Source organism: Onychostoma macrolepis, chromosome 07 (genome assembly GCF_012432095.1).
Source record: "Onychostoma macrolepis isolate SWU-2019 chromosome 07, ASM1243209v1, whole genome shotgun sequence".
NCBI classification, from domain to species: domain Eukaryota; kingdom Metazoa; phylum Chordata; class Actinopteri; order Cypriniformes; family Cyprinidae; genus Onychostoma; species Onychostoma macrolepis.
This window is the reverse complement of record NC_081161.1, coordinates 27,876,166-28,005,734: the sequence shown is the minus strand read 5'-3', so window position 1 is coordinate 28,005,734 and position 129,569 is coordinate 27,876,166. Positions and strand designations below refer to the sequence as shown.

The 129,569-nt window shown below is 38.4% G+C and overlaps 6 protein-coding genes across 7 annotated transcripts; 3 read left to right on the top strand and 3 right to left on the bottom strand.

The window, feature by feature from the left end:
- Positions 1–18,125: 18,125 nt before the first annotated feature.
- On the top strand, positions 18,126–20,185 carry ddx28 (DEAD (Asp-Glu-Ala-Asp) box polypeptide 28). The gene has a single exon (XM_058782066.1). It carries the CDS (start codon positions 18,312–18,314, stop codon positions 19,983–19,985), a length of 1,674 nt encoding a protein of 557 aa, XP_058638049.1. The 5' UTR covers positions 18,126–18,311; the 3' UTR covers positions 19,986–20,185.
- Positions 20,186–22,917: 2,732 nt separating this feature from the next.
- Positions 22,918–95,569, bottom strand: galr1b (galanin receptor 1b). The gene is made up of 3 exons (XM_058783651.1): positions 94,685–95,569; positions 93,211–93,276; positions 22,918–23,792 (listed from the first exon to the last, which is right to left on the bottom strand). The coding sequence occupies exons 1-3, from the start codon at positions 95,339–95,341 to the stop codon at positions 23,475–23,477; spliced, it is 1,041 nt and encodes a 346-aa protein (XP_058639634.1). The 5' UTR covers positions 95,342–95,569; the 3' UTR covers positions 22,918–23,474.
- Positions 95,570–104,143: 8,574 nt separating this feature from the next.
- ctrb.3 (chymotrypsinogen B, tandem duplicate 3) lies at positions 104,144–108,301 on the bottom strand. Its single transcript, XM_058782821.1, has 7 exons — positions 108,178–108,301; positions 107,856–107,959; positions 107,653–107,732; positions 107,485–107,569; positions 106,851–107,031; positions 105,745–105,878; positions 104,144–104,689 (listed from the first exon to the last, which is right to left on the bottom strand). Exons 1-7 carry the CDS (start codon positions 108,227–108,229, stop codon positions 104,528–104,530), a joined length of 798 nt encoding a protein of 265 aa, XP_058638804.1. The 5' UTR covers positions 108,230–108,301; the 3' UTR covers positions 104,144–104,527.
- Positions 108,302–108,923: 622 nt separating this feature from the next.
- On the top strand, positions 108,924–118,583 carry LOC131543847 (serine protease 53-like). The gene is made up of 15 exons (XM_058781662.1): positions 108,924–109,008; positions 109,189–109,292; positions 109,400–109,479; positions 109,593–109,671; positions 109,767–109,947; positions 110,074–110,207; positions 110,300–110,452; positions 112,556–112,575; positions 116,444–116,520; positions 116,651–116,754; positions 116,840–116,919; positions 117,059–117,137; positions 117,803–117,983; positions 118,146–118,279; positions 118,378–118,583. The coding sequence occupies exons 1-15, from the start codon at positions 108,957–108,959 to the stop codon at positions 118,537–118,539; spliced, it is 1,620 nt and encodes a 539-aa protein (XP_058637645.1). The 5' UTR covers positions 108,924–108,956; the 3' UTR covers positions 118,540–118,583.
- Positions 118,584–119,514: 931 nt separating this feature from the next.
- agrp (agouti related neuropeptide) lies at positions 119,515–121,754 on the bottom strand. The gene is made up of 4 exons (XM_058782820.1): positions 121,491–121,754; positions 121,125–121,296; positions 120,637–120,716; positions 119,515–119,962 (listed from the first exon to the last, which is right to left on the bottom strand). The coding sequence occupies exons 2-4, from the start codon at positions 121,237–121,239 to the stop codon at positions 119,771–119,773; spliced, it is 387 nt and encodes a 128-aa protein (XP_058638803.1). The 5' UTR covers positions 121,240–121,296; positions 121,491–121,754; the 3' UTR covers positions 119,515–119,770.
- A 2,214-nt stretch (positions 121,755–123,968) lies between these two features.
- atp6v0d1 (ATPase H+ transporting V0 subunit d1) lies at positions 123,969–129,149 on the top strand. Of its 2 annotated transcripts, none has more exons than XM_058783612.1 (9): positions 123,969–124,193; positions 125,669–125,840; positions 126,083–126,261; positions 126,472–126,551; positions 127,173–127,250; positions 127,393–127,569; positions 127,751–127,828; positions 127,952–128,115; positions 128,418–129,149. In XM_058783612.1, the coding sequence occupies exons 1-8, from the start codon at positions 124,067–124,069 to the stop codon at positions 128,111–128,113; spliced, it is 1,053 nt and encodes a 350-aa protein (XP_058639595.1). In that variant the 5' UTR covers positions 123,969–124,066; the 3' UTR covers positions 128,114–128,115; positions 128,418–129,149. The 2 variants fall into 2 exon arrangements, with proteins under 2 accessions (XP_058639595.1, XP_058639594.1); XM_058783611.1 differs by having other exon boundaries at positions 128,296–129,149.
- Positions 129,150–129,569: the final 420 nt, after the last annotated feature.

The window sequence follows — 129,569 nt, the reverse complement described above, 5'->3', positions numbered from 1 at the left end:
TACATTATTTAGAAGCAAAGATATAAATCTTTGTTATTTCCAGGTTTAAATCCCAGATTTTCAGTGTTGTCTCAGACCTTTGGACTCTACTGTATATATCTTTACATTTTGTGTTAAACTATAAACCATACCTTTGCTCCATAGTCTAGTTTATATAGTAGTAAACATTATTCAGTTCTGCATTTTAATTGAATACAATTTATTTCTTTACAAATTACAATAATGGCATTACAAAATTATTCCAAATCTGAATTTCTGGATTTTTCTTTCTCTTTTTTTTTCTTTTTTCTCTTTTCTCTCGGTATGTTCCCTTTTGCTTTAACGATAGCAGCGCTCAAGCTGCATGACCTGCACAGTTTCATAAAAACCTGCCGATCATGTGAGAATGTACCAAAAAAGCATCTTGTGCTTCAATCAAAGCTAGAACATCTTACTATTTATTCAAGTGTCAACATAGCAGTGTCACAAATTTGCTTGTTTATCTAAATATTGCAGAAATGAAATATTTCTTCATTTTTTTTTACATCATGAAGTTCTTTGTTTTAAATTTCTCAAAATAATTAAAAACCTCTTTATTTCCACATTTAAATTTGTCATTAAATTTATAACCAAATGTATATATTCTTTAAGTTTGGGTTTTGTTAAAGAATTTTATTTCAGTACTCATGAACACTGTATGTATACGGTTTTCCAATGACAACCCTATAGAAAAACAGTAGCCGATTATTTTCCCAAATCTTTAAATTAGAGTGATGATGGCATAATTTAACCCAAGAACTATGCCTTAATGCCCATATACAAAAATAAACTAACTTTAATCTGTCTTCACACTCACTCAAACATGAATTCACGTGTGCAGACTTGCTCAGAAAATGATACACGGTGCAAATTTCAAACAATGAACACAACACTTCAAATGTAATACTAACTGTAATCTTTTAACACATCCTCAGTTTCTCTGTTGGAGGTATATGATGTTAAATCATACATTGTTTTCCTCATATAACTTAATTTTGCACTATAGTTGTCACAACAGGATGCTGTGTTTCATCTATAACAGAAAAAAAAACAAAAAACAAAAACACAATATCAGACAATAAATGAGAAAAGGAAAAATACAACAACAAAAAAAAAAACATAAAAGTGTGGACCAAGCAGCTTTATATCAGTGACGGAATTCACACCACCAAACAAAAATGTTTTCTTTGACGCATGTGGGCGTAAAAACGGCATGTTCACATTTCCTGTGGTCTTTATTTACTTAGATGTTATTAAACACTGAACTTTCACAGAATGCTCAAAAGGCTGATAGAGTTTGACAGCAGTTATAGCCAGGCTGAGTTACAGAGACTTCATCTGGTCCCGTGGCAGTGGCACATACGGCATTTCCTAAAGCTGTGATGCTCACTTTTGCTTTTTTCTTACGATGTACTTATGAACTTAAAGCCAAACTAAATCAGAGCTGCAAAACTGTCTATCATGCTGCACAAACAAACATATTCTCACACATCTTAATAAACTGCACAATTCTGAAAATTTGCATAAGAATAACAGAAAGAAAGTACAATAAAAGGACCCAAATATAGTTGTTTTATACTTGCATAAGCGCCAATGGGAATGAATAATGCTGCATAATATTCGTCTATCGTGAATCATCTGACTGATTCATTTCATTGTTAAAATTTCAGAGTTGAACACAGACACAGCCATTGTAAATGATCGTAAAGGGCAATTGCCTGAACACATTCTCACACTGTTGAAATGATCCTGCAAAACTGATTGTTTACTATTCAGAATACCTGTGTTTCTCTTCATCTCTGATGACCTTTGTGGGAGGAAGATAGAGAACACGGTATCCGTGGATTGTGTAGGAGGGGGACGATGTGGTTTTTGATACTGTGTTCTCGTAAAGACAGTTAAGAAGAAAGAAAGAACTTTCTACTCTCACACAAATCCGGTTCAAAACTAGTTTTCTTTTCAAGGATTGATGTTTTGGTAATGTGTTTTGTGCTTGTCATGTGCAAATATGCATTGTTTCAGAGTAATCACTGGAAAAACAATCGTGTGCATTCGTTATGAATAGCCTACTGAAAAAAGATTTATTAGACAGATATTGATTTGTTTCATTTCTGTGCACATTGTTTTATTCTCCTATGGAGAATATCATTCATAAATAATATTAACAATGGTGATTTAAGTGATTTAAAAATCAAAACCTGCTGTAGTGCAATTTACAGTATTTCTTTAAAAAAAAAAGATTGTACTGTTTAGAAATAATATTGCACAATGCTGAACTTTTTTTTTGCCTTTTAATAAGGTTCATTTGCAGTCAGCATAAGTGTATTAAAATATTAAAGAGTTTATATTTTATGAACATATTATTTACTTTTGTTTTGTTTTTTTGAAACCCAGATGGGCATATTTCATTGTGTTTGATTTACAGAGCAAAATGGACTGTCTTAAGAAAAAACAAAAATTGTAATGTCTCCTATTGAAAGGATACTTCAAAGAAGTAGCTACATTAATGAAACACTCTTTGCAACAAAACTCCTTACAACGTTCAGAAACAGTATCTTCAACTGATGCTTGCTGCCCTCTGCTGGACTATTCTCTGTATAAAGAAATGTAGCCATTATATGAAACTTGAATGCGATGTTCTCTGTCCTGGAAAATTTAAATGATTAATAAGTCAGGTATTCAGAATATTACACAATGGTTTCACAATAGAACACAGTGAGCATGTGCTGTTCTCCTGCTGAATAATATTAACAGTAGTGGGTTCTGAGTTTTTTTCCCATGGTCATCATTTTTAGAGACTCAAATATAATGATCCAGTGACAACAATATCGACATTCTATTCACAGATGCTGAAGGATTCTTATATTATTCGTGTTACTCTTTAGACCTAGCTTTAGCACTACTGGTATTCTTAACGATATGTCCTAAATGTGCGTTTCTCTGTAAGTTACTGTGACGAGAAACACTCTTCTGTAACACTCGCTGTCCTGAACCACTGGCTATGTTCCAACATGAACAGAATCATCCCTGAACCCGCTACAGAACAAGGTTGTCTTTGCAGTGTGTCTTCTTAGGTTGAAATATGTGAAGGAAAAAAGCACAACTAATTAAGAATTCTACGGGGAACTATGAGATTGAGCTGCTAATTGTCTTTGACCCCGAACTTCATGAACAGACCCGAAAAGGTACATCAAGGCATGACTACTAATACACTTAAAAAGTACTAGCACAACACAAAATAAAAAACAGGCTTGGTGAATAAAGCCATTACTGTACATTATATACAACGGTACTTACACGGTTCTTTAAAGAATACCATAAATTTATAGTATTATACCACGCCACATGTCCAAAAATAAATAAATAAAACACCTAATGACATTGTCTTATTTGAGAAGACAATTCAAGTAATAAATTGTGAAAAATATTTAGATTAAGATAAGCCTTAATGAATGAAGAATAGTTCACCCAGAAACGAAAATTTTCTAAAAATGTACTCACCCTCAGGTAATTTTTTTTTCTTTTACATCACTTGCTCGCCAATAGATCCTCTGCAGTGAACAGGTGCTACCAGAAAAAAACGTCTTAATGATAAACTTGTTTATTACAAACATTTTTTAGTTTATAAAGGATTTTTGTAAGGATTACTTTTAGCTTCACAAAATATTCATTGTGCTTGCTATTTAATACATGTGGATTATTATGATGTAACGCTAAATTTCTTCAAATGTGTTCTAACGAAGAAACATACTCATCTACATCTTGGATGGACTGAGGGTAAGAACAAATTTAATCTTTGGGGGAGTTATTCCTTTCCCCCCTGTACGAGTGCAGACTTTTCATCTGTACACAATATTTGCCAACAGGGGGGGTTAATGTGCCAAGAAAAAAATATTTTATCAATTTTTGAGTAATTTTATCATATATCAAAAATATTTTTTATCAGTACAATACAACAGAATGCTTTACTCCTCACACAGATGACTGTTAGAAAAGACTATTTAACTATCACTATGGTAGAAAAGTACTTTAATTGCCGTATGGTTCAATTTGCTGTCACGTCTCTTTCACAGTGAGCACGATGACCCACTTAAATGTGCCCCACAGTGATTAAAATGAACAGCCGTTGCAGTAGTGACATTAATTTCTGTGTCCAGATAGACTCAATGGAAGGACACCAGTTTTAATGTAATGCGGAAAAAATTAAACATCAATTAAAGACTATTTTGGTCAAAGCATATAGAATCAAATAAAATTTTATTAGGATAATTATTTAGGTAAGCATTAAGTATTTTTATTAGATTTATTAGGCAGATGTTGCTGGTTTGTCCCTGGCAATTGCTCTTGGAAAGTTTGCAGCTTCTGATATTACTGAATATTACTGATTTCAAATTCAAATTCAAATACCATGATTTATTTATTATATAAATTAATGATTTTGACATTAGTAACAGGGGATGTTTTGATTTATTGATCGTATTCAGTCTGTAGGAAATGTACCAAAAAAGGGACATTAAAAAGGGGAATTTACCACAGAGAACAACACAATGTAAGAAAAAATAAATATTTGTAACTATTCACATTGAGAAACATCCAGCTTGGATTCTGGATCCAATATAATCTAAAGGGGTATAATAATGCACTGCGTGTTTGTTTGTTCTATGTGTATATGTGTGTTGGTGAGCAACATGTGACTCAGTCATTAGTGTGTGTGCTGCACTGCATGGACAGAACATCAATCAGATGGCTGATCGATGCAACATTTGGGAGTGATGTCAGAGGATCAATACTAATCCTCCCCAACACACACACACACACACACACAGAGAGAGAGAGAGAGAGAGAGAGAGGCACACACACACACACACACACACACACACACAGGAACACTTACCAATGTTCTGCAGGCTCACTGTGTCACAGGTTTTGCAGAAACACTCACTTTGAGTTTGCTTCATCTGACCCCTGTCTTGACTAGCAGTGGTAAATTATAGCCAGTTCTCCTAATCAGATATAATAACAGCAGGAGAATAGCTCTCATCAGAGGGCTTTGTTTGTTTGTTTTTTGGCAAAAGAGAACAATACACAGGGCAGATGACATCAGCAAGGAAAAGAAATTTCCTAGAAAAAAAAAAAAAAAAAAATATATATATATATATATATATATATATATTCTTATTCACAAAATATTTAGTAAAGAATGTTTACAAAGATGAACTGTAGTTTTAAAGCTAAGCTGTTCTCTAAATAATGTGTCCTCTGCTAGAAGAATCTAAGCAATGCTTCAGGGAGACCTGCTATGAAAACCACAACCGTGTAATCATCTCAGTGTCTTCTAAGACAGCAGGAGAAAGGCTGTTTTGTCAAGGTGGTCATTAACTGTAAAAACTCTGCAAACAAATCCTCATTCCACATTAACATTTTGCATATTCATGAATATTCATGATAAGCTGCGGAGAGTCTGTTTTAAAACATTTTATATTTTAGAGCTTTCAGTGTACCTTGAAGAGTGTTATTCATACTTTTTCTTTTAAACCTAGAGATCTGACATTTTAACGAGCTTAAACATTATGTAGGCCTGCCAATTACTCCAATAAAGTGCGAATTCCCCATCAGTGCCCTGTGGTTCATCTCCATGAGGCACTCACTCACTAATAATTCTGTACATGATGTACAATTTGATTTGTTCAGACTCTTTCCCGTAAAAATCATTCAGTGATAGAAAAATAGTTCCAACCCCGTGCCCAACACAGGTTGTATTGAACCATTTAAGAGCCAAGACAAGTAAACAGATTTATTATGAGACTACAACCCTTTACTAAGGATATTAGAGAGAGAGAGAGAGGTAGAACAGAGATAATGTCACAGTAACCAATGTATGCCTAAAAGCCCTTCCCTAGTTTACTTCATAAAGACACAGAATCAGGAGGGAATTAAGAACAGAAGCAGCAAAGTGCAGAGAGAGAGACTCAATGAGAATGTAAATATCGACTCAAGGGAAAATACAGTGCAGTCATTATGTGTTTTAAAATCTTTTCTCTTTTGTTATTCTATTAAATTGACCAGAATAATTATAAGAAATATTTGTCAGGGCACATACAACTTAAGACAAGTACACATAAAACCAATGAAGTACAGTCAATTACAGTATAACATTACAGTCAGTGAATGTGCAAAAATCATAAACAGGCTAGCTTGCAAAGAAGGTTTTTTCACAGCGATGTCTTAGAACAAGGGTGTCAAACTCAGTTCCTGGAGGGCTGCAGCCCTGCAGAGTTTAGTTCCAACCCTGCTCCAACACACAAACCATGCAGTTATCAAATAAGCCTAAATGACTTGATTAGCTGGATCAGGTGTGTTTAATTAGGGTTGCATCTAAACTCTGCAGGGCTCCGGCCCTCCAGGAACTGAGTTTGACACCCCTGCCTTTTAGAAGAACCATTTTGGGTTTAAACTTTAAAAAAAAAATAATACATTTTTTTAGTATGAAGAACATTTAAATAGTTTGAAGAACATTTTTCCACCACAAAGAACCTTTTATGAAATGGAAAGGTTCCATGGATGTTGGAAGGTTCCATGGAAGGTTCTTTATGGAAACATAGATGCCAGTAAAGAAACTTTATTTGTAAGAGTCTCTATTTGTGTGTGTTCTGAAATGTGTCAACTGCTTTTGTTGCTCAAATCTATAATCAACTTATAAGAACAGCTGCCTTTTAAGGCCGATTTGCAGCCCGGAACAATCCCTGATTGTGTGTGGCCCGATTCGCGGCTTGTCGCAAGCGATTTTTTGGCCAAAAAAGTGGAACAGATACCTACGAGATCAAAGGCGGATATCACGTTATTCTCACTCATATGCTGTGCTGCTGATAAACATGATATAATTTCAGTTCTGTTGCTTTTATATGAATATAAATATGACGAACACGACACTCAAAGTGCTTGCTATTTAATTCCATAAGAAATGCATATTTATCATCCATTTCCACTTTAATACAAACATTTAAAATTTTTATAGAAATATGACAACAATCACATATCTCACACAGAGATCGCACTGTCAGTTTTTGGAAATATTCATGCATAATTTAAATACATAATCGCATGAAATCAGATAAAAAAATAAAACATTTTAGAAGAGAACGCAGCATCACGGTTGTCTGAACCAATGAGCATTAAGCTGTGTCGTCAGTCAGTCGTTTCCCATCATGCTTTTGATCAGCGCAGTCGGTGGAGAGCAACTGCGTGCGACTGCTCAATCCGACACAGCCGCCTCGCCGCTTGAATATTCCCAAACACTATGACAGTGCGATCTCTGTGTGAGATATGTGATTGTTTAGTCGTTTAGAAGTTTAATCGGCATCTTTTTCCGACCAAAGTTAATTGAACGCACCCGACGTCGTGATAACGGCTTGTCAACTCGTAAGTACAAACGTCCCAGGAGGACTCGAACGCAGCATTATTTCACTCCACCCCTCACTGCAGATGCCTACTCTAGCCTACATTTCAGGTGAGGTGAGGCGCATCTCAAACAAGCCCATTCAATTCTCTTTCTGGCTCTGACTGCATTGGTTATGCATATGGGGCTGTCACGTGATGAACGAACGACTCAAAAAACCCAAAGATTCGAAACAGGTGAACTAATTCAGTGCAGAACCTATAGGATGTTGCGCATGCGTGACTGAACGAATCACTCCCCAAGACGACTCGTTCTTCCCGAGTCACATTAAAGATTTGTTCAAAATGAACGAATCGTTCAAGAACGACCCATCGTTCCTACAATCTTCAAGTGTGTGGTCTCGTGGTCTGCTCGAATCATCTAGTGTGAGCATTCAGAGGATTATAAGACTAAAAATTGGTTGAACTGTTTTCATGTCTGTGGTCTCCTATGGTATCGGTTAAGTTTTGAATATCCTCTAGTGTGCGGCCAGCCTAAATGTTCATATGAAAACCACAAGCTTTTCAGAGTTATAATTGGAAAAACCTTGCGGAACTAAATGCCACATGGGTTAAAGTACATTATAAGACATTTCCATTAGGTTGCACATCCTGATGTTCACACCAGTTATCCCAAGGATTAACATTTTTAATTAGCAAAACTAAAGCCCAATGAAGAATTTAAATGCCATTGTCTTTTCAATCATGTAGGAGATTAAAAGAGATGTGTTGTGACATTTATGAGGAATGTTTAAAACTCTTTTGTCTGCATGTGTCAAGGTAAAGCAACAATGCTTTTCTGCAGAATTTCATAGAACTGAAAGATCAGTTTACTCTGAAAAGAAAGAAGAAAAACAGACAGGCAAGTCTTTTTTTTGGATGAGTGTCAAATTGCATTTACTGTCATCATAGTTCAGCAAATTTTATATCTGCAGGACCTTTGCTTTAGCCAGAACAAAGTCTGCTGCATCACTGACAGACTGAGGCTAACTCAGATTATGGCTCTAATATAGCATTTCAATAAACAGATTTGGAGACGTTGTTTGAAACATGCAATGCTTTTAGGGCTTAATCTGAAGACTGTGCATAGAATATTTATGCAAAAGTTGCTTGCAAAGAAAAAGTTTAATTAATTTGAATCCATAGACGAACTATTCTTGTACAAACAGAAACCCTTCCACCTTGATCATATAATAACCCGTGTCATTGAGCTAGGCTTACATAAGATGCTAATGAAAATGCATCACTCCTATTATAATTAATCGATTTTCTCTGTTTCCCTCTATTGTGTCTTGAAACTTGGCATGACAATGAACAGTACAAAATACTATTTTTATGGAAAACAGACCTCTTCTACTGATATATAAATGCACTGACAGTTCAGGTTAAAGTGCTCTTTATGAAGCACATTAACAACTGGGCCAGGCACATGTTGAGTTCATGATGTGGAGAAAGCACACAAATGGATGCAGCACTGGAAACAATAATAAAACTTATGCATACTAGATAAGGGATTTATTACCAATTATTTGCAAGAAACTATGAATGAAAAATAGCTTCATTTCAAATGAGTGCTGTCAAACGATTAATCACGATTAATTGCATCCAAAATAAACGTTTTTTTGTTTACATAATATATGTATGTGTACTGTGTTTATTTATTATGTATATATAAATACACACACATAAAGTATATTTTTGAAAAAAAATTACATGTATATACATTTATATATTTATATTATATATAAATATTTAATATATAAACATAACATATTTTTCTTAAATACACTGAACAAAATTATAAACACAACACTTTTGTTTTTGCCCCCATTTTTCATGAGCTGAACTCAAAGATCTAAGACTTTTTCTATGTACACAAAAGGCCTATTTCTCTCAAATATTGTTCACAAATCTGTCTAAATCTGTGTTAGTGAGCACTTCTCCTTTGCCGAGATACTCCATCCACCTCACAGGTGTGGCATATCAAGATGCAGATTAGACAGCATGATTATTGCACAGGTGTGCCTTAGGCTGGCCACAATAAAAGGCCACTCTAAAATGTGCAGTTTTACTGTATTGGGGGGGGGTCCGGGGAGGTCCGAAAACCAGTCAGTATCTGGTGTGACCACCATTTGGCTCACGCAGTGCAACACATCTCCTTCGCATAGAGTTGATCAGGTTGTTGATTGTGGCCTGTGGAATGTTGATCCACTCCTCTTCAATGGCTGTGCGAAGTTGCTGGATATTGGCAGGAACTGGAACACGCTGTCATATACACCGATCCAGAGAATCCCAAACATGCTCATTGGGTGACATGTACGGTGAGTATGCTGGCCATAACCCCACCGCCACCATGGGCCACTCGATCCACAACGTTAACATCAGCAAACCGCTCACCCACACGACGCCATACACGCTGTCTGCCATCTGCCCTGTACAGTGAAAACCGTGATTCATCCGTGAAGAGAACACCTCTCCAAAGTGCCAGACGCCATCGAATGTGAGCATTTGCCCACTCAAGTCAGTCAGTTACAACGATGAACTGCAGGCAGGTCGAGACCCCGATGAGGATGACGAGCATGCAGATGAACTTCCCTGAGACGGTTTCTGACAGTTTGTGCAGAAATTCTTTGGTTATGCAAACCGATTGTTGCAGCAGCTGTGCGGGTGGCTGGTCTCAGACGATCTTGGAGGTGAAGATGCTGGATGTGGAGGTCCTGGGCTGGTGTGGTTACACGTGGTCTGCGGTTGTGAGGCCGGTTGGATGTACTGCCAAATTCTCTGAAATGCCTTTGGAGACGGCTTATGGTAGAGAAATTAACATTCAATTCACGGGCAACAGCTCTGGTGGACATTCCTGCAGTCAGCATGCCAATTGCAAAACTTGGGACATCTGTGGCATTGTGCTGTGTGATAAAACTACACATTTTAGAGTGGCCTTTTATTGTGGCCAGCCTAAGGCACACCTGTGCAATAATCATGCTGTCTAATCTGCATCTTGATATGCCACACCTGTGAGGTGGATGGATTATCTTGGCAAAGGAGAAGTGCTCACTAACACAGATGTAGACAGATTTGTGAACAATATTTGAGAGAAATAGGCCTTTTGTGTACATAGAAAAAGTCTTAGATCTTTGAGTTCAAGCTCATGAAAAATGGGGGCAAAAACAAAAGTGTTGCGTTTATAATTTGGTTCAGTGTATATACAAGCATGTGTTTGTATTTATACATAATTAAATATACACAGTACACACTCATATAGTGTGTAAACAAAAACTTTTATTTTGGATGCGATTAATCGCAATTAATCATTTGACAGCAATTTTTCAAATCTATATTGAATCAACCATATCCTCTGAGATATCCTCATTTTTCAATCACGACCATGATGAATGTGCATTTTACTGAAGCTGTAGCAAATTCAAATGCACTCAAGAAAAAACATCTCATCAGCCGACTACAATGTGAATTGTTTTCAAAAGTTATTAAGAAGCAATTAAAAGACATACTGAAACATGAATGAATGAATGAGGCATATACAGTGCCTTCCATAAGTATTGGAACAGTAAAGACAAAATTGCTCTGTTTGCTGTGGAGTCAAGAAATCTGTAAATATGATTAAAAGATGAATATGAGACAAAACTACAGAATGTCACATTTTATTATTGGGTGTTTTAACACAGATGTTTTACCAGCTGAGAAGATCAGCACTTTTAGAGTTTCATCCCCCTATCTGATGTGAGCATAAGTATTGGAACAGTTGCCTCACAGGTCTTTCTGAGTGATCAGCTGTGTCCTGTTGCATTAATTCTTCAGATATTAAAAGCAGGGAATGTGTCATATCAGTTATATCCATTGCTTCTTCATTCTGAGTCTTACATTTGATGATGACACACACAAACCAGGATGAAGACGAGGGACCTGACGGTGAGAAAAAAAGCAAGCAATTTGGATGCTAAAAGAAAAGAGCAAGTCAATTAGAGCTCTAGCAAAAACAAAGGGTATGGAGAAATCAGAGTTTGGAGGCCACCGGAGGCATCAGCAGCAAACAACGACCTGATCAGCTGAGAAAACAACAGTAGTTGATGACAGGTAAATCATAAAAGCTGTGAAAATGAACCCTAAAAGACATGTCTGTAAAATCACCAACAGCCTCCAGAAAGCTGGGGTGATGCTCTGACAAGTGTGCAGCATCCACCTGGATGATGTGATGGCAGCCACTGCGCTCACCATACACCAGCTACAGAGAGAGTGATAGAGCCAAAAAAGTGGATGGGGATTATTAGGAAGCCATGATTAATAAGGTGAAGGGAATTTGGCCAGGACACCGGGTTACACCCCTACTCTTTAAGAGAAGTACCATAGGATTTTTAATGACCACAGAGAGTCAGGACCTTGGTTTAAAGTCTCATCCAAAGTACAGTGCTTTTTGACAAGTATAGCGTCCCCATCACTATACTGGGGCGTTAGGACCCACACAGACCACAGGGTGAGCACCCCTCTTCCAGCAGCAACCTAGTTTTCCCAGAAGGTCTCCCATCCAGGTTCTGACCAGGTTCAGCCCTGCTTAGCTTCAGTGGCCAACTAGTCTTGGGCTGCAGGGTAATATGGCTGTAGCATCACTTTCTGTACTTCTGTATCACCTTTTGTTCTGTAATGATGGATTTCTTCTGTTCTGTTACCTTGGTTCTGTCACATATAACTGCCTGCATGTTGCCCTGGAGACAGAATGTCATGAGTCCACCCACAATAAATTTTACAAAGCAGTCACAAAAATCTGGCAAGCATGCATCACAAACAATCAGAGGCGGACAGTGGAGTATTTTTACTCTGCTGTAAAAGTACTTTTCAAGTGTCAGTACGTGATCAGAGTGTTTTTCTTTAGAAAACTTTACTTCACAACATTCCAAAGCATAATATTGTACTTTTTACTGCACTACGTTTCATATTAAATATAATTTAATACTTAATTACATTAGAAATTTATTACTTTCTTACTTTTACTCAAGTAAAAGTAATTCAAAGATTTACTCGAGTAAAAAAAATACTACATCTTTAATGTTCTTAAGTATTAAAGGTAAAACAAACAACTTTTATTTATGAAATGTAGTGCAGTAAAAATTAAGACATTATGCTTTGGAATGTAGTGAAGTAAAGTTTTCCAAAGAAAAACACTCTGATAAACTGCAGATACTTTTTAAATTTACTTAATAATTACGTAAAAATACTTCACTACTGTCCGCCTCTGCAAACAATAAAGGGAATTAACGTTTCAGTGAGAAAAAAAGATCAATTCAGGCAGTTGAAAACTAGCAGCCAGGCCAGTCAGACTAGAATAAAAACCAAAAGACAGACCTTGAAATGAGACATAAAAAAGTGAATGACTTACAGGGATGCACATCTAAGTCCAATTTACATCATGTCCCAGAACCATGGCCCCTTTGCTCTCCCTCTTTTTACTTCCTACTCTCTGAAATTACAAAAGCCATATTCACGTTTGCTATGTAAACACTTACGACCACAGAAATATTGTAAGAACTTTGAAAATTAACAGTCATCTTGCAGCTGTTCACTTTCTGGTGAAATCACTTTTTGTAAGCAGTATTACTTTTCATAACCAATACAGAGATAACTCTCCAGCATAATGCCCTGATGAAATTGTATTGTCGTATCTCGGAATTCTGTGTCGTTCTGTAGCAATGATTCCCCTCTGACCCTCCCAACTACAACTACTCTAAGTGTATCAGAATAAAGAGCAGTGATCTGTAAATGAAGAGTTGATGCCACTGCAGAAGAATCCATCACACTGTCTGGCACAAGCTATTTAGGTGTGAGGTCTACAAACAGCAGCACAAAGCCCATCTTTCACACCTCTGCCACAGATTAGAGCACTACCCCCCAAAAACCAATTGCTTTAACCACAACTATTCTGGTCAACCAGCTTTTTGAGAAAGATCATGCTGGTTGTCAAAACCACCACCAACCAGCATAAAAAAATTGGACCAGCTTGGAAATTCATACTGGTCAAAGCTGGTCTTTTTTGTAGGGTGTGACAGCAGCAACAGTAAAGCTTTGAAAAAGCCTCTATCGTCGGGCCCTTAGAATTGTCATAACCCCCCCAAGGGCGCCCCTGGATTCAATGATCTGATCCCAAAATGTTTTAGACTCCGTTTCCAACTTGAAAACCTGTTTTGTGCTGACCATTTGTGATTGGATCACAGAAAAAGCTTCTTAATACCAGGTAGAAATAGCAGGGCCTCTGATGGGATTTTCCTGTGCTAAATATTTAGTGAAAGCACAAGACGCTACTGAAACTACAGTGTGTCGTGACCAGTGTATGTCGATTACAAAACAAATTACTCTTATGATTCAGTTCTTTTTATTGAATCAAAAGCATACAGCACAAAAAGTGTAGTCTGATTCTCGAATGAATGACTCAGTTCTTTTTAGAGAACCAACCCGGTATAGGCCTAATTCTCAAACAGTGACTCTGATGATTTTGTTCTTTTCAATGAATCAAATACATGCAGCAGAAAAGTCATTAAAAAGTCACATTTAACATTTAAATACACCTTTTGCAAAATGGCAGTAAATACTTAGAATTGGAATTATTAATTATAATTCATTTCCCCCCCAAATATTTATATACAGTACTTAAAAGTGTGATTTGTTAAATGTTATTTGTATCTTTTTATGTTTGCATTTATTTATTTTATTAAGTGCTAAATGTACAAGCTTTTGTTGAAATTTGTCTAAAGAGAAATCAATAAACTATACTGATGGGGAAAAATAAAAGAAATATGCATCATCCATACATGATATACTGTACAAGTCTAAATTTGTGTGCTTTTCCAACAGAGAAAGTTCCAACCAGCTATTTTCCCACTTCCTAATTCCCTGTATTAGTCCTATATTGATTCTTCGACATTACGACAAATCACTAGATCTTTTTACTAAACGTTCTGATACAAGACGTGGCAAAACAGCAGCAACCATACTCTCCAGACAACAATACAAATCCCTTTGCTATCAAGGAAGCTGTTGTATCTAAGCTCTGGGCTGAACAAGCTACATTATCTGACATCACAAGTGGCGTATATTTGGCTGCAGCATAAAATGAAGGCTAGAAAGGGGTCGAGGAGCTTACAACAAGACCCACCACCAAGCAGAGCTAGTTTATGCTCAACATAAAACCTTTTTTGAGAGAGAGAATGGTAAGAGCTGTTGTGAGAGGTGCTGGAGGATTGTTAGTGTGAGGGGGCAGCATAAGCTGCTGTTCTTATTGAGCACACAATTTATCCCGTGTAACACAACAGCCATCGTGTTGATGTAGCAGACATCATTACTGCGAGGCAGTCATTAAAGTTCAGTGTCTCATGGGGATGCTGTATTTAAGCTGTAATTGCTATCAGCCTCAACACAAACAAACCTTTTCAGAGGCATCAGTGTTAATCTGAGCAGTTTTTGCTGTTGTCTTATTGCTGTTCAACAATAAAAAAGATTTATTGCAAAAAGCAGAAAAACACCTTTAAACAAATCAGACTAAGGAGCTTCAGTATATAGTATTAGTAATATTAGAGACTGACTCGGCACAGCGGCAAGATGTTGGCCTACGAAAAGGCTTAAGAAAACAATACTCCTGCAAACAACATCATTTTGTCATTCAAATCACACTTCATAACTGTGTTTCTCTCATGCACCCATCTTAAACCTATAATGAATGAATGAATGAATGAATGAGGCATTTATATAGCGCTTTATTGTGTATTGCAATACACCCAAAGCACTTTACAATAATTTGTGCAGTGTTCTCCGAAATACATTTTGTTCAGTGTAATTTTATCTGATATCCAAAGCCATTCTTTCTGCAACTGCCCTGTAATCAATAACCATTTTATATCATTATTTATAAACCCTGAGAAATCCAAATATTGTGTCTCTCCTTGTTTGGATACAAGAAGAAAATAATGCCAAGAAAATAATTAATGCTGGTGGGTAAAGGGTGGGTTCCTTCACCCTTCTCTGAGACTTTGACCGTGTAATTTGCTTGAGTGTTGATAAAAACCCACCAGGGATAGCAGATGGAAAGCAGAATGAGACAGAGGAGAGAGAAGTGGAAGTTCTCAAGACAAACCATAGTCAGGACTTAAGGACTCCAGGGACACATCTGATTTTAATCAATGGATGATTGAAAAACAAGCCACTTGAAAGAAAAGCAGCACAACATTTATAGCTTCATGAAGGATACTGAGAATACTGTTATTACAGTATAAAAAAACTGCCGAAAGATCATCTAAAATCATGTTAGCCTGGGATAAAGTTAGTTTCACAATTAAAGATTTTGCATCTCCAAAAGCACCTGTGTCAAATATTCTATGAAAAAAATGGGGGAAAATAGTACCTACATGGCATATTTTCCTTCCGAGGCATTTCACCAATCAGTTGTCTGAAAGCAGGCATTATGGTATGGTAATGTAGTGCAACTTGGGCACTTTTACCTGCATTGAAATAGGCCTACAACATGAAAATTCTAATTTGCTGTAACAGAAAAGGCTGGACTGAGAACTTTTTAGTTTTAACATAAAATTTTCACTCAGGATACCCACATGCAGCTATTTAGCAAATGACACCAATAACAGCCTGACATAAGGAAGGTGGCAATGCAATAAATATTCAATATGATTTTTCAGACCTGATTAACAACCCTGCCATTACTGAGACGGATAGCGCAGGAATACAAAAAAGAATCTGATGTTTGGACCAGAAAAAACACATTAGACAGGAAATTTAAAAAAAAAAAAAAAAAAGTAGGGTATAGCATTTGTCTTTTCTCATTGGTATGATGCATTTTTAAAGAGACTGAGGCAGAGCATGTATTGAAATAACTGCATTGCAATAACATTTCTGTGCTGTTTTTGCTTCTGCCTGTTTTGTTTGAGCAGAAATAAAGCAAAGAAAAAAAGGTGACACTGCTCTTATGATAATATTTTTGACAAGGTGACAAATGGCATTAAACATTCTAAAATGAATGAATGAATGAATGAAAAAACTAAATTTATTTAAACTTTGCTGAATTTTGAATAATGTGATAATTTGAGACTGCCATTTCCAAGCTAGGCTTTTTATATATATATATATATATCTATATATATATATATTATAATAATTAACTTAAAATGTAATTAATTTCATTTAAATTAAATGTTAACATTTTTAACAACCAATGATCCAGTGACAGGATTGACTAAGCAGTAGACACAGTCAATAACCTGCTCTTTCAAAGTGTTTCCCTGTCCTTCAGTATCCACTACAAGCAAAGACAAAAGCTCAATATGGAACAAAAACAAAAAAGACTATTATGACATAACTATTGATTAAAATGACAATCTCTTCCCCTCTCACTCTCTCTCTTTCTCTCTCTCTCTCTCACACACACACACACACACACACACACACACACAGAGAGAGAGAGAGAGAGAGAGAGACACTCATGAACAAAATTTCTAATACTCACACCAGGAATTGTTTGTCTCCCTTTGCAGACACAGCTGAATGTCTGTGATTATCTGAATGCAGGTCAGTGGCGGCACACCTCTGTGGTTTCAGGTTGGAGCGGAGATTAATGAAGTTGCCAGGGGCACACAACTAATTTTCATGTAAAGTGTTGGTTATATATTCCTTGAAATTAATATGCACCCTCAGAAAAAAGGTACTGTCACTGGAGCAGTACTCATTCAAACGGTAATTATGCATACCATTTAGGTACAATTTTAGGTACAAATGTAAACATTTTCACACACCAGTGACAAATCTTGTATCTTTTTTCTTCTGAAAGAGTGCATATTGTGTAGGTCAACATTTCTATCTTTAACTGTCAGTTGTGTCTGTTTGTGTTAGTCATAATGTCTCATGCCATAACTGCTATTCAGGCCCCTGTACAAAAGTTGATCAGATTATTAAACGAATCTGAATTTTCCACATAATCAATCAATGTCTGAGAATAAAGAACATTAGTTATGCACTTTTGCACCTCTATTTGAATCTTTCTCAGCAGCTCAGCAGCCATCATAAAACCACTTTAATGTATAAGGTCTAAAACCTTTAGGGTTATGAGCCCATTCAAATCATCAGACGGAATGAAGAATGGAAGCCTGTGACACTAGACATAGTTCCCCAGGTATTGTATCTGCAGATATATGTATCATTTATTTATTTTCCAGCTATTAGTCTATAAATATTATATCTATTATATAAATCAATTGTTTTTTCTGATATCAATAACATTACATTTTATATTAATAATAATAAATCATTTGTACAAAATGTTACATATTAGAATTATAACTATGAATTTAAATTTTTTCTTTTTCTTTCAAATATTTTTTAAAGCAAATCCAAATGCATTATCTAACTATGTTGGACATGACATGCAAATAAAACAATAGCTTAGGCTAATAATCTCTGCCATATAAAGATATATATATTTTAAAGCCCTCTCTATTCAAAAGAGTATTGGATAATTAAAAGAATCTGACATTTCAACACAATCGTTTGAAACGTTGTATTGCTAGCAACATCCTGTGTTATTGCTTCCATAATCTGATTCGCCTGTTAAATGTAATATATAATATAAATATAAGAGCAGCACGCTATTCCTCACGTTTGAGGCATGGGGCTTTAATTTTGGTGTCACGGGCTTTTAAACGTCATCATTCTGCGACCGGGCGAACGAAAAGCATGGGTGCATGTGCGTTCAGTGTTTTATCGCGTTTGTCACATAAAAGATGATTCTTAAATAAGTCTGCGGATTAAACCGATATTCACCTTCGCGTGTGCTGTGGCACTACCTCGCATGTACAATGCAGTCAGTGAAGTTCGTACGTCGTGCCTTTCTCATTTCCAAACTCTGTAGTTGGCAGCTCGGCTGGGGACAGATCGCGGGCGTTAACAGGGTGACAACCGCTGGCTCACAGCCTGTGGTGATCCGCATCCCGAGACGCATGCAAGAACGTATAGAGAACATCAAACAGATGCAAAGCAAGAAGTTTGACAAGCTGCCAACAGTCAAGCCTGGAAGACTCTTGATCAAGAGCAAGAACCCGCAGCTAAACCAGTCTGTCGGCTATACACTTGGGAAGTTTGAACAACCTATTCTGACATCCAAGGGATGGAAGAGTAACAAAGCGATAGGGGATTACTTCTCCATAAACAGCATCCAAAGTACTCCACCATCTGTTCTCAAGCAGAAGGACGAGGGTGATGGCAGTGCTTCCGCCCCCCAAAAGACATTTAATTGCTTTAATATTTGTCCAGAACTGGTCGAGACTTTACGCAGCCAGAATATAATTCACCCCACCACAGTCCAGATGCAAACCATTTCCAAAATACTTAAAGGACGCAACATTCTCTGTGCTGCGGAGACAGGAAGTGGAAAAACACTGGCATACCTCCTTCCCGTCATCCACAGGCTTCAAGCAGACAGGCAGGAGGAGCCCTCCACAGACTCTGAGAGAAACATTCGCGCTGTGGTCATCGTCCCATCACGGGAACTAGCAGAACAAGTGACATCTGTAGCTCGATCGATCAGCAAACCGTTTGGACTCGTGATCAAAGTCGCAGGAGGTGGGAGAGGTGTGGGAAACATCAAAGTGGCGTTCACTCACGGTCAGCCGGATGTTTTAGTGGCCACTCCTGGTGCCCTGCTGAAGGCCCTCTGGAAGCGATTCATTAACTTGAGCAAACTAAACTTCCTCGTCATCGATGAAGCCGACACTATGTTTGACGAAAGCTTTGCAGGCATGCTTGAGAATATTCTTTCGCATACCGAGGTGGCATCCAGGCTCTCTGAGACAGTTGGGCTTGCCCGTAAAGCTCAGCTGGTCGTGGTGGGAGCCACATTTCCGGGTGGCGTAGGAGAGGTGCTCAGTAAGGTGACTGACCTGGCCAGCATGGTGACTGTTAAAAGCCGCATGCTGCATCATCTCATGCCACATGTAAAGCAGACGTTTCTCAGGGTCAAAGGTGCAGACAAGATTCTAGAGCTTCACCAGGCCCTGAAGAAGGCCGAAATGGAGCACAAAGGCATTTTGGTGTTCTGTAACTCGGCTTCCACTGTCAACTGGCTGGGCTACTCACTGGAGGAAATGGGTGTTCGTCATATGAGGCTCCAGGGAGAGATGCCTGCGACTATGAGAGAAGGAACTTTTAGGAACTTTCAAAAAGGGAATGTTGATGTTCTGATTTGCACTGACATAGCTTCAAGAGGTTTGGACACACAGAGAGTTGGACTTATCATCAATTATGACTTCCCTGAGACCCACACAGATTACATCCACCGAGCAGGGCGTGTGGGGAGAGCAGGTGGCTCCGAGGGAGGAGAGGTGCTGAGTTTCGTTACGCACCTGTGGGATGTGGAACTTGTGCAGAGAATAGAGACAGCAGCCAGGAGGAGAACATCTTTACCAGGCATGGAATCAGAAATTCAGAAACCCAGCCATGAAACAGACTTTAAAGAGATGAAGGAAAATGAATAAATGAAGATCGACACATTAGACTTTTAAAACAATGAAACGTTTGTTGTTTATTTGTTGTATTAAAACTTGAAAATAAACATATAAAGAACAGTTTGTTCTAAAGCTTATGTTCAATTTTTTTACTAGACATCTTAAAGGGATAGTTCACCCAGAACTCTGACGTTCTTTCTTCTGTAAGACACAAATATATTCTGAAAAAAAAAAAAACTCTTTCTCTCTCTCTCTCTTTATTATTTTGGACCTGCTTGACTTTCAGTGTATGGACAAAAACTTCTTCAAAAAAATCAACTTAGTTTAAGTGTTCTGTACAATAACATCATATAGATTTGGAATTAAAGAGTTCTTTGTATATTTGTTGTACTGAACCTTTAAAGGGCTTAACATTTAGAACATTTTGGCCTAAGGCTTCTTTTCACATTTGTATTAGATATCTTAAAGGGCTAGTTCACCCTAAAATGCGAATTCTGTCATCAGTTAGTCTGCGTCCGAAATTGCATACTCTGTGAGATGGTACTACTTTTGAATAAGTAGGCCTAATTAATTTATAAAATAAATTTTCTATATAGTATGAATGTAATCTGAATTTACATTTGTCATGCTGTTATTGTCATGTGACCTACTGTGTCAAATGCGGTGCTTTACTGCCATTCACACAGGTAGCGTTCACCTTTCGCCCTTTTTTTTTTATAGTTTGTGATTTCTGATGCAGCTTTGCTCACCCTCATTTTGTTCCAAACCTGTATGATTTTCTTGCTTCTGCCGAACGCAAGATATTATTAATTATTATTATTATCATCATTATTTTTTGCCTGTATAATGAAAACCAGTCAGATTCAGTGTTATTTCAGACCCCGCTGACTTTCATTTGTTTGTACAAGAACAGTTTGTGGTCTGCAGAAGAAAGTAAGTCATACAGGTTTGGAATGAAATATTGCTTCACTAAACATTTAAGAACATTTTGGCCTGAAGCTTCTGTTTACATTTCTGTGTTAGACAGCTTAAACACAAATGCAGATGGCTGAATGTTGTTTTGTAATTTGAAAATGTTTGCCATGTACCTCCCACCGTTATGTGTGGGCTTATAGGCCGTGCCGTTATGTGAGGTATTTGTCTTACATTAATCTTACAGCAAACAGCCTAATTTAAATTTTTAAGGTGCAAGTGTTGCTAAGACCAAAACACATTTAAATGGCAAAGTTGCAGTTTCCTGTTTTACTGGTGACGTTGTTATCTTTTGCATAATGGGAATGAATGTGATAGAGAGGTCTTAAAGTGAGGCTTTATGCTTCACTACCGACTGTTTATTATTACCGCACTACTGCAGGGTTGCCATGAGATAAATTCGAACTTTGCAGCAGTGTTATTGGGAAGAGGGTCTTTCATAACATTGATTAGAGAAGACATAAACAGGGAGCTGTGAGCTGACCTGATGGGCTCATTTCAAAGAAAAGGCAACCTGTTCAAACAAAACTACTCCCTCATTAAATACACTTGTATATTTTCTTCAAGTCCATTTTATGAGTTCTAGGTTTTATCTTATGCATGAAGGACAAACAAACTATCACACCTACCTTGAAATGTATTTGGACAGTGCCCCTCAATGTTATTGACTTTGTTGAGCACAGCACATTTTTGGCTTTGAAATGCAACAAATACTTTTGGATTAGAGTGTGCACTTTACAGTTGTTTAAATGTATATTTGGTTCACCAGAAATGCAGACAGAGATAATTTTGTTGGATGAAGTGTTTAAAAAATAGATGATTGGGCTACATGTGGCTCACCATCTGCTTTAGATATTACAACTTAGATATTTGGTGTAAAATGTGTAGAGAATAAAGTTGAGTATTTGCAGTTGATCCAAATTATGTTTCAGGGACAATAATATATATATTTTTTTCACCAGTAATTGCAGTAATAAATGATAATCAATTTGGCATGGTTTGAAAATAATCTGACTGAATTTTAATGACTGGACAAAAGTTATGGAATTACTAATAAAATCAATGGTCAGTGTGTGATATGTGATGCAATCGTTGATTGATTTAGTAGCTTCTAATCAAATTGTGATTTGAACGAAAAGCAACAGGGAAAAGAGATGTCTGTTCAAATCGACATTGTCTAAATAGGTTAACTTTGTTATTAATGATTTGTCTGAGCATGATTTAGCATCACCAGTTTCTGGATATTTTCCCAAGCTTTTCACCTGCAAGTTCTCCCAGTCTAAAACTAAGATAAATCTCTTATCATGGTGCACTGCCAGATAGTGCTGACACTATGTGAAATATAGCATTATTTACAGATATGTTCAAATTTACACATCATATACTTATTACCAGTGTGCACTTTGAATCAGTCATTCCAAAGTTATGCAAACTGTGAAAAAATAGTGTAATTTTTAGGGTTTACTTACAGCACTGTATGTTGTTATCATTTGTAGTAGTATTATACCACATTATTGTAAGAGCTGCATTGTACCGCTGATGTATTTCACAAGGATAAAGGCATGAGTGAATAGCTTTGTGATGGTTGCATCTTATGCAAGCATATTCAACTGACAATATGACTTGGAAAATAAGCCATCCAGCATGTTTCTTGTCACTTCAAAGGGAAGTTCCTAAGCTTTGAGACTCTTGACTCATTCCTGATTCAAAAAAAAAAAAAAAAAAAGAATCAGTGTTTATAAGAGCTCCTGTCCTGGTATCTCACAGAGAGGCGTGAGTAATAGACTGGTGAGAGATGGACACACACAGAGTTTCCATTGGTCTTTTGTTTAGGACAATCTCTGCTATGTCAAACAGTTAACCATAAGCACTGGGATAAAGACAGCGACATCCTCTTTAAACAATAATCCACTCTAACTTGCTCTTAAAGGACCAGAAAACTTAAACATATATTTTATTGTTCATTGAATTTGATATTTTTATTATTTGAATTCTTAAAGGGGGTAACCTTCAATAATATTTTCTTTTCATAATAGATATACAACCATAAGACTGGACGTAATACATGTAAACCAATGTCACAGAGTATATAATTACAGCATACAAGTATTAAAGTTTATGGCATGTTTAGACTGAGACAACATAAACACTATGCAAAAAGGTGTTCATACAGCACAGTTCCTTCACAAACAGTCATGCTCTTTTAGTGATTTTCTCAAATATATCAAGTATAATCGTAGTAATGTATGTTTAAATTTATCTCTACAAGTTTGAATTATTTTCAATAACAACAATACATTTAACAGTGAACACAAAAATGTAAAAACACTTCATTAACAAACACTATTTACACTTAAATAGTTATTGGCAAATGCCTTTAATAAACACGGATTGAGATATTATATATGGTTTTACTTCTCAAGGTAACTTAATTTTTACTGTCCTTGTCAGTCAAACCTTGAAATGTAATCCATGAGAGCACGGCATGAAGCAGAGACAGCAACAGAAATGTTTTTAACAGTGATGATACCTCTAAAACATTTTGAGTCAGATGTTAGTAGTGGAATGTGTCATGGAGAAGTTTTCCATGCGAATGCGCACCGCTTTCTCCACGGGCGGAGGAGAGTAAAAAAAACGGCACGTGAAGACCTGCTTGCAGGCTTTTCTGAAGTTTTCAGAGAGGAAGGCATAAAGAATGGGGTTGACACAGGAGTTTCCATAGGCCAGGCAGTGAGAGATAATGCGAAACGCAAAAGAAGCATCATTCAATGGGAAATGGCCGAATTCTACCCACATAGCGATAATGTGGTGCGGCATCCAGCAGATGAGGAAAGCAGCGACAACCAGCAACACCGTCTGAGCGGTCTAGAAAACACAGAAAGAGAGAGAAAAACAGGCTGGTTAATCATACCTCAGATGACCTGATTTTTCAACTTCTTTTTCTCACATAGCCTATACATAATCAACTTTCCTTAAATAATTAACAGTGTTTAAAGGTGTTGGCACTTGCAGGTTATTCTGTAAAAAGCACTGGTCTCTATTAATAGATGACAAAATTTATTGAGACTCAACAGAGCGTATGATTCCAAACGGTAAATAAGTCCGTGCCGTTACAGTAACTGGGATGAGGGTCATTGTAAGTGGGATGGGAATGAAAGGCTGGACAGGTCATTATAGAAGGCCACAGACTGTTCAGGTGACAGAGGATTTTGGTCTCGTTTGCTCTGAACTTTTGTCCATAATAGTGTTGAAAAAGCAAAGTGGGAAGAGAATGACATTTTCTTCATCATTTCTCAACCTGGAGCCAAACATGTTTTTTGATTCAAAGCAGATGACACCAAGTGAACCTTTCTGTGGGCTTGATAATGCGTAGCTCATCTCGTCACAGACGAAGCGACACATCCTTTGAGTGGGTAGATGAAGCCCACCACCAGAAGATGACTGGTTAGAGGAGAATGAACTCAATTACGACATTAAAATTAGCAGTAATGCCTATGAGATACATCTCCTAATGGATGTTATGTAGTCGCTGTGTTTAAAACCTATAAGATAAATGGTAGCTGGCAATGAGAATGATGCTGACTGCTGAGCTCGCTGTTTTCAGAGAGGTTGGAAAAAAGATGCCAATTTCCTGAAGATTACATTCATTCACTTCCACAATTTTGCGCAGCAGCTGGTTTTCAGCACACTGGGAAAGCAGACATTACCTTCTCCCAATATATGAACTCATTACCAGTGGAGAAAAGCCAAGCCAGACTTGTGATGTGTCCATGTAGAGAGCATCTGTCTAGCAGATGTCACAGCCCACACATTGTGATTTGCTTAAGGTTAAGTATTGCTTGTAATAGAACAACAGAATGAGTAAAGAAATGTTAGAAGAGTTAGGATAGTCGCATACAAATATAGACAATATACAATATATTTGGCATTGGCAGATTAGGGTTAACTCTAACCCTAATATTTAAAGTATTTCAAACACTTAGTGGTAGAACATTAAAATGAAACAAATACACAGTAAAATGCTATAAAAAAAGACCCGGATACTTGAAACATGGTGTGGGCGACTAATGGAGAGAGAGAGAGATAGATCGCTATGATTAGTCACAGGATGAGAGTCCAGCAGAGTGCAAGAAATTTTCTGGTAGATTGGCGCTGTTAATATCCTTTAGAGCAGGGTTCCTCAAATCTTTCCCTGGAGGGCCAATCTGCTGCAGAGTTTAGCTCCAACCCTGATCAAACTCACCTACCTGTGATTTTCTAATGATCCTGAAGACTCTGATTAGCATGCTCAGGTGTGTTTGATTAGGGCTAGAGCTAAACTCTGCAGGAGTGGGCCAGATTTGAGGATGCCTGCTTTAGAGCTTGAAAGCTTGATAGAATGATTTAATATTACAAAAGTTTAACACTTCTTTTAGTTTCTTGGCTCTACCATGTGAAAGCTGTGACCATTGTTTGATTGTTATTGTGGAATGTTATACACAAAGCAACAGAGTCCAGATGAGCTACTGGTAATCATGTAGTAGAGGGACTGGCATTTTTAACTAGTGAGATAAGAAGAACAACATAAACTTTTCTAAGCAGAAACCACAGAACAACTAATGATATTCAGAAGCCATGTTCCTTCACTACATTTTTCCCTATACCTACCAGGAATTTTAGATTTAATAAGAACATCAGGTACAGGTAGGAAACAAGATAAGTATAACTGTTTGGTGGAGCAAACACAACATGGCTGCTTCTCACATAAACAACAAAAAAGCTACTTCCCTTTTGCCTTCAAAATAACTAAAGGGGGACAGGGTTTTCTTCGAACACACAGCTGGAGATATAGCAGGAATAAACAAATGAGAATCCAACTGTTTCATTTCTACTTTGATGGTCATTGCATCTCCCTTTGATGTTTCCCTTCAATGCTCATCATTCACAATCCATTTAATCTGAGGTGTGCACTACTGAGTCATTCAAAATATGACCAGAAACGTGTATTAAAGTGACAGTTCATCCAAAAAAAATTTATTTTTATTTTTATTATTTGCCCTTGTGTTGTGTTCTAGACATATAGCACTTACTTTCCTCCTTAGAACACAAAAATGTCCACACAAGTCAGTGGGGTCCAATGTTATTTTGGATCCCAATGAATTTCAATGTTTGGTCAAAATATCTTCTTCAGTGTTCCTCAGAATAAAAAGTCATACTTGTTTGGAGAGACATAAAGGTAAGTAAATAATGACAGATTTTTCTTTTTAGAGTGAACTATGCCTTTCTGAAAGCAAATATATTCAGTTTCATGTTAACTATGTTTAACAGCAAGGGACATATAATCCTATGTAACATGAAAATGAAAATTATTTGAGCTTCTGCAGGGTATCTCTTGTTCTGATTCAAGAATGACAACATGCTCCTTAGAACTTATGACACAGCAGTATGTATAAGAAACTATATAGAGTTGATAATCATTCAGTGTTTTACAGCCCTGTGGATCAAAAAGGAAATGCCATCATATACAGTATGGCAAAAAAAAAAAGATGATCATAGAGAGAAATGGATTACTAAAACATTACAAAACAAAACAAATCAGTACTTTAGCATTATAGGGAAACTGATGCACAACCATTTAATTCTGCTACCACTGTTTTCCAGAAATCAAAACTTTCTCACTGACGGACATATGCATATGCCAACTATGCAGAATTAAGGTAAAATAGAAGCTGGGGGCACTAAGGTCATCGCAATGAAACATCTTAGAAAATATACTGTGAAATTCAGAAGGATGGATACCAGGGGAAGGCCTCCATACATATTTTTGTCCACACATCAAACAATGAGCAAAATGTATACACACACTGAGAGGCATTTTCTTTCTTGCATTTGATGACTGACCTTAGCTCTGTCCACTGTTTCACAAACATGGGTAGAAAAAACCCTGACATTATGAGTGAATGTGTAAATTTTGGATGGTGTGAATGGACTGCAAAAATAACGGGGGGCTAATAACAGCTCTCAGACTGATTCAAACATAATTACTGTTATTTTCCCTCTCCCACCATCCACAGAACCAACTGTCTGAACCCTGGGCGAAGGAAAACAAGTTATTTATACAGCACAGTTTGTGAGGGTACCAGTTTGCAGCCTGTTACTATGAGCTGAAAGGGTTTGTCAGGGGTCAGACTCCTGTTGTGACCTCCACTGTCTGCAATTATCTTTCTATTCCCTTCTCCTTACACTCACCCTTGGTCTTCCTTCTCCCCCTCACTAGTCTTGTTTTGCTTTCTCATAAATAGTTCTCTCCTTTCCCTGTCTTCTTCATTTTCATCACATTTTAGTGTCGACCTTCAAATATATGCTACACAGAGACAATAAGATGATAAGTCTCTCCGCATAAGCAGCATGAGGTTTATAATCAACCGCTTACACGAAAATGCTAAACGTCTTTGTCTTTCTAAACTGGAGAATTAAGCTTTTGTCAATGATAAAGTGAATTGGAAAGTGCTGGAGTGAACAACCGACTGCTAACAACTCAGGTAGTTTGTCATAAATAAGTGGAAAATGGCAAATAGATAAAGTGATGACAAATAGACTGAGAATGGAAAATCATTAAGAGAAGATTTATGCTCCCCTAGTCTGGCTAGTTTTGGCTGTGAGGAATATATTTAATCATAACCTATGTCAAGGCTTGATCATGATCTAGTTAATAAACCAGGACATTAGACCATAGTTTGATGTTCGGTATGAATGAAAAATGTCTTAAGACAGATTAAGAGTCATTAGCACTAGAGTTTGGTAGTGAGGATGTGTCCTCCATTATGTTTAGCTAATTAAGCAAATTTTAAGGAAAAAACTTAAGGATGTTTTTTTAAGAGTTTAATGGAGGTACTTTTTTCTCTTACTCAAGTGAATTCACGATGGAAAAATGAATCCTTGGCCTCACACACTGAATACTGCTTTTCTTTTATGGCACACACACACACAATAAAAACAAACCCACCTCAGAGTTACAGATATTCCTTCTCGAAGGAAAGACTAAGCATTAAAATGTTTTGATTTGATTCTGAGATTGGAGTATTGGACTCATTCAATTATTAAAATGATGAAATCATTAGGATGAAGTCAGAGATTTACGGTATATATTATTTGAACATATTTTCCATGTGCAAGAAGATACATAAAATATTTGATACAAAAATATATTTCAGTATTATTTTATATTAAAATAATGCCTATTATTATATTACTTCTATCTGAATAATACACTATTACGTAGACTTTAGAGTAGAGTTTTACCACTGTATCACCTTTCATTCAAGTTTTAATACTGTCTGTCCTACTCATTACCCACGTCTCACTGGCAAATTGAGATTTAATGCTAGAACTAAAACACTTAAAGAATTAAGGTAGAGTTGACTGTACATTAACATTTGTAATGAAATATACTTAAAATCACATTTATGTTAGTGCTATGACCTTGATACCATTATATCCTTTCAGCTCTTTTCAGCTCAACAGATTGAGGAAGAAAAAGAGAACTACACAGGACTAAGTAAAGGGATATTCACACAAAGTGCATTCTTGCATTTAAAAAGCAATACGGAGCAGAACAGAACAAACTGCAGGTGTCTCAAAATGCACTTTTAAAAGCTGAACTGTTTTTAACAGATGTCTTGTCACCTTTATGCATCTTTAAACCTTGCTTAAAAAAATAATTACAGCAACAATACAAATCACATTTTTGTGACTTTGTAAGTCTGCAGTTTACCTATTATTTATAGTCACCTTCATTTCAGACCATTAGTCATTACATTCTCTGTGAACACCGCAGGTATCACAAAGGTCACAGGCTCGGAAGTGCACCTTTAATTTAACAGAGCTGAGTGCTCACGAAGAACAGACCCTTTCAGGTTCATTTTAAGTTAGTGTCTGAAAGTGATGCATCTGGGTGACGAGTTGTTCACTGTGTTATCTGTCCATCCATTTCCACCTTTTTTGCAGACAGATAGGTGGGTATTATCAGCCAATCACAGCAACATGGACAGCAATTCACAGGAAACTCAAGGAGAACACAATAAGAAATGCTGCCTCCCTTTGAACTTATATCCACTGGTAAACTTGTGTCGCACGAGTCAGTGCATATGGGTTATTAAATATGTAAAAGCTTAAGGTCTCTGCTGACAAAAGTTTTTAAAAGTAACCCTTGAAGTTAGTTTTGATACTCTGTTTATCCTCTCGAGGCACCACACATCTCTTTACTTCAATTACATGTAAGTCTTCTTTACAACATGTTGACTCCTTTTCTGAAACAAAATGAGAAGAGATAGTTTTGGCAGCAGCATCAATCCATTGATCTCAAAGGAAATGGAATCCTTGCTGTGGTGTTAAATGTTTTTACACCCTTATAATGTGGTTGCTAGCTCAGACTCTTGTTTGTTGGGGAGCAAGTGTCCCTTGTTTCTGCTGTACATTACACACACACTAACACATCTTTCACTTTCTCATTCTTAATCTTTTGTCACAGTCAAAACAATTTTATCTAAAGCAGTTTATCTCTTGGTATAACTGTGTGATATTAATGATCTGAACAGCGTGCGGAACAGTATTAAACTGATCAGTAGTGTATGAAACTAAGAATTGTGAACACAATGCAACATGAAAGCTTAACTAAGTTATTTTATTGTATGGCCACCTCTGATATTAATTTGAACTGTGTGTAAGTTTACATTAGATTCTATTTTACAAGACCACAGTCAATACTAGTGCTGGGCGGTATACCGGTTCATACCGAATTTGTTTGTTTTTGTTATGATATGGATTTTTAAATACCGCAATACCGGTGTGTCGCCTAAACAACGTTCGGAACGCGGCGTGGCATGACACTGAGAGGGGTTCCTTTTCACTGTTGCACTGTGGTGAGGGCACAGCTGTGTGTTACTAAGCGTGACTGTGAACAACCTTCTAAAATGCGAGTAAATCACTTGCATATGCGACTAAATCATCACACTGGGTGACTAAATGATGTCTAATATTAGACAATGGCTAATAAATTGTTAGATTTTACTCGCCAGTGTGTAAGCTGGAGGTTAAGTAAAAGTTTAGCACAGATATATTTTCACTCGTGGAACACTCTGAATGAGCGCTTCAGAGTTCAATCTCACTGGCTGGCGCTCACCTATTATCGTCCCTGATTTGATTTCAGCAAATCAATTGCGCGAACACAGACAATGTGATTAATATTCATGAACCCAGCAGCTCATTAAGCCTTAGTGCGTTTTTTTAAATTCTTATTAGTAGTAGAATTTGTAGTAGTATTGCTATCTTATTAGTTTTATTTTTAGTTGTTCTTTTTCTTGAAATGACAATATCTTAAGCACCACCACCAGTCCTAAATATTTTTCTAAGTAAATCTACTGCTGTCAGTCCTGTCTTGTTTCCCCTCCTCTCGTGCCCATTTTTGGTTTGTTCCTGTTCCTGTCATTATGAGTTCTTTAGTCTCCAGCCCTGTTTGATTTGTTCCCCACCTGTTACTGTTCTCCTCGTTTGATTTCCTACTGTTTATAAGCCCTGTGTTTCCCTGTCTCCACGTCAGCTGTTAATTGTCTATGTGTCTGTTTGGAAGTCCCATGTCTCCTGTGTTCCTGAGTGAAGTAAATAAAATCCTTATTACTGAGCTCCTCGTCTCCTCGTTTCCCGGGATCCAGTAGGATCGTGACAGAACAGCTGACCTAACTGACTGGATGATGGCCGAGGATAGGCTGTGGGGTTTGCGGCAGGCCGGTCGGAGGTTGGAGCGGTATGTGGAGGATTTCTGTGAGCTAATTCACCAGCTGAGCTGGCACAATGCCGCTCTTGGTGCGTGCTTTCTGCTGGGGCTGGACGACGAGATGATCCGTTGCGATCTTCCTGCCTTGGAATTTCCCCTGATCGAACTGATTAATCTCGTGCTTTTTGTAAATAGTTCTGAATTCGAAGTTCAGGAAGTGAAAGAACTTCCTAAGCCTCGTAGTCCAGCCCACTCAGAAGCACGCCGCGTCACACCAGCTCACCTCATGCCCAGCACCCCCACATACCGCGCCAACGGCTCGGACCGCCGGCCCGACCCCAAATACCCCCGTGTCCTCCATAGCTCCACCCTCGTCCTCGGCCCTAGTCACCAGCCGCCGTTCGCGGCCATCGCAAGCCAGCCGCCGTCCGCGGCTCCCTCTCACCAGCCGCCGTCTGCGGCCCAGGAAAGCCCGCCGCCGTCCGCGGCTCACACAAGCCAGCCGCTGTTCGCGGCCCACGAAAGCCCGCCGCCGTCCGCGGCTCTCTCTCTCCAGCCGCCGTTCGCGGCTCACACAAGCCAGCCGCGGTTCGCGGCCAGCGAAAGCCCGCCACCGTCCACGGCTCCCGCTCACCAGCCGCCGTTTGCGGCCGAGGCAAGCGCGCCGGCGGAGAGTGTGGCAAGCGCGCCGGCAGAGAGTGTGGCAAGCCCGCCAGAGCCTGCCCCTCGCAAGAGCCCGCCAGTGCCGGCCCCTCGCAAGAGCCCGCCAGTGCCGGCCCCTCGCAAGAGCCCGCCAGTGCCGGCCCCTCGCAAGAGCCCGCCAGTGCCGGCCCCTCGCAAGAACCCTCCAGAGTTCCCGCTGGTCCCCTCCAGCTCTGCGCTGCCAGAGCGCCCCCCAGTGCCTGCGCCACGAAGGCGCTTCCAGGAGTGTCCGCTGGTCCCGTCCAGCACCGCGCTGCCAGAGCTCCTCCCAGTGCCTGCGCCACGAAGGCGCGTCCAAGAGTCTCCGCTGGTCCAGTCCAGCACCGCGCTGCCAGAGCGCCCCCCAGTGCCTAAGCCACGTAGGCGCTCCCTAGAGTCCACTTCCCCTGAAACCCAGCCCAAGACCACCTCTAATTTCCCCAGGAAAATTTTGGGGGTAGTAGGGCTCCGGCCAGAGAGGCCGAGGTGGGGGCTGGGGCCGAGGTCTCGGCGGCAGATCCGCCATGGCATCCCGAGTCCCCTGACCCGCCATGGCCGCCGGACTCCCCTGATCATGGACTCCCCTGATCCGCCATGACCGCCAGACTCCCCTGATCCGCCATGGCCGCCAGACTCCCCTGATCCGCCATGGCTCCCGGAACGGGCGCCGCCCTGGAGGCCGTCTGTGTCTCCTGGTCCCTAGAGGCCTCCAGAGCGCCCACCCCCCCTCCCCGTTGGATGTTGCTAGGCGCGGGACGCGCCTTCTGGGAGGGGGGAGTAATGTCAGTCCTGTCTTGTTTCCCCTCCTCTCGTGCCCATATTTGGTTTGTTCCTGTTCCTGTCATTATGAGTTCTTTAGTCTCCAGCCGAGTTTGATTTGTTCCCCACCTGTTACTGTTCTCCTCGTTTGATTTCCTACTGTTTATAAGCCCTGTGTTTCCCTGTCTCCACGTCAGCTGTTAATTGTCTATGTGTCTGTTTGGAAGTCCCATGTCTCCTGTGTTCCTGAGTGAAGTAAATAAAATCCTTATTACCGAGCTCCTCGTCTCCTCGTTTCCCGGGATCCAGTAGGATCGTGACAACCGCAGTATTTCCTCTCTCAGTAGAAAATGGGGTTAACACCTAGTCATGCATGAAAAAAATAATAAAATAAAATACCATCATATACTGTGAAACCGGTATAATTATGAAAAATACGTGATATACATTTTTGGTCATACTGCCCAGCACTAAAAGACAATGTTCATTTAATTATGTTGCTGCCCAAAAAAATGCAGTCGAGAAGAGCCACTGACAGCAGATTGAACCAGGAACAGTGTATTGAATTGAATTCTAGCAAATTCCAGCTGAAAGCAAAGCCATGTCTCTATAATGTAAAGCAGCCTTTATCGTGCTTTACAGTAGGGACGGTCCTCACACAGTAAGTGTTTTGTTAGATTTTTGTCAAAACAAAACTATTAAGCGCAAAGGGAAAAGGTACAAATTTGAACTTGAAAAAGCTTGCAAAATTCCTGCAGAATGATTTAACTATATAATGTGTCCAGGCCCTTACACAATAAACCAGAAAATTTATGAGCTCATATTTTCATAATCCTTTAAAGGAGATAAAGTTAAACATATGTGGAATGCTATCTATGCAGGGATCAAGCATGAGACTTGACTTGAGATCTAAATTCTCCCCTTGGAGCACTTAATACAGATTGTTCAATATATAAAGAGAGAACAGAAATAGAGGAGGAGGTGAGAGGAAGGGACACTGAAGAAGGTAAACATCTATTTACTTGTTTTATGATTGATAGGATATGATAAGAAGTATATCTTATACTTCTTAATGAATACTCCATATATTATCTAGGCATTATAAAATGAACAACTCAGAATCTCGGTTCAATACAAGTTAACCTCTATCAACAGCATTTGTGACGGGCTGTAAATTATCATAGAAAATCATTTTGACAGATCTCACAATTTGTTAAAAACAAACATAAATCACATTTACAGTCATGCACTTACAATGGTAGCAAAGGGCAAAGCATTCCAGAGGGTTTAAAAGCAGACACATGAAGCTGATATTTCTGTTAAAGCACTTGTATTAATGCTGCTGTACAAACATGTGTCATTTGAACTGTAAAGTTAAAATCATGCTTTTAGCGCTGGGACTATTTAAATGGAAAATTTGAAGGATTAATTATTACTTTGCACAAACAAACCACATTGGTAAATGATTTTATCACGATCTATGAAATTCGTTAGATATTTATTGTACATTAAAGACATTTTTAGTTTTTACAGAGTGAAGGACCAAATAAAATGATTTTCTGTGGCCTATAGCCATTTACAAATGATATAACAAACAAATTATTTGACAATGGACAATACACTTTTTTTTCCCCAGCAAATTTTAAACATTACTGAAATGTGTTCATTTAATTATTGAAATATGTGTTCATTTTATTCCAGCAATAAAACTATATCAGTCTACTACTAAATATGATTGTAACACACAGGCTCTTGTGACCTTTATTGCAATCAGATACCAGCAGATTTATTATCCTTGCAGTCATATCCCTTTTTTTTTTTTTTTTTTTTTTTTTACATCTAGTCAACAAATTCAAAGCTGAATGGATGGCAGAACAGGGCAAAGAAAAGTCGGTAACACTTTAGTATAGGGACCAATTCTCACTATTAGTTGCTTATTAGCATGCCTATTATTAATATATTGACTGTTTATTAGTACTTATAAAGCACATGACCATATTCTACATCCCTAGTCCTTCCCAATACCTAAACTTAACAACTACCTTACTAACTATTAATAAGCAGCATTTTAGGCGTTTTTTCAGGCAAAATAATATTTAGTAATTTGTTAATACCGAGAATCGGACCTTAAAATAAAGTGTGACCGAAAAGTCAAATTACAAAAAGTAGGCTACATTTGGCACCAACTACTCAGGTGAATGAAAAGAGAAAAGAGGCATGACACAATCAAAGGAGAGGTCTTAATCTAATTTGATCAACTGCAGAGCCACTACTCTGATGAAAAGTCAGGGTCTTGGAGCATGAGAAGCTGAGAAAGCTGCGACGTGACGCAATAGTCAATGACATATTCATTCACGATTTACCAGTAAAGTTTATATATACTGTATGAAAGGTGCTATAGCTTTACATCATTCAGATTAATTGTCACACAGACCAACTATAATGGAACGCTGTTGAAATGAACAACTAAACAGAAAAATAGCATTAAAAAGCCAAAATAACTTTTTCCACCTTTATAAATTGGACACAGTGAAAATGTGCTGCTTGGAATTATCTGTCTTTTATATTAAACATTTAGTTCAACATTATATAAGCAGGATTGTAATCAAAGTAGAACATGAAGAATATGCAGATTTTAAACCCTTCAAGTATTAAGAAGATTTCTAAAATGTCATAAAATTACTTACATGTATCCTTTTAATCTTAAACTGGTTCCCATAATCAGCTTTAGACAATGAAACATTCAATCAAGAATAGAAAAAAGCCTCTAATGACAGTAAGCATTTTAAGTAAAAACGGTCCACAGTAGTTGTAAGTAGCTTTAGCTGTAAACCAGTCACTTGAAGTGACAGTGGAAAAAGAGCAGGGCCAAGATTAGATACAAGTGAATATGACTACTGAGCATATGTTCTGCTTTGAGAGCTTCAGAGTGGTTTGCCCATCAGAGAATTTGTTATCTTTAACAGAGGAGCAGATGTGTTTACTAAAGCCCCCCCCCTTCCCTCAATTACTCTTTTGCTTTAACCTGTACACACTCTCTCTCTTTCTCAGTAGCTCTGCAGTATTTAAACTTTATCTGTTCTTTCTCAGTGTCTCATCCAGCTTTATCAGTTTCACTGAGCCAGGACCAGTAATCATACAAAGCTCTGTTCACAATGTGCATTGTAGTCTAATATAGTTTAGATTTATTTTAGACTGGGCGATGTATGATGCTGCTCTACTGTTTGTTAGATATTGTAACTCTGTTAACATTATTGTATTTTGTAACATTTATTCTGACAAGGGCAAGAGATGTTTGTTAATTTATGAGCTCTTGTGTCAGACTGGGTGGGAAACAACTGCCAACATTGTCTTAGGCATGACAAAGGGCCAACTTAACAGAATAGTCACCTTTTTGGATGCTTTTGCATTTTATTTAACTTTTTAAACAAAAATTAGTATTTTCCAGTGACCACAGGAGACAATTTATTCACAATTAATTGAATTTAATCACATGAATTTCTTAGGTTTCATTTATGGAAGACATAAGGCTTGTCATCTTTCTGGATTCTTGTGGAGCTTTTTTTTTTTTTTAAAGGGTCTGGTCTTGAAAAAATCTGACTCCCTCAGTGTTCCTAGGAATATTCATCCTTTAACAAACTCTCCTATTTTTATCCCTTATGTCAATAGAATATCCATCCATCTGAAAAAAAAAAAAAAATCTTTCTGGGCCTTACTCTGCTGGGTTGTTTTCTTTAAAATAAAACAATGTTGATGAAACTATTAAAATGAGACAAAAATATAATAATTTCAGATAATCTTCTTTCACATAATTAAGTAATTATAACATTATATGACATAATTACTATGTAGTTTCATAATGAGTAATTATGTTGAAGAAAAGGGAATGAAGAAAAGCAGTCACTCCGTCTTCAGCAAAAAAAGTGACAAAAGAACTACTTAGACAAACACCTTGAACCAGACTTTAAAATATTACTTGATTCTATACAGATAATGGAATAATGTACAATATTTTTCATAATGACATTTTATCCTAACCTCTTTTATGACACGCATGACATTTGGCTCTGTCACCCAAATCATAATTAAAATCTTACTTTCCAGCACTTTATTACAGATTTAGGCTAAGAAATCATCAAGTTCAATAGAACATTTGACAGACACCTGCCATCAGTTTATTATTCTATTGTGCTGGTGGCCAGATTTAAAGAATCTATTCTTTTCGTAATTAAAATAAAATAGTTACATTGAATAGTTTCGCAAATTTGAGCAGAAAATAAAGAAAACAGTCAGTGAAGAGACTGTTCCTAGATATAGACCACCATTCACAAGAGTATCTGTGAATCTGGCAACTCATTAATTTATTTTTTTTCCCCTCTGGGACAGATTTTCCGGTGGTGTAGGATTTTACTTGCTACTGTGATAGTGCCCACCATAATCACAGTGGATTCGCCACATGAGACAGGAGATGCAGAGCTTAGGAGACAATAGAATGGAAGAATATAATAACGGGCCAAGAATCTCTAAAAATTGCTTCCAAAATGTGCTTGCTGTGGGAAAATCCCAAGTCTATGCATGCCTTTCTGTTTGCAAATTTTTAATAAATCCTCACTCAGGCCAATTCTGTTAACTTTACAGGGGTCAGACAATATCTGTGCAGAATCTTATACTGGTTATTATAACAGACACCATCCACAGCATAACAAAATAACAAAGACAAAGAGCATTGATAACTGATTATTCTCATCATTTGTATTTTATCTAACACTAACATTTGAAGATATTACAAGAAGTTTCTTATCTTTATATCTTTTGAGAAAGTTAAAACTACAGAAAATTCATGACCAATGAATTTCACAACTGATCCAGCATACAGCTTTTTTTTTTTTTAGCCAACAGAGAGTTTAGGATTGTGCCAAAGAGATGCTTAGTGCTGTTGCTATCATGAAATTGCCATAATTTTACGACTCTGCACCCAATTTTTCCTGGATAGAGACATAATGGTACTGCACGTGTTGACCTGCTCTCCTGCCAGTGTGAAATAACTTCATTTGAACAAAATGCCCAGGTTAGATCCCTCTCTGTTGTAAGCCAAAAGAGACCCATGTCATTTGCGCACCGGTGCTGGGAAAGTTTGGCCATTCGAAAAGTTAAATTGCAGTCTCACACAAAGGGATTAAGGGGAATGGTGAAAAGGGAAAAGGGGGGGCAGTCACATCATTGCATAATATGGTGATATAAGACTGAGATCTCATCTTGCAACAGAGCATTGTTCCACCAATCCCTATGTATATTTTCAGTATGCAAATTAATTTTCAGTTCCACAGCAGCATAGAGGCAGGGCACTCAGCCCAAAGCAACATAATAATTCACGGGAGACTTTGCAAAAATCTTTATAGGAATATGATTTATGATAGTGGGAATAGATGTAAGGTTGAAGGAACTATGTCAGCATTCTTATGATGATTTTATATTCACTTGCTAATAAGACTGTCAACATATAAGCATATGACTAATTTTCTGTTCATTTTATTGTGCTTTCAATTAATTGTTAATAACCATATTATTTTAACTTTAGTTGTCCATGGTTTATTTGCAGGATTCTTGAAACAACCCCCTAAACAGTTACAAATGGCAATCACATGGGAGGGAAAGGATCCCAATTTCCATTATAGCTGTACACGGTGCAGTGAATACCTATGAATGAATTAAAAATACCTTAGACAAGCTCCTTATCAATTAATGATGGCATTTGTCTGCACATATATTAGTCTCAGTTATGAATTGTGAAAACTTTTTTTTTTTACAGTTACAGAAAAAGTATGTGAACCCTAACTTAATCTTAAAATATAGTCACAAAAATGGACAAGCCCAGCTGGTGTAATCAAATAAGTATTTAATAAACGTTTTCATGTCTTTACGGTTCACAGTACAGTGGAAAATGGAAAAAGAATGGGAAGTTTGGATTCAATAACTGGTTGTGCTTTCTTCGGAAAATGACACCCACCAAACATTTACTGTAATCAGACCTGTCATTCAGAGAGAATTTTGCACCATCTTTCAAAACAAACTAGTTTCAGTTCAGCAATATTCTTGGGGCATCTGGTGTAAATCACTCTCTCAAGTCATGCCAAAGCATCCCAATAAGACTTGAAATCAGGACTGGGCCACTCTAGAAGGTTTTTGTTGTTGTTGTTGTTGAAGATATTCTGTTGTTGGCATTTACTGCTGCTTTAGCATATTGTTCTGTTAAATCACCTTTAAACTTCTGTTGAGCTTTAACTGTTAAACAGATGGCTGCACATTCTCCTGAAAAATGTCCTGATAAACCTAGGAATTCATTTTTCCGCTGATGATACAGCAAGCTGTCCAGACCTTGAGGCACATAGTGTTATGTATGTTTTTTTTTTCTAAACTACTCAACTTATTTTTTATCTGTCAACAGGATATTTTTCCAGTAGCACTGTGGAACAACCAGGCATGATTTTGCAAACTTCAGATGTGCACTTTTTTTTTTTTTTTTTTTTTGAAAACTGTACCTCCCTCTGTGGTGTCCCATAAACACCATTATTGTTTAGTAACTTAAACTACAGAACTCACTGAGTATTCTATGCTGTGGTCTTGAAGTCAAAGTGTAGGGCACACACTCATAGGGAGACTAGCAAAAGCACTGAACTTTCTCCATTTATAGATAAGGCTTTTTTTTTTTTGTGATACTTCTGTAACCATTTCCAGCTTTTTGCGAGTCAACAATTCTTAAAAGGGTAGTTCACACACAACAGTTTTACTCACGTTCATGACTTTACAAGCCTGTGATTTTATTTAATCTGTAAACACACACACCTTTACATATCTAAATAGGGACATTGCATAGGCATTTTATATATACAGCTAGTAATTTTTACAATTTAAATTTTACTCATATTTTGAAGAATGTAGGGGTCCAGACAAGATTTTACCCCACTGCCATTCACTTTGTTGACAAAAAACAAAACAAAAACAAAACAAAACAGACAACAACAAAAACACAACAACAACACAGACATTTTTCAAAATATTCCAAAGAAGGTTGAGTGAATAACTCCTTTAAATTCCTTTTATTTGAGGGATGGTCAGGCAATGCCTCTTATGAAAAGCACACACAATTTTTTATAGAGCGAGGCACCTCTGACCAACACCCCCAATCTCAACTCATTGATTGTAACTCCAGGCGACTTGACTTGAAGTTGTTAATCTAGGTGTGTCCAAATCTTTAAACTCCCCACAGGAGCAGGACAGTGTGTTTAATAGAAAGACATGATAGCATATAATTTTGTGTGGAATTTTTGTTTAGGCAGACTGGATTTGTCTACTGTTGCGAGGAAAGTGGAGTGTATATTTTCATTCCTATGTTCATCACCATCTACTCCTATAACTGTCCACATTTTCATTAGCTTTGGAATAGGTTTTTACTAACATTCACTGGAGGTATAGATTTCTGAATAACATGTTTACTACTTCAAAGAGAAGTGTTCTAAATAACTAAACTGCATCTTAAAAGCAGGGTAGGTGATTTGGTTCAACATACATTTTTGTTATGCTGATTGAAAGTCTCTTCACATCCCGATAGCAATCAATAAGTTAAGTGACCTAAATGTATTTATATGTACTTATATCATCTGTGGAAGGTGTAGGACCAAAAAATTTTCGTACAATCATATTCCTCGGTCCGCGGATTTTGATAGACTGTCCTACCTTCCTGTCAACATTTGTATTTGCATACCTCTACGCACCCTGTTCACACAGACATGATTCGTTGCATTCAACCCTCCACCAACGCCATCTCTCATCGTGTCTGTCACGCTGTTTAGTTTCTGATCTTGCTTTCAACGCTAACTTGCTATGCTTGCCTTTCCGAAATCACCTTATTACCTCTCTACCGTTTTACCATCCAAATTTCTTACTTCTTTCTTTATTTAAAAGGGACCTATACCGCCCACTCGCTAGAGTGTGAAACTAAGAAAAATGACTTTAAAGTTTTTTACTTATCCAGCCAAATTAATTATAGGTAGGACACTGGAAATTTGGCAATTAGATGTTTTAGTAATGTAAATTATCTACATTAAAAAATTGAGAGCTCAAACTTGATTTTTACCCCTATTTTGAAGTTAATGTACTCTGCCTTTGCACTGTCTGCAAAAAGTGAGAAGTCACACCAAGGCAGAAGGCAGTAACTTCCACATTATCAATATTTGGTTGCTGATCACCATTTACAAAATCGTTATAGTAACACCTGTATAAAATCTAGTGATCATGGGCTATCTCATATAGGCTATTGCATATAGTAATGTGACTCTGTACATTTTTTTTTTGACCATAACAAGCAGACTAAAAGTTAAACATGTGAGTGGATACCGTTTTGCAACCAATTTATTCGCTATGCTCAGTAACGTAAAATAATGCTAGACATAGCATAATTGCTTATATTGACTTGAATGAAATAGACTAACCTAGAAGAACTACTTGTGGATTTATGTGAACGCCAGCATGCAGGCATGCTCAGAAATGCGTGTGGATTAAACATCGACGAGGTTCCGCCATGGATTGATTTGATCAAGTTACAATAAAAGGTAGGATATGGATTTAATTGCGAACTGTTAGCCTACTGATTTTATGATTGATCATGCTAAGGCATTCAAGTACACACGCATCCAACTAGAAGTGACAGCCTGGTGAATAATCTGCATTACAAAAAGGAAAAAAAAAATCTTTAAAGGATATTCACGATTATGTATTGCTGCCAAGGTATCTAGTCTTTTCAGTGCTTTGTTATATGGAGCTGTTTGGTAGATTGCAATCTAATTAAAATGCAGCAGACTTTAATGCACAGTCAAAAAGGCAGAACACCGTATAACTCCAAACCGTAACCGTAACTTCATTTTGACGCACAGTTAAACAAAGTCAGAACGCCGTATCTCAATTTGAGCATTCCATACAAAGCGAAAGAGCGGTAACTGGTGTTCCCCAAACCCGAAATCCGACTTTAATCCGACTATCTCCGTGGCGCCTGCTCAAGCACTATTTTCTTGCCGATCTTCTTGTTCCCACAATGAAAAGCGTAATTAAAAAATACGGAAAGAAACTTGTAAAAACCAAATACGGAAAATTCCTTCAAATTATTATGGTATATTGTACTGTGTTTTTATGGACTTTTTTTTTTTTTACAGTGTAGCTTTAGCTAGTGTCCTGTCTAAAGTGTTGGAAAAAATCTTGCTGGATAGGTTAAATGTGTTTATTAATTCTACAGACAACCAGCTAAACATGGTACTGATCTCTGCATCTATGCATTAAAGGAAATAGTAAATAAGTACTAAGAGAAAAACTCACCAGTCTGTGTTTCATTGATGCATCTAAAGCTTTTGAACGGGTTAACCATGCAAAGTTATTTTTTTAAATGAGACAAAGAGGGGTGCCAGAATACATTGTGAGAATCTTGGCTTATTGGTATGCTCACCAGATGATGCAAGTAAAATGGGGCAATAAGGTCTCTGCCCTTTTTGGGGCAGAGATGGTGTGAGACAATGGTGTGAGACAAGGAGGGATTTTGTCCCCAATTCTGTTTAATCTTTACATGGATGATCTATCTGAATGTTTGAATGCTTCTAAAACTGGGTGTATGATTGGGAATATTCTAGTGAATCATATTATGTATGCAGATGATCTTGTGGTGTTTAGTCCTAGCAGTGCTGGTCTTCAACAGTTTTCAAGTTGTCTAATAAGAGTCTCACTGTGTGTGCGAAAGTAAAATACCTTGGACATTTCATCATTAAATGTATGATAGACGATGAGGATATTGAAAGGCAACGCCGTATGATGTATATACAGGTGAATATACTTTTACGTAAGTTTAGTTTCTGTTCAGATGAGGTGGTGGTGTCACTTTTTAAAGCATACTGTACAACGCTTTATACTGCTCATTTGTGGTTCAACTATAGAACATCTAGTTTACAGAAGCTGCAAGTAGCTTATAATGATGCAATGAGAATTTGACTAAAGAGACCTAGATGGCATATTGCAAGTGAAATGTTTGTGAGTGCAAGAGTAATCACTTTTAAAGCACTGTTACGAAATCTTATGTATAGATTTATCTGCCGGCTAAATGCTTCTAAAAATGAGATTATTGTGGGTCTATCAAATATACGGGTTATACGGTATGTATATACGGTGGAGACATTGGTATTGCTGTATTGTGTAACTCTTTATTGTGTGTGGTAGATGTTATGGGTTGTAAATGTTGTCTTTTAAATTTTTTTTATTTGGACCTTGAGTCTGTAATAAAGTTTGATTGATTGATTGATTGATTGATTGATTGATCGATCAGGGGCCGTTGCTGCATTTTGGTAAGGGTAATCTTCTCAAAAGAGGGTTGTTTGGAAGTTGACAGTTTCATCTTAGATGTGAGGGTGCACATACAGCACAATATACACTTGATTGACATTTCATTATTGATGTTATGGGTACACTATTTTTGGAGTGCTATGTGCCACATCAGTAGAAATTCTGTGGGTAGGTGAAATTGTGCAAGCAAAACGCGAAGACAAGTTTCCTACAATGCTGTACACTAACTCAGGAATAAGTCCATGACACTGTCTCATAAAAGATGGTGCTTGTCAGGATTAATTAGATGCAGCCTTTGTTAAATTATGGAGAATGTAAGTAGAATTTAATCGTTATTCGCATTGTCCTATTGACATGCAACATAATGGCTAGCATTAACTGGAATTGTCAGTGAAAATAATTTTGATTTAGCTCACCAAAATTGTGTAAGACACAGAGTGCAGTCATTGCCCACCTAATGCTGGTACAAAAGGTCTTAGACGTTAAAATATATACAAGGTAGACAAAAATGTCAAATACTGTTAGCTAAATAATTATGTGGAAAATTATATGGATATCTATTCCAAAAACAGCAAAGAGAATGAAATCTTATTTCACAGCAAAGGACAAATTGTTTGGCAACTGGGTTCTCTCTCCATAATGAATGTCACAAAACAAAAGTATCTATTCATTCTGTTAACTTCTATATTATATGCAATTCTGGCTTTAAAGGGGACCTATTATGCACAATTCACTTTTGCATAAATGTGGACATAAATGTGTGTTGGCGGTGTGTGTGCACAACCTCCCTATAATGATAAAAACCCACCCATTCCTTTTTTTTTAATCCACATAAATCATAAGCAGTGTCTCCCAACTACATGTTTTCAGAATTGAAAACGAATGTTGACAGACGCTGCCGTTTTAACATAGAACCGCCCTGAGCGAGTTCACAGTGAGTTGTACACAGCCATTGCTGCACTGACAATAATGTCTCCCAAGAGTTTTACACTGTAAAAGATGATGCACTATTAACTTAGACAAATTACGTTCATCTTACTCTGTTGACATTACTCAGTTTGATCGAGTTTTTATTACTTTCTGTTACTTAAAGCATTGCAATTAAGTACAATAAACTTAATTTCTTTGTGTTCAATGAAAAGGTTGAACATGCGGCTCCTTTGTGCATGTGTTATAGACAGAGGTGCACATTAGTTTTTCAGCCTGGTTCTCAAAAGAGAACCTGGAGATTTGGTTTGGTCCTCACACTGCACATAGTGTGACCAATTAAATAAATAAATAAATAAGTGCTGTCAAACGATTAATCGCGATTAATCGCATTTAAAATAAAGGTTTTTGTTTACATAATATACAGTGGGGCAAAAAAGTATTTAGTCAGCCACCAACTGTGCAAGTTCTCCCACTTAAAAAGATGAGAGAGGCCTGTAATTTTCATCATAGGTATACCTCAACTATGAGAGACAAAATGAGAAAAAAAAAATCCAGAAAATCACATTGTAGGATTTTTAAAGAATTAATTGATAAATTCCTCGGTAAAATAAGTATTTGGTCACCTACAAACAAGCAAGATTTCTGGTTCTCACAGACCTGTAACTTCTTCTTTAAGAGGCTCCTCTGTCCTCCACTCATTACCTGTATTAATGGCATCTGTTTGAACTTGTTATCAATATAAAAGACACCTGTCCACAACCTCAAACAGTCCAACTCCAAACTCCACCATGGCCAAGACCAAAGAGCTGTCAAAGGACACCAGAAACAAAATTGTAGACCTGCACCAGGCTGGGAAGACTGAATCTGCAATAGGTAAGCAGCTTGGTGTGAAGAAATCAACTGTGAGCAATTATTAGAAAATGGAAGACATACAAGACCACTGATAATCTAAACATAATAAACACACTGCGCCGCCAGGGACTCAAATCCTGCAGTGCCAGATGTGTCCCCCTGCTTAAGCCAGTACATGTCCAGGCCCGTCTGAAGTTTGCTAGAGAGCATTTGGATGATCATATGGTCAGATGAAACCAAAATAGAACTTTTTGGTAAAAACTCAACTTGTCGTGTTTGGAGGAGAAAGAATGCTGAATTGCATCCAAAGAACACCATACCTACTGTGAAGCATGGGGGTGGAAACATCATGCTTTGGGGCTGTTTTTCTGCAAAGGGACCAGGACGACTGATCCGTGTAAACGAAAGAATGAATGGGGCCATGTATCGTGAGATTTTGAGTGAAAACCTCCTTCCATCAGCAAGGGCACTGAAGATGAAACGTGGCAGCATGACAATGATCCCAAACGAAGGAGTGGCTTCGTAAGAAGCATTTCAAGGTCCTGGATGAAAGTTTCACTTTTTGAAATAACTTACAAGAAAAAATTAACTTTTTCACGACATTCTAATTTATTGAGATGCACCTGTATACAAATGAACTGCCTGTCCTTTCACTCCGATATTTCTTATGCGCACTCAGACTGTGTGCAATCGCGATCTCTCTATGCTTTTATAGTAGAAATTATTTCTCTTTGCTCCTAGATTAAACTTTGTCAAAAGTTATAATTCAGAACAGATCCACGCCTGACCAATGAAAATGCTACTGGACATTTTATTGACTGTAAGTGAAATGCACCAGAAAGTCTTTCAATATGAAAGATGGAATTTCAATTTCTTTACAGTGTAAATTTATGCTAGAAATGTTTCGGAATGGGGTATTTGTCTGATTTGTACATATAAATATCCTAGTCTGTGTAACTGCATCACTACATTGTACAGACATTACAGGTCAAAGCCATCTGATGTTCCATTTTATCTTAATAAATAACATATATGGCTCTTAAATCACTGCTTATAAAAATTCAGTGTTGTCACATTTCGAATACCTCAACTGAATTGAGTTAATTTTTTTAAATAATTTTATTACTGACTGTGCACTCGTCTTTTTTTGTAAATTCAGTTCAGTTTGAAATCAAATTTGAAATCAAGCTTCTTTGCTTTACAGTTTTACCCTATTTTAAAGACACAAATGCACAGAATGAGCAAATGTTTAAGATTGAGATTTTTGTAATGGTAATGGATCAATGTTTATATGTAGGCAATGTAAATAAAAGCTTATATTAAAATCTGTTCATCATATGAAGTTAACGTGTCTTTTTTTTTTTTTTTAGAAGACTGATTAAACCACTCAAAGCTTGAAATAATGTTTGCCTTGAAAAAATGGATGGACAAAACAATGAAACATTGAAATATCTATATGGCAGTATACAGTTTGTGGTAGTTTTGCCAATGGTATTGAAAATGATTGAAGTCGTCATGAAATTAAAAATGACCCTACTTTTTTATTGCACATTACTAGTCTTGTGGTGAATAATTAAACCGTGCAAGTCAATACACCGGGGAAAAATATTGTCTGCCGTCGTAATATTTAATCAAAACCTGAAATTTTGCTTCCGCTCTGGAATGGCGTTCTCGCTCTGATGACATCGCCTCTGGCTTGCTCAGTTGGGGACACTTAATTTCTAGCGATTATCGCCGATTTGATTGCACAGATACTATTTAAACTAAACTGAGCTAGACAATGACATCTCTGAATTCAATAATGAAATGCCTTTAACTGAAAATTGAGTGTTTAATCTTACCATTATACATTACTGACACTCTATCCTCCAATTTGATACTGTTAAGTGCTTTGACACAATCTGTATTGTTAAAAGCGCTATATAAATAAAGGTGACTTGACTTGACATCAGTTTGAAGGCTTGGGGAGAATCCTGTTAAGTCATGATGTAAGGACGGCAGTTTCTACTCATTTCACTTGAGAATACTATCTCAGCAGCCATTTATGAGCACTATTTAATTAATATTACATATTTAAGCTATGCATTTAAAAATTTGCTGTGCACACTACAGTCTCCGTCCTCACAGTGTCTCAGACACTAATATTTTAGCTGAATCGCTGTCTGGCCATCTGGGCTTTCAGTATGGAGATAAAGGTTAGGGTTATAACTTTTCAGTATTACATGACATTGTGGGTCTATATTAGCACAGTTTGTTGTTTTCTTGGGGTATTTGGCAGAGCGTTAGGACCCAGAAGCGAAGATATGAATTAATATTTTTTGGTAATTCATTAAATATTGCTGCTAAAAAGTAACTAGTAACTAGTACTCTGAGTAGTTTTTGAGATGAGTAATTTGTACTTTTACTTAAGTACTGTTTTGACACCAGTACTTTTACTTGTAATTGAGTATTATTTCAGCAATGTAACGGCACATTTTCAGTACTCTTTCCACCACTGGTTTCAGGGCAGTTCATGAAGTCAGTTGCAGTTCCACCTGCCACACCAGACTCTGCTGTATATGGAGGCCCTTTTTTGTGTTCTTTTCATTGTGCATGCAGATATTATTCAGGTACATGATCACTTCTTGACTATTGCATGAATAATGAATGTACCATAATTTTAATTGGTTAATTGCAGTTGAAATAAAAATTCAGCTCCAACAGGTAAACATACACTACTAGTCAAAAGTTTTTGAACAGTAAGATTTTCAGTGCTTTTTTTCAACTCTAATAGTAATAATAATTTATATAGTAAATATTTAAAAATATATTACAAATATTTGGTGAGCAGAAGAGACTTCTTTTAAAAACTTAAAAAAACAAAAAACACCTTACTGCTCAAAAACTTTTGTTCTTTATGGACTCAACTCAGTGGCGGTTTTAGGCATGGGCGAACGGGGCAGCCACCCGGGGCGGCATTTTTTCATGACACGTGGGGGGCGGCACAAAAATTTGAAAAAAAAAAAAAAAATTCATCTGCGCCGCTAAGCGGTTTTCTGTTATCTATCATATAACTGTGTGGGGAATTGGCAAATTGGCGCCCCTGCTTGCTGAGAAGGTGCCCTGTAGAGCCCTGCGCGGGACTGTTTTCTTAAACCCGCACCCGCCCGCTCCCGCTGAATTTCTGACCAGGACCGCCCGCTCCGCAACCTGCTTGTTCCACTCCCGCCCGCGCCCGCAATGTTTGTGTCCACTCCCGCCTGCTCCCGCGGACTTTCTCTCAGAGCTTGTAAAAAAATGTTGGCTACACAAATACTCAAATATTCGTTCAACTTATCATCCAGAATAGCAGGATTTAAACATGATTGCGTTTAAATAAAATGAAATAATGCTAAACCAAAGCACCACACCCGACAAAAACATTGGGTATTTTTTTTTTATTAGCGTTATTAAACATTAACCGTTAAAACAAAAGCACAAATAGCAGTAAGGTTACCTCAGTTTTTAAAAGTAGCCTACTGCTTGATACAGAAGCACCAAACGATTTACTAAACAAACAGTTTAAAGGTCATTTCACACCCAGTCCGAAATGTTCGCACGTTAAAAAATAAATACAACCTCACATTATGTCACACACTGCCTCCGAAACTTTAGTCCTTCATTTAAAAAAAAAATCGGATCAGGTTCGAGTTTCTGCGTTTTCGCATCCGTAGCATGCATTTTGATACACTGATAAAAATGATTTTTTTTGGTGAAGTAAACACTAAATAAAAACAAATGTAATTTCTACATTAAATAATTTAGTTCAGGCAAGAATTAAAAAATTAAAGTAAATTCTATATTAGTACTCAATTTAAGTTTGTAGAAATTAAAGTTTGAACTTATAAGTATATTTTACTTGGAATTGTTTATGTTTACAAGGATTCTTTAAGTAAATATCAAAGTTATGATCCTGTTTTTCCCATCATGCACTGGGGCATGAATAATTAAAAAGGTTAATTTTGTCACTGTTTTTTAGTTATATTTACACTGTTCTATGGTTGCTTTTGTTGTTAGGTTTAGTAACTTACTGTTTTGTGACATCTGGAGTTGATTTTCTACTCAAAATGACCCATTCTTACTCAAACACTATCCACTGATTGTCACCGTCATTGTGTATGGTGTACCAAGTATTGAGGTCTCTGTGTTCATTTGGGTAACAATTCTTTTGAGTGGATATATTATCTTAAAAGGATAACAAGCTGTCTACTTGCTTACTTACATGTTTGTAAGTGAATCGCATGCTTTAATAGCATGGTTGTTTCCCAGTGCTACATCGTTTGAGTACATTTTAGAAGCCATGACTGAGTGAAATGTACTTAAGTATTGCAGATTTAACTTAAAATAATCAAGTAAAAATTACTCATCAAACTCTAACTGGCCATGTTAAATTTACTTATTTTATTTGCTAATTTTACCTAACTTAGCCAAGTAGATTTTACTTAATTCAGTACTTACATTTTACTTAAAATTGATTTGTGCAAAAACTTGCCAAATAAAAATTAAGTAAATTTACTTATTGTTTTTTTCAGTGTAGGAAAGGATGAGGAATACGAAAAATTGGAAAAACGCACGCAAAAATTTCGGACTCAGTGTGCAGTGACCTTAACTGTGAACAAACAGTTTAAGTATATGCCAAATAAGCCAAAGCAAAATATGAAATAACTTTAACTTAAGTAAATAAACACATAGAACTTAGAAAATAGGTATGTCGCCTCAGGCAGAGGTGCCAGATTTATGTATTTGTGCACATTTATCGCAACTTACGAAGTTTAACTCTTTCCCATTTTTTTTCAGTGACAATTGAGAATTGTTTCCAGATGTCTGACTTGCTTTGCTTTGCTTTTGTCATGTAAACAGCCGCTTTAATTTTCTTCTCAATTTAATGTGTTGACTCCATTTCTATTACACACCAAATCCCACCGTTCCCTGCGGGTCTCCCGCGAAAATTTCTGACCGCCCACTCCCGCCCGCAGCAGGTCCCGCGGGAGCCCAAACCCAATGCAGCCCTCTAGTGCCGTGCACAGAAGCTGTGTGAGAAGTGAAAAGGGGCCGCGCCCGCAGGGGACAGTTCACCTCTCCCAAATGGAGCGGACAAGGAGGGGGTCTCGCCCGGAGAGTAATTCAATGTAGAACCGCCACTGACTCAACTAAACTAAATTGTTTGTTATTTGTTATCCACTGTATGATAAGTAAAGTTTCTTTGTTTTATTGATTTTTATTTTTATTTTATACAAACACACTGTGTCTGTGAGTTGATTTGCATGAGTTTTAATTGAATGCAGCCTAAGAATGTTCATTGTGTCAAGCAGTATAAATGATGTCTAAATGAGACTGCGGTTATTCCTCGTTAACCATTTTGTGTTAATGGCTCTCATATCATTTCAGGCATATGCTAAGAACACGCTTAAGCAGAAGTGTCAGCACGGGACTATTTAATGGATTATGCATTCTTCTTTCGTGTGGTCCAATTGTGGTAAGTTTTTTACTTTACCGTTTCCTTACATATTGCAAGACTGTCAGTGTAATTGTAATGTTTGAAGTGTCGCATTCTGAAGGTGTTCACTAATAGGGCTGTCGCGATAACCGCAATATTGCAATACCGCGCTATTGACGAGCATAACCGCAGAGGAATGCAACAACCGCAGCAACCGTGATATTTCAGTGTTTTCTTTTTCGTAAGGTTACGCCCTTGTTTTACACTTTGTGCATGTGTACTGAATATTAGTAATGATAACAATGTGTACCATGCTGATTTGTACAGAGGCTCAGTAAATTTGCACTTAACAAGCCTAAACAAACTGCATGCGAATGAGAGCGAGATCTACTGATCGCGTGCGATTAACTGCGTCTGTCCTTCAGGCTGTCAAGTATATTTGTGAAAACAGGTTGTCATGTACAAGGAAAGCGAAATCTGTCTTAGCATCGATGCTCTGCTGGTCAGCTGAGCCTTTAAAAGTGGCTCTCAAAGTTAAAATGATTTCAACCGCGTGTTTCATTACATCTCTCTCTGAATGAATCAGCGCTTTTGAATGTGTAGTTGAATGAACTGTTTAAAGACTCACTAAAAGACAGTCTCTTGCCGCCACCTTGAGGCGAAACAATGTAGCTGCACTGACTGACAGCCTGTCTAGAACACGCAGATGAAATATCAACAGAAAAAGTATCTTGTCAGTCAGATTCGAGGATCAGAACTAACTGTTATATACTAATGATCTTATTGTCAGGTTTATGTTTTATGTGGACCGTTATTTTGTCATTCTGTTTACTTCACTTCCAGTTTCAATGCGATTTAGTTTCGGTTTCATTGGTTTCTGAATATGACCTCCTTGCATCATAACACACATATATATATATATATATATATATATATCTTGCAGCGAAGGAAAAATCTGAAGGCCGTCCGTCACTTTGGCAGATTACACTGAGGGTGATCTATTGTAATTTATAACTGTAATTCCCACCTCTGTCCAGTTGGTGGCGAGTGCGCTCCAGTGAGGCAGCAGAGCGCGCGATCGTCTCCAGAACAAAAATAAAAGTCTTTTGCTATGCCTTTGATTACGCACAGGCAAGTATCAGTAAAGCCAATCGCTTGATCTGAGGTGTCTACAGCGATCTATCACGCCACATTAAAGAGCGCCAAAACGGTATTTATTGCTTGAATTTCCTAATAAAATGGACAGAATCTGAAACCTGGGACTGCACTTCATATCAAAAGTAACAACGCACAAAGCTTAGCCGATTGCCTACTGTGCATTAATCAAATGAAAACAGCATCAATTGGGAGTTAAGAAACTATATTGGTTCATAAAACTAAGAATCTATTAAAACAGAGAAATCTTTTTTTTTTATTTTGTTGTTTTTATTGTCCTCCGCTGTCACTGATGCAGTCTCTATTCATCTGTTCTCTTCATAAATAAATAAGCGAGCGAAAACAAAACAAAAAGAAATGCTTACAGCAGCACCAGTCGTGACTGTCATGTTAGCCTGATGGGACCAAACTTCCTCTGTAAGTGATTTTAAAACATAAGACAGTAGCCAGATTTGAAGACTACAATAAGATTTCACGTCTACTGTTAATAAAATTTTGGTTGGCTACTATGAGATGGATAGCCTAATGTTATATAATTCAGATGGGCTACCTGTTATTGCAATGGTATATCAAAAAGTGTATATTTTTCAATGTCATTGTTGGTACATTTTACCAGTATTTACCATACTTTCAAAACAAAAATTAAAATAGGAAAAATATGCAATTTGAAAATAATTTAAGAAAAAAGTGTTTTACAGAGAGAAAAACAAACAAACAAACAAACAAACAAGAAAACAAGATTTGGTTTTCAAAAAGCTTTTTTCCAAAAGGTACATCTGGAAAAAGGGGGGTCGTCTTATAATCAGGGTCGTCTTATATTCGGGACAATACGGTAAATGGGTTATTATAATTTAAAATACGAAAATTAAAATGACGGGTAATAATAGATTATGACGGAATTTTCACGACCCTGTCCGTCAAAATGACAGATAATATTAAAGTCGAACGCAACCTCTGAGATACCGTAGCCACCCAGATCCAGTCCATATCCAGATCAGATGGAGACAACCTCTATAGCCCCGAATGTCAGCAGAGACCATGTCAACTAGATGAGCCCCAAAGACAGATCTCAAGTGAAGGCCTCATCAACTATACGGCCTTTGGCACAAAACCTCAGCAAAGGCCACGATAACAAACACCACTTTGGTTTGTCTGGCTAGAGGGGAACTGGCCCCCCGACTGAGCCTGCTTTCTACCAAGGTTTTTTCTCCATTTCTGTCACCTTTGGCTTGCTTATTTGGGGACACTTAATTTTTGGGAATATTAAAGACTTGTTTGCAGAGACACTATTTGAAGAGACTTGAACATAGCTGGATGATGACATCACTGAATCGACGATGAACTGACTTTAACTGAAATATTGACTGTTTACATTTGTTCTCTTCTTAGAGCTGCTTTACTGCATAACTGAATTTTTTTGCATTATTGACGCTATTTTCCTGTTTAACAATGTACAGCTGCTTTGACAATCTGTATTGTATGAAGTGCTATATATAAATAAGGGTGAGTTGACTTGCTTTTGACAATTCTTCATAGAAATGTTTGTGTGCTGTCTGTTTTGAACAATTTTGTATTTTTGAGAATTTTATTAGTAGCCTTCAATGTGAAAGAGATCAGTAAAATGATGTAAGATTACATCAAATCAGTCTCAAGTGAATTGTAATTACACAAATACAATAAGTTGTGGTTACTTAATTAAATTGAGGAAACCTGTTGTCTTGAGAAAATTAAGTAGACAGAACTCAGATTAACGTGCTAGTTTTAAGTTAAGTAGATTCACACTTTTAAGTAATCACAATTTAATGAATTTAAAGGGGTGGTTTACTGCTTTTTTTCTTTGCTTGATTGTGTTTATGGGGTGCAATATAACATGTCTTCGTGTTTCGTTTGTTAAAAAACGCCTTATTTTTCATATATTTCACCTTTATTGTAAGCCGCTTTCTCCTCTTTCATTTGAACGACCGGTTGACTTCCTGATTCTCTGAAACCACTCCCTCAGAAACAGGCAGTGGGCTCAGATTGGTTAGTTGGCCCGGTGTGTTGTGATTGGCTAAACTGCGTACTGCACATTGTCTGGAAACTTCACATGTGCTCCGGTCAAATGTAAATAATGGTGTCAATATTGCCGTATCAGTTTGAGCCAGAATCAGACCCAGAAAGCGGTAATGAAGAGAGTCAAGCAGAACTTCCGCAAGCACGGCTCTTACAAACGTTTCTGAATGGAAGTTTGCTGTTGTGATTACATAAAATTTTTTAAAGTTTGTACACGTTTGTCTTATACACACAAAATAGCATCGAACTAACTGGCTACTATAACCAAACAGCGTTGGCTTGTGTTTCTTGATCAAATCGAAAAATTACGTCATAAAGTATACATGGAAAATACATTTACAAAATTAGTACATAATTACAAATTCGGATCCAAAATGTTTGTACGCGTTTGTCATAGACACACGAAATAGCATTTAACTAACTGGCTACTAAAGCCAGCGTTGGCATTTGTTTACGTCCTTGATAAAACTAAAACATTACGTCTGAAATTATACATGCAAATACATTTAAAATGATTAAATCTTAATTGGGTTGTGGCCCAACAACTGCTGCCTCTGGTTTTAAAGTTGTAACTGCTCCATGTTTTAGTAATAGTTTCTGTGTGAATCCGGCATTGAACTCTGAACTCTCTTGATTCTGGAAGCTGTCTTCCGTAAAATACGCAGCACAGAGCTAAATTAGGATTATAATTGTCAGGAACATAATCAAACATAAATTTTAACCATTGTTGACGAACTACAGCATCCGTAGGAAGCCCGAACACAGAAGACCTGACAGCTGGGTGAAAATAACACCGTTTTGACGGCATGACTACAACTCTCCACTATAACTCTTCCTCTTCGACACAGCCGCAGAACATGGCCTTGCCCCCTCTTTTGCATGTTCCGGAGGGAGGGGTTGATGCAAATTTATGGGTTTTTTACGTATGCAACCCGGGAAGTATCTCGTTGTAGTCCCATATGAGTCGTTTTTGTAGGCATTAAACTTCCTGATTTTTAAAAGATACTTTGCAGATACTGTTCATGCACCAACAGCAACATTACACACTATTTAAAATGAAAAAAGTGAAATCGCAGTAAACCACCCCTTTAAGTTAGTCTAACTTAAAATAAAAAGTGACCACAACACATTTTCTTGTTTATTTGTTAATGTAACTCCGAATTGTCCAAGTTCATTTAACTTTTTTCTTTTAATTATGCATGATTTTCCTTTACTTAATAATTTCAAGGCAACAGGTTTCCTCAATTTTTTTTAAGTAAGGTCAACTGATCGCTTTTTACAGTGACAGCACAACACTTGTAATTCATCACACGTCCTCCATCCTCCTGTTGTTATCGTTGTTCTTCTTTGTTTTCATTGTTGAACAAATGACGTCGCTGTCGACTGGCTTACATCACTTCCTAGTACCCACTGTCGGTGCGAATGCAACCCTTTAAATGGTACTGGGAAATAGTTCGCGCAAAATCGTCCCAGTACTTTAGTACTGTACTTTTAGTTCTGGAACTAAAGCGGTGCGAAAGGGGCTATTGTCAAGAAAAGAAGACCCCATTTACGACTTTTTTTTTTTATTTAAAAGAGATTATACAACTAGGTGAAGATCTGACATTGCGAAATTCTTCAAGAATTAGACATACTGTACGTAACTATCTCTTTAAGTATATCGTAAAACACTGTTGACAAGATCACATGACAGATGCAATTGGAGACCACTGGAAATGCAAGTTTAGCATTTTATAAACAATGTTTGAACTGGAAAGTATTTGGAATAGCAGTTGATAATTAAATCTCAACCTGTTCTGCATGTTACTCTGTACTTCACTTTCATTCATTTCATTGTCATTTTCAGTCTTCCTGTGAAGAAATCCTGAATGAGGGTCAAAAGTTCAGATGAAAGGAACCTACGCTTCCAAGACTCATGTCTGAACAACTTTGAGAATCCATGGACAATTTTAGCTTTTTTCAAATCTCAACATAGAACTTGGACTGAACGTGCAGAAAAAAAAAAGTGCAGTTTCCACAAACTGGCACATGGCAAGAGATACTTAAAGCACACAAACATTTGGTGCCCTGCTCTTAATTTAGATTGTATAGTTATCTTAGTTTCACATTGAAATGTGAGGCATGAGTGCATGAATCTTTGTTCCTTATTTTCAAATGCTGTACAAAGTTTTTTTGCAGTACCATGTCAATTGTAGATGCAAATAATTTAGCATGAATTAGAGGTTAGTAATTAACTTAATGGGTTAGTTCACCCAAAATGTTATATGAAAAATCTCGTTCCAATCCTGTTAGACTTTTGTTCACTTTTGAAACACTAATGAAGATCCCTTTTTAATGAAATCTGACAGCTATGCCTTATTGGACCTTGAAATGTTAGTTGTATTGGCTGTCAATGGAGGGACAGAAAGCAGAGACTTCATTAAAATACTCTTCATTTGTATTCCAAAGATGAATGAAAAACTGATGACAGAATTCACATTTTTGGGTGAACTGTTAAATACTGTTGTGTTCTCCTATGGGAAAATGGTGTCAACACTGGAACATTTCACTTGACTATTGACTGCAAGTCTGTAGCAATTATTATTAATGACAGCCCTGTTTTTGTATTTTATTTTTTCCTCATGTATTTGAAAATGTTTTGAATCTTGACTGTTTCACAGTGAAGTTTATATTTGTGACCACTATTTGGTGCAACACCAATATTGTACAAGTCAAGTACCTGCTCAAGTTGTATTTTTTCTGCCTGTTGCTGTTTAAAACTAAAAAGTGTTCAATAATACAAGCATTTTCAGTGGTGCTTTACACATTGTTAAATTAATTGATGTCAATATTTTTGTCTTCACTTGTTTAAGGCAAATAAAAGCTACTGAACGCACATTTAAGAATGTTTACATGAGGTAAAAATAAACCATGTTCAATTTGTATATATTGTGCTGGATTTGTTTGCTACTAAAGATAGGCCTATGCTATAATTTTTTTGAAATTTCTGCATAACATTCTGCATGATTGTCCTGGTAATTTTCTGCCAGTACATATTTTTTTTACAGAATTTATTATTATTATTTTTTTTATAGTGTATAGATCTATAATCATCTAAGTTACCTACCATTCCAGCTTTGTTCTTAATAACTGGTACTAACAAAATGGACAACATTGAATCAGGTGACACTATGAATCAAAAGGCCAGTAAAACAGACTGCTAATAAAGGGGCTATTCTCTTACTTCCATATTTAAGATGTTCAGCAGAAATATTATCTAGGCTACTAGCTTTATTTTGAGGCAATTTGTTTATAGCTCGATCCACTTCATGTGACATAATCACTACTGGATCATTAACTTGAATATCGTCTACATTATACAATTCATTTTGGATGCAATTAAAAAGACTACAATAATGTTGACTCCATAATTCCGCAACCTTCTCTGCCCCAGAAACTCCAAATAAGGTAAAAGGAAGAGATACTCTGCAACAATTAAAAGTTCTGACTTCTTTCCAAAAATCAGTAATATTATGATTTAGCAGCTTCATAGTTATAGAATAAGCACTTGAGGTTTGTTCATTTTTACAGATAAAACGAATAGCATACTTATATCTTGCATTTGTAGACTTCTTATACTCAAGCTCAGGCCCTTGCAGGTCTACCTATCATAACCCATAATTTGAAAGCTTCCCGGGCTTCAGCATGATATTCAGCTACATATTTACTTCAGCCAGGCCTAGTCTTATTCATTATACCCTTTGATGTAAAAAATGGCTTACTACAACCATGCAGGGCATTAACTATATCATTATACATTAAGCAGATATCCCTCTGATGATTTATATCTTTACAGTTAACATTGCTACACATCATTGCATCCCTACAGAGGTGTAAAATACTTGAGTAATTTTACTTGATTACTTAAAGGTCCCATGGCATGAAAATTTCACTTTATGAGGGTTTTTAACATTAATATGAGTTCCCCTAGCCTGACTATGGTCCCCCAGTGGCTAGAAATGGCGATAGGTGTAAACCGAGCCCTGGGTCTCCTGCTTCGTCTTTGAGAAAATGAAAGCTCAGATGCCCAATCTGGAATCTTCCCTTTATGTCGTCATACGGGGAAAGGTTACCTCCCCTTTCTCTGCTTTGCCCGCCCATGAGAAAATGAGCTACTACCGTGCGAGGCCAACGCAATATTTCTTTTTTTCCTCGAGAGACATCATGGCTTGCAAACGAGCGAAGCATGATAGTTGCTCAGTGTTTGGATGTACAAATGAACACCAAAGTATTTTTTTAGTTCCTTCATCTGAGCCTATGGCCAGCATTAGCTACATGATAATAACTGTAACAGCATTCATAAACAAACCAACTAAAGTACCGTATCCAGACACAATATTTTAAACTAACCATTCGGAGACGTCCTGCTGTAGCCGCTGAGTTGCAGCTTCTTCATCCGGTGCTTCTCCATCCGGATCAGATTCTGGGTCAAACTGAAAAGCTTGAATGACTGCGTGTCTATGAGCCATTGCGATACATCCACTGTCAACATTAGCGCATGGTAGCGCAAGCTGGTTAAGGCCACACCCCCACCCTCAAAGCTACAGACACAGAATGGCACGTCCTAAGGAAAGCTCATTGTGGGACTGGCTCATAGTGGCTGAAATTCTGCACCAAGGCTGAATTTCGGGAAACAGACCTCAGATACAGTATTAGGGACCACTTAGGCCTATATAAAAGCATCCAAAAAGCAGCATGTCATGGGACCTTTAAGTATTATTTTGGGGGATTTGTACTTTATTCAAGTACAATTTAAACGGACTACTTGTACTTTTACTTGATTACATTTCTGAAGAAAAAAACAGTACTTTTTACTCCTTACAATTTTATTTAATCTTGAAAAGTACATTATATTTTTATTTTATATTATGCACATTAAATATGGTAAACGGAAGCTGAAACATGCGTGCCTGATGTGAGAACCAATGATCATTGTTTTCATGCATCAAGCACACACATTTCTACTTCACTTATGACTTTCATCAGGTAAATGTCTGGCTTCAAAAGTTCACCATCATATCTGGAATTTTTTAAATAAACATTGTTTGTTAAATTAATTGTAATTCATGTTTAGTGATGTTCTCACCAGGTAGTGGATAAGTTACATTTATAATATGTCATTATGTGACACATTGAGTAGGAATCAGGACTGTCAATTATTTTTTTTAAATCTTAATAATTAAATGATTTGCTCATTAATTAATCTAATTAGTCACAAATTATTAAATCACACAATTATTTATCAATATTTTCTGAGAAAAAGTCTAAAAGCCCCAAATAAATAATTATAAAGATTAATTATCCTGTCAGTGTAACATAAAGGGCCGGACACTGAGGTAAGTGATAACCAGTTGGGGTATGGAAGTATGGAAATCTTGGGGAACCACTGAACGGGTGAGATGGCTAGTGACCACTTTCTCTTCCACAGAGATGCGGGAAGGATGAGACGAGGGAATCCACAGAGGCACACAGAATCCAAAGACTGACGATCTGGGAGGAGAGGAGAACACGAGGAGAGGAGAACACAAGGAGCAGAGACAGGAGGTGAGGCACAAAGGGTAAGTATCAATATTAAAGGATATTCTTGAAGAGACGTTCTCTAGGGGTTCGAGTCCACGTTGTGTTTACGAGATCGGACAGTTAGAGTGGCTGAAGTGAGGGCTTATAAGCTGGAGTGAATGACTGTGGTGATGAGGTGCAGGTGAGCGTGATTAGTACTCGGGTGATGTGGATCGTTGTGATTGGTGGAGAACAGGGCCTGGCCGATCCGTGACAGTCAGACAGTGATGTTGAATAGACAACACACAAAAAAAGTGGCCTTTCAAAACGTTAGTGTTGTATGTTCTAATTCTATGACTCTATCTCTTAATTCAACACATTCTTGTATTCTGTCTGCAATATGTTTCTTTTTTACTTTTACTCAAGTATGTTTTTGGCCAGATACTTGTACTTTTAATTGAATAAAATTTTCACTGAGTATCTGTACTTTCACTTAAAAAATTTAAGTACTTTTTACACCTCTGGTAAATGAATATTACTCAAACATTTATCTGTACGTACAGTACATAATTGGCTAAAAGGTCCTCCTTTGTAAGTGCTGACCAATCTATTTTTGCTGCATTGATATTATTTTATCAATAACCGTCGATTGCTCCAAATCACACACTCTTCGATTAATATCCACTGTGATAGCTCGTAGATCGAATTCACCCACATTAACATGTAGTTGCAGTGCGTGTTTTATAGAACAAAGCTCAGCAATCAGCTGCTCCATTCTTCCAACAAATCTGGGATATCTTCGCCACATTAGTTAATCACTTTAAGACAGCTTTTTATGTTATTAACGTCTTTCTGTGGCCCTTTATGAGAAACATTCCATTGTGTTGTAGGACATAATTCAAACAGTACCTTCTTTGAGGCCTCAATCCAATCAGAATCAAATGTCTTTGCAGCCAACAGGACAATTCTATCCTGACTTAAGAGTCTTAATTTTAACAGCAAGAACATTAAGGAATTCATCCTCAACAATAACTTTGCTGTCAACAGTGCTATATATCTCAGATTTCAGACGAGATTGTTTAAACACAGACGCAGAAGATACAGCCAACCCTCGTGTCACAGCGTCCGCCATATTGTGTTGAATTAGATGAAGTTTGCTGGTCCTCTGAAATCGGGATTTAGGAAAGAACCCCTGCTGAGTCCTCAGTGTGCTTTTGCTGTTAGATGTGACCAGCACCAAGGTGAATGTGAAGAACTCTTAATAATGTTCCTGTTCTGTTAGAGAGCCATACCATATTCTCCACAACTCATATTGGAATAAGCTAGCTGCCCACTTACCACTTGGAAACAGCTCAACTGTGGTAGGGGATGTCACACCTGACTGCTTTTGCTGAAATTTTTTGCCACTATGCAACTGTGGTTTCAGGGCTCACCAACACATTCTCACTCCCAACTCGGCACATATTGACGCTTGGTCAGGACCACTTGGCGTCACTTTTTAACACACAGGGTACCACTTTAGCATCATTTTTCAATGCAGGGTCCTCCATTGCTTTAAATAATAAACTCTTGGCGTCAATATGCCTATGCGAAAGGCACTGGGAATTTCATCATCATGATTAAATTATATATTGGGTAATAATATTGCCATTATTGCATATACTGTATGTTGGGGTGTGATTTTTCAATGTAAACAGTCACAACAGTTTTATTTACATTGTACTATTTACACATTTATGAGCACGCAACCCAATTCCTGTCCCTAAACCTACCATTTGTCAATAAAACAAGATAACAAGTAGATACAGCTACAGTCAAAATTGATTCATAAAATATTAATATTCCAAGTCTTCTGAGACAAAACGGTTGATTTGTGAGAGGATTGACATCCACCGTAGAGCGCTGTGTGCTGCATTGTGTACGGCTGTGCGCAAATTTAAAAAATGCCGCCAGAAGAATGCCGCCTTATGTCAGCCTTGGTAGTGAAATGTCATTGGCTTTTGTGTGTCTCGTGACCGATTGTATCATGCTACGGGATGGGAGTATCTTTTTGAATAAGATGTGAGCGTGTTAACGGAGCAGGATCATTTTCAGCGATTAAAACCTTATGTTTTACACTCTTCTTTGCATAAAGACATCGTATGCCTTCAGAAGACTCGGAATGTAACATGACTTGTTTGCAATGCTTTTATACTGCTTGTTTATGGCCAGTTTTTGCAATAAATACCTGTGACTGTACTTATATTTGCCTGCTACATGTTTTATATTGTTCAGAAGTGGGTAGGTTAGGTGCTCCAGTGAAAGTATAAATTTATACAAAATTATTTATATTTTTTACAAATGCATGAAAACCATTAAATTAAGACAAACAACTGAAAACAATGGAAAAATGATGCTAAAGGGGTACCTTGAGCGTCAGAAAGCAACACCAAGGGGTCCTGGCCAAGCATCAATATGTGATGAGTTGGGAGTGAGAATGTGTTGGGCTCACACTTAACCTAGTGTGCCACTTATCAACAGTTACACATTTTTTCAATGATTAATACAATTAATCGACAAGCAAAGCGACATGATGCATGTGATGCACTGTGTGTCAATGGGTGAATTTCGTCAGCACCACCAGCTCTGCTCTCTTCTACGTTAACAGCCTTATCAGTTCCCTTCCTAACCTCTGGGAACAACCAATAGTTTGGGGTTTGCCAATGACACTTGGTGACACAAGATCTTATGGGCTCAGGAGTGACCAATGAGCTTCTCACCACCAATTAACCCTGGAGAACCACAGGCACTATTTCCACAAATCATTTCTAACACATTTCGGTTCTCTCTCATCCGTGTTTCCTCTGCAGATGCAAAAGCACATACATTAGCAAAACAGAGACCGTTGCCCATGGTGACCATTTACATTCACAGGGTCATAGACACAGTCATGCACCAACCCTTGTATTTGTGATAGTAAATCCATGGAAAATCTCCAGCTTTAACCAAGGTGATTTTCTAGACATGCTCAGATATTCTTGCTTTCTATCTGTAATGTGACCTTGAACAATTGAAAAGCTTGTAGTTACCAGAAGCACTTGAATATAGCCTTTCTCAATTATTGTGTGAAATAATATAGATGTATAGGCCTACAGATAGGCTATGTTTATTTGCATCGTTTCATGTGTCATTAGATATTAATATTAACATTTCACCAAAATCAAGTTCAAATACGAAGCTTTTGACCAGCGAATGTTTTTTTTTTTTTTTCTGACTCGTGTCCCGTTTTACCCAGTTTTCTGTCATTATGTGGGCGTTCAGTTTTTTTCTGTTATTTGGCCAAAGTATCATATTATGAAAGATTCAGCGCTTCGCACAAGCTATTTGGCTGTGACTCGACAACAAATGCTGGAGAAACTCTTCTCCGCTCCTCAAAAACAAAAAACAAACAAAAAAACAAAAAAAGCATTAGCCTTCATAAATAGTGTTTTTTGAGTAAAGAAACCGCTGTACTTATTCAGTCAACAGTTCTTTATTTACCTTCAGACTGCAAACAAGGTGAGATGCTCTAAACTGCGCGCCACACTTCATTCTCTAGAGAGGCGGGAGGAATAATGAGGTTTGACTGACAGTTTGAGGAGCCAATGGCGTTACGAGCTTTAGTGTCTGTGGCATCACTTGCTGATCCAGGATCAGTGATCCGTAGCTGTTATATTTCTGATTTGAGCTCGAGTTTCAGAATGCTTTCTTTGGAAAATGTAACGTTAGCTTTTGTTGACGCTACCGCACTACGAAAAGCTATTTGATTCAGAAAGCAGTGACGCTACCACCACGCTACTGAGAAATGTAGTTAAACTAGTAGCGTCACTACTTGTAGCGACGCTACTGCCCATCACTGGGTATAAGGAATATGTTACGTTTGGGTAATAATGGGGTAACAACCAGATATGCAACCTGCAAAGAACTGTGTAAGAAAACTGAAGTTACAGCGTAACTTTTTTGTAATTATAGTGTACCTCCGTGTAGGTATAGGGGAATAATATGCAACGTTTGGGGAATAAAGGGGTAACAACCTGTAAAATTACAAATCATTTATACTGCAAGTATTTTGAAATTAATGGGTACCTATTCTAATAATACGTGGTATGTATGGCCTAAACAATAATCTTATGTTTGGAAGTGATTTAGAAAGACTATAGTCTTTTTATAATTTTATACTGGCATTTTATTATAGGCCTAGGTGTTTTTAACCATTCTATTATTAAAGGAAACATGATGGAGATTACTGAACAACAAAACTGGACATTTAGTGAAATGAGTTAATGAGTTTCAGCTACAATTTATAATTCACAAGTCAGCTTACTTTATGAAAGCTTATTCGTCTATCTCAGCAACTTCCCACCACCACTATCGCCAAATAACTTTGCATGATATACCATCAAGGTTCAATGCAGCTTAAAACAAGCTTACCTCTTTCCATCTATTCACAGAAAGAAAGAAAAAACATGATACAACAATTGTATTTCAGTGGATGTATACTGTGATGTTTTTATAGCAAAAAACAAAAGAGGGTTTAATTTGGCCACCAAACAATTAAATTAAAACTAGTGCAATATTTTTATACGCCCGCCGTCCGTGGGGAAATTCACGCCGCCACCCGCGGCTCATTCAAGCCCGCCGGCGGTTAGTATGGCAGGCCTGCCAGTCGCGGCTCCTTGCAAGCGCCCTCCAGTGCTCGCCTCTCCAGGGCCCGTTCCTCCAGTGCCCGTTCCCCCCGTTCCTCCAGAGCCCGCTCCTCGCAAGCGCCCTCCAGAGCCCGCCTCTCCAGGGCCCGTTCCTCCAGAGCCTGCCTCTCCAGTGCCCGTCTCTCCAGGGCCCGCTCCTCCAGAGAGCCCTCAAGTCAAGTGCCCGCTCCTCCAGAGCGCCCACCAGAGCGTCCCCCAGATTTCAGAATTTCCCCCTGGAAAATTATGCCATGGCCGCCTGAGAACCCTGATATGTGCCGTCTGAGACCCCGGATCCGCCATGGCCATCTGAGACCCCCGATCTGCCCTGGAGACCTTCCTAAGCTCCTCCCTGTTCCTGCCCTGCACCGGTCTCCAGGGCCCGCTCCCTTCCCCGGTAGAACTGTTACGGTGCGGGACGCGCCTACCAGGAGGGGGGCGATCTGTCACGTGTGTCCTGTTCCCTAGTTGTTTCCTTATGTCCTTATTTGGTCTTCCTGTTCCTGTCCTCGTTCCGTCTTATTATGTTCCAGGTGTGTCTTGTTTTCCCCTTGTTAGTTCTGTCTATTTATAGTGTGTTCTGCCCCATGTTTCCTGTCTGCTGTTATGTCTTCACCCCGTTTGATGCTTCCTGGCACTTTTGATGAATAAAGACTGTTCAATTGGAAGATTCCCTTGTCTCCTCGCTCCTTCGTCCCCGAGCACCCCTGACACCTATATTATAAACCTAATAAATAATTGATCTTATCAATTATTGTCTCTTGCTCATCAAGGCTGTATTTATTTCAAAAATACAGAAAAAAACAGTGATACTGTGAAATATTATTGCAGTTTCTAATATTGGTTTCCTATTTTAATACCTATACTTTAAAATATAATTTATTCCTGCACTCTCAGAAATAAAGGTACAAAAGTTTTCCAAGTAGCTTGTGGTACCTTTTCAAAAGGTACATGTTTGTACCTAAAGGGTCCATTTTGGTACCTTAAAGGTACATATTAGTACTTAAAGTGCACATATTTGAACCTAATAGGTACAAAAGTGTACCTTTTGAAAAGGTACTGCCCCAGTGACGGCTTTTGTACCTTTATTTCTGAGAGTGTGTGACGCAAAGCTGAATTTTCAGCATCATTACTCCAATTTTCAGTGTCACATGATCCTTCAGAAATCATTCTAATATGCTGATTTATTATCAGTGTTGAAACTGTTGTGCTGCTTAAGATTTTTTGGAACCTGTGTTACTTTTTTCTTTGATTAATAAAAAGTTCAAAAGAACAGCATTTATTCAAAATAGAAATCTTTTCTAACAATAGAAGTCTTTACTATCAATTTTATCCATTTAACACATCCTTGCTCAATAATGTTTCTTTAACTTTCTTTAAACTTTTTTAAAAGTTTGAATAGTATATATTGTAACACAAAATCTCTATTTTGAATAAACACGGTTCTTTTTAACTTTATTTATCAAAAATTTCACAGGTCCCAAAAAATATTAAGCAGTACAACGGTTTCCAACATTGATTATAAATCAGCATATTAGAATGATTTCTGAAGGATCAATCCAGTCTTGTGTTTCCCGCCCTCACGTTTCCATATTTGGTCATGTTCCTGTCCTTGTTAAGTGTGATTATTAGTTAATTCTTGTCCAGCTGTATTTTAGTAATTATCTGTTATTATCCTGTGTATTTATAGTCCTGTTTGTTCAGTTAGTGTTGGTCTGGCCTACTCGTTACTCCCCGGTGTCAGCCCTGCCTTGTCTACATTAAAGACTCTTATTTTGAAGTTACTACTCGTCTCCGTGTTTCTCGTTCCTTCCCGCTGTGTGCACCGTGACAATCATGTGACACTGACGACTGGAGTAATGATGCTGAAAATTCAGCTTTGCTTCACAGGAATTAATTATATTTTAAAGTATATTAAACAATGTTATTTTGTGAAATAATATTTAGTATTTTTTTTATCAAATAGATAGGCTACAGCCTTGATAAGCATAAGAAACTTCTTTAAAAAAACTTTACTGATCCCAAACTTTTTGAACGGCAGTGTATTATACTGTAAAAAATGTTTTCTCAGGTAACCTAAAATCTACATCATTTAGTTACATCAAGGGTCAAATCAAATATAGCACATTACTGTTAAAAGTTACACACTTTTTTGTGTGTGCGCTGTACAGGGTATAAAGATGAATGTTTTTGCTCAGGTGCCCGAAATGGCCGCTCAATAGAGAAAAGTTTTGCTCAGCAAGAAAAAAAATTAGAAGGAACATTGCACACAAACTCAAGAAACTTTCACGTTTTATTCTATGACATAAAACACCAGTTATACCCCACTCCTGATTTTTTAAAACTGTTACGTTTCTTTAAAAAAACGGTTGCTAACAAGTTGCTAATTGGAACTACAAACGCTGTCGGAGACATTAAACGTCATCACGCCGAACAGTTTATCAATTTACAGTATTTTCCAATTGTAGTATAATTTATAGTACAATTAATTGTAGAATAACCAATTAATAGTTTCCCGCATTTTATATTGTTGTTTGAAAATATTTTTTTGAAAACATATCTATTGCGGATTTTCTAGAAGGAAAGATAAAATAACATTTTGTGTACCCATCCGAACAAAACGATAGCTGAAATGTGGTACTTTATTCACTAAAATAAGTTTAATCTTACCATATCCAAAAACTCGCTCACCCTGCTGTTATTTTAAATTAAATGCACTAGAATTTAATTGAATAGACACACTTTTAATTAAAATATTCATATTAATCAAAGATGTATTCATTTTTAATGCACCTTATTTCGAAATGTACAGAAATATGTCCTTTATATTCATATGTCCTTTAGTTACGATTATTTCATTTATTCACTATACTATTTATTACTAATGTCTCATTTCAGTTTTACTTTGGCTGTAGTTTTGTATGTATTCCAGTTTACATGAAAAGGTTCATGTAGCATGGATTCAAATTCATATATACAGAATAAATCCTTTTCACTAAACAGGTTAAAAATAAGTTTGAAAAGTTGTCGGAAGTGTGATGGTGGTGACGTTGAAGGCAAGCGACCGTGGATGTGTAGTTTGTTTATAGCCTAAGTTTAGCTTTTAAGTTCTGGCGTTTTTATTTTGGTTTCAAAATTAATAAAAGTTATATTATTTTGTGAAGATTATCTTGATGGACAAAACATGTATTTTCATGAACTATGATTGAACACAGAGCTTATTCTTTGCGACAATCCAAAAGCCTATGGAAAAATCCCAATGGCTTTTTGTCGAGGAACCAGTGCGATGCTAACAGCCGATCCGCATACAAAGTGACATCATAGTTCCCCCACTCTAGTTCAAGTTCAAGTTGAGCTTTATTGTCATTCCGCTACATGCGGGGGCATACAGTGGAACGAAATGTCGTGCCTCACAGGACCACGGTGCTACATAAATACAGGCATACAACAATGGAGTAAGACAATATAAACCTATACACAACTATCCTACTGATAGATTTTGACTATAAATATAAATATACTATCTATAAAAGAGTACCTATACAAACTAAAAAATACAAACTATACAAACTATACGAATGCTTCAGATAAGTACTGTACATGTGCAAGGAGAAACATTGAGTTCAAGCAGCTGGCTGGGGAACAGTGCAGGATGATTTGTAGTGCATGAGCATGTAAACATACATATATTACGGAGTTCTTTTGTGGGATTTGTGTACACACAGCAGTGTGTGTGAAAAGTGACTAGTGCGCATAGAGGAGGAGAGTGTGCTACTACAGGTGGTTTGTACAGGCCCACTCACCTGTGTGTAGCACACTTGAATTGCACGTTACATGTTACAGGAGGTAGGGGGTTTGTATGGGGGTTCAGAGAGGGGCGGGTGATTTGAGTTCAGGGCTCTCACAGCCTGGGGAAAAAGCTGTTGAGCAGTCTGGCAGAGCGGACTCTGATGCTCCGCACCGTCTTCCTGATGGTAGGAGCTGGAAGAGACTGTGGGAGGGTGTGTGGAGTCCTTCACGATACTATTGGCTTTGCTGGAGCATCGTGTGAGGAAAATATCCAGGATGGAGGGAGAGGGGCACCGATGATCCTTGCAGCTGTGTTCACTGTCCGTTGTAGGGTCTTGCGGTCTGCTGCAGTACAGTTCCGTACCAGACAGTGATGCAGCTGGTCAGCACACTCTCAATGGTGCCCCTGTAGAAAGTGGTGAGGATGGGTGGAGGAGACTTGCTCTTTTCAGCCGGCGGAGGAAGTGTAGGCGCTGTTGTGCCTTCTTGGAGAGTGACATGGTGTTGGTGGACCAGGTGAGATCCTCTGTGATGTGCACCCCCAGGAATTTAGTGCTGCTGACTCTCTCCAAAGGCGAGCTGTCGATGGTCAGTGGGGGGTGATCACCGGAGTTTCTCCTGAAGTCCATCACAACCTCCTTTGTCTTACTCACATTGAGGGACAGGTTGTTAGCACCACACCATTCAGCCAGCTGTGCCACTTCCTCTCTGTAGTGCGTTTCATCATTGTTGCTGATGAGGCCTACCACTGTTGTGTCATCAGCGAACTTGATGATGTGGTTGGAGCTGGACTTGGCAGTGCAGTCGTGGGTCAGCAGCGTGAAGAGCAGCGGGCTGAGCACACAGCCTTGTGGGGCACCTGTGTTCAGTGTGGTAGTGCTTGAGGTGTTGTGGCCGACACGGACTGACTGAGGTCTTCCGGTTAGAAAGTCCAGGATCCAATTGCAGAGGGAATTGTTAAGGCCCAGCAGCTTTAGTTTATTTATGAGCTGTTGTGGGATTATTGTGTTGAATGCTGAGCTGAAGTCAATGAACAGCATTCTAACGTAGGAGTCTTTATTTTCTAGGTGGGTAAGAGCCAGGTGGAGAGTGGAGGAAATTGCATCGTCCGTAGAGCGGTTCGGACGGTATGCAAACTGGAGCGGATCGAGTGTGTTGGGGAGGCTGGTTTTGATGTTGTGCATGACTAACCTCTCAAAGCACTTCATTATGATTGGAGTCAGTGCTATGGGACGGTAGTCATTTAGACAGGACACAGGTGATTTCTTTGGTACCAGTATGATTGTTGTGGATTTGAGACATGTGGGGACGACTGCCTGGCTCAGCGAGGTGTTGAAGATATCTGTTAGGACATCTGTCAGCTGTGCAGCGCAGTCTTTCAGTACACGGCCAGGTATGTTGTCGGGACCCGCAGCCTTGCGTGGGTTGATCCTAGATAGGGACTTCCTTACGTCGGCTGGAGACAGACAGAGCGCCTGGTCGTTGGGAGGTGTGGGCAGTTTTTGTGCAGGTGTGTCATTCAGCATTTCAAACCGTGAGTAAAAGTGGTTGAGTGTATCTGGGAGGGATGTGTTGTCATCACAGGCCTGTGGCGGGGGCTTGTAGTCTGAGATGGTCTGAATAGCTTGCCACAGGCTCCGTGTGTCACTGCTGTCTGTGAAGTGATTGTTGATTTTTTGAGCGTATGACCGTTTTGCATTTTTGATGCTGCGGGACAGATTGGCTCTTGCTGTTTTGAGGGCTGCTTTATCTCCTGATCTGAATGCTTCATCTCTGGTCTTTAGCAGCCCACGAACCTCTGCTGTCATCCATGGCTTCTGGTTGGCGCGTGTGGTGATGGTCTTGGTGACTGTCACATCATCAGTGCACTTTTGGATGTAAGCAGTCACAGTTTCAGTGTACTCCTGCAGGTCTGTGTGGTTGTTGTAGGTGGCCGCCTCTTTAAACATGTTCCAGTCTGTGTCCTGGAAGCAGTCCTGCAGTGCTGAGGTGGCATTGTCTGGCCATACCTTGATCTGTTTGTGAACCGGTTTGGCCAGTTTCAGAAGTGGTCTGTATGCTGGGATTAGCATAACAGAGATGTGGTCTGAGTACCCGAGGTGGGGGCGGGTTCAGCTTTGTATGCGCCTTAACTGTTGTGTAAACAAAGTCCAGTGTGTTATTTCCTTGTTGCAAAGTTCACATGTTGGTAGAACTTTGGCAAAACTGTCTTTAGGTTTGCGTGGTTGAAGTCACCGGCTATGATGAAAAAGCCGTCGGGTTATTTGTTTGTTGTTCGCTGATGGCGCTGTACAGCTCGCGAAGCACGTCCTTTGCGTTTGCGCACGGGGGGATGTATACCGCGACAATAACAATGGCCGTGAACTCCCGCGGCAGATAGAACGGTCGACACTTCACAAACATAAACTCCACCAGCGATGAACAGTGTTTTGTCACTACCCCAGCATTGTTACACCATTCTTTGTTGGCGTACACACACAAGCCACCGCCGCGAGTCTTACCAGACAGTGATGAATCTCTGTCCGCGCGGTAGCAAGTTAGTCCGTGCAGCTGAATGGCGGAGTCCGGGATGTTGTCGTTCAGCCATGTTTCAGTGAAAACAAACACACAACAATCCCTTGTCTCGTGCTGTGTAGATCGACTGAGTTGAATTAAGTCCAGTTTGTTTTCCAGAGAGCGAACGTTTGAGAGCATGAGTGTTGGAAGAGCCGGTCTTGTGGGGTTTTCCCTCAGCCTAGCTCGTATACCTCCGCGCTTACCGCGCTTCCGTCCTCTCTCACACCGCTTGCGACGCCGCCTTGTGCAGGTAGCGACAGTAGGCGAGGCCGCGGTCTCGAGGTCCGGCTTCAGCAGTAAACAGAGGCCTCGTAGCTTCTCAGTAGCCGCCGGCGAGAGTTGGTCTTTGTATGCGTTGCCGATATCCAAAAGTCTTTGGCGAACATATTTGAGTTTAGGAGTGATTTCCTTATGAACTAGCGGTAAATTTACACTATTTGGAGACGAACAGACGACATTAAAAGACAAAAAAGCACCGTCTTTGGGACCTGGAGCAGCCGCCGCGTCTGATCGCGCCGCCATCTTGGAGATGATGGGTCAAATCAAGTCAGCTTCCTAACCCAACAGTTTCGATTGATCGTTTGGTTTGAAACAATAACACAGCGTGTTTAAAAGTAGGTCTACACAGTGTATGTTTTTGCTAAATCACTTGCAAATATAAGATTGTTGTATAGCCTACATACCATGTAATATTAGAATAAGTACCCCATAATTTCAAAATACTTACAGTAGAAATAATTTGTAATTTTACAGGTTATTACACCTTTATTCCCTAAACTTCAAATATTATTCCCTTATACCTACACGGAGGTACTGAATAGGTACACTATAATTATAAAAAAGTTACACTGTAAATTCTGTTTACTTAGTACGTTGTGGGTTGTAATCTAAAGCGTGGTGTATAAGGTACCTGAAAGCCATACTTAAGTAAAAGTACAGATATCTTACCAGAAAATGACTTGGTAGAAGTTGAAGTCACAGTTTAGAATATTACTTGAGTAAAAGTCATAAAGTATGTAATATTAATTGTACTTCAGTACGAAAAGTATTTTTTAAATCTTAAACGTACTTAAGTATTGAAAGTAAATGTACAAGTAAATGCAAAATGGAAAAGTAGCAAATAAATATATATAAAAATGTTCATACACAGCTTGGAGTAGCAAGATTGTGTTCAGTTTTAACTCTTTCTTCCATTTTGTATTTTTAGGGAAGAATAAGAAGCACTTCATCCGGTACTTAGTGTCTTTCAGTCCAACATAAGAAAACATTTCTGGAATCTGCATCTGAAATAGCATTTAGATATATTTACACAGTTTAATGTATCTCAGAGGGGACATGGATGCATTTAACCTGCACAGTTACAGATGGAAAATAATGTTTTGTTTTTAACGTAAAACGTTGAATGCAGATATTTGAAATGATTTAAAACAAGAAAAAAAAGTCAAAATGTGAAATTAAAACCGCCAGTAGGTGACAGCAAGTAACTGTTAATGAGTGAGTCATTGAGATTCAACAGATTCGTTCAAACGGCTGATTCATTCAAGAACAAAGTATTTCCCTGCGTCCCAATGTGCATACTATCCACACTGTCTGCCCTAAATAGTATCGAAAATTACTAATATCACATAGAATTTAGAATGGATAGTATGCACATTGGGATGCAGGCTCAGGCTGTGTTAATGAGTTAATCACTAAATCATTTATTCAACCAATTCGTTCAAAAACTGATTCATTCAATAAGTAAACATTGCTCAGAGATGCAAATCTACAATTTAGAATGCCTTGAATTTTGAGTTTTAATACACTAATAAATTAACGTGCATGCACTCTGTGTATGATTTGGTGATATAGCCTACTTGATAATGTCAGATCGCACATCATTTCAACAACACTTACCATAATTATCATCACAGAAGATATACTGTATATCGCATACCCCAGCCTCGACTTGAGTGTAAAATTAAATTATCCGTGGTTGTGTGAGCAATTGTTTGCACATGAGCAAAGGTGTTTTTTTAGGAGTCTAACTTGCAAGCGCCAGACCACTGATTTGTCAAACCTGCTTTCCTGCAGTCTGTTCTCTTCTGACTTCTGACTATTTTGTAGTACAAATATGCTTCGGGGAAATGTATTGGAGTATTGTATACATTTTAATTAAGAAATGTAGTGGAGTAAAAGTAAAAGTTAGCTGAAATATAAAAACTCAAGTAAAGTACAGATACTCCCAAAAAATACTTAAGTACTGTAACAAAGTATTATTACTTTGTTACATTACACCACTGCATAATCGCTAATGTTGTTAGCGCTACTCTGACGATTTTATCAGTAACATAGTTTAATGACTTCTCACAAGCGAGGTAACAACAACGGCGCTGTTAGTAAAGAAAATGAACTTTAAGTTTCACTAGAGACATTGCTGCCGAATACTTTTGAGAGATGCACAAACTCACAGAGGTAACGTTAATCTCTCTCTCAGTTATTAACTGTATTAACTGCATTTGTCTGCTATCAACGGCTCAAGCCTCCGTTACTAGGTTAAAAATGATGTTTTGGAATTAGCAACAGAGGCGTTGGATGAGAAGTGGAAGAAATAATCCTACTCACAATAGTGATTTAAGCAGAAAAACCGGACAAATGCCTTGAAATATATCATCTGATCCATGTATTGAGGTGTGGTAACCATAGAATAAGTGGAATTATTGACTTCGGGCCGCTGAATTCTTAGAAAATAATGCACTCCGCTTTGCGTCGTGGCCGCATTACCACCTCGGGTGTGCATTATTTTCTAAGAATTCAACAGCCCGTCGTCAATTATTCCTTACAAAATAGCCAATAGACAATAATGAGCGATTATAATTTACCACACTGCATGATGCAATGACAAATTCAAGTGCACAGCTTCACCAAATTAATTATTAATTTGTTTCCGGAGTTCGCCTGCCCATTTGGCCCTGCCAGGTAATGGTAAAACGAACTTGGCTTGCTGTCCGTGAAGGAGGCTCGAAACCAGAGGCTCGGCTTGAGCTCAGAGTAAGAAACCCCCCTTTATGATGATACGGTGTGGATGAAAGAGAAGGGATTTAAAGGAGGAGAAGGGGTGGTGGAGGGATGCCGGAAGAATAGTTGCTTGAAAGGAACAATGACTGCTGCTTATATACGGTCGTAACGATGATTGACAGGACTGGATGGTAATGGTAAAACGAACTTGGCTTGCTGTCCGTGAAGGTGGCTCGAAACCCAAGGCTCAGCTTGAGCTCCGAGTAAGAAACCCCTAAAAAGCTTATAAAGGACAGCAAGCTCGTCGCTGACTGGAGAAATAAAGAATTTGGTTGTCCCCACCCAAAAAAAGACTTATTTAATGCATTAAAGGGGGCAGTTTCACCCAATCTCATGTTAATCTTGAGTACCTATAGAGTAGTATTGCATCCTTCATATCTCCAAAAAGTCTTTAGTTTTATCATATTTATAAATGAAAGATACAGCTTTACGATTCTCTTCGAAAAAAGCCGAGCACCTGGAGGTGTGCCGTGGGCGGAGCTAAAGAGTGACAAGCACTTGCGCCGATTGCCAACAAAACACAGACATTTGATGCCGTTTCACTTACCGTCTACAGTTCTGAATCATGACCGGGATCTTTTATAGCTGGGACTGCTCCATCTTTTCAGTATCAAATGATGTGCAAATCCAGCGTCGAACTGGGCATTGTTTATAAAACGTTCGTCAACAAACACACTTGAGAAACTCCGTTGCAGCCCCGAAAAAACAAACTGCATCCACTGTTTACGTAACGCTGGGTTCATCGGGAAGCTGAACAAGGTTATCTTTCCCTCACAACCAAAAACACACTTCTTTAGAGACATTCTTCCCGAGCGAGTCCCGTGCAGTGCAGCCGAAGCGGGTTGATGGGCACGCTCTTGCTCTCACTCTGGTCGATGCGTGCACGGGCGCGTTCTTCCGGAAGAAGTGCCCATATAAGGAGTTCCATCTTCGTTTACGTCACGAAGAGCCACGATTGAAAAAAAACTCTCCGAAACGTGTACGAACCCGGAAGTAAGATTTTTGGCACAGAAATACTCCGTTATACGTCCAAATAGTTTTTTTAGATTTAGTCATTTTGCAGACGCTTTTATCCAAAGCGAAGAGGCATTCATTTTTAAACTTTGTCCATGCTTAGCATGAGAATCCAACTCTTTAACAGTGTAAACAACTCAATGCATGAAACAGCATTGTACCCCCCCCTTTAAGGAGAAAAACGCTCCTGCAGGAGCGATGGGGAAAACTCTCCTATGGCGGAGAGAAAAAAAAAAAGCTTAACAAAAGAAAGACATCGCTGCTGATGGGGTAAAAGCTAATGAGGATTTGTCACTACTGCGGTAATGACTTAAAGGTTGATTAAGGTTAAGAAGAAAGAAATTTCACTGCTGCGGCAGTGAAAAGGTTAGAAGTTTGGAGGAGAGAAAGTCACTGCTGCGGGAGGTTGGGAAGCTGTCCTGGCCGTATGACTGAGGGATTTATGATTGGGAGACAGGGGATTCCCTGTTTGGAAACGTTGGGCTAGGTGACGCAATGGGAGCTAGAGGGCGGGGAAAGGGTAATCCCTGCTATTTCTGCGAAACTAAATTAATTTGTTGATTAATGAAAGACAGGTGCGTGGTGGCTGGATTGTTGAATGAGAGATTGGTGTGCTTGTCTGATTTGGAAAAGGTTTGATCTGATGTATGAATGGAAGGCGTTCGAAGACCACCGGCCTAAACTCTTTATTTGGATTTCAGGGAGACCGTTTTGGGCGGCTGAAGTTGCGACACCTATGCGAAAGGAATGATTGGAGTAATGGTTTGCTGAAATGCCTGATTTAGTCAGGACTGATTTGAGGTGTTTTTGAAACCAATGTCTGGAGATGGGGCTATTGTTGTCGTCTACGAAAAGGGGATTGGTGGGAGACTGAATTTGAGAACGTCTGTGAGCTAAGAAGAGGGCAACGGACTGGTAAGGCTGGAGGGGGGTGTGTAAGTTAAAAATGAAAATTGGATGACCGTGCATTAATTGATCTGTTTTGCTATGTTTGATGTTAAAGCGAATGGTGTTGTTGTCCAGTATTTGGAGGTCGGAGAAGGCTGGATGGATCCTGGGATTGAATTTGGAATTGCAGGTGAATTCAGAGCATCTGAGGAAACCGAAGAAAGCGAGGATGACTGGTCTGCCTGAGGAGCTAATGATCTCAATTTCTGAAAGGCAAAACGGGAAAGAGAGTCAGCAATTGAGTTTTTACAACCTGGTATATGGACTGCTTTAATTATGAACTGGTTGCAGGCAGATGTCCAGATCAAATGTCTTAGAAAAGGCATAATTTCCGTGAAACTGGATCTGCCTTTATTCATCCAGTGGACTCCTTATTCCCCATAATGTCGCGGCGACGACGATTGGGTAGAGCTTGAATAGAGCGGAGGAGACAGACATTTTCAAATTTAGGAGTTCGGGAGGCCATGTGGAAGCGAACCAGCGGCCTTGGAAATACCCCCCTAATCCAACTGAGGGGGCTGCGTCGGTGAACAGGTGCGCGTCGGTGAACAGGTGCATGTCGGTGGCTAGCGCAACATGGGCGTCGTAGCAAAAGGTGAGGCTGTAAATCGTTTAAGCCGGGGACAGAGGATGCTAGAGAGAGAAGGTGGGAGATAAAAGGGCAGCCTTGGGGCACAATTCTCATAGCGAAATTTAGGTGGCCGAGCAGGGAAAGAAGGTCGCATCTGTCGATTTTCTCTTTAGGGAGCGAGGCTTTAAATTTGACTGAATCGAGGCGAATTCCAAGGAACTCGAGGGAGGTGGCGGGTCCCTCAGTTTTCTCGGCTTTAATTGGAATGCCTAGTTCGGAGAAAACTCTTTGAACTGTGCTGAGGTGGGCGGCCGGAGGAGAATGTCTGGGTGATATGATGAGGAAATCATCTAGCAAATGAATTAGGGGATGTTGTAATTGTTAGCAAGGATGCAGCACAGGGCTTCTGAAAGAGTGTCAAAAATTTTTGGGCTGTTTTCACAACCGAAAGTCAAGCGGATGATGAAATAGAATTTGTCACGCCAGTATACTCAGAATCAGAATCAGAATCAGAATTAGCTTTATTCGCCAGGTGTGCGCAAACACACGAGGAATTTGTTGTGGTTTTAAGGTGCTCCTGGTACATACATACATACATACATAAATACACATGTGACATGAGAACAGAAAAAAACATTTAAATAGTAAGACTTAACAATGGATAATAATCCTAATAATAATAAGTATGAATCTGGAACAGTAGATTTATGTACAGATTTGTGCATTATTTACTCTATATACAGCTGTATAGATAAACATATGTTTATGTATTTACATAATACTTGAGAGGGAGGCAATAATTAAAGATGGAGAATGAATTACAGAATGAATTACAGAACACAGGTAATGATCCACGTGTTAGCTATTTAAGCTGGAGATGGCATGGGGGAAAAAACTGTTTTTATGCCTAGATGTTCTAGTGCACAGAGATCTGTAGCGTCTGGCTGAAGGGAGAAGTGCAAACAAGTTGTGTCCGGGGTGAGAGGGGTCTTTGATGATGTTACCTGCCCGTTTCTTCACTCTGGAGTTGTACAAGTCCTGAAGGCTGGGCAGGTGTACACCAATGATCCTTTCTGCTGTCCTAACAGTCCGTTGAAGTCTTCTTAAATCTGATTTGCTGGCTGACCCAAACCAGACAGTTATGGAGGAGCACAGAACCGACTCAATAACAGCTGAATAAAACCGTTTCAGCAGCTCCTGTGGCAGGTTGAACTTTTTCAGCTGACGAAGGAAGTACAACCTCTGCTGGGCCTTTTTCACGATGGAGTCAATGTGATTGTCCCACTTCAGGTCCTGAGAGATGGTGGTGCCCAGGAACCTGAATGACTCCACTGCAGCCACAGTGCTGTTCATGATGGTGAGTGGGGGAGAGGAGGGGGGTTTCTCCTGAAGTCCACTATCATCTCCACAGTTTTGAGCGTGTTCAGCTCCAGGTTGTTGTGACTGCACCAGACAGCCAGCTGCTCAACCTCTTGTCTGTAAGCAGACTCGTCGCCGTCGTGGATGAGGCTGATGACTGTGGTGTCGTCTGCAAACTTCAGGAGTTTGACAGAGGGGTCTTTAGATGTGCAGTCGTTGGTGTAGAGGGAGAAGAGTAGTGGGGAGAGAACGCAGCCCTGAGGAGCTCCAGTGCTGATGGTGCGGGTGCTGGATGTGTGTTTTCCCAGCCTCACTAGCTGCTGCCTGTCTGTCAGGAAGCTGGTAATCCACTGACAGATGGAGGTGGGTACAGAGAGCTGAGTCAGTTTGTTCTGAAGGGTGTCTGGGATGATGGTGTTGAAAGCGGAGCTGAAGTCCACAAACAAGATCCTTGCATAAGTCCCTGGTTTGTCCAGATGTTGCAGGATGTAGTGCAGTCCCATATTAACTGCATCATCCACAGATCTGTTTGCTCGGTAAGCAAACTGTAGGGGGTCCAGCAAGGGTCCTGTAATGTCCTTCAGGTGGGCCAACACCAGTCTCTCAAATGACTTCATGACCACAGACGTTAAGGCAACAGGTCTGTAGTCATTAAGTCCTGTGATTTTTGGTTTCTTGGGTACAGGGATGATGGTGGAACATTTGAAGCAGGAGGGCACTTCACACAGCTCTAGTGATCTGTTGAAGATCAATGTGAAGATGGATGATAGCTGGACAGCACAGGCTTTGAGGCAGGCTGGAGAGACACCTTTTGGGCCTTTGGCTTTCCTTATCTTCTGCTTTCTGAAGACTTTGCATACATCATCTTCACAGATCTTGAGTACAGGCTGAGAAACAGTAGGGGGGAGGGAGGGTGAGGGTGTGAATGGCTGTGCTGTGAGACGGTCGGAGCGGGTGTGGGGTGTCAGACCAGTCTTTTCAAACCTGCAGTAAAACTCGTTCAGGTCTTCAGGCAGTTGTTGATTGGCCTCAGTGCTGGGGGATGGGGTCTTGTAGCTGGTGATGGCTTTCAGGCCTTTCCACACTGATGTAGAGTCATTGCTTGAAAGCTGTTTTTTTAGCTTTCCAGAGTAGTTTAATTTTGCCACTCTTATCTCCCTATTCAGTGTGTATTTTGCCTGTTTGTACAAGGCTTTGTCCCCACTCCTGTAGGCGTCCTCTTTGGCCTGGCGGCTGTTTGAGTTTTGCACTGAACCAAGGTTTGTCATTGTTAAATGTTAAATAAGTCCTGGTGGGTACACACATGTCCTCACAGAAACTGATGTAGGACGTCACGGTGTCAGTAAGCTCGTCCAGATCAGTAGCTGCAGCCTCAAAAACACTCCAATCAGTAAGTTCGAAGCAGGCCTGTAAAACCTGCTCTGCTTCAGAAGTCCATCTCTTTACAGTTTTTACTACAGGCTTAGCAGATTTGAGTTTCTGCCTGTAGGCTGGTAGGAGATGAACCAGACAGTGATCAGAGAGTCCCAGCGCTGCACGGGGAACAGAGTGATATGCATCCTTTAAGACAGTGTAGCAGTGGTCCAGTATATTTCTGTCTCTGGTGGGGCATGTGATGTGCTGTCTATATTTAGGCAGTTCACGGGTGAGATTAGCTTTATTAAAATCACCGAGAATGATGATGAAAGACTCGGATAACGCTGCTCTGTGTGTGTGATTTGATCGGCCAGCAGTTCTAGCGCAGCGCTCACGCTGCGTCAGGAGCAATGTACACACTCACCAGAATAAACGAGGAAAACTCCGCGGTGAATAAAAAGGCTTGCAGTTAATAAAGAGAGCTTCCAAATTTGGGCAGCACATCTTCTTTAAAACTGTCACGTCTGTACACCAGCCTTCGTTGATATAAAACATAATCCACCGCCTCGTTTTCCCGAGGACTCGGTGACGCGTCTGCTCTGAACAGCTGGAAGCCCGTTAGATGAAGCGCTGTCCGGGATGGCTCCGTTCAGCCAGGTTTCCGTGAAGCAAAGCGCAGCGGAGTTTAAAAGTCCTTGTTTGTGCGGGTGAGGAGTTGTAGTTCGTCTGATTTATTTGCCAGGGAGCAGAGATTCGCCAGATGAATGCTCGGCAGCGGAGTCCTAAACCCCCGCTGTCGGAGTTTCACGAGCGCGCCGGCGCGCTTCCCTCGCCTGGGTCGCCTGGAGCGCTTGTATATGAACGCAGCTCCTCCGATTAAAATGTCCAGTAAAAGGTCTGAATGCTCAAATGTAGTGTGACGGGAGGAGCCAACGACAGACACAGTGGGTGTGGTGTCAGGCCTCGGAGAGGCTTTTATTAACAAAATAAAGTGTCCAGGGGAAGAAGTGTCCAAAATAAACAGGGGGTCTGGTGTCCTCGTCGTGCTGCGGGGCTCGTGAAGGAGGGCAGTGTTCCAGGAGGGAAGGGTCCAGGAAGGGCGGAGTCCGGCGGCCGCACGCGCTCCCACTCGGGTCCGGGCGCGAGGCGGCGGCTTCATCATAGCGGCGGCTCTTACACGTCGTCCACAGCCTTTGGTAGGACTTGTACGGCCCGACATCCTGGTCCGACGGCCGTAATACGGGTGCGGCTTTCGTCCGGACCGCGGGTTCGGCAGCTCACGTCTTGATGGCGCGGAAGTCCTCACGCTCCCTTCCTGGACCCACGAGGACACCAGCGTGCATGCACGGGGAAGAGACCGGTCTCTCGAGGAGAGGCGCTGGGCATTTAACAGCGGCGGTGATGAGGCTTCATTCAGTCCAGCTGTGCCTCACCACACGCCGCCAGCCCGCGTTGATCCCACGCCCCTCCTCTCATCCACCCACTCCAGTCGGGAGCCTGGTGAAGGGCGGCGAATAAGGGACGGGGTGGTGATGATAATGAGGGGGAGGGCCACTGATCCGTCACAGTAGGCAGAAAGTTATTTGGTGTGCCGTTTCTGATGTCCAGGAGTTCGTTTCTAGTAAAGCTGATCGGGAAAAAGTTGCTTAAGACAGGACAAACAAACAAAAAAAGAACAAGTACCAAGCACCGACAAACCATGGCTGCCATCCGCGGCGCCATCTTGTTCATACTCCGAAGAGATGCCAGAAATTGGGGTTTAATGGCATGACTTTGAAAGCTGGCGTGATGTCAATTTTTGCTAACCATGTTCCACGGCCGGCGGATTTGATTAGTTAAATTGCTTGGTCGACATCGTGATAACACATTGAGAATTCTGAGAGGGGGATTAGACTGGTGATGCTAGGGATGGAGCACTCGTGGGGAGCGGAGAGAGTGATAATGATGCGCATTTTTCCCGAGAATTTTCTGGTGGCTATACCGATTTATGCGATGTACGTCGAACAGGGGGGAATTGAATGGGACGATCATAAAATTAGAATCCACCTCTTTTGCGAGGAGAGAATCTACGATGTCTGGTTCTGACAGGGCGGATTGTAAGTTATTATAGACAAAAGTGGCATCTGGAAAGCTTTCTAGACCGGGATCGAAACCTTGTTTAGGCCGGAAAGCAAATAGTGAGTAAAATTCAGGGTGATTTTTTTAGCTTGAGAGATAACAGACATTCACAGGAGAAGAGAGGTATTTTTCTAGATCTTTATTGTTTTTTTTGCTGAGGATTTGTACATGGGGCAGACGGGCCGGGTGTGAGCGCCGCCACAGAAATTACACACATGTAGAAAACAACATTTTTGCCAGAAACAGTGGAAATCGTTGAAGTTATTGCAAATGTGGCGATTTAGAATGGAAGAATAACGACCTTTAACTGGGACAGAGCAATCTAACCCGGACTGTGGCACATATGAGGTACATTTGACAGATTCGGAGGTAGGCTGAGACTGAGGGTTCGGGAAATTTTGGGTGATTAGTGGGCAGGAGTGGGACTGATGGATGAGAGACCTACAAATAGCACAGGAGATGTTACGGCAGCCGAGGAAAACACGATTATACAAATCGAAGTTAAGGGCACCCCAGTAGGGGCACTGGTTCCACTGCGCGACCCTTGACATGCATTTAGCTGAAAATAGCTTGTGATAAGTGTAAAAGTGGCTGCCGCCGAATGACAGAGAAAAGTCAGTGATAATAGAGAGATAATCATTTAGCTCCTAACGCCTGTTTGGAAAAACTGAACAGATTACGTCTGTATATTTTCCAAATGTTAGAACGAATTCTGTGAGTGAATGAATGCGATTGGAGCTAGAGGCTGAATCTTTGAGGGTCACGGAAAAAGTGCCACAGTCCAGGGATCGATAGCAATCTTTTTGCGGGATGGGAGATAGAAGAGATGCTAAGTCCACGTCCATACCTGAGAGGATTTGGGTGCGGAGCAGAATGGACACAGATGGGGGCTCCATGGCAATGGCATGAGCAGGGGTTGCTGTTGGGACGGTCGTTTAGAGAGTATAGGATGGAGGACGGGCTGAGGTAACGTTATAGGGAGGAAGGCTGACAGGGGGAAAAGACGAGGCAGGCACCGTTTGCGGAGGCAGCCTCACGCTGGGTTCTGTGCTCATAGAAGGAAAGAAAGAAGTAGATGAGGAAAAATAGGGGGAGATGCAGACAAGAGACCGGAACGGGACCCGATTGCGGAGGCAGCCTCATGCTGGGGGGCGCTCCGGAGATAGTTGGAAAAGAATTAGGAGGAGGAAGGACAAGAGTGGGATTTTGTGAGGAATGGGCAAGGCTGAGCAAATCTGAGGTGGGTAAAAGGTGGGCTTGGACAGGAGGAACGATGGTGTGGGCAAGGGCAAAGATAGGAGCTTGGTAGCGTGTTTGAAGGGCTAAGTTGACCTGTGAAAGCAAAGGGCTTAAGACCGTGGCCGCGAGACTTGCGCTATTGGGTTGGGGGCGGGGATTATGGCTGCGGGGGCAGGCGCAGGTGCAAGTGCAGGTGCTGCAGCCAGGGATGAAACACTGGTAGAGCCAGAGGCTATCTCGGCCTCCCTGTTGAACGAGGCTAGCTTAGCTTTTTTAGACGACTGGTCGACTGGAGGCCTTTTGAGGGCGGGTGGGAGGTGCAGTGGGTGGATTCTCTCCAGATAGTGACTTTGTATAAAGATCGTACAACTGTACTTTGGTTTGCCTATGGGAAAAATGGATGTTTGTGGAGGAAAGAGTTAAAGATGTTCAGTCTTTCCCGTCTAACTCATTATCTCTAATGCAATCCCGCCCCCTCGCGGCTCGCGCCGTTCATATGTAAATATCCACGTGGGACGTGCGCACGTGCAAACGCCCAACGCAAACAAAGAGTGAGGAGATCATTCATCGCGGCTACTGTTCATTTCTGGAAGAAGACGCGCTGAGTAAAGGCAGGATTTCCCTCGAAAGAAGAACAAGATTTCATCCAGTAGAGGAGATCAATCTGACGAGTAAGTAATGTTTCTTTTTTGCATTAGTTAACGTGTTATTGTGACATAAACTTGAACATATTTACTAGTTGGGTTGTTCCCAAACTACAACATGATGAATGCTACGCATCTAAGAATGTTTAGACCATGTTTATTATTAATACTCTGTTCACAAATAGATCAAAAATTAAATAATCCAAATTTTAAGCTAAAACATAAATATGATATCTTGATCGCTGTCAGATGAGCCGTCAGACACTGAGCCGACCCAGGACACTTTACTTATCTCCCCACCATCTCCATCACTCATGGTATTTAGTGCTTCATAATACCTCTTCAGCATCCATAAATCACCTTTTACTCATTTTGCCTTTATTTATGAAACTGATAACCGCTAATTCAGTGAGTGAAAGGCGTTGCCTAGCAATGTATGTTAAAACATAAGCCGCAAGAAAATGACAGCATGAAAATACAGGCATTATATAGTGGGTAAATCTGACCCACGTGGCGCTTATAGGTAGCCTATAAATGCCCCGTTTTTTTATCTGGTTTTATCTAAACAATTTTTTAACAACAAGGGATTGTAAATAACACAATTTTAGTAAAAGTCAATTACTGGGAGACTTGAATGTTTCATTGAAAATCTGTTATGTACATTTGAAAAACAGCCACGGTTAAAATTTACCCCGTGGCGGTTCTAGTGTTAAATTACCTTGCAGCAAATTGGGTCATGACACAGTTTACCTCATTGCATGAACTTCTTAAGATTTATTTAAAGATTTGGAAAAGGAACAAAATACCATCCAGTAAAATCTTTGTTAAGGTGGCGGTTAGCGAATGGTCAGTTCTGATGATGAGAAGCAGAAGGAGACTGGGAATAAATAGACAAAGAAATGGCATGGTAACCAACAGAGATCATTGAAAAATTACTGCATCTGGTCGTCTAATCTGGCTGTTTAATGTAGCACAGTGACAGCCCTGACCCTCAATTAGGGCTACAGATAACTATAACAATGAAGCACTCAAGTAACTCTGGGTAATGGGATTAGGTTTGCTTTCTTAGTGCTAATCTCGGTCCACTACTGTGGGAGGGGGGCCTGTAAATTGAAACAGCAGACCTCTTCGAGTTACTAAAGCCGTTTTGGTAACACTTTACTTGAAGGGGTGTGCATAAGACTGATATGACACTTTCATGATCATGACATGACATGTCATTAATATGAAGGAGATTTTATGCATGTTTATGACAACTGTCATGAAGTGTAATTCACTCAGTTATGTCATTTTTAAAGTAATTTTTGATAAGATGACATTGTTTGTGATGTCTTTGTCATGACAGCTTGACATTACCAGGACAACATAACCTGTCATAAACATGACACAGCAGATTAATTATCAAACTTAAGAAACTACTTACTTTACGGGTTAACATTACATTAAACTGTCATGTGGTTGGTTTTGCCATTGGCTGTCATGAGGCCATTATAACCGTGTTATGAATATTTTTCTGACCACTTTTATTCAGTGGTACAAATTGAATTTGTCATTAAAATGTCATTAAGTGTTAATATTCTGTTAAATAATTTTATAACAGTGTCATGAATATTTTTCTTGACCTCAACTACAGTGGTTTGTCATTTAATTTGTCATTAAGTGTCAATACTCTGTCAAATTGTTTTATGAAAGCGAAAGCAACTTATCCAAAGCGACTCACAAATAAGGACAATAGAAGCAATCAAAACCAACAAAAGAGCAACAAAACATGCAAGCGCTATGACAAGCTTTCAGTTGTTTGTCTTAATTTAATGGTTTGTATGCATTTGTAAAAAAAAAAACCAAGAAATAATTTTATATAAATTTATACTTTCATTGGAGCACCTAATCCCACCTCTACCCTAAACCTACCCACTTCTGAACAATATAAAAAACGTAACAGGCAAATATAAGTGCAGTCACAGGTATTTATTGCAGAAACTGACCGTAAACAAGCAGTATAAAAGCATTACAAACAAGTAGTGTTGCATTCCAAATCCTTCTGAAGCCATAGAATGTCCTTATGCGAAGACAACAGTAAAAGATAAGGTTTTAATTGCTGAAAATGATCCCGCCCCGCTAACATGCTCACATCTCATTCAAAAGCATACTCCCGTACTGTAGAATGACACAATCGGTCATGAGACATACAAGTGCCAATAGCATTTCACAACAGCATGACGCGATCGGTCACGAGACATTCAAGAGCCAATATCATTTCACAACCAAGGCTTCTTCTGGCGGCATTTTTTGAATTCGCGCACAGACTGCAGCACACAGGAAGAGCTTTACGGTGGATGGAGATGGCGATCGCTTCTGTTCCTCTCACAAATCAACCCTTTTGCCTCGGAAGACTTGGAATATTTTTGAATAAATTATGACGGTAGTTGTATCTGCCTGTTATAACTTGTGTTTTATTGACAAATGGTAGGTTTAGGGGCAGGGGTTGGGTTACGTGAATGTGTAATAATAAAACGGTTAGGTGCACGCTGTGATGGTGTCTTAGGTAATGTTAGGCTTATCCGTGATGTAAAAAAAAGCATGTCAAAAAAATATAAATGTGCGGGATGCTGTAATTAACTCTCTGGGGTTGACGGTATCGCCGGCAATACCAGCTTGTTTTTTTTAAGATCAGTGCAAAATACACTAAAAATACTCTGTTGATTTTGGTCACACAAATAAGTGTTATACATCAATCAAAACTGTTAAGTGTCTACTTTTATTTGTGTACACTCACAATAACAACAAAACTTTGTGCTTTTGGAAAAAAAATTAAACAAACAGGGTGCGCTCTCTGTCTTCTCCATCTCCACGAACTGCTTTTAGAAACGCGTCACTAAAATGAACTGTAACTCAGGTTTTAATAGCGTACTAAAAAATAATAATTAGTTTCTCAGATATAAAATATCCTTTTTTATAGTACAAAGTACATCCTTTTATAGTACAAAGCATGTGTGAGACACGTCTTGCTATATAAGCCGGCCCAAAGCGCCATTCCATCAACGACTGAAGCGACAGCCATCGATTTGCGTGCAGCACGGCCAGTTACGCAACGCTCGTTCCCTTACCTCAGGAAACCGAGGTTACGTGAGTAACCGGAGCGTTCCCTATCGAAATGTAACTCCCGTTGCGTCGTCATTGACGACTGCTTTGGGGAACACATCCAGTAACGCCGTGCTATAAGTAGAAGCAGAACTAAGCCTGCTCCGCAAGCTCAGCTCAGGCACACTCAGTGTGGTCCCCGCGAGTCCGAGCTATAAGAGACCCGAGTGGAATCTGGGGTCTGCTTGTCATAAGCCGTTCCTGTCTGAAGGGGGGGGGGGTAGCATTAAGCAGAACGACCTTACAGTCATTGGGTCCAAACTCAAGACAGGAAGCATGTGGAGCGTGGAAGGGGTGCACCCCTTGTCCAGCAGCTCTTGTAGAAAGACTAGCACGTGGGACACGTCACGTGAAATCGGATCCTGATTATGTGCTGAACACCAGTCGCTGAAGACTGACCACTTAAGGGCATAGAGGTGCCATGTAGACGGAGCTCTGGCCTCTAAAAGGGTATTAGTGACTCTCGTTGGGAGTAGTTCAATATGCGGATTCCCATCTGCCTCAGAGGACCGTCCAAACAGAAGGACTGTGTACTGATAGGCCATTCCATCGAACGCGAATCTCTGTAAAAGCCTGACTCGCTGTCCGCTAAGGGGACTGCTTCCACTGCACCCTTTGCAAGCAGTGTGTGCACTTCGGCTCGGAGAACGTGGGATTCGTTGTCCTGCACGAAGGTCTGCACCACGCCTCTGAATGGAGGCGGCCTGCGAGCGAACTGGAGCGAGTATTCTACTTCTATGTTTTTTAGAACCCAACTCGAGACTCCTGGGATGGCTTCCCAAGCTGGCAGCCAGGAGGCGAGAGGTTCTATTTTTATCAATGACGTATCGCCACCCGCAGGGGGAGAAATGACATTTGTGAACATCTTCGTCGAGGGCAGCTCACCGTGAGGGGACGCCAACAGGGGAAACCTCTCACACCACTGTGTGAGTAAAGGGAGAGGAAATTTGCTCTTTATTGTATGTGGGTCTGCTATCACAGCGGTAGTTGTGATATCACGCAGATCAGGATGGCTTTTGAGGCCAAGGATCCAGCGTTACGGGAGGGCGTGGGCCCTGACGCTTGGGGAAGGGGTACCTCTTTGCCGATCTGGGGCACTGCTGAAGCCCCGGCTCCGGCTTTTGCGAGAGCTGAGGCTGTGCTGGTTTAGCAGGCTGCTGAGTGGACGCTGGCTTGGGGCGGCTTGAAACAGTCGCCGGGCTGGAGCGCTTAGGTAGGAAGTGACGCAGCGTTTGCGACGTCTTCTGTGCCTCAGTGAAGTTCTCCGTAAAACAGTCCACAGCTGGACCGAAGAGTCCTTTGGGTGAAACCGGGGAATCGAGGAAGATAATTTTCTCAGCGTCCCTGATGTCCGTTAGGTTCAGCCACAGGTGGCGCTCCAGCACCACCAGGTTGGCCATGGCTTTGCCCACCGCCTGCGTCGTTGCCTTGGTAATGCGCAGAGCCAAATCCGTGGCCGTTCGGAGCTCCGAGAACGCGCCTTGATTTTGCCCACCACGTCCATGTCACAGAGAAGTTTGGCTTGAAACACGGACATAGTATGCAGGGCTGAACCGGCCTGGCCGGCTGCTGCATAGGCTCTGTTGGCAAGCGCTGACTTCATCCTGCAGGGCTTTGAAGGATGTGTTGCCGTCTTCAGTCCACGGTTAGCCGGCGGAAGCAGGTGTGCAGCCACCGCCTCCTCGAGAGGGGGGAGCTTGGAATACTCCTTTTCCTCAGCGCCATCAACAGTGGTGAGAGCTGCTGCAGTAGAGGGGTTCACAAAGGACTATCGCTCACCCCTAGTGAGGAGCTTGATCTTCTAATAAGGTGGTTAGGACCACAGTCTTCAGAACAAGTTGAGTCATCAAAGATTGGAGGCTTCTTACCTGGGCTCTCTTTCCTAGACACAGCGCGGGGTGTGGCACCTATTGTCAACAAGCTTCCTCCTAACCTCCAAGAGAAGTGGATGTCCCAAGGGTCTCAATACGAGCTTCAGTTCCAGGTACCATTTCCTCCATTCTCATTTTTTGCAGATTTTGTATGTAGGGAAGCCTACATGCGCAACGACCCGAGTTTCACGTTCCACTTATCTTCGACTGCCTTCGAAAGCCAGAAATCTCAGTGAAAAGAGGCGGACCACTGAAAAGCTTCATCTCCACTCACAAAACTGAGATTGCACAAACAACCAGCTCTACCGATTCACTGAATAGTAAACCAGATATCAACAGACAGTGCCCCGTTCACAAAAAACTCCATCCCCTCAAACGATGCAGAGCCTTCAGAGCTAAGAGTATTGAGGAACGGAAAACGTTTTTGAAGGAGCATAATCTCTGTTTCAGATGCTGTTCTTCGAGCAACCATGTGGCCAAAGACTGTGATGTAAGCATCCAGTGCACAGAGTGTGACAGCAACAAACATGTCAAAGCCCTTCAGCCTGGACCACCTCCATGGATGCTAAAAGTACCCAACGCAGAGCATGGCGGGGAGAAGGAAAGTTCAAACCCTTCCATTAACTCTAAATACACAGAGGTCTGTGGAGGTACTAATAGTTCACGATCTTGTTCGAAAATCTGTCTCATCAAAGTTCACCCCAAGGGAGAGCCAGACAAATCACTGAACGTCTATGCTATATTTCACGATCAAAGTAATCGTTCACTTGCCAGGTCTGAGTTCTTCAACCTCTTCAATCTTAAGAGTACAGAATTTCCCTACACCCTGCGCACGTCTGGGAGGCAAGCTAGGAACTTCATTGCACACCCTCTAGATGGCAGTCTGTTAGTCCCACTCCCTACGCTCATTGAGTGCAACTGCATTCCCGAGGACAGGTCGGAGATACCCACTCCCGAAACAGCAAAACACCACCCACATCTTAAATCTATTGCTCATCTCATCCCTCCTCTAGATCCAAATGCTCAAATACTTCTTCTCGGACGTGATATCCTTAAAGTCCATAAGGTAAGAGAGCAACGCAATGGGCCACAAAATGCTCCCTATACTCAAAGACTGGACCTTGGCTGGGTTGTGGTCGGCGAGGTCTGTTTTGGTGCTGCTCACAAGCCCTCAACTGTGAGTGTTTACCGCACAAACATTCCAGAAGATGGGCGTCCATCCTGCTTTAGCTCATGTCACAATAAGCTCTACCTCAAGGAGAAATTAACTGCACAGCCAAGTGTTTTGAAATTAACTGCACAGCCTCAGCTTGCTCCCAGCCCATCAGCCGCCTCAATCTTCAAAAGCACGAAAGATGATGAAAAGATAGCCCCCTCAGTTGAGCATAGGCAGTTCATTCAGTTAATGGACAAAGAAATGTTCATGGATGCCACTAATAGCTGGGTAGCACCCCTCCCTTTTCGTTCACCAGACAACGCCTTCCAAACAACAGAGAGCAAGCTCTGAGTCGTTTCAACTCTCTATGTCGCACTCTACATCTGGCCATCCATATCGAACTGATAGAGTCAATGGACACATCAAGCTTCATTAATGCACTTAGTCGGTTCTTTGCCATTCGAGGCCCGGCAAAGATTATACGATCCGACTGCGGTACTAATTTCACAGGAGCATGCAGAGAGCTGAACATGCTTGTGGTCTCTTCCAAAGATCCCAGTGTGACAAAATACCTTAGTGATAAAGGTTGCAAATGGATCTTTAACCCACCTCATTCGTCTCACATGGGGGGAGTTTGGGAGAGGATGATCGGTCTTTCAAGACGGATTTTGGACTCCATGCTTCCTCAAATCAGCTCCTTGCATTTGACTCACAAAATGCTGTCAACTCTAATGGCTGAAGTATGTGCTATTATTAATGCAAGACCTCTTGTATCCATTTCTACTGACCCCGAGTCACCTCTTCTCACCCCAGCAATGATCCTCTCCCAAAAGGTGTGTACCCCATCCGCACCTCCAGGATTGTTTGAGAACGCTGATCTGTATCGGAAACAATGGAAAAGAGTGCAGTATCTTGCCAGCTTGTTTTGGGAAAGGTGGAGATGAGAATACCTTGCATCCCTTCAGGCTTGTAAGAAACGGCAAGACGGCAAACCTAATATCAAAGAAGGAGACCTGGTCCTTCTGAAAGACGATCAGGTAAAAAGGAACGAATGGCCAATGGCTCTGGTCACCAAAGCTATCACAGACTCAGATGGCAAAGTCAGAAAACTGGAACTGAAAGTCACTAAGAGTGGTACTGTTAAAACATTCTTACGACCTATTACAGAGGTTATCTTGCTTATGTCTTAAATTACCCAATGAACATATATTCACTAATTAAGAAATTAAAAGTGGTATTATACTTAATACCAGACGGGGAGTATTATGTCTAACATTACTTCTTCCTCCCCACTAGAGGGCGCTGTTTGACATAGGTTGAGTTAAAATCCAGTTTGACAAAACTTTATTTGTAATGCTACATAGCCTAAAAGCACGCAAAGCACAGCGGCCATTTCGCAGCAGAGAGATTGCGTGTTTCTTTCATCTTCTTCCATCTCTTGTGTAAAACCCCTAAGAAGCTTTGCTTGTAAGTCTATCATTTATATTCGTTAATTTTTATACTTTGTGTTTGTATTTTGTTAAGAGTTTTAAATGTTGGAAGCATGCATTATATTCACATTCAAAAGATCGGCATAACTAACATTACTGCAGTTTACTAATGTAAACGTAAACATTGTATAAAGAGTTACTGTATTTTGTTTGTTTTATTCAAGTAAGCATTTATTGTATTTATATTGCAGTTTCATAAAATAATGTAACGGAGATTGAACTACATGATTGCACTCAAGCAAAAGTAAAGAGAAAATTTACTCAATCATCTGAGTGGTCATTGAAGCTGATCAGTCATTTCCTTGCAATGTTTGGCTATCTGTATATGCATGCTCGACACACACGCATGCAGAGGACAGAATAAGAAGGCTAATAAAAAAATCTATTTTGAGACACTGCACCTGGTGTTTATAATGTATTTAGCTACTTGTGATGTTGAATTAAATAGATCAAAGTGCATGTGGTTTTGACAAAACAATGCCATGCACTCTAGAAATGTCTAATATAACATATAGCAAAGTTATACAATCAAAATCTATATTAACGAAAATTTTTTCAAAAATTGTTCTACAGACTCTACTGTTAATTTAAGTTGTTACAACAAGACTAGAAATAGGGCTATTCGATTCTGAAATTTTCGAGTCCGATTCCTGGTTCTGGAATAGATGGGATTCGATTCCAAGAATCGATTCCTCACAGTTGTTTTCGATTCTTGTTTTTTAGATTGAAGGAACCTAATCTCACCATGACTGCAGGATATAAAGTTTGCAGAAAGTAGTCTTCTCATAATATAAAGCTTTATTTGTAACAATGGCGATACATTTCTGTAGCTCTGATTGATTTTTAAATTTTGTCCGCATTACCCATGAAATTAGTCATAGCCCACAGCTCAGCAGGGACATGCGTTTATCGCATGAATAGAACAAGACATGAAGTGTCTAAAATAAATATGCACAGTTAAGCTGAATGATGAAGTGTACTTTAACTGTATATGTGGCTGACGCTGGTCAGTTATGAGTTATGAATGACGTATTTGTGATTTCAAGGATTAAAATTAATATTTTATATGCATAATATGCATATTCGTGTTTTCATGACTTCACAATTTAAATGTGTAATTCTGTGTATATGTACCAATTTCATAATTCTGATGGTGTTATTTATTTTCGTTGTACTCCCGGTTTGACTAAAATTAATGTCACGTGACCCTTCCTGATTAATTTAACCTGGAAGTGTTGGCACAAACTGAATGGCGAGATGTGAATCCAGATACACATGTTAGTGCTCCTGTCTATTCTACTGCTGGTTACCAGGCAAACACGGTAAAAGTATTAATGTTTGTATATTTCTTTATTTGCGTTGATGTCCTTCGAATTGTTGTGTATCTTTTCTTTGTTTCTGTTTGTATTTAGTTTTCACAGTGTTCCATGTCAGAAAAATAAAACATATGGACATCACTATTTAGGAAGCATGGACTGTTTAATGACTAGGTACAGTATGCTTTGCACAAAATTAACAAACTGCACTGAAACAAAATAACCAGAACATTAACAACAACACTGTTATAAGAGCTTGTGGTTTATCTGTCAATCAGATGTGCTTTCGCCACTGATCTGTGCTCTTGACGTATTCTTTCAGATATATCAATGGATGATAGAAATGTTTAAAAAAAATTGCATTTTATTTAAGATGGAAATAAGGTCAAGACTGTCGAACACGTCATGATCTATTCTGTCGTGTAGGGGTCAAAACTGTGGAAAACATAAGTCAGTTCCACCGTAAAATAACCTCTGAACTGTTTTTTTTTTTTAACTGGTTAATTAAAGCTATCTATCCGAAATAAACTTTTCTTGGAAATTAATCAGACGTCTAATCACTATTAACAAGCATGAGCTGAATTAATGGGTGCTTCTCAAACGGGAGGCTGCATCCTCAAACTCAGACGAGCATACCGACTCGTTTTCTTTCAGTTTATTTTTGTGAATTTTAATTTGTGCAGTCTTCGTATGATGTAGCCTTCCGTTTGAAAGGCATTCGTAGATAAGCTTTGTTGAACTGAAAAAGGCTCTGATTCCCCTTGATGGGGTCGATTCCAACAAGCAACAAAAATTTATTTTGAGTGCAGACTCCTGTAAGAACAGTTTTTGTTATATATTCAAAATATATTGTAATACGGTCAAAATGGCAGTGTAAGAAAAAAGAAACAATGTCAGCATTTAGTTTGAGTTAGTGATTTTGGCTAGAACCTCAACCCTGTTTTCTGTGCTTTCTGCATCATTATTACTATAAAGTAAACAAGCTTGACAATTCAAATTTATAACTTTTGTATTCATTCATGAAATTGTTTCAGCCCAATAAATACAATATTTACACTTTACCTATGAGAATTTTTCTCTTCAATATTGTCTTGGACTCTCTTGCTGCATTTCCCACGAACGAACATAGCTCGGTTTTGACGTGGTTTCAGACTTTTGGTCAGACTGAACATTTTTCCTTAGACAATGGATGATGCGAGATAGAGATCACTGCTTTTCATCTTCTGAGATCTGTATAATTGACTGACATGAAAGCCCACAAATCCGTGTTGCGAAACAACATTTTCCCCATAATGCCCATGAATTACTACATCAAGTACTATGAAAGGATTCAAGGTTAGTGACTTGTTGCTATAGTCACAGATTGTAGATAGATGTGCTCTAACACCAATTTTTCTCACGTTAAAGGTCAAATTCACTTCAGCATAAAAATTATTTCAGTTTCAGGTCTGCATTTTCTGTGTGAGATCCTGAGATCCCAACATGGTTTAGGATTATATGACGTTTTTTCAACAATGAGTAAAAGCATAATTAGAATTCCCTTCTGACTCCAGCCACCTCATAATATACCCCTTCTAGTGCTCCAGGACCAGTGCAAAAAAAGATGCCTTGGTTGCCATTGGTTACAAGAGACCACTCTGGAGCGTATTGGCTATTATGGACCATTAACTTAAGTGAGGCACTAAAACCACAGATGCAATGGTTTCTGACTTACGCTGCTTAACTAAAATTGACAATTTTAAGCACTTAAAATATCTGATTTGAAAGTCAATATGTCTGAAATGCTCAAGCTGTGAACTATTACGGCTCTTGAAGCATGTGAATTGTTTCTTCTGATACACGTAAAAACCAACTGTAAATACTGACAGCATTTAAATATTGTCAACCAGAAATCCTCACCTAGGCTTACCACAAATTTAAACAGTTAAGTCACACTTAAAAACACATGAATGTCACTGCATTAGATAACACAAGCAAAAAACACCAGCAAAAAAAAAAATGCTTTGATTCGAAGTAAAATGATAAAAAAAAAAGATTATAAAATTAATATTAAATTGTTTAGACACTTATCAAGTGTAACAGAACGTGCAATAGTTCCTCACAGTAACTGCAGAGTAGATATGTGCGATGCCACATGGTTTGGTATTTTGTTATCATGCAAAAAGGATCTGCATACTGTTGCTCTCCCTTTATTTAGAAAAGTTAAAAGTGGCAGTAACGTTTCGGTCCAAGACCTTCGTCAGGCTTCATTGTTTTTTTTGCTATGCAATAAAATCCAAACATTTTAAAGTGTGGCTTGTTTCCAAATTCATCATACAAAATCTAGTTATACAGAACATAATCAGAATAAATGATGTCAAGACCAGGAAAACAACACGTATCCACACACACACACAAAATCTTACCTTTCGTTTTGACCGTTCAGACTTCTTGGACATATTTTTCATTTTTTTATGAAGATGGTACAATACCTGCAATTCAAAGAAAATGTCACATTAATGTCTAAAAGTGTATGCCATTATTCTTCTACCATTAATGCTGAAAGAAGCAGTGAGTGATGGCAGACATTGAGTGGCTAGTGTTTTGACACTTATCTGGAGAAAAATGACAATGATAAACTATAGGATATTACAGGATTTCAGGAAGTCATTCCAGGACTGCAGGGACACATTTATCATCATGGTCCTGTCCAACATTTACACAAAATAAATACATTGATACACTGAGTAAACACTAACTCACATTAACCATAATAAAAGTAGTCCATGTTTTGTGGCAGTCACCTAAAATTGCTAAATAAAAGCCATGCTACTTGTAAAGTTAAATTTTCAAAGACAGCATAAAATCTGTTGAAAGGTACAACTTTCTTTCCTGTGTTGATGCGTGGTTGACAACCCAAAGTAAAACAAATATCTAATGTATATTGCAGTCATAAACTACAATTTGTTACTTGCTACTCTGTTGCAAAGGGCTGCTAAGGAGAGAGAAATATAAAGAAAATCTGATTGAACAAATATAGTTTGAAATGAATCATCAACATTTCTGGTCCAAAAGAAAAATTTTAAAAATGTAATTACTTTAAAATTTAAAGTAAATTTATCAGAATAACAGTTAATTTTATTAACATAACATACTAGCATATAGGTGGACTCAAAGATTACACAGATTGAAAGACACAAAACTTTCATTTTGATTTCAAAGTGTATTAGTCAAATTAAAATAAAAAATAAATAAAAAATGTAAACCTAAAAGTACTGGTCACAGTCCAAGCATGGCAATATCGATTGGTTATCGTAATTCCACAATTACAGTATCTAAAAACTGAGATGAACAGATATCATTTGAGATGAACAAAGTCACTGCACATGCAACTGCAAATACTGTTTGCTAGGAGCACGCATTGATGCGTCTGGAAAAGATTACTCTCAAATGGTCGGTGACGTCTGCGTGAACTTTAGGCTACTGTTTGGAGGCGACTTTACTCAAATCTCCGAATCCAGACGGGAGGAAGTCTTAAGTAGGCTACACCGTGACCGAACACTCTGTCTCTGGCCACCTGTTGCATCCTTGACGTGCTACGGCTAAATAAAACACGAATTCAGTTTCTCTAAGCGTTCTCGTGCTATGACCACAGTGGATTATTAAACTCATTATAATAATCATGTGGACACTAGAGGAAGCGCACACTGCAAGCCAGTTTGGAGTAAACAAACACGCGCCAAGTAGATTTAATTTAAAAACCGTTTAATCACTTCTTAAACGCTCATAAAAACCTTCCCATTCCCACACTTTAAACGATAAATCAGTTGGTTCAAAATGAATGCAGAAGTGCTCCCTCGATAGTTCTACAAGAAACTTGTCTTATTGTCGATTCCTTACCTTGGCATAACAGCATGTGATCAAAACCAACGGTAACAGATACCCAGTCACGAGAATAGTCACTTTATAAGTGTGCTTGGCTATCCGTTCGGTCCATATCTCCCAGCAGAACGTGCTATTGGGAGCCTCGGGGTGATTTGTCAAAATTTGGTGCTGTGCAATCGGGACTGCAAAGATGAAGGAAAGCATCCAAATGACACAGACGCCAATGAGCGCATTCCTCCGGTTGCGAATGCACGGGGACTTTTTGGAGAGCACCACGGCAATGTACCTGTCCACCGACATGGCCACAAGCGTGAAAATGCTCACCAGCATGCTAACCCCGAAAAAATAGTGCACGAATTTACACAGAAAAGCCCCGAAGATCCACTTGGGAAGAGAGTATATGGTGGCCTGAAACGGGACGCAAAACAGGAGAAAAGATAAATCTGCTATACTGAGATTTAGGATGAAAATGTTAGTGGTGCTTCTCGAGCGCCTCGACTTTATTTTCCCAATGACAACCATCACTACAGTGTTTCCAATGATTCCCACGAAAAATATACATCCAAATATGACGGGCACAATAACAGCCTCCGGACTGAAACTGTCGGTCGTGTGGTTCGTGTCCATACGCTCCTCTGTCCAAATTTCCGTTTCATTTCGGGATAACCCCATGTTTAGCCTACACGGATTCAATAAGTCCGGTTGTAACAACGAAACAAACAAAAAAACATAAGTCCGTTCAGAAGCACAGAACAATCATTCCCCCGTTTAATTTCTCATTTTCTCAAGTTAGCGCGCACTGACAAATCTTTGGCTCATTTGTGGAGAACTCCGGAAGGCTGGGAAATGCACCGGCTGGGTGTGAGGCACTAGTGAGAACGCACATCATACTACACTGGCGCGTACTCTTTCCCGGCAAGAAGACGCTGGGACACTGACACACGCTCAGTGCGTAAAGTTTCCGCCCGGAAGCGCTTAAAACGACCCTGCGTCGTGATTTGGCCATGATCGATTCAGTGTTATAATAGTAGAGCTTCTCTGAAGTTTAATTAACATAATAACTTTTTTTTTTTCACTTGTCATAAAGATAACTATGTCGTTGGGTCAAAGAGCACTGGCATGTTTGTTTTTGTCATTATGAACCTGGCTTCATCTAGAAAAATGTCTGAGGACCTTTACACTTGTTCTCACATTATCTTAAGGTGTCACGATGCAGATAACATACCACGCGCAGACTCAGTCCCTCGCTTGTTTGTTGGTTGAATTTGGTCAGCTAGGCTACCACTGCTGAAATACAAAACTCACAATTATTATTATTATTTTTTTTAAATATAAGTATTTACCCTGCTGAAGAAAAAAACAACAATAGACACCATCACAAAATTTGTAATGGTTTTACTGGTTATAATGGGAATTGTATAGGTTTTAATGGAAACTGTAATGGACCCTGTGTTGGTCACCTTCTATTGGTGGCTTGTTAAAACACTACAAAAAAACAAAAAAAACAAAATGGTTTTAATGGTTAAACGTTGATGGTTTGTAATGTTTGTAATGGTATTTGTAGTGGAAACCATTAGAATTTTTTGTGATGGTTCTATTGTTTTTTTGTTTTGTTTTTTCAGCAGGGTACTTTTCATGTATTATTGGTTCTCTCGTTGCCCAGTTCTTCATACGAATCTGCTAACACAAGCAGCATTCCACCCACACAAATAACCTTAATAAAATTACACAAGACTGTTCAATGAACTCAATAAAAGAAGAATATCCCTAAACAGTTTCCGGGATTTTATAGCAGCTGTTAATGTGACATGTTTGCTGTTTTTATAGTAGGCCTATGTTCCTCTGTACAGTTCTTATTGTTATGCAAAATGCTAGTTAGCCTGAGATTTAAAAGCAACACATCATCGTGAAGAGGCTGCAGGTACAGTGATAGCAGGGGTTCCCAGTCTCACATGGAAAAAAAATCTGTTTCATAATTCATCTTATTCTGCAAGAATTGTCTACATTAACAGTAAAGCTGCAGGATTTGAGGCTTCTCAACTACTTTGGACTACCTGGTCTGGACCCCACAACACAGCAAACCTTTCAAGTTTGAATTCTTTGAGTTCAGCCAAGAGGTCAAGCTGTGACATTTAGTTGCTTTATTGGTTAAATGTCCTTTCGCTATGTGAAATTACAGGATGAACCATGGTACATTGCCAAAAAATCTTCACATGCACTTTTGCTTTCAGTCGACCATGTTCGTCTTTGTATGTCATGTTCGTCTTTGTATGAATTAAATTCTCTGTTCACAGCTTTAACAGCTTGGCCTGTTATGGATGGTATTTTTCCAAATGATGTGATGTGATGTGTATATTAGTAATATGGAGAAAGTGGTTCTTGTAATAATTTCTATTTTGTTCTCCAAAAGTTACAGAGCTGAGAATGACTTCACCTGTAATCCCATCATGACCTGGAGACATAATTTTGAGACATTTAATAGATTCTATTACTTCCACAGTGATTATGAGCTCATCAGTGCATTTCATGTCTGCAGCATCCAGTGGTGTTCAAGTCATCTAATGAATCTAGCTTCCTCACAGCAACTGATATGGTTAAAAAATAACAATAAAAAGTAAAGAAGACCACCAACCTCAAACTTAGAGGTACCATTCTTTCTGTAATTCACTATAAGTTAAGGAGAATTTTGATTGCCATTCATCTCTTTCATTCAGTCGATCAGATTTAATTCTGTGAATGTCATAAAGCTGGTTCAAATAGAGTGAAATTTTCAATCTTAGACAGACTGTCAGGGGCCCTTGGGTAAGAAAAGCAATTTTCCAATTACCACTGTCCTCAGCCTTTCTAAGCTTGGAAAGAACATTGTCATAACTGCTCAAATACTTTACAATATTATATTTAACTCCCATTAAAAAAGAGTCCAGTCTTATTCTAATAATAAACAATAAGAGAGTTTATTTTTAGCTTCCCTGTATCATGAGCTTTTTAGTTTTCAGTAGGATGGTGTGAAATCCTAATTATATAAACTGGCTTTGAATAGAGTGAAGAATGCTGACATATTCTGAGCAGCAACAGGTTTAGTATGGAGCCAAGTCTTTGTTACACAAGGCAAATGTTCTGGAAAATGTAATCCTCTAAAGTAGTTCCTCAGCATACTAACACACCTGCTCAGTGCTCATGAGAAAACATCATCCCTTTCACATATCTACAATCTAACATAATTAATTATAGAAATTATTCTTGATGAAAAACAAACAAACAAACAAAATAGCAGGGAAAAAAATGGATACTCCAGTCGAGTAGCTACGGGTGGGCCTGGGTGGGCCCGGGCCCACCCAATGAGAAGTTTGTAATTTTCCAAATGGATGTAATTTATTAAACGATACTAATAAATGTCTTATTTAACTGTAACTTTATTTATTAAAAAATATTAAACGCTTGTTTTCATTGTCAATTACATATCATCATAAGCTTGTCAAAATGATGATTCGTCAGTTTCTGTTAGTCCCACCCACAACGTTATGTTTAGGACCTATGTTTACGACGTAAGGATATAATAGTAAAATGCGCGCGTTTGTGAAGTTAAATTTGAAAATAGCCTAGTGAAGCAAACATAAATCAGATCAATTCTTTTAAAAAGTAAAAGTCTTATCAATAAATCCGAACCGTCTACAAATGAAACCCGACAGACCACCTGAGGGTGCTGGATTTATTGATCGGAAACTTCTGAACCAAGAGTGTTCAGAAGTTGTTAGTTAATGTTAGTTAATGCATTAACTAACATTAGCAATACATTTGTTACCTTGTTTATTCATCTTTGTTAACCAGCTCAGGCAAATGTTAACAATGTTAACACTTTAAATGTTAACTTTTAATTTTAATAATGTCCTATTAGTAAATTTTGAAATGAACATTAACATAACAAATTAATAATGTTAATGCATGCTTTAGATATACTGTGTAATGAACCTTGGTGCTTTATTTTTTGTTGTCAATTTGACATGCAGTTTTCATATGCTACAAACCTGGCCCACCCAGTTTTATGTAGGCCCACCCACTTAAACATTTCTGGCTACGCTAGTGCTCCTGACATCAATTTAAGACCTGATGTCAAAAGACAGAATGCAGAAAACCTTTCACTTAAAGCAAAACCTCAAAGGTTAGTTGAAGATAACAGACTCTTGTCTAAAGACACATGAATAGATGCCTCCTCATAATTTTTAAGCAAAATAGCAATGAATATTAAACTTACATAATTTCAATATAATAGAAAATCGCTTCAAAAAAATGTGGGAGGATCATTCAAAGTGGAAAAAAATATCCTCAATGAATGCTGGTGCTCTGACATAATATAGTAAGTACTCATTCCTGCATCTGTCACACTTTTAACTGTAGGCCTACAAGCTACTCTTTTCTATTTAATAAAAGTGGATGATTTTGAGTGTCAACTCCAAAATTTACAAAAGCACTAGATATACAAAGTAAAAGAAAAGCTGCCAACAAGAACCCAGCATACATCAATGCATGAGCATAATGCATTAATTGACACCTTATGAAGCTGTTGAGAGAATGTGGAAGAGAGAGTGCAGAGCTGTAATCTGTGCCCAGGTGATGCATTGTGACACCACTACTTTAATTCAACTTATCTCTCTTTATTTGCAGGTCCAGTATAACGGGAAAGCTGAGAGTAAATAGAGATTAGAATAGTCTTTAACTTTTTGATCTTAATGAATAGCAGCCAGGTCAGTAGTGAAGCCCTGAGTGTTGAGTGCCCCCAAACCTCCCAGCACCAGCACAACAAAACACATTTGACTTCAGTAGACTCTAAGAAATACAGACATATCAGAGCAGATATCTAGTGCATTCTTAAGGAAACTTGCAGAGAGGTTTTGGCAGTAATACAAGTCCATAGTTTTGACTGTATTTCTAAAAATAAACCCAAATTTCTGGGATGCATAACAGAATGCATACTTTTTTTTTTTTTTTTAATTTAAATTAAAAACTGAAGAGTAAGAATAAAATACATAAATAAACTTATGTTCTCTTCTGGCATATGCAACACCTGAGTGAAATATGGTAAATTAAATCGTAAGTTATCTATTTCTGAGATAATAGCACTGGAAATACTAACCTTGAAATTGCTTTGTACAATCGGTGTCTTGTGTGCTTACTAATGAACGACACCGTTTTACATTTTTCAATGTAAACACCCAAATGAAATATCACTCAGCTATTTTTATAGTATTATATTATTTTTATTGTCAGGTGTTAAACATCACTGACCAACTGTGCAAGCTGAACACTTGAGACTAACAAATCTCTTTCAGAAGCCACAAAATGCTTTATTTAACACTCAAGTTTAAAATTGAGCAGTTTGAGTGTTAATAGTTTAGCATGTCCTGCTACTAAGCACTAAGTGCTTAAAATCCTCCATTTGGGGATTTTACATTAAATATTCTTTTCAAAGTGGATATACTGTGCAATATCTTTTGAATGAAAATCCTTTGACAACACTAAATATACCCTTCAGAAATCAGTAGCCTGTTGTTCAGTTGAAGTATGATTTAGAATCATAATATCTGTGCAAGAGATTTGTTGAGTTACGAAATTAATATGCAACTTGTGTTTATGATGTTTATGATGTTTTCATTTCCAGTCCTCGTTTATCAGGCTGACAGCTCTAGGAAAGAATTAAGCTTATGTGATGCTGAAATTGGTCTCTGAAATACATCCCAGTGGATTTTATTTATTTATTTATTTATTTGAAAACAGTGGTTGTTTAAGTTCTTGCAACCTTGTTCTGGCACCGTTTTCTTCTCACCAGATAACGTGTGGCTGATTTCCCATTAAAGAGACAGGCGAAGTGCCAAATCCAACTGTGATGGATCAGAGGAGATGCACTCAGTGATGTTTTTTTTTCTTTTCTTTCAGAACTAGACCAGGATCATGGTTTACAGGTTTACAGGCTCCAAGGTACTTGAGTGACTCAATTATACCTGCAGCTATTACAACTATTTCCAAAAAGAGGTGGGTTCATTTCCAAGAGCAGCCCAGAGGCACTCCAGTGCTCACAGTTGTGGAGTTTGACAGGTTGTAGCACAGGTGTTTGTGATCCATTGGCACAAATATAGTGTTATATTTACTTCTGTCAGAGCTAAAGTTCACAAACAGCATTCTGATGTTTGTGCCAAGGTAGTCCAGGTGTAACAGAGACCCATATTCACTGCGCCTCCCAGAGGTGAGTAGCAGGAGGTCAAAGAATAGCACTAAGGAAAAAAACAAACAAAAAACTGATAAATATCAACAAACTTCTCCAGTTTCATGATCAGGACATTTTAATTCTGTTATGGCTGAAATGAAAGGGGTTATTGCAAGAAACTTGTTTAGGCAAATAAAGAATAGCCGTGTTGCAATTTATTCAAATATTTTTAATTTAGCTTCAGAAGCCTTTGGAAACTGCAAGGTAAATTAGTGCACATTTGTAGATTACTTTAGAAATCTTTAAGCAAATTGCAGTGTGTTCTCCATTCACTTCAGGAATATATGAGAAAGGAAGTAGTGAAGGGAATGGAAATTGAAGGCTGTAGGACTGTGTAGGACTGTAGTGTGTACAATCCCTGTGTTCTTTTCTTCTTCTTCCAGAAAGCAGAAGTGAGACTGATAACATCAGGTTTGCTTATTTATATAAACCATTAGAAAATGTTTTAATATAAAATATTTAATATAAAACTGCGCTCTAGATGCAGTTCTTTCAGAATCTGACAACTAAACAAAGAAACAGGTACAAATGTAGTATTATGACAGACAGTGCAATGTTGGGTGAAAGTTTAACATGGGGCTCAGCAATCAACACTGGACAAGAATTGAGACATTTTTCAAAGCCCCACACACTCAAAAATGCATCCACTTGTTCACTCCTTAGGCAGAAGCAGTATCAAAGTATAGCACATGTCCTGCTGACTTTAATTTTGGCAGTTTTGTTCTTCTCTGTCCAACTGTGGGGAGAAGGGATACATCAAAGCTATCTGGTTTATTAAGGAATGAGCACGTTATAGGCACACAAATGATATCTGAGGGAGGACTCAAACTGAGATAGAAAAAGAGGAAAAATAGAACAATAAAGAAAGCACTGAGACTATTATGGAGCTGAGACTGATGATATGAATGAAATGAAAGAGAAAATAAAAAGGGATATATCAGAGACATCATGCAATTAGAACTCTTAAAGCCAAATGTAACAATGTAATAAAAAGTCATTACATTCAAATAAACTGAAAAATACCATACTTTTTTTTTTTTTTCTCACACTTTTTGTGTCAGACCGCTACAAGTATGATAAATATCCATAAACAATACTGGGAAAGCTATATAGAGCAAATAGTTTAACCAAAAAAAATTACACTAAACATTAATGATAAAGAAAATAGGCTTGCTGGAGAATTTAGCATCATGTACAGTGTTTGTACAGGAAAATATACTTAATAAAATAATTGCTGTATGTGTGCTCTTTTCAATATAGAAATACTCTTCACATCCTTCACCACAAATTAAAATGCTCATATGCACCTACTGAAGTGCCAGGATAATTATAGGTACTGCCTCAAGAATTTTTTTTTTCCTCTCAATATCCATTCTTGACAGTACATCTCAAGGAAGGAATGGTGGTATAAGGTTGTTTTGTTAACATTAGTTATAGGTTACAGGTAACATTATCAGGTAATCATGAACTAACAATGAACAGTAGCTTACTTTTACTGCATTTATTAGGATATTTCAGTACTATTCAGTACTATTATTTAGTTATAATATACATTTTAATTATATTTTTTAGTTATAAATTATATAAATTAACATGAATTAATGTATATTGATTAACTGGCAATAAACAATGTTATATTTACAAACTATAACCATACTTGGATGTTATTGCTAAATGGTTTTATGTAGATGTTTTGTAAGACTGGACTACATTTTTTCTAATTCTTAATGCATATGTTTTTTTTGACTGTTAATAGTGTAATTGTATTGCCCATTTGAAGACACTTGTAGAAAAACTGTAAATAGAGTACAGTTTTTCAACTGTGGTCATATTTGAATCAAATTCAAATTTTTGAAATGTATAAAGCATCACAGTTTTTTCCCACAGTTGATTCAGTCTTCCTTTTTACTTTTTCAATTGTAAGAATCTGATCTTGAATATTAAGAATATTCCAGATATTACGCTGACACTGCCATGATGCAAGGGATTTATACAGAGCCACAGACATTATTACCATGCTATGGTTGAGTGCTATCTCTTATGCCACACTCAGATGAGCTGGACCCTCTCAATACTCGAATCAGTCCTGAGGGGAAATTTGTAAGAGTTGTTCTATTTTATCATTCAGTCAATCCAGCTGTCCTCAATGGCCTTGAACTCTTGTGATCCTTGCCTCCCCTTGCCAACCATAAACAACAACAACAAACTCAGAGTCAGCCAAAGAATGTATTAGAATTTACAGTAGATTTGAAACTGTGAGCTGAAGGTTTAAACCTGTGATCTGAAATAAATTTATCATATTTCATTAATATTGAATGTACAATTCTGGTCAGTCTCAACACTGCGGGGTGGATGATGCAGGAAAATACCTGAAAAGCAAAGCTCCACAATTGCTTGGCTTTGATTCTGAGTGACACCTCAAGATGACATTCACCTTGAAACTACTGTCATGTTTTATTTTATTTTATTTTTTTTTGAAAATATGTGTTATTCAACCAACATTTAACTGAGAGCTGAAGAGTCCACGTTTTTAGCACATCAATTTATGCTTGAATTTAAGAAGTGGTTAATGGGATATTGTTTTTTTTTTTTTTCATTCAGTGTATTGTACTGAAGCTCTCAATTCAATCTATTTATTAACATACTGGCATTTTCAGTGAGAGAACATGAGAGCTTCTCCTATTGTATTATTTGTCTCATGCCTTCTCTTCATCTTTTGTTTCTGTCCTCTACATCTCTCTGTGAAACAACTGACTCCACTGTTGAATATGTGTCTCAAGGAGGATCAGGATGTTGCCATGGAGACCCCTTATATGATGTTTTACCTTGTATTTAACAGACTGAAGGGCTGAAAGGTTTTAGGCTGTTAGAACCTGAACGCACCAAAATATGCATAGACAAAAACATCTTTCAGTTAGATTTATGTATGAAATAACCACACAATATCAGAGGAATTACATTTTTACTAATTTAATAATGCCCATCCTCATTTTGATATTTAAAGTCTATTGCTTTGAGTATAACCTTGAATGACAAAAACATTAAATTCGTTAAAACTGGACTGCCTGTGACAATTAAAAACTTGACAATGCTTGCATAGCCTACTGGAAAACAGAGATTGTATATTGAGGAATATAAATAGACTAATCTGCCAAAAATATACAATTTAATAGTTTGTGTGAGTCTTTATCGCCCTCCTCTGTCAAAGATGCACATTACAAGTAAAATATATTTTATTCTTTGTTCTACAGGAAAGTCATAGATTTTAGACCGTTTGTTAATTTCTAATACGTTGAGAAATGAATGACTAAATGTAACTATTAGTTTTACAGAATCTATATAAACACAAATTAAATGTTGGCTATGTTTAAAAATCCACTACAACATGACATAAAAATTGTGTATATATTTATTGAACTGTACGCAGACCTTCTATAAAAGCAATAAGCTTCTCATAGCTGTGATTTTACCACAGCTAAGCTGGTTTTAACACCACCCCGTAACTGTGGTAAAATCACTGCTATTCACATTCTTGAGTAGCTCTCAAAATGATGCTGTTCTGTGACGTCAAGGAATATCTATCTATACATTTTGTTTCTTTAGTTGGAAGCCAGAATCTGATCCACCCAGTCGCGCAGCTCAGTGACACGGGCGTACACACCAGGAATGCTGGTGTCACAACGGCTGCTTCCCCAGGACACGATACCCACCAGAGTCCAGACATCACCCTTCTGACACACCAGAGGACCGCCAGAGTCACCCTAAACAGACAGCAGGACAAGAGAGTTAGGGGAGAACTATGGAGTCAATTTAATGCCACATATATATATGCAAAAGAAAAATAAAGTATTGAGCAAAAAAAAAAAAAATAGTTTTGCAAACAAAAATAAAGATCGCAAAATAAAAATAAAGTACTGAGAGAGAAAAAAAGTTTTGTGAACAGAAATAAAGAATTGCAAAAATTAAGATGTAATTCATTGCAAAAATCAATGACAGCTGTAAAAGAAGCTTATGAACTTTGATTCTATTTTATCTCTGCAACACATAATTTCCATGCTCACACCTACTAATTAATTTGCAACGCTCCATGTATTTTCAGTTATTTTCATTTATTAGTTTCAGTCAAGCGTGAGGTCGCAGCAGGTTCGAAAGTCAGCATGGCAGAACAGAGGCCTGCGGGTGGATTCCAGGTATGTAAAGTTGATTGTTTCCTTTTATTTCATTAAAACATTAAAATGTGTGTTGTTTTGTTAACTAAATGCGATTACTATTAAAGTCGTTTGCCAAAGTTTAAGAAGTTAGAGATCAGTTTAAGCAGTGGTTTTATTAGGCATAGGCCTACTCATACGTACAGCATAATGTAGACAAAATCAGCCTGTTCTTCACTAGATAATCATTGATGGGGTACATTAGCTTGTTACTAGGGTGACCAGACGTCTCTTTGTCCCGTCAATTTTCAAAAAAATGCAATCATTTCCCAGTGTTAGCTGTTTTGCCATTTTCTGCCTTGAAATATTCTTGCCACCCTTCTAGATATCGTGTATTGTACAGTAAGTTGATAATGTTGTCATTGTAGTTTTGGATAAATCCACTTTCAATATATGCAAAACTACAATATTATCAACTTACTGTCTGGTCAAAGTATTGGTTTTTGCTCAATACTTTATTTTTCTTTTGCAATACTTTATTTTTCTTTTGCAAAACTTTATTTTCTTTTGCAAAACTTTATTTTCTTTTGCATATACTGCATATGTGGCATTAAATTGACTCCATAGAGAACATTAGAGAGGAAGTGAGGATGAAACAATAGTCTTACCATGCAGGAGGAGGCACCAGAAGCACCTGCACAAATCATCGTATCATGGATGTTGCTTCCCCAGTAGTTCTTACAGTCCAGGTTGGACAACAGAGGCAAAGCAACCTGCTGAAGCTCATTAGGGGTGAACAGGGCTACACGGAGAGAGAGGATAAGAGGGCAATCATAAAACATGTCGGTAATCAAAATATATACAAACAAGTACACTAATATCAAAAGTTTGGTGTCAGTAAACATTTCTCTTTGAAAAGTACTTATTACTTCTAGTTAGCAAGGACAGCTTAAGCTAATTAGCCTAAATGTGACAGTAAAGACATTTATATAATGTTACAAAATATTTATTTGTCAAACAAACGCTGTTCTTTTGAACTTTTTATGCATCAAAGAATCCTGAAAAACAGGTTTCCACAAAAAAATAAAAAATCATCAATAAAATAATAAAAAAGTCATGTGACACTGAAGAACTGAGTAATGAAAATAATTATTTCAAATTGTAATAATATTTCACAATATTACTCTTTTTACTGTATTACCGTATTGGTGAGCAGAAGAGACTTAAAAAAAACATTAAAAAACCTACATACCCCGAACTTTTGAACAGCTGTATATATAAAAAGAGCTCAATATATATTAATATTGTGTTAATAATAATAATAATAATAATAATAATTTCAATAATGTAATAATGTATTATTATTATAATCATTATTTTGCTGTTGTATGCTTTTAGAAATAGCTGTGCTTTTTAGAAATATTACCTGTTTTTAAGATATTTTGGTAACACTTTAGAATAGGGGACACTTATTAACTATTAACTACGTATTTTCCCTCAATAAATTCCTAATTTGCTGCTTATTAATAGTTAGTAAGGTAGTTGTTAAGTTCAGGTATTGGGTAGGATTAGGGATGTAGAATAAGGTCATGTAGAATAAGGCAATATGTGCTTAATTACTACTAATAAATGGCTAATATTATATTAATATGCATGCTAATTAGCAACTAGTTAAGAGACCTTAAAATAAAGTGTTACCGATATTTCTATTGATCTAGAACCAAAAGCATGTGTGTATTATAAACTGTGATTTTATGTTAGTCAGATAACCAACCATTGTATCTGGTCACTCCCCAGCCAGAAGTTACACAGGTCATGCCAGGGGCAAATTCATCTGAAGTCTCAGCAAGACAAACAGGAGACACATGGGTGTTCAGTGAGACGGGTTCGGTCAGCTTGATCAAGGCAATGTCATTCTCTATGGTGTTAGAGTTCCACTGAGGATGGGTGAACACCTAGAAACAGAAAAAATAACAATGAAGAGAAATACAGAGTATAGGTTTAGTACACACCATCAGAAAAAGGGTCCAACAGCTGTCACTGGGGCAATATCCTTAAGGTACCAAAGTTAAAACATACATCTTTGTAACTTATTTACCTCTAAATGGCACATAATAGTACTTATGCCTTAAAGAAAATGCATTAAAGGTACATATTAGTACTTTAAAAGTACACATTAGTACCTAAAGGGTATATATTTGTACCTTTTTGAAAGGGTCCCAGTGACACTTTTGTCTGATAGTGTACTAACATGAATTTTCATGTTCCGTCTAGTATTCTAAATAATTTGCACATTGCTTACATAACTTTGTGGAGTGAATAAAGGACAATGAAGCTTATTTAAAATGTTTTAAGTCTCCAGCACTTGTGTATTGTTGAGGAATAAGTTTGAACTTCTTGAGCCTCACTTTTGATACTTTCATAGTCTGCGTGTCCTCCTGAGTGTTGCTGCTTCCCTTGTTATGCTCTCCCAGGATTACACGGTGACTAGTTCTGCAGATAAACCACAAAGGTTAATAAATCCACGTCTATCCCAGCATTCATGCATAGCTAACACGATGATTTAACTGTCTTACCTCACACTGCAGTGAGCAGCAGTCACAACCCAGTACTCATTGATCAGAGAGCCACCGCAGAAGTGGAAGCCAGTGAAGTCCTGTTATTTAAACAACAAAGAAAGAAATGATACTATGTGTAAGCTGTGAACAAATTTCCAGGGATCGCAACAGAAATCCAAAAAAGTCGATTGAAGTTTTGCTAGCTGGAACTAACACAGTACCTGCAGAGAGACCTGCCAGGGCCAGGAGTGAGGCACTGCCTCTTCACCGTTCACAATGCGGGCATAGCCACTGACAACAGGAGGAATGGCAGGAATGCCACAGCCTGAAGAAAAGAGGTGCAAAGGGATTAACAGATGCAAGAAGACTGTAAATAAGGAAATTTGATAGTAGAATTGATCATGGCCAAATGTTTTTTGTAAATGCAAAGCGTATTTTTAACATAGGATGGTGACTAGCAATACTGATCTTTTCAGCAACTGTGACTATGACCTTTGAAAAGCAGGGGGAATTTAAAATAATAATAAAAAAACACTTCCTCACCGTAGGCTGCACTAAAGAAGGCAACGCAGGACAGCAACCACAGGAAAGACATTGTGCAGAAGACACAGAATTACTGACGGCAGAAAGTCCTATTTAACACCAAAGCATGGCTTTACTCATACCAATGAGGGCATGACGACCTGACGTTACGGTCAAAAATTAACCCTGAGAGTCTGTATCAGCTGGTCTTCACCTGTGCAGAATCCCATGATTTTACACCACTGTATTTGAACATTGTCATGTTTAACATACATATTCATTCTTCATGAACTGGGCAGTACTTCATGAATGTGCTATTGAACACTTGTTTTTGATTGATTAAGTAATTAAGAAATTTTTATTATTTTATTTGTTGTTCATGCTTTCTATTAGAAAAAAATATTTCAAATAATATTTCAAATAATAAATTGCTGAAAATATTAGCCACATTTAATTTGACTCTTTTAAGTGCTAAATAAACAAATAGTTTAAGAGATAGTTCACCTAAAAATTTAAATTCTGTCGTCATTTACCACCATGTTGTTCCAACTTTTTTCTTCTGTGGAACACAAAAGAAGATATTTTAAGAATTGTTTTGAGAAGTATTTTGTTTTATTGCACTGTAAAGCCAATGGTCACCAAAATGGTTAATAATTTTGTTTGGCAAAAGCTTTGGAAAAGTCAAAGTAAACATGTCAGCGAATTACAAGAATGACTCATGCATGTTGCAATATTTGTAAACGTATGAGAAGGTCAGCTATATAAACCTCCGAGAGTTGGTGAGGGAGCCAGATAAAAAAATGGCTTTCATCTGGATTCTGTCGTGCCTTGCTTTCATTGGAACAGCCTATGGTATGTTGTGGTTTTTTTCCCAAGTATGTACTTGGCTGTTACATACCAGCCAAGGGAAGAAGAACATGCTTAGATTTATATGAAAATATGAAAATTTCTACACACACACACACACACACACAAATATATATATATATATATATATATATTATTATTATTTTTTTTTTATTTATTCTCAAGGCTGTGGCGTTCCTGCCATCCCTCCTGTTATTACTGGCTACTCCAGGATTGTGAATGGTGAAGAGGCAGTGCCCCATTCCTGGCCCTGGCAGGTGTCTCTGCAGGTACAGACATCTTCATTAACAAATGACATATAGATGATAGAGATATTTAATAAAACAAACATTAAAAAAAACATCCATAAATAAACAAATCTAACATCTCATTTAAGGACTCCACTGGCTTCCACTTCTGCGGTGGCTCCCTGATCAATGAGTGGTGGGTTGTGACTGCTGCTCACTGCAATGTCAGGTAAGACAGTATTAATGAATAAACTTTCATTATTATTATTATTATTATACCAACCTTTATTTCAGAATATGCATGTCTCTTCAGAATTCTGTGCAATTTTCTTCTTTTATCAGGACCTCTCATCGTGTCATCCTGGCTGAGCATGATCGTTCTTCCAATGCTGAGCCCATTCAGACCATGACTGTTGGCAAGGTATATTCTGTATCACACCTAAACCACTGAGACAATGTTTTAACAAAAAAATGGTACAATTGCTCCCACTAAATATGAGTATCCTCTTCATAAAGGTTTTCAAGCACCCTAACTACAACAGCTTCACCATCAACAACGACATCCTCCTGATCAAGCTGGCCTCTGCCGCTAAGCTCAACACTCACGTGTCTCCCGTGTGCCTCCCTGGAACCTCCGACAACTTCCCTGGAGGCATGAAGTGTGTGACCTCTGGATGGGGCCTGACCAAGTACAACGGTACAATTGAATTTGCATTTACATTTTTATATTATATTTAATATATTTATTTTATATTTTAGGATAAAATAAATTAGTTTTGATGTTGAAACCTTTTCAAATGCATGTTCCAATCTGCCCTTTCAGCTCCTGATACCCCTGCCCTGCTCCAGCAGGCCGCTCTGCCTCTGCTGACCAATGACGACTGCAAGCGTCACTGGGGATCCAACATCACTGATCTGATGATCTGTGCTGGAGCCTCTGGTGCTTCTTCTTGCATGGTGAATTTCTATTGATTTCGCAGTTTACCTGTCTATTCGTTCTTGAAGTTCTTGAAGACTGTGAAGTTCTGACTTACTTTTGCATGTTTCAGGGTGACTCTGGTGGTCCTCTGGTCTGTCAGAAGGATGGAGTTTGGACTCTGGTTGGAATCGTGTCCTGGGGAAGCAGTGTCTGCTCAACCAGTTCACCTGGTGTGTACGCCCGTGTCACCAAGCTCCGTTCCTGGGTTGACCAAACCATTGCTGCTAACTAAAGCACAAGGTTTATACAGTAGTTCTTGGTTATAATGCTTATCAATAAAGTTGTATTTTGAGAAAGCAATGTACAGTGGACAATGGACATTCAGTATGTTAGAGTGATTAATCTTATTGCATCATTTCAATAACTGGGTCAAAGACATTTAAATGTCTGCATTCAAAGAAAATTTACAAAAGTGATTTTATATACAAGGAAAGCATACTAAATGCGAGTAAAGTGTCTCCTTAAGTTTGGGAGAATAAAATGTCAAAATGTGGGTGAAATAATGTTCCTTTGTCATTCAGTTAATATAATACGTTTATATTAACAACCCGAATTCGGGAAATGTTGGGACGTTTTTTAAATTCGAATAAAATGAAAACTAAAAGACTTTCAAATCACGAGCCAATATTTTATTCACAATAGAACATAGAGAACATAACAAATTTTTAAATGGAGAAATTTTACACTTTTATCCACTAAATGAGCTCATTTCAAATTTGATGCCTGCTACAGGTCTCAAAAAAGTTGGCACGGGGGCAACAAAGGGCAAGAAATTTTGAAAAGATTCAGCTGGGAGAACATCTAGCAACTAATTAAGTTAATTAACATCAGGTCTGTAACATGATTAGCTATAAAAGGGATGTCTTAGAGAGGCAGAGTCTCTCAGAAGTAAAGATGGGCAGAGGCTCTCCAATCTGTTAAAGAGTGCGTAAAAAGATTGTGGAATTCTTTAAAAACAATGTTCCTCAACGTCAAATTGCAAAGGCTTTGCAAATCTCATCATCTACAGTGCATAACATCATCAAAAGATTCAGAGAAACTGGAGAAATCTCTGTGCGTAAGAGACAAGGACAAAGATCTTTGTTGGATGCCCGTGGTCTTCGGGCCCTCAGACGACACTGCATCACTCATCGGCATGATTCTGTCATTGACATTACTAAATGGGCCCAGGAATACTTCCAGAAACCACTGTCGGTAAACACAATCCGCCGCACCATCTGCAGATACCAACTAAAGCTTTATCATGCAAAAAGGAAGCCATATGTGAATATGGTTCAGAAGCACAGTCGTGTCCTGTGGGCCAAGGCTCATTTAAAATGGACTGTTTCAAAGTGTTCTATGGTCAGACCAGAGTCCAAATTTGACATTCTTGTTGGAAATCACGGACGCCATGTCCTCCAGGCTAAAGAGGAGGGAGACCTTCCAGCGTGTCATCAGCGTTCAGTTCAAAAGCCAGCATCTCTGATGGTATGGGGGTGCATAAGTGCATACGGTATGGGCAGCTTGCATGTTTTTGAAAGCACTATGAATGCTGAAAGGTATATAAAGGTTTTAGAGCAACATATGCTCCCCACCAGACAACGTCTATTTCAGCAGGACAATGCAAAACCACATACTGCAGCTATTACAACAGCATGGCTTCGTAGTAGAAGAGTCCGGGTGCTGAATTGGCCTGCCTGCAGTCCAGATCTTTCACATATAGAGAACATTTGGTGCATCATTAAACGAAAAATACGTCAAAGACGACCACGAACTCTTTAGCAGCTGGAAACCTATATCAGGCAAGAATGGGACCAAATTCCAACACCAAAACTCCAGAAACTTATAACTTCAATGCCCAGACATCTTCAAACTGTTTTGAAAAGAAGAGGAGATGCTACACCATGGTAAACATGCCCCCTTCCCAACTATTTTGAAACCTGTAGCAGGCATTAAATTTGAAATGAGCTCATTTTGTGCATAAAAATGTAAAATTTCTCAGTTTAATGTTTTTTTTTATGTTATCTATGCTCTGTTGTGAATAAAATATTGGCTCAGTTTTCATTTTATTCAAATTTAAAAAAACGTCCCAACATTTCCGGAATTCGGGTTGTATGTAAAAATTTCAACAACATACTTATTCTGACCTGCACGTAAAATATATAAAAGAATAAGTGAGCATACTAAATTTTATTGCATTTTAAATGAGTAAACATTTCTTGCTGACAAATGGCCAAAATGGGATAGTGGCAAAGTTTAAAAATGTAAAATTAAAAGTAGTATTTGGGGTAAAACTAGTCTTTTAATATGTCATAAACTGATTCTTGTGGTAAATATGCCTGACAAGATTGTTACACTGAATGACAAGTTAGTGGCTGTTTTCTGTAAATCATGGTAAAAATATATAATATTTATTTTTTTTGCACAGGAATAAAAACTATTTAATCAAACAGGACACTTTCTAATGTATTTAAAAACAACAATTACAATTCAAAGCTGTATTACACTTATTGTTTTGACACTTGAAAACCCTTTTTCGTCTTTGACCTAAATCAACTACAAATCAACCAGAAATTTTTTTTTGAAAATAACTGTGGAATTTGCATATACAATAATATGATATAAAGTGATATAAAGTAGTCTATTATAGCTAGTATGTCTGGAGCATTTAGTGAACATAAATGACAATGAATTTCAAAAATCAATCAATCAATCAATCAATCAATAACATTTAATAAATGACAGTGGAAACTAAAATAAGATATAATCATTTACTTGTATTTAATGTATACTTACATGCAAGTGCATAAAAAAGAAAAAACTGATGATATTAATTGATATTTAATATCATTAATTGATATTAACATTGCCACCTATCAATAATTTGTAATCTATAGTAATAGTATATAAAATAGTATATCTAATAGTATATAAAAGTTACTTTTTATAAATATATAAATATATATATATATATATATATATATATATATATATATATATATATATATATATATATATACAGTGGGGCAAAAAGTATTTAGTCAGCCACCAATTGTGCAAGTTCTCCCACTTAAAAAGATGAGAGAGGCCTGTAATTTTCATCATAGGTATACCTCAACTATGAGAGACAAAATGAGAAAAAAAAAAATCCAGAAAATCACATTGTAGGATTTTTAAAGAATTAATTGTTAAATTCCTTGGTAAAATAAGTATTTGGTCACCTACAAACAAGCAACATTTCTGGCTCTCACAGACCTGTAACTTCTTCTTTAAGAGGCTCCTCTGTCCTCCACTCGTTACCTGTATTAATGGCATCTGTTTGAACTCGTTATCAGTATAAAAGACAGCTGTCCACAACCTCAAACAGTCCAACTCCAAACTCCACCATGGCTAAGACCAAAGAGCTGTCAAAGGACACCAGAAACAAAATTGTAGACCTGCACCAGGCTGGGAAGACTGAATCTGCAATAGGTAAGCAGCTTGGTGTGAAGAAATCAACTGTGGGAGCAATTATTAGAAAATGGAAGACATACAAGACCAATGATAATCTCCCTCGATCTGGGGCTCCACGCAAGATCTCACCCGTGGGGTCAAAATGATCACAAGAACTGTGAGCAAAAATCCCAGAACCACACGGGGGGACCTAGTGAATGACCTGCAGAGAGCTGGGACCAAAGTAACAAAGGCCTCAAATCCTGCAGTGCCAGACGTGTCCCCCTGCTTAAGCCAGTACATGTCCGGCCCGTCTGAAGTTTGCTAGAGAGCATTTGGATGATCCAGAAGAGGATTGGGAGAATGTCATATGGTCAGATGAAACCAAAATAGAACTTTTTGTTAAAAACTCAACTTGTCGTGTTTGGAGGAGAAAGAATGCTGAATTGCATCCAAAGAACACCATACCTACTGTGAAGCATGGGGGTGGAAACATCATGCTTTGGGGCTGTTTTTCTGCAACGGGACCAGGACGACTGATCCGTGTAAACGAAAGAATGAATGGGGCCATGTATCGTGAGATTTTGAGTGAAAACCTCCTTCCATCAGCAAGGGCATTGAAGATGAAACGTGGCTGGGTCTTTCAGCATGACAATGATCCCAAACACACCGCCCGGGCAAACGAAGGAGTGGCTTTGTAAGAAGTATTTCAAGGTCCTGGAGTGGCCTAGCCAGTCTCCAGATCTCAACCCCATCGAAAATCTTTGGAGGGAGTTGAAAGTCCGTGTTGCCCAGCGACAGCCCCAAAACATTACTGCTCTAGAGGAGATCTGCATGGAGGAATGGGCCAAAATACCAGCAACAGTGTGTGAAGACTTACAGAAAACATTTGACCTCTGTCATTGCCAACAAAGGGTATATAACAAAGTATTGAGATGAAATTTTGTTATTGACCAAATACTTATTTTCCACCATAATTTGCAAATAAATTATTTAAAAATCCTACAATGTGATTTTCTGGATTTTTTTTTCTCATTTTGTCTCTCATAGTTGATGTATACCTATGATGAAAATTACAGGCCTCTCTCATCTTTTTAAGTGGGAGAACTTGCACAATTGGTGGCTGACTAAATACTTTTTTGCCCCACTGTATATACACTCTGGCAAAGTCACTCTGGACCCCTCACATCCAGCACACTCCCTCTTTGAACTGTTGCCGTCTGGTCGGTGCTACAGAGCTCTGAGCACCAGAACGACCAGGAACAGGAACAGTTTCTTCCCTCAAGCAATCCATCTCATGAAAACTTGACAATAAACGTGGAACACACAACACTATTTATACGCTTTTTTATCTAACATACTTACTTAGTTTACACTTTGAATTTGCACATAATATACCTGTACATACAAAATTGTCTATCTTTTTATAAATATACTGTTATTGCTTTAAAGCATAGAATATTTGAATCAATGTTACTGAATACTAACAAATTACACTGTATAACCACTCTTACCACTTAAAATACAATATCTTTGGACAGCTCCAAAATTGACACTTGATCATATAGGTTCCAAATTTTTGTTATGCAATTAACAACATAAAAGCACAAAGAAGCCATTTATGATACCATTGTAAATCTAATAAATCTTAAAACATTGGAAAAAAAGATAATTTAATGGCATTCACAATCTCTCCACTAAGCAATATTACATGCATCCTTGGAATGAATTTCGAATGTCACTGCTGCATTTCCATTCTATTCAAATCTCTATGAATGGAAATGAGCACCACATGAATAAATATACATTTGAAAATGAATACAAAATGTCAAATGAATAAAAATAAATAAATAAATATAAAAAGTCCACCAAGCTCAGTTCCTCTTTAAATAAAATGTCATAATATTAGGATTTTAGAATATTTGATATCCAGTACAAAGTATATGAGTTGCAGAATGCATCTACTGTGATTACGTACAGTTACAGTACATACAGCTGCACTGATGTACATATAGGTAATAGGCTAGGTGAAGAGATTTGCAGGACCTGGGAATCAGTGCAGATGTGGACACAGAGGCCTTGAAACCGAGAACACACTTTATCAGTGTGAATGGAAATACAATCATTCAGGTCAGGGTTACTGCAGTAAACACGACACGATGACTTTTGTTATGCAACAAAAATAAAAGAGAGCTGAATTCATTCAATAAGCTTATTTGACAGATGCAAAATACAAATCTAAAATCCTCTAATTAACCTTATAGGAAGTTTTTTGTGCAGTCTAATTAACAGAGGATATTACACAAAATAACGAAACTCACGGCCATTTCCACCACACAAGTATTATCAACTATAATCATTCATGCAAAATTGAGGTTATCAGTCTTCCTAGTACAGCTTTTCTAAGAAATGTATTTCACAGTATTAGAGCGATTTTCAATCAATTTTCTGGGAAAATTAGCAGCATTCAGTCTTCAATAGGTATTTGGTAGTATTTCTGTAGCTCCAACAGTACTGTACGGTGCTAGCAATGACAAGGTTAAGGGTTTGACTCCCAGGGAATGAACTGATGAAATGATTACTTTCAGTGCAGTTTTAGTTGCTGTCAAATGCATAAATTTAAATGGAATTCATAGCTGAAAGACTTATATTAAAAAGCTGATTTAAAGCAACCAGGTGGTGGAGGCATTATCTTTTGCAGGGATGGAAAAAAACTCTTGCTTGCAAGGTGCACAATATCCCACAGTGGCGAGATAAGATGTCCAGCATATGAATGAGAACAGAATATATAAAGCCCTCAAAGGAGCAGACAACATTCAAGTGCAGCAATGGCCTTCTTGTGGATCCTCTCCTGTCTCGCCTTCTTTGGTGCAGCCTATGGTACAATCCTGTTTTTTATTTTTAATAATAAGATACTCTAATAACAGATTTTACAACTGGCTATCTTTTATTATATTGTAGAACACATGAATCTGCTAAACTGCTTTGATTCTATTTTTTGCTCTGTCAGGCTGTGGCGTTCCTGCCATCCGTCCTGTTATTACTGGCTACTCCAGGATTGTGAATGGTGAGGAGGCACGTCCTCACTCCTGGCCCTGGCAGGTGTCTCTGCAGGTAAAATCTGTGTCAATAACAATAGCTTTTAAATGCTAACTCAAAAGGTTTATTAAATTATTACATCATTTTAAATTTATTACAGGACTCCACTGGCTTCCACTTCTGCGGTGGCTCCCTGATCAATGAGTGGTGGGTTGTGACTGCTGCTCACTGCAATGTGAGGTAAGACAGTATTAAAGACTAAACCTGTAACTTCACTTCATGTTTAGCCTGTAGGAATCTATTGGGATTTTTAAACTTTTAAAAGATTTTGGGTTATAAAATTTTGATTATCCTATTTTTATTTTTATTTTTTTTACAGAACCTCTCACCGCGTCATCCTGGGTGAGCATGATCGCTCATCTAATGCTGAGGCCATTCAGACCATTAGTGTTGGAAAGGTGTGTAGACTCTCAATATCTGTTATACCGAATAATATTTCCTACAGGATTCTGGCAGTGGGGGAGCTTCCATCCAAATTCACTACATAAATATATAGCAAAATAATTTCATCAATTAATAAAAACTATACATAAAATGTGTATTTTTAAAAACATATCATATGGACAATCAGTGAGTAATGATGCTTTCACGAAACAATCTTCATTCACTGGAAATATTCAAAATTACTATTCAGGACTACTTCAATCAGTGTACCAAATGTCATGATTTTCCTATCTACAGTTCATAGACTCCTGCCAATAACAATATGGGCTACTAATAATGACAACTTCCATTTCAGTAATTATGTAAGTCAGGTGTTGATTCACTAATGGATCTAATCGATATAGTTCAGTAAAGACTTTATAAAAAAATAAAACAATCTGGAACCTTTTTGAACTATTCATTCAGAGAACCATCTAGTGAAAGCCATTCTATATACTTGATTTCTTTTCGCTGAAGATTCAGCAGCAGATTCACCGCTGTTAAAAAGAGCTGCAGCGCTAGTATATCGTACCTGAATCACTGGAGACAGTCTTTTAACAGGAAACTGAAGAGAGCGTTCCCACAGATGATTGCTACTTGAAAATCTGAATGCTTACGTGTCTGTATCCTTTTCCCACAGTCCATCAAGCACCCTAACTACAACAGCTTCACCATCAACAACGACATCATCCTGATCAAGCTGGCCTCTGCCGCTAAGCTCAACACTCACGTGTCTCCCGTGTGCCTCCCTGGAACCTCCGACAACTTCCCTGGAGGCATGAAGTGTGTGACCTCTGGATGGGGCCTGACCAGGCACAATGGTGAGTTTCAGAATACTACTGCATTTCAGCATTTTTATCATTTTGCATTTTTTTCAAAGTTTTTTTTTTTTTTGTTAATATTTTTTGTAGTTTAGCCTGAATTGGATCTGTTCTCTGTCTTGATTTATTTTCTTTTAAAATTCTGCCAATCTGCCCTTTCAGCTCCTGATACCCCTGCCCTGCTCCAGCAGGCCGCTCTGCCTCTGCTGACCAATGACGATTGCAAGCGTCACTGGGGATCCAACATCACTGATCTGATGATCTGTGCTGGAGCCTCTGGTGTCTCCTCTTGCATGGTGAGCTGTCCCAAATAAATATATGATCTTTATTTAAAAAATTTTCTTACATGTGTAAGTAAATATTTTAATTACAAACTCTACTTTGTGACTCCCAGGGTGATTCTGGTGGTCCTCTGGTCTGTGAGAAGAATGGAGCCTGGAATCTGGTTGGTATCGTGTCCTGGGGAAGCAGCACCTGTTCCACTTCCACCCCTGCTGTCTATGCCCGTGTCACCAAGCTCCGTGCCTGGATTGACCAGACCATTGCTGCTAACTAAAGCAGCCATGGATACTGTCTTTAGTTTCATCAATAAAGATGTGTGACATGACCTTTGGTTCAAATGTGTTGGATTAATCATTATAAGTACAGGAAAGGAAAGGGCATGATATGTGGCCAAGTTCGGTGTGCCATACTCAGAATTTGTGCTCTGCTTTTAACCCATTCAAATGCACACACAGACACACACACACACACACACACACACACACTGCAGTGAGTAGTGAACAAACACACACACACAAACCGTGAACAAACACCCGGAGCAGTGGGCCCGGGGAGCAGTTGGGGGTTCGGTGCCATGCTCAAGGGTCTCACCTCAAGTCATAGTTTTAAAGGTGGAAGAGAGAGCTGGACATTCACTCCCCCCACCTACAATCCCTGCCGGTACCAAGACTCTACCGTGAGTTACAAGTCTGACTCTCTAAACATTAGGCCACGACTGCCCACGACTACTTTTCAATATATTATAATGGCTATACTGAAAAGTAATTGTATTAACAGGTAATTTATCCAGTATTCTTTACTAGTATTATTTCCCCCATTTTAGAATATTGTGAAGACATCAAAACTGTGAAATAACATTCAAATGGAATTACTCAAAAATGCATTATATTTTAACCTAAATTTTAGCCTCAAAATAGCAACTATTTGCCTCTAATTTTATGAAGTGTATGCTTTTTCTAAAAGTTTTGCACGCTTACTGTATTTCCATTCATTATCCACTCATTTCCCTACTCACTAGGATGTAGCTTTCCATGTAAGAACCACCCAATATATACTGTAGTGTTTTTGGTAACCTTTTGTAAAGCATAAATTAATTGGTTTTTCTTCTTGCTCTTAGTGTATGTATGCAGTTGTTCACAGCTCAATTTTGATGTCAGGTCATTTGATACCTTTTTTATTTAACAAGTTACACATTTGCAATAATCAGAGTTTATGGAATGCATATATATATACAATATATGACAATAAGAGTAGATTTTGACATTAAAATCGCAATAAAATTGCACCATAAAACTGCAGCAATACAAATCTGAAATCTTAAGAGCCAAGGTGCACTCTTTATGCTTTGTGCAGCTTTATTATTAACCATTATATTTGTTATATTGTAACAAACTTCCCTGTGGATAGTGTGAGGCTGTATATTTACACTATCCACATATACATTCTAGAGCTGTAAAACTGTAAATGTAAAGCCACAATTAGTCATTTCGGAGTAGAATTTGGCTCTATGCATATTCATGTTTGCAGGTGTGATCCATGCTACGGCAGTAGCAGAAGGCCTTGAAGAAACGACAGTAACAGGTATCACAGGGGTTGCAGCAAGGCAGGTGATGGCCCAAGCAGGACTGCTGATGAGGGATGCAGCGGCTAGGGGAACGTGTACCTCTTCTCTGCAGCTGTACAGCTTTACTCAGATCCTGTGGCAACAAAAAGAAACAAAAATACTTTACCATAGGTCAAGCCGTAAACTGTGGGGGACCATGCTTTTGCAGTGTCGGCCCCGTAGCTCTGGAACAGTTTGCCTTTGCACATAAGAACCGCCTCCACATTGGTGTCATTTAAGTCTCTTTTAAAGACTTACCTCTTTTTTGGCAGAATGCTGCTCAGTGACTCGTTGTTGGAACCTTATTGTGTTTTTTTTTTATGTTGAATGGTTTGACGTCCGTGCTGTATAACAGATGTGTGTTGTATGTTTTAGAATCTGAACAGCACATTGGTCAACTTACCGTTGTTTTTAATGTTTCAGAAATAAATTGCCTTGCCACCATCTCAGAGTTCAATTTTATAGCTTGAAGCAGTGGTGCTCAACATTTTAAGTATAAGTATTATGTCCAGGTAAATCCGAGCATCCAAGTCACCACCTTATCTATTTGTGTATCACTGGGCTATGCCTTAGAGTTTAATGCTTAAATGCAAAAAATAGCATATTAAAATTGAAAACAGATCATATAAAAATAAAAACAGGATGATTTAAATAAAATAAATATTTTTAAATAATTTTAGCACTGTCATTTTTACAGTCATGAGTATGACCTGGAGACACGTAAAGTCACTTGATATTAAATGCGTATGCTAAATGTCAGTTACTCACCTCATCATAGGATCCAAGGTCTTCTAGCAGTTTTTCTTCTGCTGAGTTTGTTTCAAGGTGCTCCACTTCAGGTAGTAAGTCTATGATGTACAAAACGCAAATGCACCAAACACAAAAAATGACAAGCAGTCCATTACATAAATTTGAAATTCATTAATTTAGCATATAATGTAACACAGGATTTACAAAAATATAGTGTACTTCCATAATGAATAAATCATAATGTAAATGATATTCACTTTATTATCCGAATATAATATAATATTTGAAATGTATTGATTTTGCACACATTTTAGAATAAGATTTTTATAGATTTTATAGATCCCATATAAGATATGTGTAAACATTTGTACTGTCTCAAATCACAACTGTATTAACAAAAAAAAAAAAAAAAAACATTTTTAAAAGAAAGGACTATCTCTGAAATTATCAACAGAAAAAGATACACTCCATGTTTGTGGAAAATAACATAAATCTAGAAACCTTACCTGTGTCAGATAGAGCAAAGGAGTTTTCACTACGTCTCAGGTTTGGATGTGATGCCATCACCATGACATTCATCAAAAAACAGCTGATGATCGCTATGTTCAGCATCATTTTCATTGAAACCCAAAAACAAGATAAACTTCAGCCACACTTTCAGTGATCCAGTTGTATTCACTGAAAAAAGAGAGTGCAGTCAAGAAACACTCAGATTGAAGTTAAATGTTTGAAATTGTGTTTATGTTTGTGAGAATGTAGACAGAACGATTGTATATTGTATTTTGTATATGCATTGGTTTGTATTTGCCATACAGTATGTGAGCGGATCTGTTTGCACATGCACATGTAGAAGTAAAGTATGTCTGACTTACCTGCAGGGTTCTGTGTCGAAGACTGAGGGTCTGGACTGGACTCTGTGATTTATAAGGCTCCTTGAGGTGGGACACACGAGGGACACATGGTCCTGATCAGTGAATGGAGGTGTGGTCTCTTGTACCTTGCACAACCACTTAACTCCCACACAAACACTGACACACAAATAAGCCCACGCACTCAACACATCAACACAGGAAAAGGGGAATATATAGAATTTCCTTTAGGATGGTGAAAGCTATTTCAGAGTTTGACATTTTCAACTTAAGTTAAATGTATGAAATTACATGGAAAGTATCAAAAATGCATTGCTACTTAGTATAGCTCAGTAAGTATATGAAACATGGTGCTGCATTTTAGTTAAATATTGTTTATTTTTGTTTTTTTGGCTTCTTTATATTGCAGCAAGGCATACATACAGTTTTACTATTTACACATTCAGTTTTTATGTTTATACATTATTTATAATTGGATATAATTTTCTTTTAAAAATAACATCGCATTGCCACCAAATAAAAAAATAAAAAAATAATGAAATAATTAGACATGAATTGCTGAAAAACATATTTGGTAAAGTAATGGGTTAAAGGCTTGAATTCTTGCACTAGGCATTTCAGGCTAACTACATTTGAAGAGTTCATTTGCAAAAACAGGTAACTGATTTTCAAAAATCTTTTTTTATTTCATTGTGCATTCCAATTAATCTCAATCAAACTGCAGTTGAGTTATTTTGATTAGGTAAAAAAATAACTAACAAATACAGCTAACAAACAAAATAAAACACAATAAAAACATGATAACATAACAAAAAACATGATTTTTGAAAATATCAAAAAACGGAGTTATCTGTTTTTGCAAATAAACTCTTCATTTATACGTCAGGCTCCCCATAGGTCTAGTTAAAGCTCAGTACTGACCAGTAAACACTTCATTATGAAGCTAATACAGCTCCAATCAGCTGATGACTCCAGCTTGCAGTTTTAGCGCTGATGACGCAATACAGCATCCATTTGTGAGGAAATAAATTGTTTATGAGTATGAAGTTCAGTACTTGTCTTTGTAGGTCAGATTGGTTTGAATTGTTTATAAGTGGCAACCAGAATGTGTAATTAACAGAAGCCTGTGTTAGAGCATTTTATATGAAACAAACAGGTCAAGTATATATATATATATATATATATGAATATATTTAAAGACTGGTCTATAAAGGCTATGGCGTAGACACAGCTGTATGGTGAAGCTCTCTTTTTTTTATAATAAATAAACAAACAAATAAATATTGTGTGTATGTAATGCTTAACAAGCCATCATCAGACAATTTCTCATCAACAAATATTTGGTGATATTTAAAAATATAACATGCTTTTAGCTGACTAGTATTAAATTAAGTTGATTTGAGTTCATATCCTGCTCTCTGGAACATATAAATGGCATATTTGAAGAAATAATGGACTGAGCGTTTCCGCTGAAAACACACTTTATCAACATTTAATTCTGCAGCAAAAATAATTTATCAGAGGGTAGTAATGACTTCACAGAAATCTGATCATTGTTCATGTGAAAATGTACATTAATTAATAATCTTCTGGTGAACAGCATCATCTGGACAAGCTTCTCCATTTATCTTATAGGTTGGCTACATCAGATATGATGTTAATGGTAGCTATACTTCTCCTTCAGAAGCTGGTCAGAGTGCACCATACACACTGCCTTTCAAAAGCCATTGGCCTTTAATTAATGAAGAAAAACATATTAGTTGGTTTGTAAGGATGGTGTGTATACCATACACTGTAAGCTACTAGAAAGAAAGAAAAAAAATATATTTGTTTTGCCAAAGGAAAGCATTCACATTGACATTAAACCAACCAACAAACAAACAATAAATGTGGAATCTTTAGTTTGAGGTTCTGCTCAGCCCAGACAGAGCTCTTGGGTTCTTCGTGATTGTGTAGGACTGGGCAGGCTGAGATCAGTGTTTAAGGTTTTAGTCAGATGCTCAATCACATGAGTGTGTGTGTGTGTCTGTCTGTCTGTCTGTGTATCCGGGTATCCGCAACTTCCCTCATTCAGCTATGGGAAGTCCGACTCATTTTCTCGAATCGGTTCATTTGAACAGTTCATTTGAAAGATTCTGTCTTCAAGACAATTCTCATCTATTCTTTTACGTCATCGCGGCTCTAGTCTAAAACGTTCGAATAGTGATGTTTCCAAATGAAATTAATAATTGTTTATAGTTTTGTGTTATTGTCTTGCAGTGTACCAGTTTAGCAGCTAGGATTCAGCTCAGAATAAAGTAATTTTGAAAAACTGAAATGCATACATTTTTGGAGTAAAAAATATACGTGAATTTGTTAAAACGAAGTGCTTCGTATGTGTATTGATTAAACTGCCATACAATCAAGCTGTAATTCTGGTTCATTGAATCATTCAGACCAGTTTTGTGAACAATTCACTGAAAAGATCCGACTCGGAAGAACGATTCTTCACGAATCGGGCAGCACTATCACTCAAGACTGCATTGGGCTACATCTATCTCTCTCTTAAGCTAGTACGCCGGTAGTGTTATTTTCTTACAATGCCGTTCTCTGAATTATATTTTAATGTGGATAATGGTTATCTGGAGGGGCTGGTGAGAGGTTTTAAGGCTGGTATTTTATCTCAGGCGGATTATTTAAATCTCGTTCAGTGTGAAACTCTGGAAGGTGAGTCGAATGTGTGTGTTGGCTGCTAGCTGATTTGCTAGCTGTCCGCTTTTATTTGTGATATTTTCAGATAACTTACAGTTGCGTGTCGTTATTGACATTTATTGTCGTTTAAAGATGCAAACCCGAATTTTATCATTGCTGTTGTAACTCGCTGATAAATCGTCATATATCTATAGCACAGCCCAGCTAATGTCAGTTAGCTTGTTTTTTAGCAAGCATTCAAATTCTTCTTAGCAGGTGAAGATCAGGTTTCATGTTCTTATATATTCCTCATTTTCCTCAGACCTAATATTAAGTTAACAACTGAAGTCCTGTGATCATTATATTATGTTACTTTTCACTAACGTTACTAGCATTTAAATGCACATGCTAACTGTGATGCTGTCAGCAACACATTCAGTGTATCAGCTATTTTCTGACCTGTTTATTACGCGCTCATTTTATGTGATTGTACGCGAATGTTTAGACCACGGATGTATTTTAATTATGCACAGTGTATAGTACAGTATTATTATTATAAGGCCTCTGTTTAACCTGACTGACTGACGGGTTAACCGTTCTATTTCAGCCTCGTTTTTAAAAATGTTCAGTCGGGTAAGGAGCGTTTTATGCAAATATTCGCGATAAATAGTAAATATTTACGTATTTTATATAAATGAAAGACGCAGGTTTCATTTGAGAAATGGTAGTTAAAGGAGCTGGTCATGTGATACATCATGACGTCACTTCTGCAGGAAGGGCAGATTCTTCTTCAACCAACGCTCATATACTGCTGTATGGAGAATGCTGGACATTTTCAGACTTTGTATAATTTTCCTCTGTCAGCAAACTAGCTCCTAATTATTTAAAGCACATATTTGCTTTAATTAGAAAAAAACAATTATGCACAAAGTTTTATTGGACAGTTTGCCTTCTACTTTGTGTATCCTGTAAAATTTAGGAAGAAACTTTGTTTAATTTTTTATATCAATGCAATCAGATACATTACCCGGCAGGAACCATGCTGTTTAACTTACTGTTAATACCTCTTTGCATAGATTTGAAGTATTAAAACCTCAAAACTCATAAATAATAAGAAAAATAAAAAATGTATTGAGGATTATAATCTTGAGACTGATCCTTTGCTTATTTGTTCAAGCTGTGCTGCATTATATTCTAATATTTCCCACTTTGCAATGAAATTAGTCCTTTCAAAATAACCAGATTTTTTGCATTATTTTTTAGAAATGTAATAAGTTATAGCTAATTTTGTCTCTCCCTTTAAAAATCAATGGCAAGTGACTCACTAGGAATTTTTGTCTGTGTTTTAGGGAACTGGAAATTGTGTAAACACAGTTCCGAGATGAATATAGAAATCACTGCCTGAACATAACCCTTTAACACTGAAAATGAGGCTTTGGGTTTACAGATAAAATCTTTTTTTTTTTTTTTTTTTTAGTCATTAAAGGGTTTTCTTGTTTTCTTTTCTTCAGACCTGAAGCTTCACTTGCAGAGCACTGACTATGGAAGCTTCCTGGCCAATGAAGCCTCTCCCCTCACTGTCTCCGTCATTGATGACAAGCTCAAAGAGAAGATGGTGGTTGAGTTCCGCCATATGAGGAACCAGTCTTATGAGCCTCTGGCCAGCTTCATGGATTTCATCACGTGAGTGCAGTCAAACATCTAAGAGTATAAGCAAACCACGCTTCAAATTCACACCGCATGAGGCGTCACATATAATATCGAGCTCCTGTAATTTACAAATGTATTGTGTTTAGTGAATATCCATAGTCAAGAATATTTTTGTTTGCTTTCGCTGGCATTTTTTGACTTAATCACGTTGTTTTAAAATACTTCATCTCTCAGCACTCATTATTAAGCTCTTTTCCATCTTACTGCTTTTTCAGATACAGCTATATGATTGACAACGTCATCCTGTTGATCACTGGAACTCTCCATCAGCGGGCCATTTCAGAGCTGGTGCCCAAGTGCCATCCGCTTGGCAGCTTTGAACAGATGGAGGCTGTTAACATCGCCCAAACTCCAGCAGAGCTCTATAATGCCATCCTGGTGGATACACCACTTGGTAAGACAGCCTGATATAGAAAAATTCACACATGAATCACATTCACTTCATGTTTTGTCGCCAAAGGAAGTCAGTGACTTGGGAATCTTGTCAGTATTTTTTAAGCATTCAGAAATTTTGTGAAAAAAACCCCCTCAAAAACATTGTTCTAAATAATATCAAGGTGCTTATTTCTACATCACAGTTAATGGCTGTTTCTGTTTTTCTCAGCTGCTTTCTTTCAGGACTGCATATCTGAGCAGGATTTGGATGAGATGAACATTGAAATAATTCGCAACACTCTTTACAAGGTCAGCCTTGTGATGGAATATACTAGGATGTAAATCTTAAACAATCATTAGGAATTTTCATGTGATATGACAAGTATGCATAAGCACAGAAACATGCTGATTTGTCTTTGTGCGGCTCGCGATCTAATTTTGACACTGTCCCACTTGTATACTTCCCACTCTGTATATTTTTCAGTGTATGTTTATTTTTGAAAGTCAGTTTCTATATAGGCACATACCAAGATGTTATTGAATTCTAGTGTTATGGTGCTGTTGACAAAGAAAAACTCAGCTCATTAAACACTTGTTTTCATTCAAAATTCAAGTTTTTTTTTTAATTCATCACATACACAGTTATTTACAGTATACAACTTGCTTATTTCATTTGCATTAAATATGAATAGTTAACAAATACTTAACAAATGCTAAGATAAGATGAACAAATGAAATAAGTAATAATAACAACAACAACAACAACAGAATAGCTATAAGGTATGTAGGATTACAAAGTGCTAGGCATGTTACCAGCGCAATCTCAGTATTACAACAGTTATTATTATTATATCAGTTTTTATATAAACAATTATTTCTAAAGACCTTTAACTAAGAAATTTGTGGTTGATCTCCTCTCTGTGTCTCCAGGCTTATCTAGAAGCTTTCTACAAGTTCTGCACTTCACTGGGTGGCACAACCGCAGATACCATGTGCCCAATTCTGGAGGTGAGTAAACAACTGTGAAATCAAGTATATGTACTTTGAGTCTGAAATAGGATTTAAAAATTTTTTTTTTATTGTTATTATAATTGCAGTTGTCATATTTAAGTGTTTTAAGAACTAAAGCAAAGATTTGTTTTTGAATCAGTTTGAGGCAGACCGAAGAGCTTTCATCATTACCATTAACTCCTTTGGTACGGAGCTCTCCAAAGAAGACCGAGCTAAACTCTTCCCTCACTGTGGAAAACTCTACCCAGAGGGCCTTGCACAGCTAGCCCGTGCAGATGATTATGAGCAGGTCAAAGCTGTGGCTGAATACTACCCTGTAAGTATATGTGTAGACCAAAATGAGTGTAAACTAAAATTTAATTAAATGACGGAATGTTCGTTTTGTGTGAACTGTTCCTTTAGAGTTGTTTTGATGTGAAGTTCACATAGTGTGTGTCTCTGGTACTTTTGGTCACCAAAATGATGTGAGGATTAAAATTGAGTACATGTTGCTTCAGGAATACAAGCTTCTCTTTGAGGGTGCTGGCAGCAACCCAGGAGACAAAACCCTCGAGGATCGCTTTTTTGAACATGAGGTGAACAAAGCTTTTTGCTCAATGTGAAAGAGAGAGAATGTTTCTGCACTGAAAATCATAATCCAATGATGTTTTTGTTGTTAGCAAATGGCTCTGTTTGAAATGTGGGTTATGTGTTTGCAGGTGAAACTCAATAAGCTGGCCTTCCTGAATCAGTTCCATTTCAGTGTGTTCTATGCCTACGTTAAGTTGAAGGAGCAAGAGTGCAGGAACATTGTGTGGATTGCTGAGTGTATTGCTCAAAGACATCGGGCTAAGATTGACAACTACATCCCCATATTCTAATGGTACTTCATATTGGTCTTGAATAATGATCCACATGGCATGTATTAACTGTGCTCTGTTATGTTTGAGGTTTGAAAATGATGATTCTGTCTCCTCCCTGTTTCTTGCACTATGCCACTCTTACCTTTCATTGTGATTGTCTTTATTAGGCTAAAAGGATCATTTGTTTTTTTGTTTGACAGACAAAACAATGCCATTGCATTCCCCCTCCACCATTGGGATTTTTTTTAAAGAAAAGTTTTAGAAAAGTAAAAAATGTTGTTGTTTTTTTTTTCTTCACGATGTCATGACTGTCACCTGGCAGCCAGCCACAGCCCATTGCAACTGAAGGATGCAGGGAATTACAGGAAAACAGAAGAGAGTTTAAGTGAAATGCAAAACTCAAGACATGAAATTGTGTCATACTCTTTCTGTGGTAGGCTAAGAAAACATACATTCCATTATTATTTATGCTTTGCATACAATTAATGTACATTTTCAGATTAAAAACTCCCTGAACTCATGATCTCCCAGTATCCGCATCTGATGAGTGTTAGAGAGTCACTGGTAATTTAGAGTGCGAGCGTTATTGTGAAACACAAGCAGAATGAATTTCTGTGTAAATCATATTGCGTAAATTGTTGTATTCAATTGAACTGCGCGGTTACGTAAGATTGGATTTATGATTGATTTACTCAGAGTAATTGTTTTGCTTGTGTTTCTCAAATAAGGAACATTGGGATTATCCTTAAAAAAAGAGAATTGCTGGGAATTAACATGGGAAAAAATGTTCTTTTGTGTGTATAGATTCTTCACTGTGTCTGTTTGTTAAAATGAGAATTGTGTGCTTGCCACTTGTAAATTAGTGCTAAAATTTGTGCTGACATAATTTATGGAGTAGATCATATTTTATGATTGACAGCCGAATCAGTGAGGTCAAATGAATCTAATATTAAGAAAGACCTTGTTCTCGGCTAAATCTATTGTACTATTGTATCCATATTGTTTGTGTTTTAAGTGATCTAAATGAAATCTATAAATATATACATATAAAGTACTTCTGTGTTTGTATTTTTTTAAATTCTCTTTCAGTGAGAAAAAAAAAAAAAAAGATAAATACAGCCATTATTGCAAACACAATACTATTAATAGTAGTTGCATTATCCACCACCAGATGGTGCAAACAGCCCAATCATCCTTTATCAATGCATGCAGCTTGCCTTGAACTTGACGTTTTGGCTACATCACCAGCTTCATAATTTTAATTTGCATTTTACTATAGACAGACATTCAGCTGAACAAAAAGGATTTACTGTACCTTCTGACACAGACATAAGATATTCATTATAATCATAAATAGTCTAGGGCATTGTGCTATTGTATTGAGATGTTTAAGCATGTGATGTTCTAGTTGACAGGAAGATTAGCATCTGCCAAAACCTGCTGTAGGCCTCTGGGGCTAATGATGCTGTGTTTG

What these genes read in the sequence shown, in the direction of transcription:
- ddx28 (XM_058782066.1), top strand. Translation starts at nt 18,312, where the DNA reads ATGCAGTCAGTGAAGTTCGTACGTCGTGCCTTTCTCATTTCCAAACTC.
- galr1b (XM_058783651.1), bottom strand. Translation starts at nt 95,341, where the DNA reads ATGGGGTTATCCCGAAATGAAACGGAAATTTGGACAGAGGAGCGTATG. An exon ending in TCACATGCTGTTATGCCAAG is followed by an intron (nt 93,277 to 94,684) that starts GTAAGGAATCGA and finishes TTTGAATTGCAG; the next exon opens with GTATTGTACCATCTTCATAA. An exon ending in CTGAACGGTCAAAACGAAAG is followed by an intron (nt 23,793 to 93,210) that starts GTAAGATTTTGT and finishes TGTGTTTTCTAG; the next exon opens with ACCGCTCAGACGGTGTTGCT.
- ctrb.3 (XM_058782821.1), bottom strand. Translation starts at nt 108,229, where the DNA reads ATGTCTTTCCTGTGGTTGCTGTCCTGCGTTGCCTTCTTTAGTGCAGCC. An exon ending in CCTGGCAGGTCTCTCTGCAG is followed by an intron (nt 107,733 to 107,855) that starts GTACTGTGTTAG and finishes TTTAAATAACAG; the next exon opens with GACTTCACTGGCTTCCACTT. An exon ending in CTGGTGCCTCCTCCTGCATG is followed by an intron (nt 104,690 to 105,744) that starts GTAAGACTATTG and finishes CTGTCTGTTTAG; the next exon opens with GGTGACTCTGGCGGTCCTCT.
- LOC131543847 (XM_058781662.1), top strand. Translation starts at nt 108,957, where the DNA reads ATGGCTTTCATCTGGATTCTGTCGTGCCTTGCTTTCATTGGAACAGCC. An exon ending in TTTCATTGGAACAGCCTATG is followed by an intron (nt 109,009 to 109,188) that starts GTATGTTGTGGT and finishes TTTATTCTCAAG; the next exon opens with GCTGTGGCGTTCCTGCCATC. An exon ending in GCTGCTCACTGCAATGTGAG is followed by an intron (nt 116,920 to 117,058) that starts GTAAGACAGTAT and finishes TTTTTTTTACAG; the next exon opens with AACCTCTCACCGCGTCATCC.
- agrp (XM_058782820.1), bottom strand. Translation starts at nt 121,239, where the DNA reads ATGAAAATGATGCTGAACATAGCGATCATCAGCTGTTTTTTGATGAAT. An exon ending in CTTTGCTCTATCTGACACAG is followed by an intron (nt 120,717 to 121,124) that starts GTAAGGTTTCTA and finishes TGTACATCATAG; the next exon opens with ACTTACTACCTGAAGTGGAG. An exon ending in ACCTTGGATCCTATGATGAG is followed by an intron (nt 119,963 to 120,636) that starts GTGAGTAACTGA and finishes TTGTTGCCACAG; the next exon opens with GATCTGAGTAAAGCTGTACA.
- atp6v0d1 (XM_058783612.1), top strand. Translation starts at nt 124,067, where the DNA reads ATGCCGTTCTCTGAATTATATTTTAATGTGGATAATGGTTATCTGGAG. An exon ending in CCTGGTGGATACACCACTTG is followed by an intron (nt 126,262 to 126,471) that starts GTAAGACAGCCT and finishes TGTTTTTCTCAG; the next exon opens with CTGCTTTCTTTCAGGACTGC. An exon ending in ATCGCTTTTTTGAACATGAG is followed by an intron (nt 127,829 to 127,951) that starts GTGAACAAAGCT and finishes ATGTGTTTGCAG; the next exon opens with GTGAAACTCAATAAGCTGGC.